A 106113-nucleotide genomic window follows, 5' to 3' on the forward strand; every position below is an offset into this window, starting at 1 on the left:
AGCTATGTGTGGGACACATCCAGCCCACTTAATTAGCATTGTTAACACAGGTCCTACACTTGACAGGCATTGTAAAGGTACTTCGACCTCAACTACACAATTAACATAGCTGGAGTTGTGCATCTCAATTCAACCTTATCCCGTAGTGTCGATGCACCCTAAGGTGCCACAGGACTTGTTGTTTTTGCAGATACAGACTAACATGGCAACCCCTGTGAGACTTTGTCTCCCTTTGTAACTCCTATGTTCTCAGCACACCCACAGAAGTGCATATAGAGTGCCCCGCTCTGACACACTCATGTCAGAAAGAAGCACATCTCAAAGTCCAGTGAGCAAAAATTCAGTCTGTGATCTTTGGATGGATGGTTTTCATCCAACGGTTGTTTAACAAGAATTGCTGTACAAGGATGCATTTTCTTTAACTCGGATGGAAATGGGGAGAGCAGCGTCTTATGAAAATTAATCTATAGTCAAGGAAACAACAAAGACAAGTTTTTTTTGCCAAGAGTTCCTTGATTATGTGCATGTCTTGTCACTGTCTTTTTCTAACTGTTTTATCTTTCTTCTTTTTAAGCCCTCCCTTCAATAAAGCTCAACTCGGGGATATGATTCTGTGTCTTTTTTGATGCATAAGGTTTTAATGATTGACCTGTTCCTTGAGCCCGGGCAGAAGGGGTCCATAAAGACTTTACATGAATAAATTGCTATGCAAAACATAGTCGTACGTTGGCTTGAATCACAATTTTGCTTTTCATGATGTATTTCTGTTTTCCCTGCTTTTGATTTTTTTTACTGAACGACATCAAGTATTGGGCCTTAGGAACATGCACTTTATTATCCCGGGTCAAGTTTTTGTTTTTTCCTTTAAAGTCATGGCAGTTCAGCGTGTACATTCTGCCAATTCCAGGAACCCCAATCCAGGTAGAAATGTTTAATGTGAAAAATCTCTGAAACCACTCAGGGGGACGGGACATATTTTCATTTTTGTCTTTGATTGCTGAATACAAAGGACAACATGTCAAAAGGAAGGAAAAACTACCCCAAACAGATGATAAGTCCATCAATGGCTGTTAGCCAGGATGGGCAGGGATCGTGTCCCTTGCCTCTGTTTGTCAGAGGCTGGGAATGGGAGACGGGGAAGGATCACTTGGTGATCCCCTGCTCTGTTCATTCCCTCTGGGGCACCTGGCATTGGCCACTGTTGCAAGACAGGACACTGGGCTAGATGGACCCTTGGTCTCACCCAGTCTGGCCATTCCTATGATTTAAAAACTGGTTTGTTGGACACACAGCTGCATTTGGTGCAATAAAAGCTACACATCTGAAAAGCTCAATCTTCCTGTTCTGACTTGGGCCCCTTTGCATCAAAAGCACAAAAAGGTGGAAGCTTTCTGCCAATTTGCTTCAGAAATACTAGTGTCAGCTAAATCCAGATCTCTCCAATGCACATCTCAAAGCACGATAGTTTGTTCACACACGTATTGGATTTGCTAAGGACTAGAGTTAGCGGCTGTGTCTACACTGGGCCACTTATTCCGGAAAATCAGCTGCTTTTCCGGAATAAGCTGCGAGCTGTCTACACTGGTCCCTTGAATTTCCAGAAAAGCAACGATGCTCTACTGTACAAAATCAGCCGCTATTCCGGAAAAGCTACGCTGCTCCCGCTCGGGCATAAGTCCTTATTCCGGAACACTGTTCCGGAAAAGGGCCAGTGTAGATAGCCCAGTAGTCTTTTCCGGAAAAAAGCCCCGATCGCGAAAATGACAATCGGGGCTCTTTTCCAGAAAAGAGCGTCTACATTTGCCACAGATGCTTTTCCAGAAAAGGGGCTTTTCCGGAAAAGCATCTGTGGCCAATGTAGATGCTCTTTTCCGGAAATACTTATAACGAAAACTATTCTGTTTTAAGCATTTCTGGAAATTCATGCCAGTGTAGACACAGCCAGCATGTCCTATTCCCAACCTGCATAATGTGAGCACATTTCATTTTTGAATCCCAGGGCTGTTTAGTACCCCCCCCCCCCCCCCGCTCTCTCTGTTTTCTGAAACACAGAAGAAATGTTTATATTTAAGCAATGATGCTCCGAATGGATCTTCTCTGGACACTAACAACATCGTAAGTACCAGCTGGAATGCTGAAGAAAGCACGAAGCCAGACCATAAGCTTAAAAGAAGGACCATGACAATCCAGTAACATTAAACAGGGAAACTCCGAGGCAATCGTTTGATTTCTCCTTGTGGGCTGATTGTCTAGCAAATGCAGTGCTCGGAAAGATGACTCACAATGTGCACGAGCGCAGGTTTGCCTCCGAGCACCAGTGTCACTTAACGAGACGTAACTGGCACTTCGAAAAATCTTGCTCACAGATTCCCCTGCCTAGCTTGATGTGTGTAGAGTCATTGAGCCTCACTCCACAGATACATTTTGCCACACCAGAGCCGATTCAGGAAAACCTCCAAGTTCAGCTGCTGCCTTGCCAATCTTCTCCACGTTGAGAGAACTGATCTCTTGCAAATCGTTAGAACAAAAGCTCCGTGAGCTTGCCATGCGAGATGCAGGCTGTGTGCTATTATGAGATTTTGCCCCCCGATTCCAAATGCATGCGCTCCTGAACGAGTAGAACTATGAAAGGGGTGAAATGAGAAGTTTTCTTACCTCTGCCTTGTGGCGGCTGTTTTTTGTCTCCGCTGCAGAAAGCAGGTCGTGACGGTGGTTTCTGCGGTGACACTGTGAGGGTTACATTTTCTGGCAGTGGGAAACGAAGGCTTATTATCAGCACCGATCTCTTCAATGAGCTTGCCTGCAGAAATGGGTTTGCAAAGTACAGGCTGCTTCTCCCTCCCTCTTTTCCTCTCGCACACAGGTGGCTTAGGATGCCCAATGAATTAAAGCTCTGCTCAGCAATTATGGAACGTGAGAATGAAAATGTAACCCTTTCTGCTGTGTTGTGTGGTGGGGAAGAGGGAAAGGGACTGGAAGTTCTGTAATTTACGGGACCTGTCTACCCGTCAATGTCAAAGCTGATTTTCTAGCTTTTTCCGCATTTACAGATATCTGTCCTCTAATGATCATTAGTGATTAAGAAGGTTACCCTTGATAACGATATATTTAATCTCTTCTCGAGAGCTTTTCACATAGCTAGTCCAGGGAGACCTCTGCTCCATAAAGGGAATGTCTTTCCCAGCCATTTAATTACAACACACTGGGATGCAGATAAAATATACTTGTCATGGTGCAAAGTTCTCAATTTACATACATAGAAATGAAATAAAGGATAAATATAGGTGACAAGGTAGGACCCTGTGTGGAGATGGAGTAAAATGTGTCTGGTTTAATTTAGCTTTGTGAAGTTTATGCTTGTATGAACCCATGTGTAATTCTCACAGAGTTCATATCAGGATCAAGATACATGTTAGCTACGTCTAGACTGGCATGATTTTCCGCAAATGCTTTTAATGGAAAAGTTTTCCGTTAAAAGCATTTTCGGAAAAGAGCGTCGAGATTGACACGGACGCTTTTCTGCAAAAGCACTTTTTGCAGAAAAGCGTCCATGGCTAATCTAGACGCGCTTTTGCGCAAAAAAAGCCCCAATCGCCATTTTCGCGATTGGGGCTTTTTTGCGCAAAACAAATCTGAGCTGTCTACACTGGCCCTTTTGTGCAAAAGTTTTGCACAAAAGGGACTTTGCCTGAATGGGAGCAGCATAGTATTTCTGCAAAAAGCACTGATTTCTTACAGTAGGAAGTCAGTGCTTTTGCGGAAATTCAAGCGGCCAGTGCAGACAGCTGGCAAGTTTTTCCAGAAAAGCGATTGATTTTCCGGAAAAACTGGCCAGTCTAGACACAGCCATTGAGTTATATCAGGGGTGGGCAATAAAACATCAGCCGTTCACCAGTGTTACCCCTGTTGGGCTGACTGCTGCCTCTATATTTACCGGCACCTCTGCAGGGATGAGCGATCACAGCTCCCACTGGCGGGGAACAATAATCTGTGGCCAAAGAGAGCTTTGATCTCCCATACCTGCCCACCAGGGGCTAATCCAGGCAGACCAGTTCTGGACCCTGGGCCAGTATTTGCCAGCCGCTGAGTTTCACTGTGTAAATAGCTTCACATGTTGGCATCTGACTATTATAGCAGTCGCTTTGTAGTGACTGCAAATGCACAAGTTACAGAAGGGGTTCAAATCCTGTTATGGCCAGTGCAATAGAGTGCCGGTCGTGGGGACCATGTAGGTGTCCCTGCATCCTCGTTCCACACTCAAGACACTTAATACTCAGGGGACTGAGTTCAGGGAGCAGTCTCTGAGTCGCATTCCCCTCTAGACGTGTGGGAAATCACTCTCAACCCAGTAAAGATGGTGAAGCCGGTAGCAGGCCTGGCCTGAGCCATTCTTGTGCCCCGGGCAGCGGGCACGCAACGCATGTGCAGCCCCGCCTTGCGTGTGCAGCACCTGATTGATGTGTAGGGGGCGCCGTGCCCCCAGGCGCATGGCACATGCACGGCCCCGGCCCCAGGCAGCAACCTATGGGGGGCGCCTGATGCGGCGCCCCTTACCACTTCAATCAGGTGCCCCCCATAGGTTGGTGCTCCAGGCAGCTGTCTGGCTAGTCCCCCCCTTAATCCAGCCCTGGCTGGTAGAAAGCCTGCGAGTGCAACCATGGCAAGGTTGTATGGGATCATGTTGATTTTCTCCAAAACTCCGGTGCATTATGTTTAATCAAAGAAGGCCACATGCAGATTCCTTTACAAGGCTTGGCAGTATCTTACTCAACAAGTAACCCTATTACTTGGACTGAAGTGGAGATGAACGTAGGAGATAGCTGTGTAGAGAGTCTCTGGGTTAAGCTAAAAGGGGTAAAAAACGAGGGTGATATCATGCTAGGAGTCTACTACAGGCCACCTAGCCAGGTGGAAGAGGTGGATGAGGCCTTTTTTAAACAATTAACAAAACTATCCAAAGCCCAAGATTTGGTGGTGATGGGGGACTTCAACTATCCAGACATATGTTGGGAAACTAACACAGCGAGGCACAGGCTATCCAATAAGTTTCTGGACTGCATTGGAGACAACTTTCTGTTTCAGAAGGTTGAAAAAGCTACCAGAGGAGAAGCTGTTCTGGATTTGGTTTTAACAAATAGGGAGGAACTAGTTGAGAACTTGAAAGTGGAAGACAGTATAGGGGACAGTGATCACGAAATAATAGAGTTCATGATCTTAAGGAAAGGCAGAAGGGAGACCAGCACAATTGAGGTTATGGATTTCAGGAAGGCAGATTTTGATAAGCTCAGAGAACTTGTAGGTAAGGTCCCATGGGAAGCAAGACTGAAGGGAAAAACAACTGAGGAGAGTTGGAAGTATTTCAAAGGGACGTTGTTAAGGGCCCAAAAGCAAACAATTCCGCTGTGTAGGAAAGATAGAAAATATGGCAAAAGACCAGCTTGGCTTAACAAGGAGATCTTGCATGATCTCAAAATAAAAAAGGAGTCATATAAAAAATGGAAACTAGGACAACTAACAAAGGATGAATATAGGCAAGCAACACGGGAATGCAGGGGCAAGATTAGAAAGGCAAAGGCACAAAATGAGATCAAACTAGCTACAGGCATAAAGGGAAACAAGAAGACCTTTTAGAAATACATTAAAAGCAAGAGGAAGACCAAGGACAGGGTAGGCCCACTGCTTAGCGAGGAGGGAGAAGCAGTAACAGGGAACTTGGAAATGGCGGAGATGCTCAATGACTTCTTTGTTTCGGTCTTCACCGAGAAGTCTGGAGGTGTGCCTAACGTAGTGAATACAAGCAGAGAGAGGGTAAGTTTAGAAGATAGGATACACAAAGAACAAGTTAAAAATCACTTAGGAAAGTTAGATGTCAGCAAGTCACCAGGTCCTGATGAAATGCATCCCAGGATACTCAAGGAGCTGATAGAGGAGGTATCTGAGCCTTTAGCTATGATCTTTGAAAAATCATGGCAGACAGGGGAGATTCCAGAAGACTGGAAAAGGGCAAATATTGTGCCCATCTATAAAAAGGGGAATAAGAACAACCCAGGAAATTATAGACCGGTCAGTTTAACGTCTGTCCCAGGGAAGATAATGGAGCAGGTAATTAAGGAAATCGTATGCAAACACTTGGAAAGTAATAAAGTGATAGGGAATAGCCAGCATGGGTTTGTGAAGAACAAGTCATGCCAAACTAATCTGATAGCTTTCTTTGATAAGATAACGAGCCTTGTGGATAAGGGAGAAGCGGTGGATGTCATATACCTAGACTTTAGTAAGGCATTTGATACGGTCTCGCATGATATTCTTATTGATAAACTAGGCAACTATAACTTAGATAGGGCCACGATAAGGTGGGTGCATAATTGGCTGGATAACCGTAGTCAGAGAGTTGTTGTTAACGGTTCTAAATCCTGCTGGAAAGGGATAACAAGTGGAGTTCCTCAAGGGTCTGTTTTGGGACCCGTACTATTCAATATCTTCATCAATGATGTAGATATTGGGATAGAGAGTACTCTTATTAAGTTTGCAGATGATACCAAACTGGGTGGGGTTGCGACTTCTTTGGAGGATAGGGACATAATTCAAAATGACCTTAGCAAGTTAGAGAAATGGTCAGAGGTAAACAGGATGAGGTTTAATAAAGAGAAATGCAAAGTGTTCCACTTAGGAAGGAACAATCAGTTCCATACATACAAGATGGGAAGCGACTGTCTACGAAGGAGCATGGCGGAAAGGGATCTAGGGGTCATAGTGGACCACAAGTTGAATATGAGTCAACAGTGTGATGCTGTTGCAAAAAAAGCAAATATGATTCTAGGTTGTATCAACAGGTGTGTTGTAAGCAAAACTCGTGAAGTCATTCTGCCGCTCTATTCTGCACTAGTTAGGCCTCAGCTAGAGTACTGTGTCCAGTTCTGGGCGCCACATTTCAAGAAAGATGTGGAGAAATTGGAAAGGGTACAGAGAAGAGCGACAAGAATGATTAAAGGTCTAGAGAACATGACCTATGAAGCCAGGCTTCATGAACTGGGCTTGTTTAATTTGGAAAAAAGAAGATTAAGGGGGGACATGATAGCGGTTTTCAAATATCTAAAAGGGTGTCACAAGGAGGAAGGCGAAAATTTGTTCCTCTTGGTTTCTGAGGACAGGACAAGGAGTAATGGGCTTAAAGTGCAGCAGGGGAGGTTTAGATTGGACATTAGGAAAAAATTCCTAACTGTCAGGGTGGTCAAATATTGGAATAAATTGCCAAGGGAGGTGGTGGAATCTCCCTCTCTGGAGATATTTAAGAACAGGTTAGATAGACATCTGTCAGGGATGGTGTAGACGGAGCTTGATCCTGCCTTGAGGGCGGGGGGCTGGACTCGATGACCTCTCGAGGTCCCTTCCAGTCCTATTATTCTATGATTCTATGATTCTATGATTCTATACTTTGAATGAGACTGTTCAAAGGGTGAGGTCTGGATCCATCAAAGCACATCAGGGCAGGCTTAAGTTTAAGTGTGCCCTTAAGTCTATCCCTGTGCAGCAAGGAACTTAGGATCCTGTTCCAGGAAGTATCCACTGCTAGGACTGCACTTAAACACAGACTTAAACTTCTGTGTGTGTGTAAGTGCTTGTTATACTTACCGGAAAATCGACACTCTGGAGATCGATCTTCTGGGGTTTGATTTAGTGAGTCTAGTAAGGACCTGCTAAATTGAACTCTGATGGCATCCCCCATCGACCCCAGTACTCCACGGGGCCACAAGGAGTAAGGGAAATTGATGGGAGAGTTCAAATATTCAAACTAAGCTGTGTTGACTCCAACTATGCTATTCTCATAACTGGAGTCATAGATCTCAAATCCAATTTATCACGTAGTGTAGACCTGGACTAAATGTTTTGCTCTATCAAGGCCTAAAGCACTACTGGGTATGAGATGATATCACCACCTGGCCCAGAGCAAGTATCTCAAAAATGTCTATTTCTCCTGTATTTTATATGCTGTTTTATTTTACAGTGCAGCAAATCTGAGGGCTAAATGGTCACAGTGATGCTCTTTACTGTGTGATCCTGTGCCCCTGAAGCAATAGCATGCATGCCTCTTTGTATCTACTGGGTTCCCAGTGGCCCAGAAAGAATTTTCCTGTGGCCTGTGATGGTCAGTTGCGAAAGGCTTGGAAATATCGGTAGAGCAGGAATGAGACACGGGCAGCAACTTTACCTTTCGCCAGCCACTTTCCAGATTGTCCAGCCAGCTTGCTGCTGCATCTTTGAGGGTAGCAAGGTGTTGTAATTCACCTTCCAATCTTCTACTGATGTGCTCTTCCACCATGTGCTTGATTGTCTGGGTTACTGCCCACAGCCACTGTCTGGATTACTGCCCACGGTGAAGACTGGGCTAAGCAAAACCCGAGCCATTCCACCGAGCAGCCTGCTAAGCCTGGTCTAGATTCAGCGTCCCCGGCTGCAGACAGATGGGTGCCTTCCCATGGTATCCTGTGTGAGTTGAGGGAAGTGACATGAGAGCAGACAGACTGTAAATGAACTAAGACCTTAGCCACTGCCAACAAATAAAACACACACGCTGCACCAGTCAGCAAAACAACCACTTTGATGTAAGCCAGGGATACTTAATTTTGGAAGCTCCGGGAGCCACAGTGATACAGCCCATGCCGAAGGCCGCAACTTAAGCATGGTTGCACATACATGCAAATATATATGCAAATATATTCAAATAGCTTATTTCACACTGACGGGCATGAATACAAAGATTAAAGCAAGACTACACAACACACAGGCCCCATTTAAGTAGGTTCTGCTGATATTAATAAAATGCAATATTTACCCGATCTCCACCCATATGACAGCACTTTTAATGAGCAATGACAGTCCAGTGATTTAACTACTGAAACTCATATTAACAGAAGACCATTATATTGACTACTTTTTTGTTTTGGCTCCTACCCACAGGCCGCGTATTGAGTAGCCCTGGTGTAAGCAGTAGTAGTCAGTACGGCATAGCATGTTCTTCTAATTCAAAGGCATTTACTAGTCTGATGTTTTTCAACTTTCTCTCATGCTTTCCCCGTTTCCTACGCTAAGGGCCTGATTTCCAAGAGGTGCTGAGTGCAGAGGAGAGGGAAATGGTTTTCCTGCCCTATGAGAGTTTGCAATTTTTTTCTGGTACTGAAATGGGAAGAAAAGTTAAAATATCAGACTATGTTTGCAAATTTATAATCGAAATATTTTTGGATTCAGGTCAAAATTGAAATATTTCTTTTTGTGTATATTGAAATGTTTTGCTTTAATTTTTCCCTTTCCATTTTTTCAACCCCCTTTTTATTTGATTGACATTTGTACAGGACAAACACCAGGTAGAATGAGGAAAGGGCTGGCGTTCCGTGCATTCCTCATGAGCTCCTTTCACCAGTCAGATGTGCGAGGCATGCAGGGGAAGCCTTAGTTCAGATACGCTGGCATCTCACTGCAAAATAACGTAGGCGTCGGTTATCTTCTCTCATCTTCTCTCTTCAGGCATTCGTTCATTTTCATGCCTGGAGCATGGTCCTTTGGGGTAGGCGAGTGGAGGAATCAAAAGACCGTTAGTGCTCGGAAACAATATCTTGGCAAGAGAACTCGTCAAACTGGAACCAGCTATTCTGGGTCTGAAGAACAGGGGCGGGGCGGGGAGAATCGAAGCCAGGAGCAAAATGGGGCCCTGATTCAGCCAGGGCCTGAAGCACATCCCTGAGAGCTTTGCTGAGCCAGGGAGTAGATGGCAGATCCAACCCCAGCTGCAGTCAGCTAGAAAGGTTCCCAAAGGCAGCTGGATCAGGTGTTCAGTCCAGGGCCGACCTTAGGCATGCCGTGTACACCTCGGCCACCACCAGCTGAGGGCAGCACCAATCCCCTGGCCTCTGTCCCATTGCTCCGCCTCTCAGCCCCGATGGACCCAATCCCCTTGTCCTCTGCCTCCTAACTCCGCCTCCCAGCCCCGTCGAACCCAATCCTGCAGAGGAGTTAACTGATCTTGAGTGGTCTCTTGCAACATTTGTTAACTTCTTGTGTTTAACAATCTGTTTTACCTTGTGTTTGGCCGTGGCACTCTGGGTCCCCTTCCTAGAACTTATGAATAGTTTCGGATACCTCCAAAGTGTGTCCCTTTCACCCCCAGAAGTTGGGCCACTAAAAGATCTTACCTCACCCACCAGGTCTCCCACAAATCTTACTGTCTAATGTAGGCTGTAGAGGATCAGCGCTCTGGCATTTCCCTCTGCATCTCTGCTTGATGCGTGTTTATGCTGCAGTTCATCAGCCAGGTTGATTAGGAGGCTTAATTGGATTCCATTAGCAGACATTTAAGCCAGTCCGAAGCAGTTTAAAATGCAATCAATTAAAGCATCTAAACTCATTAATGATGTGGACACAGGATAACCTTTGTAGGAGGCTAATTACCCGCTTCGTTATGTAGAATTCATTGCCCCAGGATGGCAAGAAGATGCCTGAAAAGAAAAGAAATGTCAGTGCAAAAAAGACACGTTTTCACCACCTCCACAAAGCAGCAAAGAAGCTAAGGGTGGGGCAGGAAAGGTGCACCAGAACCAGCCCTGCACCTCTGTCCAAAACACAGATGGAACCCAAATCTAGTCCTAATGTCACCAGAGTGTAATGTAATGTTTTGAAAAGCTATGGAGTGTATTGACAGAAGTCTAGAGTGCTTGAATGGTGCATAATATTAGAGGTCACCAGCTTCTGTGCATTCAAGGACACCTTAGGAGGAATGGAGCATCTGAAAAAATTCACCCCATCTTTTTCATGCCAACAATGGCTTGGCTGGTTCTCTTGCCCCAACCTAGTGCTAAACATTTTGCTTGGTATGGCATTGTCACGTTTCCGTGCTAGGTGCCCAGAACAACAGCCACTGCTCTTCAGCCGCTTAGCTTTGACGTCACCACAGAAATAAGGAAGGCAACACCATAACCCTCTAAAATAATCTTGTGATCCCCCCTGCACTCCCTTTTTGGGTCAGGACCCTCCGTTTGAGAAACACGGGTATCCCCATGCAATCTGTATAGGCTAGGGTAAAAAGAACACAAAAGACCAAATTTCACAGGGTGATCCATGAGGTGGTTTTCATGACTGTGAATGTGGTAGAGGCCTACTTACCTCCCCCTCCCCCCGGTGCTCTACTGGTTTCCTTGGCGTCACACGAGATGCGACACCAAGGACCACAGAACCCGTGGGCTTGGTAGGTCCATTGCAATATGCTTTGAGGGGCCATGACCAAAGAGAGGCACCTAACATGTAGTTCAGTCAGCTAACTCTGGTCAGATCGTGAAGCAGGTCTACCACTTGCCGCTGCCCTGGGAATGCAGTAGGCATGGCATCCACACATGGCCCCTGGACAACCAGGCTCTGGGTAGGCCTCAATTCTACTCTGAGCTTTGAAGCAGACCCCTCCTGCTCCACTTCCCCAGGTGAAGGGGTGGGGGCTGATGCACACGCCAGACTCAGCGTGTACGTCTAGACTACAAGCTTTTGTCGACAGAGGCTTTGTCGACAGATACTGTCAACAAAGCTTCTATTGACAAAGAGCGTCTAGACGACATCCAGTTCTGTCGACAAAGCAAGCCGCTTTGTTGACATGAGAGTGTAGATGCAAAGGACAGTGGAGATGCAATAACGCCTTCTGTCGACATAACTCTGTCGACAAAAGGAGTTGTTCCTTGTAGAATGAGGTTTACTGCCGTCGACAAAACTGCCGAGTTCTGTTGACGTTGCGTCGACAGAACTCGGCGGTAGTGTAGACGCAGGTATAGTTTTGTTGACAAAAGTCCGCTTTTGTCGACAAAACCCTGTAGTCTAGACACACCCTCAGAGGGAGAGGAATTCCGAAATGATGCATTTGGGAGATGTACCATACAGCAGGGTCCCTCACTTTTGGGCACAGAGCTCTTTACATTTCCACAATACAATTAAGGGGGCACTACGTTCATGTGGCTTTCAGGGCTGAGGCTAGGTTCGTCTTGCTGCTGAGGTACAGAGGAGGAAGGGGATCCATGGGGGGGGCTTGCAGGATCAGGCTTTATTTAGGCCCTCTCTTGACGTACCTCCCTCCCCCCGTTTTCAAAATCGTGCTCTATGTAAATATGTAAATAACTATATAGTAAGTCCATGGTCTAGTCATACGCTGAACCCAAGTCTTCTGACTCCCAGCAACGTGCTCTAACCGCTAGCCAGCGTTGCTGCATTCCTCACTTTGGGGGACGGTTCAGTCAGCTGCATAGTCATGCATTTGTCTCATGCCCTCCCAGTGTGCCGGCTGCCAAGTAAACAACTGGTCATGTGCAGGGGGTCCCAGGGATGCAAGGGGGCTCCTTGGGTTATGCAATGTGCGGGTGGTGCAAATGCAGGTCTGCAGTCTTGGAAAGGCTGGCTCTGGCCTCCCCCAGCAAAACAAAAGTCCATTGATGGAAAGGACGGCCCTTAAGGCAGTGACGGCAGGAGTCAGGCAGGAGAGGAGGATCCTGTCTGTTCCAGGAGGCGGCTTTTGTCAGATTGGAGTGCTGAGCCTTTGAACTAATGGGCAGTTTTATGGATGGTGCTGGTGAGGAATGGCGTCAGGGAACCAGCGGAGCCCGGCATGGGCTGGTTTAGGGGAAATGTGATTCCAAAGCCAAGCAGATGGGAACGCCAGTGGTACTTTCATGTAGCACATCACAGTAATAAGGGCCGTGGGGCTGCAGAACCGTGGCAAGTTGGAAAGGGCTTGATGCAGAAGCGGTGCAGTGACCTGGCCGTTCAATCCTACCTGAGGAGATGGAAGTAAAACAAATGAGTTTTAGAGTTGCCGTCATTAAAGCAACACTGCTGGCTCTGAGTGTCAAATGCTGCCCTTCCCACCCCCCGCAGACCCACCGATGTCAGGGCACGACTAGAGTGGGCCGGCAGGAGCGTGTGCCAGGGCTGCACTGTGCTTGGTGACAGGACCATGAAACGCACACTGGATCGGCGCGAAAACCAGGGCACCTGCTTCACTGGGGATGCCTCTGTTGCCAAAAAGTGCCGGATGCAAAGCTAGTGCTGGCTGAGTTTATTACTGGTCCTGCCAGCCGTGAGAGCGAGTGAATAATAACGCGGCGGTGAGGTGAGGACTTGAAGGAAAACGTCCCCCCGCTCCACCCGATTGTTTAAACTCAGACAAGTTCGGACCTGGGTTGGGGTGAAGTTCTGGGCAAAGATTCTGTTTGAATCCTGACCCCAAACCTGCTCCCCATCTTTCCAAACGCCTTCTTTGCTCTCCTTATGGTCTGGGACCATTCCACTGTAGTTGGGTTGCGGCTGTGTGTGGCTGCTTTCTCCTTTATATTCTTCCGAGATGCCCGGAATCAATACTTCATAAAGCCAGCGCTGCCAAGGGCCCGGTGTCATGGAGATATTGCATGGAGACATTTTGAAGCTTTCCTTCATTATTCATTGCCTGGGGACAAGGCAGGGTCAGGTGTTCTCACCGCTGGCGTCTTCAGCGGGGTTCCTTCCCCATGCAGAGTGCCCCTTCATCACCAGCTCACGGCAGAGGCTGCAGAACAGCACGAAGGGAGCAGACAATACAACAGAGAGGAATAAAAGGTAGACTCTTGACGGTGGCTTAGTTAAATATAGACACTCTGATTCAATAGACACAGCCTTCGGGGTAAATGCAGCGTTGAGAAGGGTTGAATTAACCGGTGATCAACTGTATGTAGGACACATGTGCCAGTTTCTTTTCTTGTTAGTTACCCCAGGGTGGATCCGGATCACTCCACTTGACATAGCTGCAGTTTGCACCCGTGTGAGATGGGAATATGGCTGAAAGCGTTTAGAATGGGAGGCTTATCAGAGAGCTCAGAGGGTGGGCATTACAGCCATCTCCTGCCCCAGCCACGCCCAGGGGATGAATTGGCACAGAGGTCCCTTTCTAGCAGTATCTCTGAAAATCACACCTCCTCCTTAAGGAACGCACAGAACCCACCTGCCATCCCGGGGTTTGAGGAGAAGCAGAAATGGTTTCCTGTTAGACAATCCGAGAGGTGTAAGATGACCCAGCGGGTAGTTGCAGGCCTGGTATGGGATATCCTTGAAGCGAGAAGAGGCTACTTGATACTCAGTGCTTTGACAGGGCCATTCCTGGGGCATGAGGACTATTGTTTTGGGAGGGGGGACTGGAAGGAAAGATGAACAAAATCTTGTACCCCAGAGACAGCAGGGCTATGTCTACACTCGCGGCTTCTTGCGCGAGTAATATGCAAATGAGGCTAAGCGTGGAATATTGCTGAGCCTCATTTGCATACCTAATGAGCCACCATTTTTTTCAGAAAAGGCTCCTGCGCAAGATGGTGTGTCTACACTGCCCCTTCTTGCGCAAGAAAAACCCTCTTGCGCAATGCCGTTCTTCCTGAAAAGTAATAGGTGTCACGGCATTGCGCAAGAGGGGTTTTCTTGCACAAGAAGGGGCAGTGTAGACACTCCTCCTTGTGCAAGAGCCTCTTCTGAAAAAAATGGTGGCTCATTAGGTATGCAAATGAGGCTCAGCGATATTCCACGCTTAGCCTCATTTGCATATTACTCGCGCAAGAAGCCGCGAGTGTAGACATAGCCCAGGAGGGATAGCGAAGGCTCTGTTTGGACTGCCCATGGAGACCCAGAGAAAACCTCCAGAGAGAGGGCTTGATGGAGAAAGTGTCCAGCCCTCCTTTTTCTCCCTCCAAGTAGAAATGCAGAGCGGCGTGACTTGAGCGTTCCCTCAAGAGGACTGCTCCCTTGGAAGCTAGTAAAAATCTTCCCTGGCTTCCGTGGAACTGGAATGGGTCTTGCACTCCCAAGTGCAGAAGGGATTCTCCAGTGAAGGTCAGTGGAGGCTGCATTCTCAACGCAGACTTTTTCCCAAGAGGCTGAACTGGAAATGAGATTTTTGAACATGCTACTAGTAAATCCCACTCTAGGAGCAAATACCTAAGAGCAGAATAGGGAAGGTGTGTGTGTGTGTGTGTGTGTGTGTGTGTGTGTGTGTGTGTGTGCGGGGAGGGGGCAGAGTCATGGACTGGGGAGACGCGGGAAAGAGGAGTCTCACAGCTGACTGACTTGTTCTCCAGAGTTACAGGAACGGGGGGATTAAAGTGGGTCACAGTGAGGGTGAAATTACATTAGCCAGATGTGGTGACGTTGCTAATCAAACCCTCTCGCCATGACTAATATAAAAGTTCCATTTGATAGTTTAATAAATTATTTGGAAAAAAGAGGCTGTCACAGAAGAATAAAGAGGAAATCAAAAGCCGGGGTGCAGGCACAGAGGAGAGCTTTGATCGCAAGAGTTTAATGGGTCTAGAAAGAGGGGAGATAAGATAAAAGAAACAAATAAAAATGCTGATGAGATTGGCTAAGACCTGCTGAGAGACGCCGTCATTAATCTGGACCGTGACTAATTGAGTAAGAAGTTCTTACGGGACTTCATGGTGCTTGAAGACATGGGAGTTGTAGGGACCTGAAGACAAATTTACCCTGGAAGTAGCGATGTGGCAGGCAGTAGAGTTACAGCAGGGTTGAATTTGGCCCCTTTGTTTAAAGGCACACTCTAGGGTAATGGGAAAGTTCTTCTAATCCTGGCATCTAATTACAAAAAAGAGTGAATAGTTAACACTCAAAAGTAGTCTCTGGGCAGCATGGAGCAGCCGGTGTTACTTTGAGCCCCAGAAACCTGGATTCTATTCCTGGTTGTATCTGACACATGACATGGAGCGAGTCTTTTCATCTCTGTTTTCTTTCCCCCAATTGTCTCTCTGGGCCCTTCACCCTCAAGGTTAAAAAATTCCACAATGCAGGATCAGACCGTAGACAGGCCACTATAGGTTGTCTCTTCACATTCGTTTGTACAGCACCGAGAACAACAGGGCCTCATCTCAACTGGCGCCTCTCTGCATAGCACCACGATATTGGTAACTAAAGGGAGGAAGCGGCCATCTTGGGTAATTACTGCCACCCCCTCCAGAAATATTAAATGACTATGCTTTGACTGTGTGTGCATCCCATTTATGCTGTGCACATCACCCCTTTGCAGCCAAGCCCATAATGAAAGTTTGGGGCTGCATCCATTAGGAGAAAATGATGCAAGAGCCAGGCATTTCCCTTGCAGCAGGCTTGCCTGTTTATAAAGATTCTGCATGAAGTCCTGTTTCCCTGAACAAGGGAGGAACCGAGAAATAGGAGACAGCTCCTTGTTTGTAGCCCCAACGTTGCCTTTCTCTGTGCTCTAAAAGCTTTCTTCCTCAGCTTTCTCTACGGGCTATGCTCTTCTATGGCTGCCTGTTTGACTTTCTGGAGGCATCTCTGTCTCTCTCACACGCCAGGACCAGAGCCACACCCAACCAATTCCTTACCGACATGCCTGAGTCGTCTTGAATGTACCTTTGTTTTCGCAAGAGCCACAGGCCTATGCTGGAGACGGAGAGCGCTAAATTGTTTAGCTGTCTGATTATAAAGGCTTCTTTATATTTATATATTCTTTGTATTTATGCTGAACTTATAATGACCCAGCCCCAAATCACAGTTTCCCCCAACTAGTAATATAGGGAATGAATATAGGTAATTAGTGGAAGAATGTTAGGCACACAAAGGAAACTTTTTGAATTCGTCCAGGTGAAAGCTGCCCCCTAAGAGCAGTGGTTCTCAAAGTGTGGTCCATGAATCCGACCGTCTTGCAGGTAGCCGCAAGCTTGGCGCTCAGCCTCCCCAACCCCTGTTTCCCCAGCTGGGAAGAGGAGGAGCACCAGTGCCGGCTTCCCACTGCGGGGGGGAGGAGAGGCAGGGGAGCCCCGAGTCTCGCAGGTTGGATCCAGCTTCTGGGGGAAGGAAGAGGCTTTTGGCGCTGCCACTCCCCCTCCTTCTGGCTGGGGAAAAGGCAGTACAGGAAACTGCTTTCCTGGAGGCTTTCCCCACTGCTCCCATTGGCTGGAATCTCAGCCAATGGGAGCAGCGGGGTGGTGGTGGTGGTGGTGATGGTGGTGCAGAGCCAGGTAATTGTGCACCATTCGCCTCATGCCTCAACCTCCACCATGTTCCTGTACCCGCCTTCCCAACCCCCCCCAGCCCACCCCTTCACCCTCCCTCCCAGAGCTCTCACCCCCACTCTCTCCTGCACCCATTTTGTCATCATGGATGGTTGGCTGGTGGTCCACAGAAAGGCTTGCATTGAGCGGGGTTGGCCACAGGCCAAAAAGTTTGAGAACCGCTGCACTGACGTTACTCATGCAGCCTGCGGACAGAAACACACCATATGACTTATCATAATTAGCCACCACGTCTTTAATTTCACATGTCAAATGAACACAGCAAATTTCTTGTGGAAAAACCCAACGGTCAAAAATAAATTGAAGATATTATTTGGTGACTAACTTGGAATGGCAGCCACTTGGGAGGAAAATGGGAACGGTCTACAGGAAACTCGTGAGGAAGAAAGAGGCAAAATGTGTGGATTAGTGTATGTGCTGAAAATTATTCACCCAGCATTACTCTTGAGACAAAGGAGGAATGAGAGCCAAAGACCCATGTGTTTGCCTGGCAGAAAAGGGACGTTCAAAGTTTATTTTTTTACTGTAAATTATACATTGATATAGATAACCTTTATTGGCAGATTTAAAGGTAATTTAAATAATCAAATGATCTTTTTTGGCATCTCTAACCAAGTCCCTGTCATTATAATGACCAGAGGCCACTGCCAGCTAGTCAGTGGCTTGTGTGTAATGAATTTGGTGAGTCTTAGCCTTGTTTCTAGAGGGCTATGTGCCTGCATCCTTGTTACCACTCATTATCCCCCTTCTGGGCATGCTACAGTATTGCCATCCTGAAATCATAGAATCATAGAATACTAGGACTGGAAGGAACCTCGAGAGGTCATCGAGTCCAGTCCCCTGCCAAATGTTCTAAAATCAGGAGCTAAGCTTCCAAAAATCATAAGAATGGCTTCAGATCCCAAAGTCTCCATGCAGCTGATGAGGTGGGTTTTGCTCACAAAAGTTTATGCCCAAATAAATCTTTTAGAGCACTTCTTATTAGCATGCTTATTTTGAAATAAGGTATTTCGGAGTCTTTTTCCGTAATAGCTAATTTTCAAATAGCACATCTACACTTCAGGGAAGCCTCAAAATTAGTCTCCCCTAACGTGTATGTGTTACCTTGATTTAGAGCCGAAGGAGGCACCGGGCAGTAATGACTTTGAATGGCCCTGGCGAGGAGCTATTTCAAAATAGCAGCAGTGGAGCATCCACACTACCACTATGCCGAAATCACAATTTCGGAATAAGCGTTATTCCTCGTGGAATGAGGTTTGCAGATTTCGAAATAAGCTATCCGTTATTTTGAAATTATTTCAAAAATAACAGAATGGCTGTCTAGGCACTTGCATTGTTATTTTGAAATAACGGACGTTATCTCGAAATAACTGTGCTGTGTAGGCGCACCCTTAGTCTTTAAGGTGCCACGGGGCTCCTTGTAGTTTTTTCTAAAATCCTGAGTTTGTTTTAAAAATGCATTCAAAACCAGTTTGGAAACTTTTGACTAGGCAAAGTTACAATAAAAGGTCCATATCCTACATCATACGTTACTCAGTTGGGATCAGGTTGAATATTCAGAGAACCTAGCTAAAGCTTCTGGCTCTCTATTTGCCATCTGGCTTTCAAGCTTTTAGGTCAGAGTTTCTCAAAGTGGGCTGCGGGCCCATGGTGGGACAGCCGCTAACAGCCCGCTGTGCTTTGTTTATCTAAAGGCTCTGTAGCCATTGGCTCTGGTTTGATGTTTCCAGCCAAGGGGAGCCGCGGGAAGCCATGAGAATGAGACATTCACATAACCCACCCCCCAAAAGCTGAGATTCTCATAGATTCACATGGCTCTGGGAAGTTGGAGCTTTGAGGGAAAAGACTAATTGTTGTGAGGCTCATGATAAAATTGGGAGGGCTGGCAACACCTTGCTCTCAGCAGAGGGACCAAGGACTGAAGGCGCTCTACAGTTCTTTCCCCCAACCACTGTCAAATGGCACCTAATTCCACAGTTTTTCCATGGGAATTAACCCTGATTTACACCAGTGATAACTGACAGGAAAATCTGACCCATGGACTCTCGGAAATGAAATTAATACAGGCTAGAGAAACCTGGGTATCTGTGTATCTCTTGCCTTGAGGCCTTCATCCTTTAGGCATGCCAACATGGCACCTTCACGCACATTAAATTGTCTTTACAAGCAGCAAAATTGCAAGCAACAGGGAACATACAGTGTGATTGGACAGCTGCCCGGCAAATACTATGAAAGGAGCAAATCTGCCAAAGAGAGAAGCGACAGGTTGACTGACACCAGTTGTTCAGCACAGACACAGCAATTAAGGGAGGACATACTAATAGGGAAACTGATGTGATGAGGCAGTGATGTGCCTCGTTATTTCAGACACACTAAACAGCAGCAAACCACCCCCCATGCACCCCTAAAAGTAATCCCCAAAATGATGCACTGTAGAACTCTTGACTGGTTTTGTTGCAGAAGAAAAATTAGTATTCTTATGAGCCAGACTAGTCCTTCCAGCTTGCATTTGTAGCCCCCATTAGTGGAAAAAAAATAATTTCATGCTTGGGCAGAAGCTGTTCCATGGCTTTTCGATGCCAATCAGAGGAATAATTACTTATCAATGTCTCCTGCAGTAAATGCACACGACACGCTCTTGACCTTGAAAAGGAAAAAGAAATCCAAAGCTACCCTCCTTGTGCTCTGGGGGTAGAAAAATTAGTTGTGTCAAAAAAAAAAAAAAATCAAAGGTCAGAGTCACATTCACTGGCTGCTGGGTGGATTGCAGGGGAGAGAGATGTAGTTTTATCCTGGACTATAGTTTTCAGTAAACGAAAAAATTCATCACAAAAGGGGTGAATTTGTTCCCATTTCCTTCCCCCCTCTAATCTAAATTGAAATAGGAAAGCAACTGTCTTGTTTTCCAGCAGGGCTTTGAAGTTTATTTACAACAGCAGATTAGTTGTCTCCCCCGCCCTTTTCATAATCATAATCATTTCATGGACACATTGGTATCGGAGATGGAAAAGGCCACGCGGAGTCCCTGGTTACACCAGTCACTTGATTATTCCCTGGTCTGTTCATTCCCTCTGGGCCTCGTGACATGGGACGTTTTTGGGAGACAGGACTCTGGGCTAGATGGACCTTTGGTCTGACCTAGTTTGGCAGTGCTTACATAGGAACAGCCATACTGGGTCAAACCAAAGATTTATCTAGCCCAGCAGGCTGTCTTCCGATAGTGACCAATACCAGGTGCCCCAGAGGGAATAAACACAACAGGGAATCATCAAGTGATTCCTCCCCTGTCGCCCATTTCCAGCCCCTGACAAACAGAGGTGAGGGAAACCATTCCCACAAATCCTGGCTAATTAGTATTGATGGAGCAATCCTCCATGAATTTATCTAGTCCTTTTTTGAACTCTGTTAAAGTCCTGGTCTTCACAACATCATCTGGCAGGGAGTTCCACAGGTTGACTCTACACTGTGTGAAGAAATACTGCCTTTTGTTTGCTTTAAACTGGCTACCTATTCATTTCATTTGATAACCCCTAGTTCTTATGTAAAGTGAATGTAAAGCACTGCCAGTTTGCCATTGCTCTGCACTTTAGATGCTGACCAGAAAGGTCATTGTTCGATCCCTTCCACAGCCACTGTGCCATTCTCCGCACTGTGGTTTCTATTTTGTCTGCTGGGATCCCATCCACCTGCTGTGTCTTGTCTCTTAGGTTGCGAGCTCTTTGGGTAGGGCTGCCGTTTGCTATACGACTGTGCAACCCCTTGCACAGCATGGTCCTTACCTGATTGCCCTCGAGGCAACACCAACCAGGTTATCATTGTTAAATAAGGATAACCTGAGGCGCTGGGTCTGTCTATTGAGTTCTTTCGCTGTGATTTCCTGTGATCCAGTGAATAAAGTATATGGTCAAATTATTTATTTTAAATTTTCCTTGTCTTGTTAACCTGCGAGCAATTGTCTCTGGAAAGCCGGATGGACAATAAGCTAGGGGTGGTTCACCAGGGTTAGCTGCTGACTGGTCTGCAGGTAGGGCTGCTCACAGCTCCTGTTGGCCGTGCTCTGCCATTCCCAGCCAATGGGAGCTGCAGGAAGGGGCACGGAGAGGGTCATCACTTCTTGCAGCTCCCATTGGCCAGGAATGGTGATCCATGGCCAATGGGAACCACGAGTGGCCCTACCTGCAAACCTGCAGGTAAATAAAGCATGTCATGGCCCACTAGGGGCTAAACCTGGCGAACCACGTCCAGCATGTAGGCGGCTTATTGTCCCCCTCTGCTATAAAGCATTTGTGGTCTGCTTGACAGAGGCGGTGAATACCCACAACTCCACATGTGGAAAGCCACATATTTCAGGATTGGGATATTGGCAGGACTGACTACCGATGATAAACATGAAATGCACCACAAATGACCTATCTGTGATGGGATGGTCACAATTGCCTCCACTGGGCCTCCTCCTTTGATATGTACAGCACAGGAGCACTTGAGACAGCTAATGAATGTTAAAGGTAAGGAATAGCCGTCAGTAGTACCGACACAGGCATTATTTAAGAACGCTGCACAGCTGTTTAGAAATGCTGCTCAGCTGGAGAGACTTTTATGTGCTTAGCCAGAATTCATTTTCAGACTATCCAGAGAAAATGCCTACTCTGTAAGAAAATCTTAATTTTTAATAACCGTGTCCAAAGTATTTGAAATGGGTGCTGGATATGGAAGATTCCACTCCTTGGTCTTTCCTTTCCATGAATTCGCTGGTCAGTTTTACGCTAATATTTGTAACGTTCTGCATTGGATCACCTGATTTTGCTGTACACAGTGCAGCGTCTGCATTGTGCCATGCAGTGCACAGTGTGTACACAAAAGATACTCAGAACCATTAATTGGATGATGTAGTATGCAGTAAATGTCTAACTCTCTCCTTTCTTCTCACAAACAAAACCCACAGCCAATGGATCACTGGGCAAAATCGAGCAAATTAATGAACGCTGCAGCCTGATGCCTCTCGTTTAATTCTTGTTTTTAGTTTCTTGAGTTCATTATTGTTTTGGTCAATGATGAGACCGTAATCCACAGTTTTCCAGGCCTCTTCATAGCGGGGAATTTCAAAATAATGTTGTGCTATTTGGTGAAATGTTTGGGCCAAAATTTCCCTCCCAGGGCCATTATTAATGTTGCACAAAGCTAGCGACGGTTCTAGTTGCAATGCCTCAATGTATTCTTTAACTGCGGCTTCCACTTCTGCAAGTGATAAGAGGATATGACCCTTTGAGCAGTGATCTTCAGTTTGAGTTCTTGGGTCATGAGACCTACTTTTCTGGATCACCTTGTCCATGTCCTTTAATGCCCTGCTGTGTTCCTTCAGGTGCATCAGGCATGCGGCACGCAGCCGAAGGTATCGCGGGTTATTGTTGCTTGCTAAGACAGCCAGTGAGTAATAATTTAGAGCCTTCTCATAGTGGCGGTCCTTCATCAGTGAATTTCCTTCTTGGGCTGCTACCTGTGGACAGAGAAAGCACTGGTAATTATTCCTTTAAAAATGAGCCAAACAAATAGTATTTCAGCTACTAGATCCATCCATCCATCCATCCATCCATCCATCCATCTCTTTAGTCTTGGTCCGCTGTCTTGTTTTCCATCTCTAATACATTGATGGGTGAAGTTCTGTTTACTGCCTTTGATAGCGTCTGCTCTTGAATTAGCCTCCGCATGTAGGCTTTTCTTCTGAGCAGTTTCAATGCTGGCCCATTTCTCTGCTCCATTGCTACCATTCCTAACGTAGAGCATATGAGTACCCCAATGACTGTAGTGCGATTATACTCTTATATGCATATATACATAAAAACACACACATCTATCTATCTATCTATCTATCTATCTATCTACATACACACATATATACATATACACACACACTCCTGCTTTTGTAACTTCCACTCCAATTCGTCTGATGAAGTGGGTTTTACCCATGAAAGCTGATGCCCTAATAATTCTATTAGTCTGTAAGGGTGTGTCTACGCTGCAAATTGTGTATCTTATTTCAATGCTATTTCAAAATAGTTTATTTTATCATTTGGCACTGTCTACATAGCACTAAATTTTGAAATAAAGCGTGATTCCGAAATGTCCCTTACTCCTCGTAGAATGAGATTTACAGGGATATTGGAATAGCGAGCCTGAAATAACAGGCTTGCTCTGAAGATGCGGGATAGTTATTCCGGGATACTCTGGTATCCTGAAATAGTGTTGTAGTGTAGATGTACCCTAAGGTGCCACAGGGCTCCGTGTGGTTTTTGTTTTGCACTGTGTTATCCCCACTTGGCTAGTCTTCCTGAAAAGACCCACACCTGCACTTTGGTTTCTCTCCCAGGACAATGGGAGAGATCCGCACAGCCCCTTCTAAGTAAGCACATTCATCAGGAAGGCAAAGAGAAACCATGTAAAAGACAAGGAACTAAAAAGCATATCAAAGGTCAGCCCCCAGCTCCAACCTACAGTTATAGCAAATTTTAGTCCCACAACTGGGTTTTCCCGGTGGTTACAAATTCATCCATCTTAAATCCAGAGCCCAAGACTGGGCAGATCCAGCTGTTTCTTTATACAGCTCAGGCTTTTGACCTTGGCTTTCTCTAACCGGTAGCCAGCAGAAATGACTCTCTTCTCAGAGCAGCACTTCAAACCTCTGGGTTTTTGCATAATTGGAACTGGGGAATTTGCATTCAGCTTTCCCCAGAAATTCCCCAGGATCCACACTTGTCAGGCACATTTTTAGTATTGATTTTGCAACTTACTACAATAAAGTCTTGCAAGGATATTGTAGGAAAGTGCCATATCTGTCCAAGTACAGCCGGCTCATTGGTTGTATTCAGCTGTCTGCAGTGAAATACCTAATGCAAAACCTGATAAATAACTCTGAAGCAACAGTGTTAAGAACAAGAAGGGGGAAGCTCCACGCACAAGTGATCCATATCTTGGTAGCAAAGACGGATTGAGACTGAAGAGAAAGATTCAAGCTGCAGGGAAAAATTGGCCGTCTGACAGTTTTTCTAACTATTGGTCTTGAACACCAGTTAGCTCTCAGCATTATCAAAAGGGGAATGTGCACATGCGTACACACACACACACACACACACACACACACACACACACACACACACACACTAGGTTCAGAAAGATCAGCCAGGAAAGTTCCATTAGAACTATGTGCCTCTAATGCATTTCTCATTATTGCTCTTTATTACTAATAAATGAAACAGTGCTCTTACATGCTGTCGGGTATGTTTATGTTCTAAACAACATCATGGCAAATGTGGCTCAGCTAAGAGCATCTAGGCCTTGGATGGCTGGTTTCATTAGTGTCCTCATGAATGACAGGAGATGTTTTAACCCGTGTGTCAAGGGGTGCCTTGCCCATTCGCCGGTGAGGGTGGCGACAGGCCCTCTGTGGCCCCTTGGACTCCATCTCGGGATTGCGTGGTCTAACATCCACAGAATCTATACTCTTGAACCCGCATTCAGAGTAGTATGGCCTAGCGGCCACAGAGTCTATATACTTCCCCCTGTGTTCAGGGTAGTATTGCCTAGTGGCCACAGAGTCTATATACTTCCCCGTGTTCAGGGTAACATGGCCCAGTGGTCAAAGAGTATATACAATTTCCCTGTATTCAGGGTAGCACAGCTTACCGGCCACAGAGTCAATCCATTTCCCCCTGGGGTCAGGGAAGTACACAGGGTCAATATACAGTAGGCAAACCTTCTCTGTATGGGGTAGGTGAGGACGGGGTAGGGGGACCCAGGCCCTCCCTCTCCACCTGGTCCCAGCCCAGGGCCCTGTCAGCAGTGGAGTAGTCCAGTGCTAGCTTGGTGGGAAATCCCACCACAGCACGCTGAGCTCCCAGGGAACAAGTCCCCACCCTGGGCTACTTTCTACCAGTATCCTGTGGGCAGACCTCTCAGTCTCTTTCCTCTGGTCTTGGAGGTTCCCCCACAGTCCCTCTCGGCCTCGCTGCCGTGGCTTGGTCTGTCAGTGCTTCCTCCTCTGGAGGTCCTGTGGCACCTCCTTCCCCGGCGGCTGTCAGCACTGACTGTGCAGCTCCAGAGACCTTTATAGCCAGCTTCCCACTAGAGCATGCCCAGCAGGGCTGGGGGGCGGGGCCTCCTCCGCCAGGTGAGCCAGGTTAACCCTTTGAGGCCCAGTGCTGGGTTGCTGGACCCCATCCCAGCATGTCAAACGGCTAGCAGTTAGGAGAAGCAACCAGCCTTGTCAAGTGCTACTGGGGAGCAAGACTTCCAAACAGTGGAAGATTAAAAAAGAGGATTATGATTTCTTCAGTGACCTTTTGGTTTTCAGACTGGGCCAAGGTTGACTGGCTTTGGACGTTCCTAACACAGAGGGCCCCTTAGAATCATAGAATCATAGGACTGGAAGGGACCTCGAGAGGTCATCGAGTCCAGCCCCCCGCCCTCAAGGCAGGACCAAGCTCCGTCTACACCATCCCTGACAGATGTCTATCTAACCTGTTCTTAAATATCTCCAGAGAGGGAGATTCCACCACCTCCCTTGGCAATTTATTCCAATATTTGACCACCCTGACAGTTAGGAATTTTTTCCTAATGTCCAATCTAAACCTCCCCTGCTGCACTTTAAGCCCATTACTCCTTGTCCTATCCTCAGAAACCAAGAGGAACAAATTTTCTCCTTCCTCCTTGTGACACCCTTTTAGATATTTGAAAACCGCTATCATGTCCCCCCTTCATCTTCTTTTTTCCAAACTAAACAAGCCCAGTTCACGAAGCCTGGCTTCATAGGTCATGTTCTCTAAACCTTTAATCATTCTTGTCGCTCTTCTCTGTACCCTTTCCAATTTCTCCACATCTTTCTTGAAATGTGGCGCCCATAACTGGACACAGTACTCCAGCTGAGGCCTAACTAGTGCAGAGTAGAGCGGCAGAATGACTTCACGAGTTTTGCTTACAACACACCTGTTGATACAACCTAGAATCATATTTGCTTTTTTTGCAACAGCATCACACTGTTGACTCATATTCAACTTGTGGTCCACTATGACCCCTAGATCCCTTTCCGCCATGCTCCTTCCTAGACAGTCGCTTCCCATCTTGTATGTATGGAACTGATTGTTCCTTCCTAAGTGGAGCACTTTGCATTTCTCTTTATTAAACTTCATCCTGTTTACCTCTGACCATTTCTCTAACTTGCTAAGATCATTTTGAATTATGTCCCTATCCTCCAAAGAAGTTGCAACCCCACCCAGTTTGGTATCATCTGCAAACTTAATAAGCGTACTCTCTATCCCAATATCTACATCATTGATGAAGATATTGAACAGTACGGGTCCCAAAACAGACCCTTGTGGAACTCCACTTGTTATCCCTTTCCAGCAGGATTTAGCACCGTTAACAACAACTCTCTGACTACGGTTATCCAGCCAATTATGCACCCACCTTATCGTGGCCCTATCTAAGTTATATTTGCCTAGTTTATCAATAAGAATATCATGCGAGACCGTATCAAATGCCTTACTAAAGTCTAGGTATATGACATCCACCGCTTCTCCCTTATCCACAAGGCTCGTTATCCTATCAAAGAAAGCTATCAGATTAGTTTGGCATGACTTGTTCTTCACAAACCCATGCTGGCTATTCCCTATCACTTTATTACCTTCCAAGTGTTTGCATATGATTTCCTTATTTACCTGCTCCATTATCTTCCCTGGGACAGACGTTAAACTGACCGGTCTGTAGTTTCCTGGGTTGTTCTTATTCCCCTTTTTATAGATGGGCACAATATTTGCCCTTTTCCAGTCTTCTGGAATCTCCCCTGTCTTCCATGATTTTTCAAAGATCATAGCTAAAGGCTCAGATACCTCCTCTATCAGCTCCTTAAGTATCCTGGGATGCATTTCATCAGGACCTGGTGACTTGCTGACATCTAACTTTCCTAAGTGATTTTTAACTTGTTCTTTGTGTATCCTATCTTCTAAACTTACCCTCTCTCTGCTTGTATTCACTACGTTAGGCACACCTCCAGACTTCTCGGTGAAGACCGAAACAAAGAAGTCATTGAGCATCTCCGCCATTTCCAAGTTTCCTGTTACTGCTTCTCCCTCCTCACTGAGCAGTGGGCCTACCCTGTCCTTGGTCTTCCTCTTGCTTTTAATGTATTTCTAAAAGGTCTTCTTGTTTCCCTTTATGCCTGTAGCTAGTTTGATCTCATTTTGTGCCTTTGCCTTTCTAATCTTGCCCCTGCATTCCCGTGTTGCTTGCCTATATTCATCCTTTGTTAGTTGTCCTAGTTTCCATTTTTTATATGACTCCTTTTTTATTTTGAGATCATGCAAGATCTCCTTGTTAAGCCAAGCTGGTCTTTTGCCATATTTTCTATCTTTCCTACACAGCTGAATTGTTTGCTTTTGGGCCCTTAACAACGTCCCTTTGAAATACTTCCAACTCTCCTCAGTTGTTTTTCCCTTCGGTCTTGCTTCCCATGGGACCTTACCTACAAGTTCTCTGAGCTTATCAAAATCTGCCTTCCTGAAATCCATTACCTCAATTGTGCTGGTCTCCCTTCTACCTTTCCTTAAGATCATGAACTCTATTATTTTGTGATCACTGTCCCCTATACTGTCTTCCACTTTCAAGTTCTCAACTAGTTCCTCCCTATTTGTTAAAATCAAATCCAGAACAGCTTCTCCTCTGGTAGCTTTTTCAACCTTCTGAAACAGAAAGTTCTGAAACAGAAAGCCTTTGGGAGAGGCTGCTTCCTGAGGAGTTTCTCTGAAATTTCTGCTAATGTCTCTGCCTGCAGAATCTTTCTGTGGGAAATGGGAGTATTCAGCTTGTCACAGGACTGGGCCTGTGGGCCTGTTGGCTCAGGGCAGGAAAGATTTTAGCCCATAGTTAATTTTATGCCCCTGCTCAAACCCCATGGCTACGTCTACACTGCCACCCTTTTCTGGAAATGCTTAAAACGGAACAGTTTTCCGTTATAAGTATTTCCGGAAAAAGCACATCTACATTGGAGGATCGGGGCCAGTGTAGACGCTCTTTTCCGGCTTTTTTAAAAGCCGGAAAAAAGCGGCGGACATTTTTATTTAAATGCCGCGGGGGATATTTAAATCCCCCGCGGATTTCCCTATTATGGCTTCTGAAATTAACATGCCCCTTCCAGAAAAGGGGCCAGTGTAGACGTAGCCAAGAAAGTTTTTCTTGACTTAGAGCACTGTCAACCTGTGGAACTCCTTGTCAGATGATATGCTGGAGGCTAGGACTTTAACAGGGTTCAAAAAAGAGCTAGATAGATTCATGGCGGTTAGGTCCATCAATGGCTATTGGCCAGGATGTGTGGGAATGGTGTCCCTAGCCTCCGTTTGTCAGAAGCTGGGAATGGGCGACATGGGATGGGGATTCCTTGATGATTCCCTCTGGGGCCACTGTTGGAAGACAGGAGACTGGCCTAGATAGACCTTTGGTCTGACCCAATATGGCCATTCTGATCCTTATGTTCTGTGGAGATGCAGTTTCACATTGCTCACGGGAAAAACCAATAGCTGGCTCCCAGCAATACATTTTTAACCTCTCCCTCATAGCAGACTCCTTTCCCCTGACCTTCTGGAATCAAATACAACTTTCCCATTCATAGGCCCAAATGACCTTTCCACTAATTTCATACTCCTCAGTGCAGGAGTTGCTTGACTCTAAGTGGGAGGGTTTTATTATTTGTAATTACTTTGCTTATCAAGTTTTTAAAAACAGCAGGGCTTTTCCCCCAGCATCAGGGGAGTTCCTTTCTCCACCCTTTCCCATGCAGATGGCTTTTAATTGGGTTTTAATTTGTTGCCTGACTCCAGGATACCAACAGCATATTTCTACAGCATCCTTTGTCCCCAGACGCCGTGGAATCTGTGTGCGGCAATGTGATTGCTTCTGAACTGCTAGAGCAGGAGACTGGGGAGTCAGGACACCTACATGGTATTTCCAGCTCTGCTACTGACTTCCTGTGTGCCCTTGGATGATTCCCCAAATGTCTCGGTTTCCTAGGCAACCATGGAATCAACTCCTCCAGGGGTTTCATTAATGGAATCATCTCTGTAAAGCACATTGAGGCTCTTGCACTTATTTTAGCATAAAGAGTGTCCCAATTGTCTCTGTGCTTTTACCAAGACTGGGGGGGGGGGGGGGCGCTAAGGGGGCAGTTGCCTTGAGGCCTGACTATTCAAAAGGGCCCAGGCATAGCATGCTCTAGGCGGTTCTAAAGGCTGGGGGGAGAGGGGAGGCAGATGTGCTGTGCTCTGGGCAGCACTGAGAGCTGACTGCCTGAAGCCCCACCCCTTCTGCCTGAGGCCCCACCCCTTCCAGCAGTGCAGAGACATTTTCTCCCCTCATCTTTCCCAGGGACCTGGCAAGACTGTGAGGTTCCCTGACCAAAAGCTTCCTTTCACACACAGGTACTTAAATCCCCATGTCTCCCAACAACGGTTTATAGGTGAAACACCCAGAAAACAGCCGAGGTGGGGAGTGATTTCAATCCCTGAAGCATCCAGGAGTGTTTAGTTCACAAGTTTTATTCCAGGCTAATCACTAATCAAACGCACGGTAGCCAGTGACCCTTCTGCGGTCAAGATCAACGCTCGGTGAAAAGCCTTCCCCATGGCTGAGGTTCACAGGTGCACCCGCCGGGAGATCACAAACCAAATATGAAAAGAGTCGTCTTGTATTTTCAATCCTCCTATCAACTCCTTCTTTGAAACAAACTCAGCTAATGGCAGCCAACGGCAACGTAGGAGCATTCGCAGGAGCATTAGTGGGCGCTTTGCCAGCAGATCTAGGGAAGTGATTATTCCCCTGTATTTGGCACTGGTGAGGCCACATTTGGAGAATTGTGTCCAATTCTGGGCCCCCCATTACAGAAAGGATATGGACACATTGGAGAAAGTTCAGTATAGGGCAAACAAAATGATTAGGAGGCTGGAGCATATGTCTTACGAGGCGAGGCTGAGGGATTGGGGCTTGTTTAGTCTGCAGAAGAGAAGAGTGACCTGGATGAGGGGATGGATTGCACCCTTAGCAAGTTTGCGGATGATACTAAGCCGGGGGAGAGGTAGATCTGCTGGAGGGAAGGGATAGAGTCCAGAGTGACTTAGACAAATTGGAGGATTGGGCCACAAGAAATCTGATGAGGTTCAACAAGGACAAGTGTAGAGTCCTGCACTTGGGACAGAAGAATCCCAAGCATAGTTACAGGCTGGGGATCGACTGTCTAAGTCGCAGTTCTGTAGAAAAGGACCTGGGGGTTACAGTGGATGAGAAGCTGGACATGAGTCAACAATGTGCCCTTGTAGCCAAGAAGGCTAATGGCATACTGTATTAGGTTGCATTAAGAGGAGCATTGCCTGTTGATCCAGAGATGTCATTATTCCCCTTTACTCAGCTCTGGTGAGGCCACATCTGGAGTACTGTGTCCAATTCTGGGCCCCCCACTACAGAAAGGATGTGGACACATTGGAGAAAGTCCAGTGGAGGGCGACCAAAATGATTAGGGGGCTGGAGCATATGACTTACGAGGAGAGGCTGAGGGATTGGGTCTGTTTAGTCTGCAGAAGAGAAGAGTGAGGGAGGATTTGATAACAGCCTTCAACTTCCTGAAGGGAGGTTCCAAAGAGGCTGGAGAGAGGCTGTTCTCAGTGGTGACGGATGGCAGAACAAGGAGCAATGGTCTCAGGTTGCAGTGGGGTAGGTCTAGGTTGGATATTAGTAAAAATGATTTCCCTAGGAGGGTGGGGAAGCGCTGGGATGGGTTCCCTAGGGAGGGGGTGGAATCTTCATCCCTAGAGGTTTTGAAGTCCTGGCTGGACAAAGCCCTGGCTGGGATAATTTAGTTGGGTTGGTCCTGCCTTGGGCAGGGGGCTGGACTCGATGACCCCCTGAGGTCTCTTTCAGCCCTAGGATTCTATGATTCTCAAGGCTTGTTCAGGATGGACAAAAGGCAGAAAGAAACCTGGCTCTTCCACTTCTGAAGATTTCATTCTCGGTCGCACCCTGAGTTCCCCAACAGTCAGGCCTGTGGGCACTGGGCCAAAAGTACATTTTTCTTATCAGCAACTCAAAAGAGCTCCTGGGCTTTCAGTGCTGTGACACTGCAATACAGACAGCACCACCTGGCCACTCTGAAAATTCAGCCCAACCTTATCTTCGCTCCGCGGCCCCTTCTCTCGCATCTCCAGAGAAACAGTTGATTGCACCTTTATCTTCTTTATATTGTCACTGATTGCAAATTACTTCTCATATCTCCTCACAGCTCGCCCAGCAGAGTAAACTTCATACAGTGTCCAGAGAAGAGAGGCTTTTTTTCACTGTAATGGAGTGTATCTAGGGACCAGTAAATTAATTCTTGTTTACTTCTGTCCTCCTGCAGGCTCACTCAAATACATCTGAAGTACTCCTCTCAAGGTGCATTTAGAGTATCAGCGTGTGGCTAGTTTTATAAACCAGGAGAAGGCAGAACAATGTAGCTTCCCACCGGACCGCACGCACAACCCACAAGCCACAAATTGAATAAAAGGAAGCAAACAAATGCTGATTAGGAGTGAGCGTTCCCAGAACACAGAGGCTGTGTCTAGACTGCACCCCTCTTCCGTAGAAGGGATGCAAATTAGACACATCGCAATTGCAAATGAAGCGGGGATTTAAATCCCCCCCGCTTCATTTGCATGAACATGGCTGCTGCTTTTTTCCAGCTCAGGGCTTTGCCGGAAAAAGCGCCAGTCTAGACGGGGATCTTTCGGAAAATAAAGCCTTTTCCAAAAGATCCCTTATTCCTTTTTTTAAGATGAATAAGGGATCTTTTGGAAAAGGCTTTATTTTCCGAAAGATCCCCGTCTAGACTAGCGCTTTTTTCCGGCAAAGCTCCGAGCCGGAAAAAAGCGGCAGCCATGTTTATGCAAATGAAGCGGGGGTGATTTAAATCCCCGCTTCATTTGCAATTGTGATGTGTCTAATTTGCATCCCTTTTACGGAAAAGGGGTGCACTCTAGACACAGCCAGAGCGTCTAGGTAGTTGGAACTGCAGATGCTCAAACATGGACCCTGCTCATCATGAGACCGACCTTCTCCTGGCTTATCACTTTCCAGAATAAGCGATGCCGCAGTGCATGCAGCAGCTTGGGCAACGGGCTGGTTAAATTTCAATCTATTGTTCTGTTTCATCTTTCTACCCGCATGGCCCTTGTTGCCATGATATCTGGATTAAACAGGGTCAACCCTTGGAGAGGAGACCTCCAAGACATTCCCATGAATGGTGCCAGGGGTAGGGCTGGTGACTCAGGACAGAGATAGCAGGGTCACTGTTTATACAACAATAAAACCAGTGATTGGGGTCAAACTGAGACTCATGCTCCCTTTGCTGAATTAAGAAGAAAAAAGAGGAAGGCACCTACTTGTGCCACCTTTATCTAGCCCCTTCTTGCTCCTCGCTCCACTGCAAGCTTGGAGAGCTGCAAACCAGGGGGCCTGGAGCTAATTAACAAATATGTTCATATGTTACCCACCACGTTGAGCCTAAATGTGTCTCTCCCCCACTGAGCCCCATGGCATGAGCTGGCCGCCTGGCAGCTGATTTGTGTATTATGGGTGCAGAGGCAGCTTCCAAGAGAGATGTACCTGAAAGAGGTTCTGTCGTTGCTTGGTGTCTAAAAAGTTCATGAGGAATCCCAGCTCCCCTGGGTCTTTCTCAGCCAAAATGCTCAAGGTGTGAGCTGTCGGCAGCATGTTTCTCCTCCTCAGCTGCAGCACAGCCAGTCGCGCGCTGGCAGATCTGTCAGCGGAAGCCTGGCCGAATGACTTCTGGAGATGACGAAGGGCCTCTTCAGACCTCCCTGTTGGTAAATGCCGTGACAGTGAGTAAATAACATATACCAAATCCAGAAGGATACACCACGGAAACCTCCAGCAATTATATAATAGAATAATAGAATACTGGAACCGGAAAGGCGCTCAAGAGATCATCAAGTCTAGTTCACTGCCCTCATGGCAGGATCAAGCACCATCTATAGCATCCCTGACAGGTGTCTATCCAATCTGCTCTTAAATATCTCCAGTGATGGAGAACCCACAACCTCCCCAGGCAATTTATTCCAGTGTTTAACCACCTGACAGGCAGGAAGCTTTTCCTAATGTCCAATTTAAATCTCTCTTGCTGCAATTTGAGCCCATTGCTTCTTGTCCTATCCGAGGCCAAGGAGAACAATTTTTCTCCCTCCTTGTAGAACTCTTTTAGGTACTTGAAAACTGTATTGATTTTCACCTGCTACAATTTTCAGACTACAGCAATCTAGGTTAAGCATTTGGAGTCCTATGGTAAGTTATTTGGTTACTGTGGCACAACTACTGAGACTCTGTAACCCCGCCTGATTGTCCTGGGTCTTCTAAACGTTTCCTTTATGTTTTCATTAGTATAAAAAGCGACTTTCTCAATCAGTTCACTGTGACTCAATATGGCCATGCCAGCTCTAAGGCATTCTGTTGTGGGACTGTAAAATCCTCTAGAAGGGACTATGTCTCGTCTATATTCAGTGTTGAGCACCACAGGGGCACAAGTTGGTAGCTACGTAATCCCTGCTTTCAGTGCAAAACTTATCTCAGCCGTAGAGCTGCTACCAACCCCCTGCTTCCTTAGAATGAATACCAGTGAGCCTGTTCAGTCGTTAGCTGGGAGGTCTCCGAAGAAGGGCCCTGTGGGAAGTGTAGCTGGGTGATGGCTTCTGAGTTAGCACTGCTGGTGACTGAGCCTGGCGATAACAGTCATTGGTCCCATTCCAAAGTTCTTTTGGAGGAGATAAAACTGAGGTTGTGCCCATGTAACGTAACTGATGATCTCACAGCCTTTTCCCAAGAGACGGGGGGTGGCTTCAATGCCCAGTCCCATTCTAGTTTCATTGATCACCTTCTGCCTCCGTAAATTCACCAGAGAATGAAATATTCTGAAATATCTCTCCTAACCTGTGGTATTGTGTTGTTGTGTAACACTTCTATCCTCCGAATCTCTACATTCCTACAGTGGGCAAAAACAAGGAGCAGTCCTGTGGTCCCTTAAAGACTAACAAATTGATTTGGGCATCAGTTTTCATGGGTAAAACCCCCCTTCATCAGATGCATTGTTTTTGCAGATATGGGCTAACACAGCTACCCTCCGAGGGCATGTCTATACTTACCAGAAGAGCGATGCTCTGGAGGTCGATCTTCTGGTGTTCGATTTAGTGGGTCGAGTATAGACCCATAGATCAAACGCTGAAGCTGCCCCTGCTTGCGTCTGCTACTCTTTCTGTGAGGAGTAAGGGAATCTACCGGGAGTGTTGGTTCCTGTTGGCTTCCTGTTGTGTGGATGCTGCCAAAGCTCGGCTTCTGGTAAACCGATGTCAGCTATGCATTTTGGTCTGGTATAGACCATGCCTCAGACCAAGCCTCGGATAGTAGGCAAAGTGATTCCTGCATACAGTGTGTCCCTAGCATTTTTTAGGTATGCCATGAGGCACAGTATCATGGTATCAGTGCCTTAAGTCTTATAGTGAAAGGATAGGTTTACACACAATTTTTATTTTGGGAGAAGGATGTAAATAGTGCCGCACATTTGCATACTTCCTCTGGTTTTTTTTCAGAAGACGCGCTACTGGTTTTTACCCGTGTCTACACGCGGCTGAATTTGGAAATAAACCCCTATTTCAAATGACCCCTTATTCCGCCTACAATGAGGTTTACAGGGGTCTTTTGAAATAGGGGTTTATTTTGAAATTCGGCCATGGGTAGACGCAGGTAAATACCGGAAGAGTGTCTTCCGAAAAAAAATCCGGAGGAAGTATGCAAATGTGCGGCGCTGTTTGCCTCCTTCTTCCGATATTAAAATTGTGTGTAGACATACCCAAAATAACCTGAGGAAGAGAACTTACCATAGAATCCTAGAATCCTAGAACTGGAAGGGACCTCGAGAGGTCATCAAGTCCAGTTCCCTGCTCTCACAGCAGGACCAAGCACCATCTAGATCAGTGGTCACCAACCAGTAGGTCGGGATCGACTGGTAGATCTTGGAGCCTTTGACAGGTGATCCTGACTGGTTTGGCCGGGAGGCTATCAAATGCAAGCACTTCCTCTGCCCCTCTAAGCACTGCTGTGCTGCTCCTGCCCTCTACCTTGGAGGTACCCCTCTCCCCTTGGAGTCTCCTGTTTGCTGTGCAGGACACAGGAAGAAGAGGAAGAGGGGTGCTGATGCCAGAGTGTCCCTCCACCCTGTACTACATCTCCACCCTCCACCCTGTATTACATCTCCACAGAGCAAAGAGGGACAGGGATGGAGGGAGTTTGCTGGCTGCTTTTGGGAGTGGTGCAGGGCCAGAGTAGGGGTGGCCCAGAAGCCACCTGTGGTAAGTGGTGCCCAGCTGGAGCCCACATTCCGAACCCCATCCCCAGTCCTGAGTCCCTCCTGCATCCCAAACCACTGCCCCCAGCCTACAAAAGTGAGTGAGGATTGGGGAGGGAGGATGGAGTGGGCAGGGGCAGGGCCTTGGAGAAGGGGCAGGAAGGAGGCGGGGCAAGAGTGTTTGGGTTTGAGGTAGATCCTGGATTGCACTTAAATTCAAAAAGTGATCTCAGGCTTAAAAAGGTTGGAGACCCCTGATCTAGATCATCCCTAACCTGCTCTTAAATATCTCCAGTGATGGAGTTCCCCCAACCTCCATAGGCAATTTATTCCAGTGTTTAACCACCCTGACGGCTGGGATGTTTTTCCTAATGTCCAACCTAAACTAACACACTTACCCCTCTGAGATTGTAGGCAAAGTGATTCCTGCATACTGTGTTTGTCCAGTACTTTCAGGGTATGCCAGGCATGTAGCATCATGGTACCAATACCCTAAGTCTTACAGATTTGCTGTACACGAGGAAGGGAACTTACCATCTGCCATTAAAATGTCACCATATAAGATGTGACATCTTGCTTCCTGGCTGTTCATTTTAATTAAAGACCCACCAATCACAATGAGGTCCTTGAGTGTCTCTTCCTTGGGATGGTCCTTATGGGCAACAAGTTCAGTTAACACAGCCCTGCAGTGGTCAAGCAGCCACTGAGTGATGAGCAATTGGGCTTCCTGCTTTAACGACAGGATCTCTGGGATTACCACGGCTGTATCCTCTTTGAGGGCTGAAGTCAAATCCTGCACTGCCTCCTACATGGAACACAAGAGATAATAATAATAATAAATTTAATTGTTTTCTCCCTCTAGGAAACGTCTATTCCCAACTCTGCCACTGGCACACTGGGGGATCTTGGGCAAGTTGTTTAGCTGCCTCATGCCTCAGTTTCCCCAGTTGCAATACTGGTATCATACTATTATTAACTTCATAGAGGGGTTTTCAGATTTGACGATCTACTGCTTGTAATGTGCTTTGAGACCTTCAGGTGTAAGATGCGAGAGAAGCATAAAATGTTATTCCTGAGAAGGGAATAAGTGACGTAGCCAGAGCCCTACGTTTGCAAAATAGAGCTAGGAAGAATAGACGTTCTTACTAGTGATCTCTGCTAAGCTGCATCCTAACTGGAGCCATTAGCAGAGCGGACTTTGGGTCAATGTTGAACTCAGGTACGCAACTCCAGCCCTGTTGAATAGCGTCGCTGGAGTCGACGTACCTTGGAGTGGGTTGCTGCTGTGTCTCCACTGTGGGGGGTCGATGGGAGAAACTGTCCTGTCGACTCCCCTTATGCTTCTCAATTGGGTGGAGTCCCGGAGTCGACGAGAGCACCATCAGTGGACAATTTGGTGGGACTTCACTAGACCCGCTAAATTGACCCCTGTGGGATCCAGAGGCAGCAGCAGGGGGTTGCAGGTGGGAGCCACCTGCCCCTGCGTGTAACCATGTATCCGCTGAATTTGTCAGCAGTTTCACAATTTCTTAATTAAACACATTTTAAAAACCCTAATTTTGATTTTCAAAGCCAGCAAGGAGGCTTAAGTCCGCAGCTCCCATAAATGGGAACCATTACTGTTTTCTCCCTTCCCCCGTCCCCACTTTAAAAAAAGTTGTATTTGTGTTATATTGGCACTTAGAGGCCACAGCTGAAATTGTGCCCCCCCCCTCCCGTTTTGCTGGGTGCTGTAGAAATTCAGCAAAAAATGGTATCTGCTTCCAGAAGCTGACAGTCGACACAGACAAGAGAGACAGAGTGGTTGAGGGGAAGGAGAGGTGATGTGCCTAAAATCAGACAGCAGCTGAGTGGGAGGCCCAGGCATAGAACCCGGATCTCTTGAGTACAGCAATGAGAATAAGGGATTTTGTTGGTTCATTTGCAGTTCCAAAAGACGGTGGTATGGGAAGTTTCAGGTAGTGCTATAAACAAAAGGACTGATTAAAAAAACAAAAACAAAAACCAACGTTCTGGGTTGAAGGGAACATTTAAGTTGATGCAAAATTCAACATTTAATTTAGAGTCTGGTGTTTTATATATATATATATATATATATATTTCCATTTTTTGAAAATACATTTGAAAGGAATTTTGCAACAAAAGTCATTATGACCTCCCCCCACCCCAAACCAAAGGGAGTTGTGCCCCATAACCTCAGCTGTGCCGAACACAACGCCATCTGGGACAGCTCTGACGTTACACTCAAAGAGGTTGACAAAGGAGATGCTGGAGTCATCATGAAGAGGTCAGATGACGAACTGGAGGTGGCTAGACAACTCTCCAACTCTGCATGCCACAGGCCACTATCCTTTGATCCCACGGCGGGGTACCAAACCAAACTATACCATTTATACAAGAAACTTCCTGAAGAAGCATAGGAAGAAATTTTCACAGATACCCCTCCTGAGACCTGACTGGGGTTAGTCTATTTGCTACCCAAGATCCATAAACCTGGAAATCCTGGATGTCCCACCATCTCTGGGACTGGCACTCCTACAGCAGGATTATCTAGCTATATAGCCCATCTCCTCAGGCCTTACAATCCCAGCACTCCTAGCTATCTTTGAGATACCACTGACTTCCAGAGATAACTACAATCCATTGGTGATCTTCCAGAAAACACCATCCTGGCTCGTATGGGTGGAGAAGCTCTCCACATCAACGTTCCACACAAATATGGACTATAAGCCCTCAGGAACTGTATCCCCAATGATGCCAGCTGGTGGCTGAGCTTTGCAACGTTGTTCTCACTCACAACCATTTCAGGTTTGGGGATAATTTACACCTTCAAGTCAGTGGCAGTGCTATGGATACCCACATGACCCTGCAGGATGCTAACATTTTTATGTCCGACTTAGAACAACACTTCCTCAGCTCCCAGCCCCAAGTGCCCCTCCTCTATTTGTTGTACATCGATGACATCTACATAATCTGGACCCACGAGACAGAGGCCCTTGAAGAATTCAACAATTTCCACCCCACCATCAATCTCAGCCTGGACCACTCCACCCAAGAGACCAACTTCCTGGACACTACAGTGCAAATAAATGATGGTCACATAAACATCACCCTATACTGGAAACCTACTGACCGCTATACTTATCTACAGGCTTCCAGCTTTCATCCAGATCACATCACATGATCCACAGTCTACAGCCAAGTCCTCAGATACAGCTGCATTTGCTCCAGTCCCTTAGGGTATGTCTACGCTGCACCATTATTTCGAGATAACTCGTGTTATTTCGAAATAACAATGAGAGTGTCTACACAGCCATTCTGTTATTTTTTAAATAATTTCGAAATAAAGGATGGCATAATTCCAAAATCTGTAAACCTCATTCCACAAGGAGTAAAGCCTATTCCAAAATAGCTATTTCGAAATAAGGCGTGGGTAGATGCTCCACTGCTGCTATTTCGAAATAGCCCCTCAATAGGGCTATTGTAAATTATTCCTCCCCAGTGCCTCCTAGGGCTCTAAATCGAGGTAGCACGTCCACATTAGGGAAGCTTGCCTCAGACTAATTTTGGGGCTTCCATGCAGTACAGATGTGCTATTTCAAAATAAGCTATTTTGGAATAACTATTCCGGAATAGTTTATTTTGAAAAAAGCATGCAGCATAGACGTACCCTTAGACAGAGACAAACAGCTACAGAATCTCTACCAAGCAGCTGGGAAGCACCTGGGGAAGTGAAGAAACAGATTGACAGAGCCAGGCAGATACCTAGAAGTCATCTACTACAGGACAGACCCAACAAAGAGAGCACGAGAATTCCACTGGCCACTACCTACTAAAACCTCTCCAACACATCATCAAGGATCTGCAACCTATCCTAAGTGATGATGCCTTGCTGTCACAGACCTCGGGTGACAAGCCAGTCCTGTCTTACAGAGGGACCCCTCAACCTGAAACTCACCACCAACTACACACCGCACAACAGAAACACTAAGCCGGGAACCAATCCCTGCAACAAATCCCATTGCCAACTCTGTCCACACATTTACCCTAGTGACGCCATCACAGGACCTAACCACATCAACCGTACCATCAAAGGCTCGTGCACCTGCACCTCTCCTAATGTGATATATGCCAGCATGTGCCAGCAATGCCCCTCAGCCATGTATATTGTCTTGGAGCAACAGAATACAGTGACACAAATCAGACATCAAGAATTGTAACGTACAAAATCCAGTGGGGAGAACATTTTAACCTCCCTGGATACATACTTAGGCTATGTCTACACTGCATGATTATTTCAAAATAAGCTATTCTCGAAGAAATGTTCTTATATTCTTATGTTCTTATTTTGAAATAGCACGTCTACACTACAGGGTGGCCTGGAAATTAGTCCAAGGCAGGCTCCCCTACTGTGGACGTGCTACTTCAATTTAGAGCCCCAGGAAGCACTGGGGAGTAAATACTTTGAATGGCCTGGGGGAGGAGCTATTTCAAAACAGAAGCAGCAATGGAGCATCCACAATACTGCTATTCCGAAATAGCTATTTCAGAAGAAGTGTTTTTCCTCTTGGAATGAGGTTTGCAAACACCGAAGTAAGCTGCCCATAATTTCGAAATTATTTCAAAATAATGGGCTAGCTGTGTAGACACTCGCATAGTTATTTCGGAATAATATTGAAAATTGCCATCCTTAATCGAAGCAAAACAAAACAAACAAACAAACAAACAAACAAACAAACAAACAAATAAACCCTTCAAAAACTGTCTGCAGTGTGAAACTGCTGAGTTGGAATTTATATGTAAATTTGACATCATCAGAATGGGTCTGGGGCTGGGAATGGCTCTTTAATTACAATGAGTAATTTTCCCCTTTAAGTATTCTCACTTTCTTAGCCACAGCCAGAGTTTGAATTAGAGCTGGTGTAACACTCTCATCTCTGCATCCCTACTGTTTCTTTTTCTTTCCCTTCATACATCTGATGATGTGAGCTGCAATTTATGAAAGCTTATGCCATAATAAGGTCGTTAGTCTTTAAGGTGCCACTGGACTCCTTGTTGCTTTTTCCAAGGGAAATATTTTGATTGTTTTGGAATTTGGGCCGGGGGAGGGGACAATTTGGTGAAAGTGACACAAATTAGTAAAATCTTTTCGTATCACCACAGCTGTATTTCTTTCTTTCTATTTTTTTTAACTAAAAAACGGTTTCAGATGAAAATTTTCATCCAGTTCCATTCCTGACCCCAAGTCCATGGCTTCACTCAATGGAACATGATGACTTTCAGAGATGGCTGCACTCTGGTCCGGCAATATCCATGGTCCGGAAAGATTTTAGTTAGCCAGATGTCCACTTAGCATGGGTGTAGCCAAGTTTCCCGCAGTCCCATAAAGTTTGTTTACAGCCCTCAGTCCTGGCTCAGTGTTCTGTGCTGTTATTTAGTTCCAATTTACCCCTAAATGTCTTCTAAGAGCCCAGTAAGAGCTTAGGGGAAGTGCTGGTCATGCTGCGAGACAATATTGACCTCGTGTGGTTTGGCAAATTCTCTGGTTCAGCATCGGTCAGGTCCCGAGGGTGCCGGACTAGAGAGATCCAAAATATAAAATCCTTTTAGGATTAGGATAGTACTTAGAATTTGTTTGCACACTAGCTGCAGTGCCGACTAGAGGGATGACTTTGATGGATGCTACATTGGTGACAATGTGAGTTTCCAGACAGCTCTGTGGTGTGAGTTCTTATTTGATTAGACTTGCTCCCCCTGAAGAATGTAATAAGTGCCTTTAATCTTCCATGTAGTGGATCAGCACACTGATACAATGGCAGCAAAGCCCGCCAGTTTTAAAGATCTTCACCTCACTCACACTTTAGGTGGACAGGGAGAGGAGGAAATATGGCATAACCATGCGAGTCAGATGATGCGGTGTCTGATGATTCCAGTCCTGATAGTTTCTCTCGCGCTGCCCTGGTCTATACTAGGGTTTATTTCTCAATAACTGCCCCCAGGTTGAATTAAGTGGAGTGTCCACACTACCAAGCCCGTTGTTTTGAAATAACGGGCCGCTTATTTAAAAATCTGTACCCCTGCTTTTCTCAAGGAGTTTTCTCACTAATTTTCTCACTTTTCTCACTAATTTCGAAACAGTTATTTCAAAATACCAGTAGTGTAGACGTTCCAATGCCACTATTTTTAAATAACTATTCCCCAGAGTCATTCAAACTAATTACTTCCCAGTGCTTCCTGGGGCTCTAAGTCGAAGTAGTGTGTCCAAATTAACAGAGCCTGTCTCGGACTCATTTCGAGGCTTCCCTATAGTAGTGAGGACATGCTATTTTGATTTTGTTATTTCATGAGTTATTAAATCGATATTAGTTATTTCAAAATAGCTTCCTAGTGTAAGCGTGCCCTTTCAGTCTCCCAAATCTCAGTTTGACTCCAACCTCTTCTCCTCACCTTCTAGGACAGACAGAGTAATGGACAAGTGGAATGAATAGCAAGGAACTTATTCCTCTGGTAAGTGGCAATGGATTACTCCTGCACCATGCAGCCTGTTCAAAAAATTCTGTCTGAAAAGTTTAATTAGATTAAATAAGCCCATTAGAGTTGACTTTTATGTGCCTTTAAATTCTTTTTCCAAAGCCAAAATGGTATTTAATTAAAGCGTTTTAAATTAGTTTGTAAACCAAAGACACAAATGCCTTCCATTTCAATCAACCATTCAATATGCAGTCTGACGGGCAAAACAAAAACTTCTGGCTTATTGTGATGTGCCTGCTATCTCGAAAAGCAGGCAAGCCAGCAACGCTGGGGCTATCGTTTGGCCACCCCTAGGGGCCTGTGATGTGGAATATTTTGCATTTAAAGGCCAATGAATAATAACCTTGTCTATTTCAATTCTGTGTAACATTTATAAAGATGGTTTTTTTTTAATCACCTTCATAATGGTCTCTTGGGTAGGACCCAGGAGGGAGTATTTCTTCTCACCCTCTCTATGCTGTCCTTAAAATGTTCATGGAATCTGTCTGTAAACATAACCTTGCTTCCATTAAGCCCAGTGCGGAGAATGTCCAGAGTACGACATTACTGTACTGCTCCATCCACTGTGCTCGGTGATTTGTGCAGAGGACTTGGGAACCAAGACACTTGGGTTTTATAGCTGGCCATCACTCACTCGCTAACACTGTAATCAAGTCATTTAGTTGCCCTGTGCCTCAGTTTACCCCTTTTGGTAGACTAGTAATATCGGTCTACCCGGCAATAATAAAACAACGGCTCTGAGTCTCATAGTTCAGGTCAGGCGAGTTGGGTGCAAGATGCTTGGGCTGCACTGTCCAATTGCTGTGTAGCTGCTCAGGCCCTGAGATCCTCCTTCCTTATAGGGTCCCGGAGCCTGGGCTGCACCGTGAGTCCAAACATCTAAAATCTTATAGCCCTGCAGCGGAAGCCCCGTGAGCCTGAGTCAGCGGATCCGGGCCAGCTGTGGCAGTGCTGTGGGTCTTTTCACTCAGTGTAGATGTACCTTTAATGATTGCTAAGGGCTCCAGGAATGCAAAGGATTGCTGTTGCCCCTTTTTCTGCCATCAGCATCATCCCCCTCCTGAGCAGGCCTTGCTGGTCAGCTTGCCAGCAGAGCAGAAATCAGTGAGGTGAAGTTGGGATATCGTCCATGTGTCACTTGTTTGATTTACACCAGTGTTGGAATGGAAGTGGCCAAATAGCACGCAGCTCAGTCCCTTTTTTCAGGGATCTCAGCCTATCATCAATGGTCAGTTCCCCAAGGAAAAGCTCTGCCTCCTCAGAATCTGCCAGTGGTCAGCATTTAAGGCAGACTGCAAATTCAGCTGCTGCTGCCCCAGCTCCCTCTCCTTCTTTCTACAGAACCTTGATTAATAACTGACTGCGGCGTAGCATGTCTTCCCAAGACTGAACACTTGCTCGCACACTTAGAATAAGAACTTGGAAGATCATGTGTTAGCGCCATCTTGTGATGCCTGCCATGACGGCATTATTCCTGCCACAAGTGGTGCTCAGGAGCTCTCTAGCTTTAACCAGATTCCCGATCTCCTGGATAGTTGTACTTACGAGTGCTGCTACCCAAATGGTGCCTGTCAATATCGGTGGTGATTAATGCAGGAAGGCTGGGAATGATGTAGAAATGGACAGTGCTATTTGCCAAGCTTAGCCACTTGCCTTATATTCTCTAGCACAATTTCATGAATAATTTCTGCGCAGTATGTTCATATCTGGCATGCGCACATAAGGGACACACCCAGGGCCCGGGAGAATTTTATAGAATTTGGGTGAAATTTGTTCATCCATAAGGGACCAGCACCAGCCCTATCCATCAATTCAATTAATTAAGTGGTGCAGAGGTCTTGCATGGAGCGTCGGCACAGAGGTGACTTTTGCCTTTTGAAGTTTTCCTCTGTGCCTGTCACTTCGCAAAGCTTTGCAAGCAGATGCTAAATCTGCTTGCACTGGTCTCGGCAGGTCAGTAATGCTGGGCAAGCTGTTCTCTATGAAACAGCTGCAGGCTCAGAGCCTTAAAGCGTGGACTTTTGACTATCCAGCCCTGCACATAGACTTGGAGCTTGACTCATTGCAATACTATTTCTTGTCTCAGTTAGGTATGAAACCCACTTGTTCCCCTGGCTTCCCTGAAGTCCACATGGGAACTTTTGCAAATTGGGTTCTAAGTGAGAGATGATGGTGCAGTAAAAATGCACATTTGCTGTTTTATACGCCAACCGTTTGGGGAAAGGCTGGCTTTTAATGAGCTGTTCAGATGCTCCGAATCTGCATGAGGAACATCCTGCCGAAATTGAAAGCAGACCTTCCAAAGACCTTGAAGGGGAAAAGCAGACACAGCACATGGACAATTGGAACAGGCAGTATTCAAAGCCATGCTGCTAGCTAGCCAGTAAGTCCAGGGATTTGTTTCTGAAACTTTCTTATCTTTATTTCTTTTTCCTTGGCTCAAGCTCTTAACAAAATCAGTACAAACATGCTGCATCAGGTCTGAGCTTTTATCCAGCAAAGGATCTGATTAGGCAGCTGATTTCTATTATTTTTCCCAGGCTTTCCTTTACATGGACAAGAATGTTCAGAGTAACAAACAAACAGCAATTCAGATTGCTGGGTTCCTATCTGTGTAGAGCCACAGTTTGCAGGGAAAGGGACTGTGACGAGTGGTTTAAACATGAGACTGAAAGTCATGAGTTCTGACGGGGGGAGGGTCCGCTTCTCCACTATGCCACTGACTTACTTAGTGACCCTTGGGCAAATCACCTAATTTCTGTGTGACTTGCTGTCTCCATCTGTAAAACAGGGACGATAAATACAGTCCTGCTTCATGAAGGGACTTGTGAGGGCTGATTAATTACCCTCTGTGGAACACTTTGAGCACCTGAAATGTAATGTTCTATGAATGCAAAGAATCATTCCTATTTCATATGGGGCTGGAGTTGGTTGTGATAGGATTTCTAAATACTTAGGACCTAATCTGGCCTTATCACAGCCATGCAGGAGAATAAGTCGGAGTAAAATACCTCTGGCCCCGACCTCCCTAGATAGTACTCCCCATATCCTGGCTGGGCCATAGGGATGAGGGGAAAAAGGTGGGGCTGCTTTGCACTGTCACTGTGCCGGGAGATGGCAGGTGTGTAGGTTACGTCTATACTGTGGGGCTTTTTTCACGGCAGAAGATATGCAAATGAAGTGCTCAGTAGCATATCTCACACTCTCATTTGCATATCCCCTTCCGATGCTTTTTTGCGGAAGAGGTTTTTGCCATTAAAAAGCCCGGTGTAAATGGGGCCATTTGTCAGAAAAAAACCCTTTTGCGCAAGATCCTGTCAGTCAGTCTCTGCTGGCTCCGTGTTCCCTGCTGCATTTCAAAGTAGCAGCGCCACATGGAGCCTGGGATCACTGGGACAGTCCCAAGCTGAGCCTGGGCTCCGCACGGCGCTGCCGCTTTGAAGCGCCCTCTCCTCTTGTCCCACCTCCTTGCTGCCTCTTTCTGACAGAGGCAGCAGGCGGGGGGAAGCGATTAGTCGACTAGGTAGGTGCAGTGGTAATTCCTTTGCCTCCAGGTGTCGAGCAATGGAACTGGCAAGGTAGTGCAAATTATTTCTCCCTGGGAGAAAAAGAGCATCAGGGAAGGATCTGAGAGTGAGTCACAAACACGCCTCCCGGGATGCTGCAGATTAGGGATGTGAATGACTAGTTGACTATCCGGTAAGCAAATGCTTATTGGCTAGTTGACACACTAGTCAACTAGTCGCTCCCCCCAGGGCCAGAATGAGCCATTCCGGCACCCCGGGCAGACAGGTTAATTGCGCCCTGGGTTGGAGGAGGGCACATGCACCGCCCCACCCCTGCACCGGCGCATGGGAGAGGGCGCATGAGCAGCCCCGCCGCCGCACTGGCGCATGGGAGAGGGCGCATGCGGGCCCCGCCCCTGTCCGGCGTGTGGGGGAGGGTGCGCGGAGCTGGCGGCAGCAGAATGTATATGCCCGGCCCGGCCCAGCCCGGCTACCGCCATTGGCGCACAGCCCGGGGCCACCCAGGGCAGGCCGATCCTGGCTGTGCAGGGCCTCGCAGCCGCGGGGAGAAGGGCACTGCTGGCTGGTGCTGTGGGGGTTAATGTGGCCCCTGCCCTGGGCGGCTGCTGCAGGGTGGCCGCTGGAAGCTGCTGCAGCCTGCGATCCGGGAGCCAGGCGTGCGGCACCTGATGGCAGCTATAAGGGGTGCTGCGTGCCCATTACAGCTGCCATCAGGCGCCCCCCCTATAGGTTGGCACCCCGGGTAGCTGCCTGGCTAGCCCATGCCTGAATCTGGCCCTGGCTCCCCTCTGCTGACTCAATCAGAAAGAGGTAGCAAGGAAGGCGGGGAGAGGAAAGGGTGCTTCAAAGCGGCAGTGCCGTGTGGAGCCCAGAGTCAGCTGTGGATTCGCCCGCTGATCCTGGGCTCCATGCGGTGCTGCTGCTTTGAAACACCCTGGGAAACATGGGGCCAGCGGGCACTACTGGAGTCCTCTGCTGGCCCCGTGTTCCCCACAGCGCTTTCGCCTTGAAGTGTAGCAACAGCCCTGGGGCCATTGTTACTTCAAAGGTGGAGGCGCCCTTATCGACTAATCGATGTGAATGACATCAACGCCTCAATTAGCCAATTCATCTAAATGTAACCTCCCTACAGTGGATGTACACTGCCTCTTGCCCAAAGCATTCATCAGTTGCTCAATCTAACCCGTTAGCTGGGGCAACGGGGATACTACTTCAGTAAGAAAGCCAAGGATATTACTTTACCATTTCTCACCAATCGGACCGTACATTACTAACCCTAAAAAATGGCCAGACTCTAACTGAAATGATCGTTCGACATCCAGTGCGACAGCACCGACTGCTACATGTAGTTCCATTAACTTGTCAGCCGAGAAGGATGCTGCTGAATATGAATCACAAGCAATAAGCTTCGTTAAAGAGTCAGTCAATATTCATCAAAGGGCTGCTGGTTTGCTGCCACTCTTGTTGCACAATGAAATTAATCATCCTTCTATTTCATATTTGTTTATAACAGTGTTTCTTAACAGGGCTGGCCTTACCATGAAGTGAACTGAGGCGGCTGCCTCAGGTGCCAGACTGTGTGTGTGGGGGGGGGGGGGGAGGAGCCACTAGGACCCAGAGGGTAAAAAATTGTGTCTGCTGCTGGTGCAGATGTATTCTCTGTGCTCTAGATGCACAGGGATGGGGGAGTGCTGTGCTGGAGGAAGGAGGGCACAAGAGACATAACAGGCAGGCAGGAGAAAAAAGGGCATATGGGGGCATCATTTGAGCGCCCCGCCTCAGGAGCCAAAATATTGTGTGCCAGCCCTGATTCTTAAATTGTGTTCCACAGCACACCGGAACAACAGAATTCAAATGGCCACCCTTAAAGCGGCAGGCGACCTTTTCCCCCATGACCTTTTTTTTTTCTCAACAAAAAATCCCTTGGTGTTCCTCATAAAAAAAAATTATTGTTTGGTGTTCCTCAGTCTTAAAAAGTGTAAGAAACACTGGCTATATGATTCTAGTCAATTTCACTTTCCAGTGCTGGGACCCTAAGAGGGTGCTCTAGTTTTTGGGTGGCAGGCATACAAAGGGAATGTGTAATTTTAAAAAATATTTGTACTGCCTTTTTAAAAAAGATGCTTGTTTTAAAAACAAAGAAGCATTCTTGTCAGTGTGCTTTGTCCAAAAATCCTCTTACATGTTGTTTACATTTTTTACAGAAAAAGATAGAATCATAAGCCATCAACAGTTTAAAAATATTCATGTGGAAGTAGGGCCAGTTTTTCTAAATGAAGCATCTTTCTTTCAATCGATAAAACAAAATGAAAACAAGAGACAATCTAGGCCTTGTCTACACTCAGGGTGTGACTACATAGCACCCTTACCTTGAAATAAGCTTCGCAAATTGCATTGCTTATTTGGAGGTAATTTTGAAATAAGGTGCTATTCTGAAACATCCTTTAACCCTCATGCAATGAGGTTTACAAGGATGTCAGAATAGCAAGCCCATTATATTTCGATATAGCAGGCTTGCTCTTAAGATGTGGAATAGCTCTTTCAGGATACTGGAGGTATCCCAAAATAGCTCCGCAGTGTAGACGTAGTCTAGGGATACGTTTGAATTACGAAACACAACTCCAGCTGCATTAATTGCGTAGCTTGAGCTGAAGTATCTTAAATCAAATTTTGGTGCCGTGCACTTTGCGGAGATCGCCGGCAGCACACGCTCCCTTCGACTTCTCTTACTCCTCGTAGAAGCAGGACTAGAGGCATCGATGGAAGCGCTCTCTCAGTTCGAATTGCCTTGTCTTCACTAGACCTGCTCATTCGAACCCCGGAAGATCGACTGCGGCAACTTCGATCTTCTCTGTAGTGTAGACATGGCCTCCTTGACTTGATATGGAGGCTTTGGATAAAAAGCAGAAGGGTCTGTCTAGTTGAAAATTGATGCTATTGGTCCATGTATCTGTTTTTCACTTGTTTATTCTCATCAGTTTAATGAACAAATCACAGATCATACAGCTTCAAGCAACCCCTCATCTCATTCTATTAGTATCTCTGCGTAAGACACTGATCAAATCCCATCTTTCCAGAAAGTGGTCCTGATCCTATAATGTATCCCATCTCCTCGGCTCCCTGCAATGTCCTTAACACATCATAATGGTGGAGTTGCCTCAGACAGTTGAAATACTGTGATGCAGAAGGACTGGAATAGTTTGTATCTTGAACTTGTCTCTCTCTTTGTTAATACGTACTCAGAAAAGCAGTTCATTTGTCTCCCAAAACACAATGAATAGATTTTCTGTAACTCTGAATCACAAAGATATGTGGCATTGTGTGAGCAATTTGTCTCCATTAGCTGGCACATGCCCAACATAAGAGTACGGTGTCTTCCCTGAGGCTATGTCTAGACTGGCATGATTTTCTGCAAACGCTTTTAACGGAAAAGTTTTCCATTAAAAGCATTTGCGGAAAAGAGCGTCTAGATTGGCACAGATGGTTTTCCGCAAAAGCACTTTTTGCGGAAAAGCATCCGTGCCAATCTAGACGCGCTTTTGCGCAAAAAAGCCCCGATCGCCATTTTCGCGATCGGGGCTTTTTTGCGCAAAACAAATCTGAACTGTCTACACTGGCCCTTTTGCGCAAAAGCTTTGCACAAAAGGACTTTTGCCCGAATGGGAGCAGCATAGTATTTCTGCAAGAAGCACTGATTTCAGACAGTAGGAAGTCAGTGTTCTTGTGGAAATTCAAGCGGCCAGTGTAGACAGCTGGCAAGTTTTTCCGCAAAAGCAGCTGATTTTGCAGAAAAACTTGCCTGTCTAGACACAGCCTTGAGAGTATATCCCTTCAAGGAAAATTTGCATCAATGGTATTATATCTGGGCCAAAACAGAGAAGCAGACAGACAGACAGATAGACACACATACATGCAGAGCTAAGGGGAAAACAGCTGCCCACTGTTACTCCTTTGTTGTTCTGACTGCAAAACTGAACTCAACCCCAAAGTGAGGCTGTACACTAGGGAGGGGGAATACTCAAACACTGACAGGACAGGAATGGGAGCTAGGTTTTAGAAAGTCATATTTGATCAAAATAGTGGAGTGTTTATTACTGATGAAGGGGGCTGGCACAAGGCCATGTAAATCCAGCATCAATCCTCAGAATAGGACTGAAGAAATTAGACACACCCCACTGAAAGAAATGACTCCTGCACATTCTACTGTAATTAATGCTCCGGTTCTTCAGAACAAACTCCCCCTCCCCAAACAAATAGAGTTCCTTAGACATATTATGCAGAGCTAATAGGTATTCATAGCAACTAGACTGGAAAGATCCAGCCACAGATCTACAGGGATAGCCTCAAACCTAGACATCTTCCCCACAGGGACCATATCCGGTGTGAACATCTTTTTCACAACATTCCCAGAGTCACCACCTTGTCCCCACAACATCGTCCTGGAGAACAGCACAACATCTGAAAATCAGGACCAGGAGATGCCATGCAATTATTTGTACCACTAACGAATAACAGTGCTGACCGGGACTCTATAAGCTGGGGTGGGCAATAATTTTCACAGAGGGGACAGTTAATGAATTTTACTAGGTGGTTAAGGGCCAGCTCCCTTACCCCTGCAATGGGCGGAGCTTGGGGAGGAAAGGGCGGGGCTAGGGACTAGCCTCCTCCCAGCATTGCCTGGGGCTGGAAGCTTGGAATTAAAAACACAGCAAAGAGCTTCCAGCTCCTGACCCCGCCACTACCATGTTGTTTGGCAGTCACCTGGGCTTGCTGCAGCTATTTATAATGCTCGCTGCTCCGATCCCTGCCGGGAGCCATTTAAATAGGATCCTACTGCCTGAGCCAACACCTGGAAATTCAGTGGTGTGGGCAGTGGGATATAAACAGCAAGCAGCCAGATGCAGTCTGTGGGCCGGATCTGGCCCCTGGACCGCATCTTGCCCAGGCCTGCAATAAGCCAAAATGTTGGCATTTTTGTTATCTCTTTTGGAAAGCGATTGGTTGGGTGAAAAACCTTGCCTAAAAATCAGTGTTTGGACACACATGCCACTTGTACGCCACATGAAACATTGCAGCCTGCTCCTAAGAGTGAAGAATGTTTGGCATGTTAGCTCTCGAGTCTGTGAAAACACGAACATCTCTGCGCATATGAAATGTGGTGAAAAGTGGATCACTCAATCACTTAGGCCTGTGCCTTGTTTTAATAACATGGGGGCTATTGGCTCAAAGGGATTTTCAGACTGTCAGGAGAAATCACATCTCTGCAATGCAAACCATCAAGAATTGGCTGCTCCTGGTACCAAATTGTTTGCAAAGTCAAAGGCTATTAAACCTGCCACTAATGAATGTGCATGCCAGGGTCCCAGTGTTCATTCACTTGAGAGAGGTTTTCACAAGGACTGATAGCGGCCGTCGAAGCCAAAACAAGCATGAAAGCCGTGGATCTCTCTCAGGGGACTACTTATATCATGTAGTTCATCTCCTGACAGACACATTTTTCTCTTTTTACACAATTGTGTTATGAAATCAGACAGGTGGCTCTGCCACACAATGCAAGGGGGTTGTTTACGTATTTGCAGAAAGGTGGCATGATTACAAAAAAAGGGAAATCGTTCAAGATTAGAAGCGGCACCGGTCAAGGTGGTTTCTCCAGCAGAAGGTTAAGGGATTTTCAGCTTAGGAAAGAGGAGACTAAAGGGAAGGTCTATAACAGTGGTCCCCAACGATTTGAGGTTGCCGGGTGCCAGGGGGCATGGCCGTTCGCCCGCCAGGCACCAGAGGGCGGGGACACTTGCGCGCCCGGGGACGGGGCCCCCCCATAGCTGCGCGCCCGGGGGCGGGGTCCCCCCAAGCGCTGCGCGCCCGGGGCCAGCGCCCCCTCAAGCGCTGTGCACCCGGGGCCAGCGCCCTCCCCAAGTGCCGCGCACCCAGGGCCAGCGCCCCCCCAAGCGCTGCGCACCCGGGGCCGGTGCCCCTTCCAAGCGCCATGCGCCCAGAGCGTGGGCGGCCAATTTGCGGCGCTTCTGGGGCCGGCGCTCACCGTGCGCCATACGCCCGAGGCCGGCTCCGGCACAGTGCATGAGCCACATGCCCAGGGCCAGGCCAGCCCCGAGCACTTGGCGGGCGCAGACAAATGCCCGCGGGCACCATGTTGGGGACCACTGATCTATAAAATCATGACTTGTGTGGAAAAAGTGAAGAAGGAAAAGTTATTTACTTGTTCCCACAATATAAGAACTAGGGTCACCAAATGAAATTAATAGGCAGCAGGTTTAAAACAAATAAAAGCAACTTTTTCTTCATGCAGTGCACAGTCAACCTGTGGAACTCTTTGCTAGAGGATGTTGTGAAGACTAGGTCTTTAACAGGGTTCAAAAAAAGAGCTAAATACATTAATGTAGATTAGGTCCATCAATGGCAATGAGCCAGGATGGGTAGGAATGGTGTCCCTAGCCCCTGTTTGTCTGGAAATGGATGACAGGAGAGGGATCATGTGATGATTATCTGTTGTGTTCACTCCCTCTGGGGCATCTGGCATTGGCCACTGTCGGCAGACAGGATACTGGGCTGGATGGACCTTTGGTCTGACCCAATAAGGCCATTCTTATGTTCTTATGATGCTGGTTTGGCAATATGCAGGGGGCTGCCGAAGCAGCTAGACCACAGCGTTATCAAGGATTTTGTTGTCTAACACCCGGTGTCTGGAGCTATTCAGCTCTGCACAGAACGTGGTGTAAAGCCTGTCCTATGTTTGATTCCATACACAGCAGCACACAGCGCGAAGTTCTGTGAGTCTTTCACCTACAGGGAGAGTTGCTGTGTCATCAGTGAGAGAGAAAGAGGCTCAAGGGACTCTCTCCTACCTCTCTGAACCGTCTCTCTGATATTTCATTTTGCCACCTACAGGAAGGACTTCGTGTGATGTTTGTGTGAGAATCACATGGGTCTACACCAGTGAGGGACAGCCTAGGCTACTGAGCAGGCCACATGAGTAGCCTCCTTCATCTCTGTGGACCGCAAGGTGGTCATAACCAAGATGGTCTCCCGGGACTGCGCTTGTGTGCCTAGAATTAGCAGGGTGCTGCCGGTTGAACGGGAGTAGCGCTGCGATTGGCTGCAGAGGGAGCACCTGGTTCTCACAGTCAGTGTTGTGTGCAATCAGCCTGTCCCTTCATCCGCCCTGGCTTTCTGTGCATGTCACTGGAGTAACACCGGTGGGAAAAAAAACCGACGCAAACAGGCACCAGTGGAATCTGGCAACCCTGCACGCGGGCAGTGGCAAAACAAAACATCTCGCGGGCCACACGTAGAGCCCCAACGGGCCGCAAGCTGCCTTTGGTCCCCAGGTTGTCCGCCACTGGCCTACCCCATACAGAGCATGAAAGAAGCAGCATGGCGCGCATGCCGGACACGCTGAATACTCGCCCCCTTTGCCCTACCCTGTCAGCAGGCCTGTAAATTGACAAAGCTCCTATGAATTTAATGGCGTTGTGCTGGTTTATATCTGCCTGGGACCTGGCCCAGTACCTCCTGTGTTGCTAACCTCAGTGGTGCTTTGAGATCTACCCGTGGAAAGTGCTACAGAATCACCAGGGAGCACTATTATTAATCACTCCGGCCTTGCAAGAGGCAGAAGACGCAGGCAAAAGCCTCTGCCTTACCTTGTGGGCAGTGCGAAGCCCTACCCTGTTGAGTGTGACATCCCACAAATCAGAAGTGGAGATGCAGCAGCGTTGGCCGTGCGTGTTGGCAGCTGTCCTCTTTTTGCACCGGAACAGACAACATGGGGCCACCAACCCTCCTCCTGGACGTGCTGCATGGACCCCTTGAGTGGCACAGAGACCACCTACAGAGGGACCAGCCTGTCTGCACCGCACCCTTGCTGTGCACCAGTTGGCTCTTCGCTCACGCGCTACAAATTCCAGAGGACCCAGGTTCAAGGCTGCCTGCCGGCGTTACAGGCACATACACACCAAATGCAAGGCTGTTTTGTAGCATTGCGTCGGAGTGCATGGTAGTGACGCAAATGGGAGCCGTGACTACAGGCTGTCCTTCCTCTCCCCTAGACACGGGCAATTGAGTGATTAGGGGTGAGGGAGGGGGAGAGAGGCCCACAGGAAGAGCAGGGCACCGCGCACGGAGTGATGGCTTTGATCTTGCATCACATGCTGCCTGTGAGCAGCATGTTTCTGCTTTGGATCCCAGGCAGTGAGTGATCGGTGCGACCAATCAACACAGACACCCCGGAACACACAGGATCAGGCCTTCTGCAGTAAGCAGAGCATCTGAATGATCTTCCAGGGTCCCGGCATACAGAGCCCGCGCTGTTTAGCATTGCCAATACATTTTCAGATTTTAAAATAATATTTCATTTTCTTGGCCTTGCTACGGGCAGCCCACGCATGCACAATCTGGTGTTCTGCCCCAGACTGGGCCATGTGGAGAGCCTGCTGTGATCTTTGCACCGACATGTCTACTGCTTTTAGCTCAGACAGTTGAGGGTTATGCTCAGGTCCAGAGATGCTACTTTGAAGCCTCATTGCTAACATCCTGGCCAGGGCATTGTATAATTCAGTGATTGTCATCTAGGGCCAGTATTCCTTGTAAAATGAGTGCTTGGGTGGCCACCCAGGAGGGATTCAAATACTGCCCAGTTGATTGACAGAACGCCTACAACCGGCAGCATGGATTTCTATTGGTGGTGCACACCTGCATGTAACAAAATTTATCATACACATGGGTGGACAAATTCAAGAGAACAGTGCCTAAGGGTATGTGCACCCTGGGGGTACACAGAATCTTCCATGGGGAGGTACAGCAACTCATTTAGGGTATGTCTACACTAGCTCGTTAGTTCGAACTAGGTAGGCAAATGAGGGCAACCGGGGTTGCAAATGAAGCCCGGGATTTAAATATCCTGGGCTTCATTTGCATGTTCCCGGGCGCCGTCATTTTTAAATCCCCCTTAGTCCGAACTCCGTGCCCGCGGCTACACGCGGCACGGAGTAGGTAGTTCAAATTAGGATTTTTAATTGCAACTACCATTACTCCTCGTGGATATTTAAATCCTGGGCTTCGTTTGCAACCCCGGTTGCCCTTATTTGCCTACCTAGCTCAAACTAATGAGCTAGTGTAGACGTACCCTTAGATACTAGCCTAGTTTTACAGCCAGTTACATAACATACCCTAGCAACATCAGTACAAACTAAAATTTCATACCATGGATTGCTTCTACTGCTCTGTGCACTGTACACTGAAATGTAAGTACCATATTCACGTTCCAATGGATTTATTTTCTATTATGGTAACATTTAGAAACTCAGCAATTTGTCAGTACTAGTGACATTTGCGGTTTTTTTCCATCTGATTTCATAAGCAAGTCATTTTGAAATGAGGTGAAACGTGGAGATCTGCAAGACAAATCATGCTGCTGCAATATATACACTGGGCGACACTGGTGTAATATATACACAGACATAGGCCCGGCATCAATGCATATTGGACCCAGTCTCTGCTCCCTACAGGAATTCAATGGCGGATTTCCCATTGATTTCAGTGGGTGTGTGGGCAGGCCCATGGGAAATCCACCACTGAATTCAAGTAAGGAGCAGTATTGGGCCCTACTGATGCCTGGAGAGAGTCCATCGAAATATTTTATATTGATTGGGCAACAATACTCCAATACATCAACGATACCTTCTGCTGGTTCAGAGCCAGGTAAATGAACCCCCTTCCGCTCAGGGCCTGCACGTTTCTAGGCTCCTCCTTCAGAACGGCGTTAAAATCAAAAATAGCGGTTTTCTTCTGGCCCAGGTATCCGTAACATCGGGCCCTGGTGAGCAGGGACTCTTCAGCGTTGCCGCCTGCGCAAGAGAGAGATGTGCAAATCAAACACGGAGGAGGACGCAGCCGTCGAGTGCGACAGGGAAATCACACCCGGTGGAGTGTGCTCTGCTCCACAAAAACCCTGTTGAGAGGACGAAGGTGGTGCATGGACCTTCTGCACCCTGGTGTAGCAGAACCCCAAATTCGCCCAGTGCACCTGAAAGTAGACACCCCGTGGTTCCCTTTCCAACACTCCCAATCCAATCCTATTGCCCACTCAACTCAACTGCAATTTTGCTGTTTGATTCAGTGAGACCAGACTCCCTCCCTTAGCAGTCAACTGGGCCTGTCATCCACACTAGGATGTATGAAATGGGGCTTGCAAGGTGCACAGGATGCTTGCTGGCCCTCGACACAGAGGTTTCTTTCACCCTTAAAGACTAAATCTGTGAGGAGCACTAAAGGGATTATTCTGTACAGGAAGCCCAGTCCCATTATGGCTCCAGTGGTCAGACTCGTACGCAGGGGTTTCTGTGCGCTCAGATGCCAGTTACAGATGCTGCAGTGAGTGTTACCTCGCACTATATCATGTTGCTAAGGTTAGCTCTGTCCTCATACTGAGTGGTAAGTGTGGTGCGTCACCTCAAAGAATGGGAGAAAGAAGAATACAGCGGGAGGCAAAATTTCTTCACACAGAGCACAGTCAACCTGGGGAACTCCTTGGCAGAGGAGGTTGTGAAGCCAGGACTTTAAGAGAGTTCAAAACAGAGCTAGATACATTCATGGAGGTTAGGTCCATCAATGTCTGTTAGCGAGGATGGGCAGTGGTGGTGTCTCTCGCCTCTGTTTGTCAGGGCTTGGAATGATGGGATGGATCACTTGAGGATTCCCTGCTCTGTTCATTCCCTCTGGGATACCTGGCATTGGCCACTGTTTTCAGACAGGATATTGGGCTAGATGGACCTCTGGCCTGACCCAGTCTGGCCGTTCTTACGTTCTTAATTCTAGTCTGCAATACCCAGTGAATGGCTGTCTTACCTGTGACAGCATAGACCTGTGCCCCAGCTCCTTACCTATACCATGGATAAATCCTTATCTCACGGCTGTGAACAGTCATGAAAGCTTGTGAGGCGCCCAGGTATTTAACTGAGAGGGGCCACAGAAGTACCCAGAGCAGGGCTACTCAATGTTGAAGCCCCGGGGGCCACAGCAATACTCACAGCACACGCCGAAGGCCGCGACTTACGTGTGGTTACATGTACATGCAAATATATGTACAAATAGTTTCTTTCACATAATGCCCAGGTGCTCCCGGCACCTCCTCCCTGGGGTTTAGAAACATCGACACCTTGGTACCCGTCTGTTCCAGCCAGCCCGTCTGCTTTCATTTTTCAATGCTCACCCTGCCTGGGAGACGCCTCGCCTTTGTGGAGCGTGTTCCCAGTGGAGGCCACATTAAAAGGATCCCACCTGTGGGCCACGTGTTGAGCCCCGCGTAAACCCAAACGGCACCACGGGCCTCAAACAAACAGGCCGCGAGCTGCATGTGGCCCACGGGCCACGTGTTGAGTAGCCCTGACCTAGACGAATAGCCTGTGCCCAGAGAGATCTCGCCCTATGCAGAGCTGTGCTGTAAACTTAGCCATTCATATTATGATTTAACTCCCCCTTTCAGGAAGAAAGGAAATAAAAACGATGTGTCAGTGCTTTCCTTTAAAACATTTACAGAATCTGCATCCTGGTGCTCAGTGACATTTAACCAGCCATGGCTGTGCCCATGAAAGCTCATGGTTCTCATGGTAGAGAATTTTTGTTAGTCTCTGAGGCTACGTCTAAACTGCAGGCTTCTTTTGGAAGAAGCTTTTCCGGAAGAGATCTTCTGCAAAAACTTCTTCCAAAAGAGAGCATCCACACTGCAAAAGCCCATCGAAAAAGTGATCTGCTTTTTTTTGACAGATAGCATCCATTCAGTGTGGCTGTGTCTACATTGGCACCCTTTTCTGGAAAAGGGATGCTAATGAGACACTTCAGAATTGCAAATGCCCCGGGGATTTAAATTTTCCTCGTGGCATTTGCATGAACATGGCTGCCGCTTTTTTCCGGCTCGGGGCTTTGCCGGAGAAAAGCGCCAGTCTAGACAGGTATCTTTCGGAAAATAAAGCCTTTTCCGGAAGATCCCTTATTCCTACTTAAAATCAGGAATAAGGGATCTTCCGGAAAAGGCTTTATTTTCCGAAAGATACCTGTCTAGACTGGCGCTTTTCTCCGGCAAAGCCCCGAGCCGGAAAAAAGCGGCAGCCATGTTCATGCAAATGCCACGGGGACAATTTAAATCCCAGTGGCATTTGCAATTCCGAAGTGTCTCATTAGCATCCCTTTTCCGGAAAAGGGTGCCAATGTAGACACAGCCTGTGGGTGCTATCTTGCATTTAAGCTGTGATTACTAAGGATGGAGTGGCCACCAGGGCACCTGTGCTTTTTCTTATTTCCTCTTCTTTCAAAATAACTCCCTCTTCTCCATCCACACACGCCTTTTGGAAAAAGAGCTCTTTCGGAAAAAGGCTTCTTCCTCGTACAAAGAGGTTTACCAATGTTGGAAAACCTGCTCTGTTCTTTCGATTTCTTTCCAAAAGAACGTGATTGTACAGTGGATGTAAGTGAAGTTTTTTTCGGAAAAATGATATTTTTTCCAAAAAAATCTTCGCAGTGTAGACATACTCTGAAGTGCCACAGGACTCCTTGTTGGGTTTAATCAAGTTATATTTTACTCAGTATAACAAAACAGCTACACTGTTGGTTGTATTCTAAAGGCATTTAAAATAATCATAATGGTTTTGCTTTTTAAAATATTGACTTTTTTGTTTTTACAGTGTACACATAGTGGGGGGGGGGGAGCGTTCACTGAAGTTTTCTATAAGGATGAAGGATGATTTACTACCACCTAGTGGGGATCTGCACAGGGAGTGCTGCAGGACACATTTTATTTAAATTCTGAGGCATTCAGCGTTTGTTAGATCAGATCCCTGTCAAATTCTAATACTCAGAGGGGAAGCCATGTTGGTCTGTCACTTTAAAAAACAACGCGTAGTCCTGGGGCACCTGACAGACTAACCAAAATATATTGACTCTCTATATATAGTTGTGTTAGGCTAGTCTGGATTGCATGCTTTTTTTGAAAGAACATTTTTTTGGAAGAGATCTTCCAAAAAAAAACTTCTTCTGAAAGAGAGTATCCACACACAAAAGCACATCGAAAAAGCAATCTGCTTTTTCGAAAGATAGCGTCCACACTAAATGGATGCTATCTCATTTTAAGCAGTCTGTGCAGATCCATTTACAGAACTGGGTTCTGAATTGGTAAATATGGACAAATGAGGGTTTCTCCTTTGACCTGAAAACCAACTTTATCTGCTTTACAAAGTATTTTGAGATTCCTGAATGAAAAGCAAACACACAAAAGCCTTTTTGTTTTAATTTGGCTTTAAACAACAAGAGATGATGCTCATACGAAACCGTCTAGGCCACTTCGCAATTAATTTGATTTACAGGACTGTAATGATAACTGTTCCGCAGCCAACAATGAAAATCCCTTTCACCACAGCAGAGAAATGCCCTCAGCCTTCCCCCAAAACATCAGGTATCTGGATTTTGCATCGTATCCAGGAGGCCTGGTCTATTTTGGACTAAGATTGGCTAGAATGCAACGGAAATGCCTAGCTCTTATGCAGCACTTTTCATCCACACAGCTCAAAGAGCTTTACAAGGAAAAGTAAAAATAACTGAAACTGGGGAACAGAAAGAAAGTGACTTTCTCAAGGTCACCCAGCAAGGCAGTAGCAGAGCAAATAACAGGGTCCACTAAGCCACACTCCTCTACTCCGCATTTGCCAAGAATTGTTTGTGAAAGGATACCAAAGTGTCACCAAAGTCTAGTGCCTCTCACAGGTCTGCAGGTCCACCCTTTTAAAGCCACGATACAGAAATTGACTGATTAAGAACATAAGACCAGGCAGAGCACAGTCAACCTGTGGAACTCCTTGCTAGAGGATGATGTGAAGACCAGGACTTTAACAGGGTTCAAAAAAGAATTACATTAATTCATGTAGGTTAGGTCCATCAATACTTATTAGCCAGGAGGGGCAGAAATGGTGTCCCTAGCCTCTGTTGGTCAGAGGATGGAAATGGGTGATAGGGGGAGGAATCATGTGATGATTCCCTGTTCTGTTCATTCCCTCTGGGGCACCTGGCATTGGCCACTGTTGGAAGACAGGACGCTGGGCTAGATGGACTTTTGGTCCAGCTTACTATGGCTGTTCTTATGTATTAAGTCATCAAAGTCCAACTCTCTCTACCTAGCTGCCATTATTACAACATGTCTTTGTCAAAAAGCCAGAGCCAGCTGAAGACTCCTGGTGAATAAAAAGAGATTGCCGTAAATAAACATTTTCCTTCTCAGATGAGCCTGCCCACATGAGATGCTTTGCCAATTAGTCTTGGGAGAATAATTTCAGCATGTTGTAGGCTGGAGAGAATCAATTGCTGAAAGAGACTAAGAGGGTGTGGGAAAATGTGTCTCTAACAGCAATCTATGAAAACAGAGAGCGTCTGCTGTGCTTAGAGCAGATGGGTCGTTCCTGTTCGAGATATAACCGGTCTAGTGCAGCTGTACTGTACATGACCAGTCAGAACCAGGGGCCCCAGAGTGCAGATAGATGCACACATGCGTTCCCTGCTCCAAAGAGTTTACAAAGACAAAAAACCAAAAGGAATCTTGTGACAAAGGTGGAGGAGGAACACCAGGAGGGTTGTGCAATTACATAGACCAGCTATGGGCACAGATTTCTGGCTTCAGATAAAAGACACGAATCAATAAATAGTGGATATTAGCTAGTTATTGTAGCTTTTGGATTATCGGCAGGTGTCCCAGCAGAAGTGAGTCTCCTGGAGGGATTGGCGGGAAAAGCTTGTAATTAGTTATGTATGACTTTTTCACATGTGGCCCATATTTTTTGTTCTCATTTGGATACCTAGACTGAGACACCCAGGGTGTCTGAAAAATTGGGGTACCAAAATCAGCAGACCCATTTGGAAATGTATCTGTTAGAGGAGAGGTGCATTCAGTGGAAGTCCAGAGCAATGTTCCCTCTCATCCCCCCCATGGGTGGAATAAATTTTGTTATGTGCACGGAGGCATGTGTAGATGTGCACCACCAATAGAAACACATCCTAGGGACTGTAGATGCTCTTCTAAACAGCTGGGCAGCACCTGAATCTTGCTGAGGTGGCCATGCATGCGCCCAGCTTACAGGGAATGCTGGACCACAGAACCCAGACCCTAGATCTCTGAAGCTGGGCCCCCAGACCGGACCCACTCAGAATGAGGCTGATCTCTTAGAAGAGACAGACTCTCATTGACACCCCTGAGCCCGAGATCAGGCCCCGTAACCTTCCGAAGGCCAAACAGTGCACAGGGCAGACTAGGACACAGAATGCAGGTCTCTGGGCTCCAGGCATGGGCCCTTCTGATGGGCTTTCCCTATACATTAAAGATATGGCTCTCTTAGATACTTTCTTTTCTCTGTTTAATTTTTTATTGTTCTCAGTTTTAAAGGCTGGGGAGGTTGAAAGGGTTAATAAGATGTTTTTGCTTGATGGAACTCATCACTCAAGTGCCCCGGGACAATCATCCCATTGCTTAATAGGCCCCTAGAAAGGGTTCCGATGTCACGGTGTTGAGGGCGATGTCAGAACCTATGTAGAGAATTAAGTTCTACTCAGTATCCCGCTGGTGTGAAGGAACACAGCGCCAATGGCTTCATTGGTAACAGAGTCTCAGTGCATCCAGGCACAGGGCCGTCCTTATGATGTCCGGTGCCCTACACGGAGGCGGAGAGGAACAGGGTGGGAGCTGCACGCAGGGCTGCAGGGGCAGGTGCAGAGGCAGGAACTCTAGGCAAGGGAAGTGGGGGGACGGCTGCAGCACCCCCACATTTATGTGGGTTCCCAGATGCCGCCAGTCCCGAGGCCGGGGTTTTGCAACCAGCCCCATGCCTGGGGTCTGTTTGCTGTATCGGGTTCTGCCATCAGACCCACACTTGCCCACAGCCTCTGCCCCCAGCCCTGTCAGGGTCCCCTCCCAGAGATGTGGCCTTGCTCCTGACCCTTCGTAGGTGGAACGGATGAGCAGTGACTGGGCACAGCTTGGGAGGGGGGGCTGGGGCTGGCGTCCAGAGCCAACACTGCTTGCACCTGGTTGCCGGTGGCCCTAGGCATAGACAGCATGCACCTGCCTAGGGCACCACTAAATTTGGGGCAGCCTCAAATTTAGAGCTGCCCTCACGCAGCTGTGCATTCTGCGTATGCCTAAGGACGGCCCTGTCTAGGGTTAGAGGCTTTCCCCACATTTGCTCTGCGGAACTTCCACCCTCACCCTCTGTGGGCCCTCATTTCGGTAGGTTGTTTGCCAATTTTCATCTCAGGCTGTTTCATCCGATGGCCCCGTGTTTACGTGGACCTTTCCCAACCTGGCCACGAGCAAGACCTGCTGTTCAGAGCAACGCTGGCCTGCCAGGGTGATAGCTGCTCTTTGCTGGCTGTACTGATCGATTCTCCAAACCCCAGGGCGATCTGAGGTTTCCTCAGAAGAGGGATGGCTCTGCTTTCCTTTTCTGCCTCTCTCTCCTGGACCACGATTGCAAGCAGGGAAGAGAAATTTCACAACTGCTGTTTGTTTGGGGTCTGCTGTGGGTCACGAAATTGCTTTGATCAGGCCTTTCGGGTTGAGTTGCCTAGGAAACCTAGAAAGCGTCTCTCTAGGAAGTTACAGGGGTCTCCTATGTAGGGCTGCCAGATGGTTTAACCAAAAATACCGCACTCCCCCCACAAAAAAAAAAAAAAAAAAAACCAAGGGGGAAAAAGTTCTGTTGAGAAAAAAAAGAGGGAGACCAAAGCTGTTGAGCAAAAAAAAAATAAAAATAAAATTAACAAACAAACAAACCCAGCATGGCCCCTTTAAGAAATGCTTTTGAGGCTTTTTGGCCCCTACCAAGTTGTTGGCGGCTGCCTTCCATCAGAGTTCCCCTGCAGAACCAGATAAGCCCCCAGGATTTTCACCTGCTGGTCTGGAAAAAATCAGAAAATACCAGACATTTTAGGTGTCCGGTATTTTCTGAATTTTTTTCCCGGACAAGGGGGGCGAATATACTGGACTAACCGGGTCAATACCGGACACCTGGCAACCCTACTCCCATGCTCCTTCACTCAGCAGTGGGGACTGGGCCTAGCCCTCTCAGAGGGAGCAGTGTGTGGCTGCGGTCAAAGAAATCAGAAGTGTTTTTGGTGTTTGGAAGCAAACCAAGAGGGGATGGCGTGAAAGCACCTCTCCATTTTACCCTAGCCAAGAGCAGTGCCAAAGGAGGTCCTCCACCTATTGTAGCTCCAAGGGACATGCTGAGGAGACAATCACTATGGGCAGGCCCATGCTAGTTAGGAGGACACCTCTGATTGATTTGGATGTAGCTATAACCCATGAGTGGCAGCACAATGGGAGAGAAAGTACCCTGGATGGGAGGTGATGCTGGGAGGCAGAAGCGGAGCCGTTTAGCAGCGAGAGGACTTGGTAGGATCAGAGGTTATGGAATCAGACAATGTCCACTGCTCCGGCTTGGATAATAACCCCGATGGCTCTGTCTCACTTATTGCTCAAGGATGCTCAGGACATGGCAGTGTGAGAGACTCAGGTTCTCTTATCTCTGATCCCAACTAAATCCATCATTTGGATATGAAATGTACAAGATATTTACCCGGAGGCTGCCGAGAACGAGTCTCTCCTTTGCTCACCCAGCTCCTGGCGTTCACAGCCTTTCCTGCAAGTGTCTTCATGTGCCCAGGGTTGGGATCAGTCACAGCGGCGGCCCCATATTGGATCCATTATCAATATTCTTTTCCTGGGAGTGCAGCCTGTCACACAGCTGCCCAGAGGGCTGTGCCAGAGGATGTGCCTTTCCCCATTTCCTTCTCAGGAGCAAGGCTTCTCCCCTCCAAGCGAAGCTCCAACACCAAATGTTGTGAACATCTGTGGGACTGTAACGATCAGCGCCAGGAAAAGACCAGGTCCGTTTCTTAACAAGCCGCTGCTCCAGCAGGTGGGACGCAGATAAGCCTGAATGCCTGAGCTGTGAAATGGGGCCATCTCATGGCAATTAGCAGTTTCCCTTTTTACACGCTTGCTTCTCCTAGAGGCGACTGTCATCACATTTGCGCTGCATGCAGGCCAGATTGCCTGGAGAATAGAGAGGTGCTCAGAACATGCCAGAGATATTTCCCAAGCAGCTCTCTCTTCGGGGCAAGCTGAGGTAATGTGCAGAGCCTGGGGTAACTTTTTAGCAGGGAATCTGTCTGACACACCTGCAGAGGACAAGTAGAGCCTGGGTGGCGTTTATGATACCAAACAGAGCTTCACACAGAAGAAACAGAATGTATCCCACCAGCATGACTAACGCGGGAGGTTGCAGAACACTGCACGGGGTAGCAGACTGAGAATGAGTTCACAGAATCATAGAACACTAGAACTGGAAGGAACTTGAGAGGTGAACGAGTCCAGTCCCCTGCCCTCACGGCAGGACCAAGCACTGTCTAGACCATCCCTGACAGGTGTCTGTCTAACCTGTTCTTAAATGTCTCCAGACATGGAGATTCCACAACTTCCCTAGGCAACTTATTCCAGTGTTTCACCAACCTGTCAGGCAGGAAGTTTTTCCTAATGTCCAACCTAAACCTCTCTTGCTGCAGTTGAAGCCCGTTGCTTCTTGTCCTGTCCTCAGAGGCCAAGGAGAACAATTTTCTCCCTCCTCCTTCTGACAGCCTTTTAGATACTTGAAAACCACTATCATGTCCCCTCTCAGTCTTCTGTTTTCCAAAACAAAACAAAACAAAATTCTTTCATTTTCCCTCAGAGCTCATGTTTTCTTGGCCTTTAATCATTCGTGTTGCTCTTCTCTGGACCTTTTCTAAATCCCCCACATCTTTCTTGAAATGTGGTGCCCAGGACCAGACGCCCTACTTCCACCGAGGCTTTCTGAGTGGCGAAGCCTTCTCCAGTGAGGTAGTTCCAGCAGCCCTTCCCTGCCACTTGCTGTCTGCATGAAACAAGGCAGCGATCGCGGGGAAAGGTTTCCAGAGCAATTCAGACATGAAGGGCATGGTAACATTTTCAAATGGGCTTCCGTAACATAGGTCCCTAAGTGCCGCTGGTGAAGCAGCATCTGCAGCCTTGGCTCCTCAATAAGCGACATGGTTTTGAAAATGTTACCACAGGAGCTGAAGCGAACAGATGCCCACAGCCCCAAAGCACCCGTACAGTCGTTTATGAGAACACCAAGCCTGAGTCCGAGCAATGGTCGGTCTAGCCCACTGTTTCTCAACCAGTGGTACGAGTACCGTTAGGGGTACTTGAGAGAAGTCTAGGAGGTACATCAGCACAACTCGGAATTTGGAGGAAACTGAATTTTTGTTTTCAGTTTTACAGTGCTTTATTATTTTTCTACTTTTTACATCCACAAATTTAATTGCCCGCCTGGCTACGATTGTTTAAACAAATGTGTTGTAGTGGCAGAAAAAAAGTTTTGTGGGTCTGAAAACTGTAGGTACTGAGGTTCCTTTTTTTTTTTTTTTTTTTTTTTGAAAAAGGGGTACTTTATAAAAAAACTTTGAGAAACACTGGTCCAGCCCACTTTCCCGGCTTGTGAGAGCAGATGCATCAGAGGGAATGCACAAGCGATCCATCCCCTGCCGGCCGGTCCCAGCTTCTGGCAGCCAGACACACTAAGCATGGGGTTGTGTCTCTGGTAGGCCTTACCCTCCATGGACATAACTCATTCTTGTTTGAGTCGGAGTTTAACCGATTAACTATTTACACAATAGGTGCTTATCGGTTAATGGTATCGGTTAAAGTCAGCCGGCTCCCAGGGCAGTGAAGCCTCTTCCCCGGGAACCTGGTGGGCAAGGGGTCTCCTCCCTTTTCTACGGCAGAGAGCTATATAACCGTACAGCTGCTAAGGATGTTAGCGGTTACATGGTTACCGTAGTCAACTATTTTTAACATCCCTGTTTTGAAGCCAGTTACACTTTTGGCCTTTACAACATCCCCTGAGAGCAAGCTCCACAGGCCGACTGGGCGTTAGGGAAAGAAACGCTGCCTTATGTTTGCTCAGCACCTGCCTGTTAATTGTATTGGGTGACCCCGGTTCCTGAGTTATGTAGCATGGTCACTAGCACACCTTTAGTCATGGTCTCCACACCAGTCACGATTGTAGAGACCTCTGCCCTATCCCCCATTTTGATCTCGTCTGGAATGATTCATGGTTTATTTGAGAGCAGTGTCTAGGGGCCCCCACTCTGCCGGGTGCTGCACAAGCACACAGAGAGGCAGTCCCTGCTTCGTAGAGCTAGCAAGAGACAAAGAAGTGGGAGGGGAATGAGAAGTGAAGTGACTTACCCAAGGGCATACAACTCAGTTAGTAGCAGAGACGAGAACAGAAACCAGATCTCCTGACTCTTAGTGTGCTGCCCTCCCCACTAAAGGGTGGGGCCTTCCTGATTCTAGCCAGGGCTGGATTCTCCAGGGGAATTTCCAGATGAGCCGTATGACTTTTCCCACAATCATAGAAATGTAGGGCATTTCGAGAGCTCATCACTTCGAGCCCCCTGTGCTGAGGCAGAGCCAGGGGAACCTCAGCCATCCCTGACAGGAGTTTGTTCAGCCTCTTCTTAAAAACCTCCACCAATCAGGGTTTCCATAACCTCCTTTGGAAGCCCCTTCCAGAGCTGAACTGCCCTTACGTTTAGATACCTAACCTAAACCACTGGGGATCAACTGAGTCCAGCCAACTCATTTCACACAGGCCAAAAAGTAGCTGTTGGATGTGAAGGACTTTGGTCATGGATTTACCCAGCATTGCTCAGGTCCTTCATTGAAACCATTGCTCTGGGGTGAGAGGTTCTGGATGCAGGCTGCCCCGGTGAGAGGGGACAACCCCATCCCTCTCTCACCATGGCAGCATGGGGCCAGGTGAGAAGTGCCTCTCCTGGGCTGTGGCAGCTGCAGCGGGCTCAGCCAGGGGAGGGGTGCATGTCCTCTTGCTGGAGGACAGACAGCCACAGAGACAAACAGACACACAAACAAACAAATACTCTCAGATATATAGTATATCACTGTCCCCTTCTCCACCCTTGTCCCCTGCTGCCCCCACGGGGTTATAGCTCTCCCGGTCCCCATCCCTGACCCCTTGCTGCCCCCCTGTGGTTGTTATACAGTACAACTGTCCCTGCTAGCAAAGCCCTCCTTTTCCATTAAGTGAGAAACAGTGACATTCCAGTCACATCCCAATGTCCTGGCACAACCAAACCCTGACCTTGCTTTAAGTTATGATAAGAAGAAGCTGCCTGTCAAATTTGGTGGTCCAGAGGAGTTCTTGAACAAACAGACTCAGAGAGATGGACAGACAGACAGACACAGAAACTCTCTCAATATATAGTTGCTCTTATAATTTACGAGGCGTTCTTGAACAGGCAGACTCATAGACAGGCAGACAGACAGAGACTCTCTCAAATACATAGTCAATTTGGAGTCTGTCCACACTCTAGGCTACTTCCCCCAGAACTAGCCCTCTCACACGCCTACCTGAGGCGATGATAGCAAAGGAAAGGTAGGCGATGGCTTCTTTGATGTAAGTATCTCCCTGCTTATTCTTCAGAATGGTCATAGCCCTGGAGTGGCAGTGAGTGTGCATCAGCCTTCGGTCCTCATCTTTGAAAATATCCATGATCGGCTGGAGGCAGGAAGTGTCTCCGATCTGGATCACTTTCTTTAGCAACTTAACAAGAATAGCGAGAGAGAGAGAGAAAAAAACAAAACGGGAGGACGGTGAAATTGACATTACTGGAAATCAGACAGGATCCAAGGCATAGACATAGGAGAACCAGATTAAGTCTAGCAGATTAAGTCTAACAGTTTGGGTTTGAACTAGAATAGTATTCCTCAGCCAGGGCTCATGATCCCCGGGGAGAGTGATGAAAAGCAGTGAGGGATAGGGAGGGGTCACAAAGTGTTGAAGATTTTATTCCAATGCCAAAGCAAGGAAAATAAAATTTTCCAAATAACTTCAATGCAGCCCAAAGCTTCAAAGGGTGTGAGATCAAATAGAAGAGCTGTGCTAGTCATATTGCCCCTTTTACATCCACACAGGGACCTTCTCCCCTCCTCTCCTACCCACACGGCCACGTATTCTCTGTCAATCTCTTGAAATACACACAAAATAAATTCTATAGGCATTGTATTGCTATTGTTAATGCATTTCTTACTTTCTATTCTATAATAAATGTAAGGGGGAGAGTTAGGAACATTTTCAACTTTCAATAAGAGACTGTCAACCTGAAAAGTTTGGCAAACACGGAACGAGAACCTAGAATGTAAAAGGACAGCCAATCTCAATGTAACTTCCATGTGAAAAGGAAATAGCCAGTTCGGCAATGCAATAGTTGGGTGTTGAAATGCAAAAGCAAATTGGTGCTACTCTCTTTTGCTCTGGACAGGGCCGTGAAACACAGAAATAGCATACATTCTGAAAGAAAGACAGGAAAAATGCTATCCAACATTCCACATTTTGGAGTAGGGGTTGTTTTTGATTTGGGAAGAAAGGTTGGTTCTTATTAGAGATGGTAAAGAAAAGGGCAAAGAATTATGAAAAATGTTATAACATTCAAGGAGAGCGGAACTGTCCCATAATGGCCCCAAACGAGAGTTGCTCTGGTGGAGAGACTGGAGGCAGAATCTCAGCCCTGGTCTGCACTAGTGAGTTATTTTGAAACAACCCCCCTTATTTTGAAATAATCTGTGGAGCATCCACATGCCCACGCCCGTTATTTCGAAACAATGGGCTGGTTGTTTTGAAATTTGTACTTCTGCTTTCCTAGGGGATTGACGCTATTTCGATTTTGTTATTTCAGGAATTATTTCAAATTTAGTTATTTCAAAATAATTTTCTAGTGTAGACATGCCTCTAGGGGAATAGCGCTTATTTTAAAATAGTTATTTCGAAAGACCGGCAGTGTGGACGCTCTGCTGCTGCTATTTTGAAATAATGACTCCCCAGAGTATTTCAAACTCATTACTCCCCAGTGTTTCCTGGGGTTCTAAGACAAGGTAGTGTATCCACAATAACAAAGCCTGCCTTGGACTATTTTTGAGGGTTCCTCATAGTGTGGACACGCTATTTTGATTTTGTTATTTCAGGAGTTCTTATTTCAAATTTAGTTATTTTGAAACAATTTCCTAGTACAGACATGGCCTCTGCTGGGCCATAAAAGCAAAAATCTATGAAAAGACATCAAAGAACAGCTTCCATTTTTACAGCTGAACTGACAAATATGGTAAATGTGTAGGTCCAATTATCACAAACAGAGAGACACGTCCCTCTAATGTCCCCTACCGTGCTGAAGGCGTCTGTGCTGCTATCTTTTGGATGGCGATAAATAAACCAGTCATTAAAGATCCCATTTACAGTGTGCACAAGAAAAGCAACATCATGGTGAAATTCCAACTCAGAAAAGTCACATCCTGCTATAGGAAGTCCTCTGTGAACTTTCCATCAGGAAGTGTATTGAGTGTCCAAAAAATGCTCATGTTCTGTTACACAGCTGCCACACTTCACCAGAGGTGAATACATGTGTGTGGTGGGCGACAAGGACTTCATTTCATTTGCAAAGGGCTTTGGGATGGTTGCTGGGTAAATGTTGGGTTCTCTTTATTACCTCCTTTTAGAAAGCGTGCTGTCTGTTGCACCAGAAAGGCAAGTCCCCAACTTGGATAGGAACTTTTTTTCATATAAAACATGGTATAAATAGAATAAAGAAGCATTAAAGCCTAAATGAATGCAGTGATTTCACCCTAAGTTCTCTCCTCCCTCCTTCCTGTTCTGATGAGAAAATGTTGACATTAGGCTCAGCTTTTCATGGCCAGTTGTGCACAGCCGTGCATGTGTGAAGAAGACTTAAAATCTCACCACTCAAGGATTGCAACAGCACTACATTTCTGCAGTGATTGGTACAAAACAAATGCAGATGGAGCAGCATAGACATGTGAGCTGTGTCATTAAGGGACAGGGGGAAGTATGGGAAATCTACCGCTGTCTTTCAGATCCTTGTCATCAACTTGTTCTGAGCATTCTTGATGGCTATCAACGCTTGCGGCATTTGGAAAATTCGAAAGGAAAGACTAACTTTCACAAGTGTTCAAGTATGATTCTATCATGGAATATGCCCCTTTCGGTAACTTGTCCTGGCCAAAGAGTAAAGCAGTGGATTTACAATCATAGTTTTTATGCATATCTGAAAGAAAAAAAATGTGATTCCAAATGGCAAGAACATTAAAAAGCTTGTTAAAGTCAGACTGTCCCAGGACTATATGGGTATGCCGACACAGCAGGGCTACAGTCAAATTAAGCTACGCAACTTCAGCTACATCAATTGCGTAACTGAAGTTGAAGTATAGCCAGTCCCTGAGTTGTGAACGGTCGACTTATGATCGTTCGCATTTACGACCGAAGCTGTCGTAAATGGTGGACCCCGAGTTACGAACGCAATCCATGCTTACAAACAGCGCGGTCGCATGTAACTCTATGGGGTCCGACTTACAAAGAAACCGAGTTACGACCAATTGCTTGGTCCGTAAGCGGTTTGTAAGTTGGGGAGAAGCTGTAGCTTAATTCGGCTTCTGTCAATGCAGTGGTAAGTCGAAGGAAGAGCACTCTTCCTTTGACTTCCCTTATTCCTTGTAAAATGAGGGCTACCAGGAGTCAGAGTAAGAAGCCCTCGAGCTCGACATTATTTTGAAATAAAGGCTTGTAGTGTAGACACGCACTACATTATTTCGGAACATCAGTTATTCCGAAATAACACTGCTGTGTAGACGGACCCTATGTGAACTCTCAAGACTGGTATCATTCACTCACAGCCCTTACAGTCTCTGCACATAGCATAGTTTTATACTCCACTGTGGAAAAAAATACACCTTTGGTTTGATGGAATACTATTCTCCTTTTCATCAAGAGGATTTATTACATAGATTAAAAATGCAACAGTGCCCTCTGCTGGCAAGCAATGGCCCTGTAACTGTTTGCTCTTGGCAGTTCCATCTGCTTAGCACAAATTAAAATATTCAAATCCCTTGCAATTTAACAGGCAACGTCCCCACTCCCACAAGCATCTGCCTTGTTCATCCAAGGACCCCAAAACAGTTTTGCCAGGGATAATATAGGAAGCTTATTATTTTCTTATTCTGTCCATGTTTTGGTGGCACCTGCTGTAGGCTAGGCTCCGCGGATTGACAGGAAGACACATTTGCTGATCAGTTCCCATTCTAAAGTGGGCAAGTCTTATTAATTATCATCACACTTGGATCCAATAAAATGTGGAAGTTAAATTTCATGCAGTGAGTTTATGTCCATAAATCCCAGATATCCAGACTGCTGGGGCTTTGCTGTAACCATAGGCTCAGTGCCATGTCTACCACATTGTATCAGAGCATGGTCACAGATTTCATCCTCAATACATACATGTGCCACCGATGTTCTTCCCCTAGGCTGCCATATGTTGTTAGGAAGTGACTCTTCAGAGAGTCTCCATACTTGGTTTCAGTGGAAGGTGTGTGTATGCAATGAACATGATCCAGGGGCTGCCATGGAGTGGAAGAGTCTGAATATCAACTCAGCTTGGCACTTGGGTGCTCTTTAAGACAAGCCATTATCTAACACCAGAGAGGGGAAGGGACTTCTGGGTCTCTTAGGCCAGATTTCCACTTTACCTGGAGATCGACGCTCCAGAGATCGATTTTCTGGGGTTCAATTTAGCGGGTCTATTAAAGACCCACTAAATTGATCTCAGTACTCCATGGGGTTGTGAGGAGTAAGGGAAGCTGATAGGAAAGTTTTTCCTGTCGACCTTCCACAGTGGGGACATTGCGGAAATTTGACTTAAAGTAGGTTGACTCCAGCTACACTAGTCATGTAGTTGGCGTTGTATATCTTAAGTTGAGTTTCTTGCATAGTGTAGACCTGGCCTTAGTACCAGCCAGGGCCACAACTAGAAACGGAGGGCATTACATCTCAACTGCTAATCACTCACTTTCCTGGTAGCTTTTCACCTGACGGGCCAAGTGTTAGGTTACCTAGATGGGATGGTGAGGGAATTAGATAATCTCAGACAGGGGGGCCAACCACATTGCTGGGCCCCTGGGCAAGGTGTGTGGGAGGGCAGCTCTGCATTCCTGGAAGGGGTGGGGCTTTGGGCAGAAGGGGTGGAGCTGGGAACTAGCCTTTCCCACCTGCACTTCAGTGCCCCCTGGAGCGGCCACATGGCACTTCAGCGGTTATTTAAAGGGCCAGGGGTTCCAGTGGTGGCTGCTGCTGCAGTAATAGACATGGGAGTCCCAGACCCTTTTGAATCACCAGGCCTTGGGGCACCAGCTCTCTTTGTCCCCCTTTGTCAACGGGCCTGTTCTCAGATTTCAGGTGAACCTTGTGGGATTTAAAATGCGTTTCTCAATCAAGTATTTCCACCGGCGAGTGACATGAATCTGGAGACACTTGGTGACAGACAGTAAGTAATTCTTTACCCATCCACGACAGAGTACATTTCTTAGGACTACAGCTTTATTTTCAGGGCCACGAATACAGGCGTGTCCTCTGCTTTCGAGAGATGTGGATCTGCTAGCCCGAGAGATCCTAAAATATGGAAACCGTTTGTACGTCGTCTTGCTGCCTCATGTAGGCACTGGGCAAGAGTCGCAGAGACACATTAGCAAGGCTAGAGAGCTGCAGGAGAAAGGCAATAGTCTATTTCTTTTCCTTCTAAGGGAAAATTACCCATCCCAGAATTAGAGCAGGTTGAAAAGTTGAAAATTTGCTATCAAGAAAAGGCACAATTTTGTCATGAATATTCCCATGAGACTCTAACCCATTTGTCAACCAGCTTGACCCAGCATTTTACAGATATTCTTGTCCCAGATCATGAAACACTAATTGTTAGTTTCTTGAAAACACTCTGCAGTGTGGACCTACTACATCTCTAACACAGTGGCCTCCCCAGTCATTTCACCCACAGAAGGACTTTGCCTCGCCCTTGTTGCTAGGCAGAGGTTTTTTACCTGAGTGCCATCATACAAGAAACCCTTCTTCAGCTGCAGTAGCGCCAGCCTTGCCAGGATGGGAGAGCTCTGGGGGTTCTTAGAGAGGGCTACCAAGAGGATTCTGTGAGCTTCTTCCACCCGATCCAGTTGGTACAGGGCATCAGCACATAGGATCTGAGATACTTCGTCAGAAGGGTCCAGCTCCATCAAGAGAGAAGCCAGCTGGTGAACCCCGAAGGCATCCCTGCATAAACAAAATAGCCTTCAAAAATTCATCATTCCAGTGGAATTTCTCTATTGCTCATACAGAGTAGCTGGCTCTGAATGATGCCCTTACGAAAATGGTGGTCAGACCTCACTATCTCCAGCAATGGAGACTTTCTTGTCACTTCAACATTTGAGCCTCATTGTAAACGTTTTGTTAAACGCCTATTTGTAAACAATCTTATAACTACAGGTAAAATCATGGCTCCAAAAGAGGGTACCTGTCCATGATGGGGACTCCTAGAGTATGTCTAGACTACATGGCTCCGTCAACGGAGCCATGTAAAATAGTTTACTCGGCATAGTCAATGACGCGGGGATATAAACAATCCCCGCTTCATTACAATAAAAATGGCCGCCGCTCTGTGCCGACAATCAGCTGATCCGGCACAGCGTGGCAGTCTAGACGCAGTGCGGTTGACAAGGGAAGCCTTTGTCGACCACTCCAGGGAAGCCTTTGTCGACCACTCCAATAAACCTCGTTTCACTCTCCGGAGCGGTCGACAAAGGCTTCCCTTGTCGACCGCACCTCATCTAGACTGCCGCACTGTGCTGGATCAGCTGATTGTCGGCACAGTGCAGTGGCCATTTTTATTTTAATGAAATGGGGATTATTTAAATCCCCGCTTCATTGACTATGCCGAGTAAACTATTTTACATGGCTCCGTCGACGGAGCCATGTAGTCTAGACATACCCCTAGACACTATCTAAGTCCAAATAAGGTATAGAAAATAATGTGTGGTCTCCACTGAAGAACTCTCCCATGCTAAAAATTGCTACAAAACAATAGCACACGTACGTGGCAACAGTCTTGTTAGAAAATCTCCCACTTTAAGAGCACTGGAGTAGGCTTAAGAAATGTGGGTTCCAGTCCAGGCTCTGCCACTGGTCTACTGAGTGACTATGTAGAACTAATTTTCTCTTTGTGCCTCAGTTTCCCCATTTATAAAATGGTGATTGTGATGGATGGGAGGGGCACTACCTTTTTCTAGACATCCCAACCATTCATTTAACAAAATTACTTGTAAAGGGTTAAACCCAGAGGCAATGGGTCTCCAGGAAGCATTGGCAGGGAACCAGGAAAGCCAATGGGAAAAGAGTGAGAGATTTTAATTGAAATAGGTTCTGCCTGCTTCAGTCTTTTGTGCAAGCTCAGAGCAACAGCTGGGGGAGAGAGGGACTGAGCCAGGAAAAGAACATGGATTTTCCAGTGATATTTATGCCCAAGGAATCTGCCACCCACCCAAACCTTGAAACAACAGGGATGTAAGTAGAACAGGGAATGTTTAGTTAGACACAATCCAATTATTTTCTTAATTTTTTGGTTTGTGAACTCCTCTGTGCTGAACTCATACATTGTAACTGAAACTGAATTCCAAGGGGGCAAACCTCTGCTTTTAATTTGCCTGTTCCCAGTTGCTCTGTAATACTTAACAACCAGCTGTGCTTTACCAATTATATCTTCTTTGTTTTGATAATACAAACACCTTTAAGACTATGATCTGATTCCTGTGTCCTATAGGGCTGGAGGTCCTGTATGTACATACCTGAGACTGAAGATCCACTATTAAGAAATTCCAGTTTGTTTGCAAGCTCTCTCCTGAGAAAGGGTTAAAGAGCCTAGGGTTACCCCAAAGGAAGAAATTTCCCAATGCATCTTCCTGGGCTCTCAGGGGTTTTTTGTATTTGGGTGGTGACAGTGTACCACCCAAGGCCAGGGAATTTGTGACCATGGGGAGTTTTTAAACAGAAGCCTTTAGTGGCAGGGTATTTTAAGGACTCCTGCAGGCCTCCACCTTCTGCACTCAAATTGCCAGAGTGGGGAACAACCTTGACAATGATAATGACACTAACCTGCTTTGTAATGGACTTTGTGATCTACTGAGGAAAATGCTAGAGAGAGTTAGATACTATTAGTAAGACACCATCCTAAACTATCCTCACTTGTATTAGCTATAGAAATCTGGTTGCAAATAGAGCACTTCACTCTCATAGCACTGTTTAGCCTATTTCTTTCCCAATCTGTGGGGCTGTTAAGAAAATAGCCAATTACGTTCCCGGAAAAATATGGAAAGTAAAGAAAAAAATACATTGCCTTTGAAAATATGTGACAGAAATGTTCTGTTCTTTTTGATGAAAAACCAGAAGATTGAACACAAATATGTTTGGCATTCAATTCTTCATTGAAAAAGTGGACAATTTATAAAGAAATAATATTTTTCACCACCTCTTCCCCTCACCCCCGGCCCCAAGCCAATTTCTCATTAAAAAAAATTCAACTGACAAATTGCAACCAGCTCTGCTAATCTTATTTATAGCCCCCTCCGTGGAAGAAGGTGCAGCAGAAGCTTAAATGGATGTAGATGCCATAACCCTGCTTAGATTTGTTTCTCCTCTGAAGTGTTATGTTCGTTAATTTCACACTGGGTAAGTGTGCCCGACTGCCAGCCCCGGACATGAACCTATTCTCTTATCCTGAAAGCAGGTGCGGCACAGGCTGCAGAAAATCAAGCTTCCTTTGCAATCGCTTACCCCTGTTCTGGTCCGGCCTTTTTAGGGGGCACACAGAGGTTGTCTCCAGGGCACTTTCGCTCCTTGAACTCTGCTGGGACTTCCAGTGAAGGGGCCTTTTGGCAGCAGAAATGACTGTTTTTGTGATGTGGATATCTTCTCCATTAGCAACCATAGAGAGACTCCCTCCCTCTTGTTTCGTAAGGACACTGATCAGCCATCAGTGGCTTTTGCCTATTATCTATTTGGGCAGGGTTCCCACCAACTGTTGACCTGGACTTATTGGCCTGGTCTCCACTAGACCGGGCAGGTTGGCTTAAGATACGCATTTTGCATAGGTGGATTCGGATTACTTTTAAGCCGAGATGCTGGAGCATCTACACGGCGGGAGGCCAACAGGAGCACATGCTCCTGTCGGCTTCCCTTACTCCTCACAAAATGAGGAGTACAGGATGCTGGCGAGGGCTTCCCTCAGCGTTCAATTTGGGGAGTCTACACTAGACCCACTAAATTGAATGCTAGAAGATCGACCTCCAGAGGGTTGATCTTCTCCGTAGTGTAGACATGCCCAAAGGGTCTGTGTCCTATTCCCCCTCCCACAAGCCAATCAACCCCACCCAGCCGTACCCTTCCTTCGTCAGGAAGCCGTTCAGTCCTGCTCCTTTTTTCTGCCTGACGGCTGAGCTGTCTTTTGGATGCTGCTTTTTCTGCAGTATCTTCTGCCCTTCTTCCTGGAGCACTTTCAGTAGCAGCCCTCTTTGGTTCCAGGGCACATAGGACTTGACAGTGAGGATGGTTTCGTCTAATCTCAGCCGGCAAGCAGTGATATAATCCAGGGCTGCGAGATACGGACTGCCACCCAAAATCCGGAGAAGTCCCCGCCCACACAGGGCTTTCATACAACTGGTGGGGTGCGGGGAGTCATGCTCAATGACCATCTGGAAGTCCTGTAGGGCTTGCTGACAGGCGTGGGCGTGGAGGTAACAAAACCCACGCAGGACCAGAAGGCTGTTGTAATAGGTATTCTCCTCAGATGCCAGGAGATGGTTGCAGAGCTTTAGGGCGCTCTTGACATGCCTGCTGAGGAGCTGGCAATCTGCCAGCCGGACACTCAGCTCACGCCTGGACCCGGTGGCGACCTGCACGAGGAACTGGAGAGTGTGGAGGACTGGGGAAAGCCGTTCTGTGCCGGCATCGCATCGGAGCTCAGGCCGAGTACGCACCGCTTCCCGGTAGGCCGCAAACTCTCCCTCCAGGGCAGCTCTGGCCTGTTCTTCAATCTTCTCAGCGTCACAAGCTGAGAAAAGCTCCTCAAAGTGCCGCTTGGCTTGGCCAGGGCTTATCTTGAAGGCTTCTATCAAGTCCTGCAACATCTCCCGTGTCCGCCCGTCCAAGGAGAAGTAAGCAGCTGCCCGGCCCAGGAGGACACCCAAAGCCCTCTCATCTCTGGGCTTGCTATCAGCAGATAAGGCCTCCATAGCCCTGCTGTAGATGGCCACACACTCTTCGTATTTGTGTTTCTCAAAGAGGTATGCAGCCTGTGCCCGGCACACCTGGATGTCATTTGGTGCCAACGCAACGAGGAACTCATAACAGTAACCCAGCTGGCCGTCCAAGGCCCTGCTCTCTGGGCCCTTCTCCTGGTGTGCTAAGAGGTAATCAGAGAAGGTCTGGATCACCAGAGATAGGTGTTCCCTCTGCCTGCTGTGCAGATAGGCCACCGTCTCAGCCCGGTGCATCAGGAAAGCTTGGATATAGTCTACAACTCCGTTCCCAGAGTGGGTCCCTGATAGCATCCAGGCCAAAGCCCTTGTCAGCAGCAGCTCCACCGAATGGTCAGGATGGGTGCTGAGCAGGGCGCTGCACCGGCTCACCACTTCTTCAGTGCGGCCCTGCCTGAGCATGGCCTCCATCTTGAACACAGAGGAAGCCACGTTGCTGGGACTGAGGGTGGATAGGAAGATGGCAGCGATTCCCACGTTCAGGGACACTATGGCCAAGTCATTGCAGTGTATCCTGGGAATTGGGCTCTTGCCGGCGCACCACGTCTCCAGGGTGGCTACCACTTTCCCCCACGGTCCCTTCCCCAGGGACTTGACCTTCTGTACTGCCAGGAGTGCACTGCAGCTGAATGCAGCCATGTAGAAAGCTGTGGCGAGTGGCAGCTCGTCCAGACCAAGGTGCTGGTCCCCTTCCTGGCAGAGCCGGGCAGCAAGTTCCTGGGCTGACATTATGAACACTGAGGCATTTACGTTGTCTGCAGGTGGCGTTTCACACTCAGCCCTGTCGGGTGCCTGGCGAACAGAAATTAGAGCAATTAACACTGAGCACGTTGCCCTGGCATGTGGGTACAACCCTGCAAATCTGAGGATGTCCGCTTTATATCTGCGCGTAGCCGCGTCCGTGGATATGGATGCAGGTAGCTGCAGCTCTTTTTTGTGGCTATGAATGCGGATACACATTTTCTATCCACTCAGGGCTATGCTTGTGGGACCACATTGTGTTTTCTAAGCCATCATGTGGACAGACACAAACAAAGGCCTGAGATGCTTTGAAGGTCACAGTGAACACACAAAGAGCAAAAAACCCGTAGCCACTGGAAAACAGAGCCAAGGGGGAAAAACGGGTATGTCTAGACAGCATCCCTCTGTCAGCACAGGGATGCAGATTAGGCAGGTTGACATTGCAAATGAGGCAGAGATTTAAATATCCCGTGCCTAATTTGCATAAAAATATCCGTTTTGTTTTGCCAACTCAGCACTTTGTTGGCAAAATGCGGCCGTCTAGAGGGGAATCTGTTGAGAAAGAAAGCCTTTTTCGACAGATCCCTTATGCCTCCTTGCAGGCTTTCTTTCTCAATAGATACCCCTCTATACTGCCGCTTTTTGCCAACAAAGTGCTGAGTCAGCAAAATGCGGAGGCCATTTTTATGCAAATTAGGTGTGGGATATTTAAATCCCTGCCTCATTTGCAATGTCGACCTGCCTAATCTGCATCCCTCTGCTGACAGAGGGATGCAGTCTAGACATACCCAAAGAGAGGAGGAGAAGAAAATGGGGGAAATAGGCCATCTTTGTTATAGTTGGTTGGGAAATGGGGAAATGGTCTCAAAAAGGCAGTGAAAATGTTTGCCCCCCCTTTTTGTTTGCTATTTAAATTTAAAAGTGTGAGAAATGTAGTTACCAAATCAAACTTCTGAGCATAATTCCCTCTCCTCTACACACCTTTGGAGCCACATAAATGGCCCTTTCCAATCCTGCTTTTGTGCTACAGTTTGGTGCGACCAACGAGGCAAGGCTGTAGAAATGTATCCTTTTACCAGAGGCAAGGCTCTAGGCCAGAGGAATACTAGCTTGAATCCCGTCCGCAGAGAACGATAGCAGTTAGTGGACTTTGACCCAGGATGTGGTGGGGAGACATGTTTAATTCTTGGAGGCAGAAAGAAACTGTAGGAATAGCCCTGACTGTGTCCAGACTCAGGGTTTTTTTCCGAAAAAGTAGCCTTTTTCCGAAAAAACTTCACCTGTGTCTAGACTGCAGCCGCGTTCTTTCGAAATTAAATCGAAAGAACGCGGCTTTTCTTTCGACGGTGGTAAACCTCATTTTGCGAGGAAGAACAACTTTTTTCGAAAGTGCTCTTTCGAAGAAAGGCGTTCTTGAATGCAAACAGGGGTTTTTCAAAAGAGAGCATCCAGACTGCCTTTCGAAAAAGCGGCTTACTTTTGAAAAAGCCTCTTTCGAAAAAGAGCGTCTAGACTGCAAGCGGAACTTTCAAAAAAGCATCTTTCGAAAAAGCCTCTTTCGAAAGAGGCTTGCAGTCTAGACATAGCCACAGTGAGGACGGGCTTACCAAGGCATGGGCGCTATAGGAAAGCTAAGGCTGTGTCTACACTACAAAGAAAAGTCGGAAAAAGATATGCAGCTTGTGAACTGCTATTGGTATATCTTTTTCTGCCTTTCTTCCGAAAGAAGCTTTTCCGACATTTAGCCCATCTACACGGGGCCAAATGTCGGGGAAAAAACCTCTTTCGGAACATCCCTTCTTCCTCGTAAAACAAGGTTTACAGGGATGCCGAAAAAACGCGTCGTTTTTCGGAAAAGCAGACACGTTCCTTGGATCCCGGAAAAGCTCTGTAGCTTAGATGTACCCTTAGAGCAGTGAGCAGAGTCTTTGCAATGATCATCAGTCAGGCTGCCCTGGGGGGATGCTTGTGCCCGTGGAAGTCGGGACTTGCCAGGTCCCATCCTAGCCTAATGCCAGCAATAGGCTTTTCCCAAATTGCCGCCGCACATTGACTCTTGTCCCTCCAGTGCTCATACACCAGCCAGACACATGGACAGGGGAGAGAGAGGGCTGTCATGAAGGGACGCCTGGGAACAGTGTGTACATTTCACAGCAGACAGGAAACGTGTCCCCGGAGGATCCAGCACAGTTTGGAGAGGATCCGCTGTCAATAGGAACAGTGTCACTACAGTCACTGGGAGGTGGGCTGTGTTCTGTAGGAGGAGTCACGGGGAAGGAACTATAGAACCCTTTTCTATAAGGCCCCATTGTTCTTCTCGGCAGGGAAGAGGTGGATTGAAGGTGCCTGCCAAGTACTCTGCTTGCTTGACTGGTGTCCAATAGACACAGTGGGCATGTCTACACTAGGAAACTATTTTGAAATAACTAAAATTGATTTAATCACTCCCGAAATAACAAAATCGAACTAGTGTGTCCACATTACGGGGAAGCCTTAAAATGAGTCCAAGGCGGGTTCCCTTAGGGTGTGTCTAGACTACATGCCTCCTTCGACGGAGGCATGTAGATTAGCCAGATCGGAAGAGGGAAATGAAGCCGCGATTAAAATAATCGCGGCTTCATTTAAATTTAAATGGCTGCCCCGATCTGCCGATCAGCTGTTTGTCGGCAGATCGGGGGAGTCTGGACGCGATGCCCCGACAAAGAAGCCTTTCTTCATCGACACAGGTAAGCCTGGTTTCACGAGGCTTACCTGTGTCGATGAAGAAAGGCTTCTTTGTCGGGGCATCGCGTCCAGACTCCCCCGATCTGCCGACAAACAGCTGATCGGCAGATCGGGGCAGCCATTTAAATTTAAATGAAGCCGCGATTATTTTAATCGCGGCTTCATTTCCCTCTTCCGATCTGGCTAATCTACATGCCTCCGTCGAAGGAGGCATGTAGTCTAGACACACCCTTGATGAGGATGCTCTACCTCGACTTAGAGCCATAGGAAGCACTGCGGAGTAATTAGTTTGAATTCCGCTGAGGAGTCGTTATTTTGAAATAGGAGCACCGGCACATCCACACTACTGCTCTTTCGAAATAGTATTTCAAAATGAGCGTTCTGCCCTGAGAAAAGCGGAAGTACAGATTTTGAAATAAGCGGCCTGTTGTTTTGAAATAGTAGTGTGCATGATCCGCTTATTCCTTCGACCTTAGGGGGCGTTATTTTGAAATAAAGCCCTAGTGTAGACCAGGGCAGTAAGGGTGGATTTATCAGCAAAAATGATATGAGGTCAAAATTATGCTCTCTGAAGTTCCCAACTCCGGAACCCTTGTCTAATCATCCCTTCTTCATCTACTGAGCTCAGTGGCAGAGTTATTTTATTATATTTTTGAGGTACCACTCGGGGGCTCAGCCAGAGCTCAGAGTCTTAGGCACCGTATGCACATAGAACTAAAACGGTCCCTCCCCCGAGAGCTCCTGATCTGCGGTTATGATAGGAGACCTTCAGTGGATACAAGAATCGGAGAAGCACGGAATATGTGTCACAGATCTGCCTGGGAACAGAGAGGAGAAATTTGCCCTCAGTATTTAATCCTGACTGTTGTTATATTCCATCTGCCAACATATGTCAACTGTTGGAGAGGGGGAATTTAAACACACTTGTGTAATAAACAACCCTACCCTTCCTCTGCTGCTGTCTTCCAGCTATCGCCCACCCCCACCAAGCACATTTTCCTCTCCCCTCCAAGCCATAAAGGGCTGTTCTTCTCCTTCCCCCAGCCATGCTTTTGGACCCGTGGAATTCATTTACAGGGAACATAGAGGCTCAAAGAGTCAAAGGGTGTTAACAGAATCCAGTCAACATTAAACAGTGTTAAATGGTTTGGGGTTTGGTGAGCAGAGACCTCAGCCTGCTTCGTCCCCTGGCAAACACCCCATTACAAATAATCTCAACCTTTTCTTACAGACACAGGAAGCAAGGGGAAAGACACAGAGTCAAAGGGTTGGAAAGATAAAGCATTAAGCAAGAGCCCTCACTGGTAACAGCATCTCTTGGTCCCTTTCCCTTTTAGTGGAGGGAGATTTTAGCCAGAATCCTTCCCCATTTTTGACCATCTGTTCAATGGTACCAAAGATGTCAGTAAAAGAGGGGGATAAGAGAAGACATTAGCTGAGAGCTGCTGTTATTGCTGCTGTTGTTAAAGTTGATAAATTCCCAACTCCCACACACCTGTCTAATGATTCCTTCTTCATTCAGTGATCTCCATGGTGGCATTATATTATATTATATTATATTATATTATATTATATTATATTATATTATATTATATTATATTATATTATATATCGTATCGTATGTATCGTAATGTAATGTAACGTAACGTAAGGTAATGTAAGGTAACATAACATAACATAACATAACATAACATATATTTCCTAAGGAGACAAAACAAGAGGAATGCTCTCAAAAGGGGAGAGAACAGCCCACGAACTTGGGAAATGCAGTGTCTGGCTTTGGTATTGACCTTCACTCCCAATCTCACTGCAGGAAAAACAGGCCCGGCCCCGACTGTTTTCAGCCACCCTGAGACCTGGCAAACTTCTACCAGTCTCTGGTTATTTTGGGCTTTGTTCTGAGCTGCGGCGCGCAGCAGAGCGGCAGACTTTTATTAAACGGAGGACACAGTGAAAACCAGGAAAGAGGAGGAATTCGGTGAGGAAGGGAAAGGATGCATTTTGAGGGTAGAAACAAAGTCTCAGGGCCCAGATGGTGCCTGAGATTCAGCCAGAGCCAGAGCTAGAGGAGAGGGTGAGGTCAGCCTGTGAAGATTCGTAAGATGAATGTCGGCTGTGCAGGAGGATCTGGGAAAAGCAACGTGCCGTTACCCAGTGAGCATTCCGCACGAGCGCCAGAGTGTCCTGTCTCTTGCAACGGCACCGTGCACAGAGCACAAGCCTTCAGGCCACCAGCTTCCCGTCTCACCCGAGCAGCACAGCATGCCGCAGCAAGTCCTGTTTCGGAATCACCAGCTCTCAGTGAGCTATCGTTCCTCCCTGGCTCCCCTGAGAACAGAGGCTACAAAGCACCTCTCCGAGTGAGCCTTCCCTGGCCATCAAGAGCATTATCATGGAGCAAGCTTTGGGCCAAGTGAAGATCCTGTTTGTGGCCCTGTAGCTGGGGCCCTTTTAGTCCTGGTTCACCCCAAACATTTGCTGCATCCTCCAAACTGACTGTGTGCAGATTGTTTTTGTTTTTTAAACAAGGGTAATAAAGTGGATGCCTAGCATGCCAACTCTTTGGGGGCAGGAGCCGTCTTTGTGTTTTGTGTGCGCAGTGGGCTGCTGCTGATCTCCACCAAGGGCCCCAAACACTAATTATAACCTGAGGGATGCGTTTCCAAATGCCCTTTCCTGATTCAGGAGTTTGCTGTGTCCGACTCTACTCTGAGCCGTGCTCCTCCCCTCCCTCTGCCTGATTCCCCTCCCTTCTCAACCCCCTGCTCCATCAGGCTCCTTCTGACAGCTGGACACTGGGAAAGAAACAAACTCTCCCCCGCCCTGCAGCTTTGCCTGCCTTTTGTCTCCTGCCCCAACACACACCAGAAATCAGTCATTGTTGCTCTTCTGGGTGCTGGGTGAGGTGGGGAAGGGGAGGAGGCAATTTCCAGCCTGACTGTGTTTCTGGAATGGGGAGCCTGAGGCTGGGCCGAGGGTGCATGGATTCTTCCCAGCTTTGGGACCGGAGGAGATGGGGCTCACGTGCACGCCTCCCGACAGGGACCAAACCCGGAGTGCCCCACCCCCAGGCCAGGGCACAGAAGAGGGGAAGGAACAAAGGGCCGGGGGGAGGGAGATGGACACAAGGAGGGCCTGGGAACTCACGTGTGGACACGCTCACTGGGGCGGAGGTGCAGGGTGATCTTGGAGAGTCCCCTGCTGCTGTGCTCTGGAGAGGCGGCTGCCGCTGGGAGGGGTGGGGTGAGAGCTGGCTGGCTAGGTTCATCCTTCCACATGCCCTGTTGCCCAGGAGACGGTAAACACTAACACAGGCTTCTCTCCCCGCAGGCAGGGGTTGGATGCACAGGGCAGGTGCGCAGTCCCTGGCTGGGCACTGCCTGAATAGCCAGATCTATCTATCTATCTATCTATCTATCTATCTATCTATCTATCTATCTATCTATCTATCTATCTATCTATCTATCCCCACACTCCCCCTCTATCTATCTATCTATCTATCTATCTATCTATCTATCTATCTATCTATCTATCTATCCCCACACTCCCCATCTATCTATCTATCTATCTATCTATCTATCTATCTATCTATCTATCTATCTATCTATCTATCTATCTATCTATCCCCACACTCCCCATCTATCTATCTATCTATCTATCTATCTATCTATCTATCTATCTATCTATCTATCTATCTATCTATCTATCTATCTATCTATCCCCACACTCCCCCTCTATCTATCTATCTATCTATCTATCTATCTATCTATCTATCTATCTATCTATCTATCTATCTATCTATCTATCTATCTATCCCCACACTCCCCCTCTATCTATCTATCTATCTATCTATCTATCTATCTATCTATCTATCTATCTATCTATCTATCTATCTATCTATCTATCTATCTATCTATCTATCTATCTATCTATCTATCTATCTATCTGTGTCTCCATGCAATAACACACTTCTCTATCTATCTGGTGACCCTGGTGGTCCCATCTAACCTTCTGATTTGAGCTAGCTCTCTGTCCTACTAGTCTCGTATACTGCAGTTGCAGCCGTGTCAATCCCTGGATATTAGAAGACAAGTGGGGTGAGGTGATATTAGAAGACAAGTGGGGTGAGGTGATTAGAAGACAAGTGGGGTGAGGTGAGGTTTTATTGAACCAACTTTCTGTTGCTGAGAAAGATTAATACCTCGTTGTCGTAACTCTCTGCTCCTCTCAGCTGGACATTGCAGATGGGCTGGGGCAGCTCCCCCGGCTGCTGGTCCCCCTAAGCAAAGTGCTCCAATGTCACAGGAGAGGCCTGTCGTTGTCACTTGGCTGCCCCCCATCTGGAGCCGGGTGAAGCAAGGAGGAAGGGGGGGGGGGGCTGAATTCACACACCAGGGCTTTGCGGAGCTCTGTGATGTGGGCCGGGCATCTCGTGAGCAGCTCGTGGTGCTGTGGAGGAGGACGTGTCGTGACACAATACTTTGTGTGGATACAGCCCCTTTCGGCTCCGTGTCGCCAGGCGCTCTGTCAATGGGGGCCAGTCAAATCCCGTGGGGAGTCTACTGCCTAACTTTCTTGGGCTCCTAGGAAGATGCCAGCCCCTGTCATTACTCAGGCAAAATGCTCATTGCTGCCAAGGGTGGGGTCTGCCCGGTGAACAATGGAGAGGGGAACAGCAAGCTTTGGTCTCAGATGAACTGAAAACAATTGTTTTTTAAAAATATGGTTTTCTTTTAAGAATAACGATTCCCTTTGTGGCTTAGATGGCAATCACCGTGTGCATTATGTGGCTGGGCAGCCAGGAAGGAAACCTGACATGTAAATAGAAAATGAAACTGACCATGACCATTTGGTTTTCACTGTCCAAACTAGTGAAATGTAGAAAGGGAGAAAAAAGGATTCAGTGGTGCACAATGGATTGTTGACATTATTAGTCACAGGTGAGGAATATTTTTCTGAATGCAGCTTACCTGACAGCGCTCCTTTAAACCAGGCTAGGCCTGAGGTCCAATATTCCCTTTATCTGTATTCTTTGACATTCAGAAGGGAAAAAATCTTCATGATTAATATAGATTTTTTGACAGTTTATTAAGAGATTGCCCATTACTTCCTTTGATTACTTTCACTGTAATTATCGTAATGAGCCATCAAAAATAATTTAGTGTTGCTGTCACATCAGGCCATAGGTGATATTGTTAGGAAAGACCGGAAGGCATAAAAAGAAACAGTTCTGCAATAGAAATCACATTAGCAAGGGCCAAGTTGATCAAACACTTGGGCTTTATCCAGTCTCTGCTGTGGTTTGAGCTCAGCTTGTGGGAAAGAACAAAATGAGGCCGGGGTTGTTTGTGGATTGTGGTCCATGGTTCAAAAATCATTACCCGTAGTTTGGCTTAGCTGTGCAAGAGAGGGAGGTTTCTTATTACTAGTCTGGGCATCTTGACCTGGGGATATAAAGCTCACAGAGAAAAACAAAGTTGTTCATTTATTAGCACCAGATAAGATGAGGGAACCAATGGGTGCTGTACACGCACATCACAAAAGACAGTTCAACAATCTAAGGCCATGTCTTCACTACGTGAAAGATCGACGCTGTTGCATTCGATCTTCCGGAGTTAGATTTAGCAGGTCTAGTAAAGAGCCACTAAATCAAACTCAGAGGGTGCCCCTGTTGGCACTGGTGCTCTTGCTCCTTGCAAGGAGTAAGGAAGCCAATGGGAGTGTTTGCTCCCATCAATCTCCCATTGTGAAGACAGCGCGGAAACTTGAATTAAGGGACGTCAACTCCAGCTATGTAATTAAGGTCACTGGAATTGTGTATCTTAATTTGACCTTCCCTGTTAGTGTAGCCCTGGCCTAAGTGGACAAGACTGGTAGGAGGGAATAACAGAGGCACAAAGAAATGAAGCAGCAACTTGCTCTGCTTGATATACGGAGTAAAGGGCAGAAATAGACCTCAGGGGTCTTGGCTCCCAGGCCTGTATTCAAGACACAGGATCGTGCTGTTTCTCCAGGAGGGTAAAGAATTACTGTGATGCAAATGCTCAAACCAACATAGAGAAAGAGCGAGAAGACTGTTTTCCCAAACACTAGTTAAATATTAAATACAATACAATAGCTTCCCCTGGTGTTGCAGCCAGGTGATTAATTTTTAAAGGGGATGGGAGCAGACAGGGAGTACAGATGGCTTGCAGGCCCTTGCAAAGAGGCCAGCTTGTGGGTGGAATTACCTGTCTCCAAAAAGATACAGGCAGGGTGTTAAGAAGAAGTTATTATTAGGATTGTTGTGTTTGTTTTCTGAGCTTCTGCAGTGCTGGAAAAGCAGGGGGTTACCTATAATAAGACCCTGACTTGAGGTTACTAGCCAAAGGCAAGGCAAAACATGACAGCAGGAACCATAGAAATGCATAACGACTATTTTAGACAGAGAAATAAATCCACATGCTCCAGACGTAGGTCGGAGGGGTAATAAAAGCCCATGGCCTTTGGGACCAGAAATACAGGCTCCTTCTCCTTCAGCAAATTGAGACTCTCCACTAGCTGTTAGAGGTTGTGGGTGTGACCACTAGAGGGTGACAGTGACACACGCAGTGTTGGAATGACTAGGTGGATCTTCAGAAGTTTTCTGACGCTCAGATGGAGGCTGGGAGCAATATGGAGCCGCACTAAATACATGCACCAGAGAGAGGGGGAAGGGACAGAGGGAGTGAGGGGATGTGTTTCTAGGGAGTAGTCCTCAGCCCATTGAGGATGGGGGAAAGAATTCCACTGACTTTAAGGTATCCTGAAACCACTTTTAGGGGTGATCTAGACCCTCGGTAACTGAACGTGGCTTCTTCTGTGAGTGTTCAGCAATGGGTGCCCCTCTCTAGCTGGGCATGTCTTTGTTCTTTAGTTGTGGTGACCCCTTTTGGTGGTTCCTAGGCAGGATTTTAGTGCCACAGCCCTCCGGCTGGGTCACACGCTGTGTGCATGTTAACCAGAACAGACCCCTTCTGGGGCGTACAGTTCCCCATGGCCGCTCTCAGTACATCTCTAGTGGTCTCTCTCTCTAGTACGCCCTGGGCTTTGGTCTTTAGGTAATCCAGCCCTGGTACGGGGCTATACCCCCAGGAATTCCTCCCTGGAGAACCTATCTTCCTGTAGCCCTTCCCAGGCTTAGTCTCTACCAAGTCCTAGCAGCCAACCAGGAGCATTTTGCTCCCCTGGTCCCTGTCCACACTGAGCTGTCATTGGCACTGCTACCCTTTCAGGTAGCCAGCCAGTTCTACAGTCCTTTCTCCTCCAGCTCCAAGCAGCAACTAACTCAGGAGTGGGCAATCATTTTTAATGGGGGACAGGGGGCACTCCAAGATTTTGGTAAGTAATTAAGAGCCACACTTTTCTATGGAGAGGGTGCAGGATCTGGGACAGAAGTTGGGAAATTATGACCCCCTTCCCATAGGAGCTGAGAGATTTTGCTGGGAGTGGGGGCAGCATGTGAAGCCTCCCAGCCCACTGCAGCAGAGAGTCACAGGGAGCAGCCAGGCACTTTGAGCAGCACTGCTCTGTGCTGCAGGGATGGGCTGTGGTCCAGATCAAAAGGTTTGGTGGGCTGTATCTTGAACTAACTACTACACTATTATACAGCTCTCTTTATCAAGTCCTGCTTGGCCCTGATTGGCCATTTCCAATGCAGACACTCTAGCCTGCTTGGAGGACCTCTCCACTGCTCCTTTCCTAAGATGGGTATGGCAAAGCTCTGAGGTTTCCAGCAGGGGGTCTTTGGGCCCAGTCTACTCCATTATAGTGTCCCTTATGTATCGGCAAGAAAAATCAATGGTGTGTGCTAAGGAATGAACTCAGGTGGAAAGGCTGAACTTAAACACATATGATTTAGCTAACTTGAAAATCAGGGTAGCTTGAAATTGTTTGCAGAAGGCATAAAGGGTACACAGTCTAAGGACAGACAGGATTTGGTTGGTGCAAGAGGCTATGTAACCTAGCTGCAATGAGCTAAAATGAGAAAAAGCAAACATCCCCAAAATGGCTTGTGACCCGTTACACTGAGATGATCAGTTGTGTCGCTCAGAGTTAAGGGGATAAATCTTGATCTTAGCTACACCTATACGCAGCTTGAGGACAACAGAGTGACTCTGGTGCAAGGAGAGAAGGGACTGGCCTCTATTGAATAATAGATGCTAGGAGACTGAGTGTTCATGACACGGAAGTCAAGAGGCTCTGCTGGGTGTCATCAGCTTTGAAGCCACATGATGAAATTTCATCCCTGAGGCCAGGTCTACACTGGGGGGTTAGTCTGAATTATGATACTCAACTCCAGCTATGTTAATTGCATAGCTGGAGTTGACATACCTGGATTTGAGTTTCTCCACCTTCCCCACAGTGGGAGTCTGATGGGAGCAAATGTTCCTGTCAACTTCCCTTACTCCTCCCGAGGAGTAGGAGTACTGGTGCTGAAGGCGACACTCTGTGTTCGATTTAGTGAGTCCTTACTAGACCTGCTAAATCAAGCGCCATAAGATTAGCCTCTGGAACATTGACTCACCAGTAAGTCTAGACCTGGCCTAAGTGTATTCAGTTCTGTGCTCACTGCCTACCCTGACAAGTAGATTCTGGGGAACTTGTATATAGAACTGAGCTGGGCAACTCCTTTCTTGTGAAGGAAATCTGCATCTTGAACATCTTCTCTGAGCCCCCACTGCAAGTGCTGTCACAGCAGAAGACTCTGGAGCTGCATTCTTGTCAGGCAGGGCTGGCCAAAAATGTGGAATAAAACCTTTTCCTGTCAGAAAATGGTATTTGGCTGAAATAAAAATGCTCTATTGGGGGGAAAAAAAATCTAAACTCGATATTTCATTGCAGCCCAAAACCAAACGTTGAAATTTCAGAATTTCCTGTGGAATAGAAACTCCTTGTCTCGAGCCACACTATTTTTTACTTCCAGCTGGGTGCTGTTGGGAAAACTGCCTTACCCCAGTGCTCTGAGGTATGCATCAAACCGAAAGGATGAACAATACAAGCCAGGGGCATTTCAGGGTGATCTAATCAATGTCTGTGAAGTGCTTTGAGGTCCCTGGTGAATGCTGTTTCAAAAAGGAGATGTCTTATTTCATTACTAAGCCCCAATTTCTCTGCAATGTTTTAAAACTTTTTGTGCTGTGTACAGTTCAGAAAAAAACCCTAGGAGTGATCTTGATGAGATACCTTATTCCATTCAAAGTGATCTGCTCCCACCACCTGTTTTTGCCTAGCACTCGTGTTCCTGGTGCATATTTAATCATAAATGACTCAGTACTTAAAAAAATATGCACGTGCACACACACACACACACATATTCACAGAGTATCTATCAATTGATCTATTTATCTATCTTTGCTCTCCTCGTACTTCCCTTAATAAACATATTTTTAATGTTTTTAAGGGGGAGAGGGAAGAAGGAGTAGGAGAGCAGAACACTGTTTTCTTATGCAACTGCCCAGCCCTCCCCATCTTTAGCTTGCTTATAATCACAGGCTGTGTCTAGACTGGCCAGTTTTTCCGGAAAATCAGCTGCTTTTCCAGAAAAATTTGCCAGCTGTCTACACTGGCTGTTTGAATTTTTGCAAAAGCATTGACTTCCTACTGTAAGAAATCAGTGCTTTTTGCGGAAATACTATGCTGCTCCCGTTCGGGCAAAAGTCCCTTTTGTGCAAAACTTTTGCACAAAAGGGCCCGTGTAGACAGCTGAGATTTGTTTTCCGCAAAAAAGCCCCGACCGCGAAAATGGCGATCGGGGCTTTTTTGCGGAAAAGTGCGTCTAGATTGGCCACGGACGCTTTTCCGCAAAAAGTGCTTTTGCGGAAATGCGTCCATGCCAATCTAGACGCTCTGTTCCGAAAATGCTTTTAACGGAAAACTTTTCCGTTAAAAGCATTTGCGGAAAATCATGCCAGTCTAGACGTAGCCACAATGTATATGATCCAAGGAAAGGATTAAAGGGAGTCCTGGAGAAGAGCATTTGAAGAAGATCACAAGAAGGTTATTGACTATCCCTTTTACTAATATTATGGAAATTAAAACAACAACCACACAAGTCCCGAGATCCAGCAAAAATTCTTTGCTGGTGCAGTTATTGTTTGTGATACAGCTGTGGGACTCAGTCATATAAATTAATTAGCTCTTTGCCTCCCACTGCTAACAAGGATGAAGCAGAGCTACCAGCCAGTTAGTGGGAACATTCTTCTCATGGAGGGTGTGTACAGGGTGGGGTTTGATTTTGGAAGAAGGCCCCTGAGTTGGGTCCCAATGTCTTCATAGACTCGCGTAACAACGGTTAAGCTACAGTCATGCTGATTTGCTGCAGTGGCATGTGTTACTGACTAGCTGGGAAGGGCCCACATTTCAGTTCCTGGGTGTCCTGGCAAGGTTTAGCAGTCATCAGTGATCATCTTTAACCCCACTGTGTTCCAAGAGCAAAGAAGGGAGAAGAGCAAACTGAGCATAAGTCTTTGGGCCCACTTGCCCCTGTGGACCGGACCGTTCTATTAACCCTCTATTCAGTCAGGGCTGTTTTTTGTCTCTTTCGAGTAAAACGTGACCCAGAGTGTGGATGCTTGGGTTGTCCTGCAGTGTGATGTGACTCACTTGATACTTCCAGGAAGCATAAGGAGCATTTTAGATGAGCCTGGCGCCTCCCCAGTCATGGCTGCCTATTCCTTTCTTCCCATCCCTGCCTCTCCAAAACCCACATGTGTAGAAATTCCTGTTTGAAATCTCATGGTCTGACCATTCCCAGGACATTTCCATGCACTGACTGAGAAATACACAGCACTGAACCTCAGAAATCTTGTGCCCTAGGTTGGGCCTGATTTTCAGAACTGCAAAGTGACTATGACGCCAATGGGAGTCAGTGGAAGGAAGGTTTTGTCCTATGGTTCAGGCACCGTGAATAGACTTGGAAGGGTTGGGTCTAATTCCGGGATCTGCCACAAGCTTCTTGTGTGGCTTTGAGCAAGGCAGTTCACTTTTCCAGGCCTCCATTTCCCTATCTGCAAAATGGGGAGAATAAATGTTCATATCTACCATCCTTCACCTGTCTTCTTTACTTGGATAGTAAGCTCTCTGGGGGCACTCTTTGTGTGTGTGTGTGTGTGTGTGTGTGTCTGAGAGAGACTGTGTGTGCGACTGCATTTTTTCCCTCACTCAGCGCACAGTCAACCTGTGGAACTCCTTGCCAGAAGATGTGGTGAAGGCCAGGACTTTAACAGGGTTCAAAAAGAGTTAGATAGATTCATGGAGATTAGGTCCATCAATGGCTATTAGCCAGAATTGGTAGGAACGGTGTCCCTAGACTCTATTTCTCTGGAGGTGGGTGACAGGGGAGGGATCACGTGAGGATTACCTCTTGTGTTCTCTCCCTCTGGAGTATCTGGTATTGACCACTGTCAGCAGGCAGGATACCGGGCAGGATGGACCATTGGTCTAACCCAGTATGGCCGTTCTTATGTGTGCACATGCACATGCATGTGCAAGGGCACCCTGAACTCAGGTCTGGCTCTAGGCACTATTGCCAACATAAATAATGCTCCTGTTTACAGTCCCAAACTGTGGGTACTCTTTTTTGAATACAAGGCACTCACTCATCTGAGTGTTGCAGGAACAGACTGTGAGAAGCTTAATCAACCCATTTTACTCTGTTCACTTCTATATTGATTTTCCATGCATTTTTCTCTCTCTTTTTCCCCACCCTGCAAGTTTATAACCAAAAGGGGATAGAAAAGCAGGTGACTGTTAGGGGTCACTTATTTGGTTACACGATGTTCCCATTCTATATTGGTTTGAGCTAAGTTTATCAATCAAGCATGGAAACATTAATCACCCAGAAAAATAACACACAGCGAAATGACTTTTCAAAATGTCGTTGGTATAATTATCATCTTGCCCATTACATTAAATGCCACCATTTATAACTGTAATGTTTAAGTATGCAAACAGTAATTAACTTGGTAATGAACTGAGGACCCCTGTGCCTCTCCTCCCTCAGCTAATTTGCATGTTAATTATCATTAGCAACTGGGGAAACAAGTTAATAAACAGCTTAATTAGCAGCTTAATCATTTTTACAAGAAAATGCGCCACACTTTGATACACGAGCAAGAGTTAGATTAATGAAGTCAGATGAGACTGTTTTTCCCGCGTCGGTTCTGGGCACAGCGCCATGCTTAGCACTGGGAGAGCCTGGATGACACACACAGACACATGCCCGCATCTTGGGCCTTCATGCTTCCTTTTATAAGCAGGGATTGTGTCTGCAGAGGGCTTTCTCAGCATCTAAGGAGGAGTTTGGCTTCCTTCTCCATGTTAGAAAACAAATACAGGTGGAACCTCTCTAGTCCGGCACCTTTGGGACCTGACCAGTGCTGAACCAGAGAATTTTCTGGACCACGGGAGGTCAATATCGTCTAGCAGCATCACCAACTCTTCCACTGCTTACTGAGCTCTGAGAAGACATTTAGGGTTCAATGAGAGCTAAATAACAGCACAGAACACTGAGAGCCAGGACTGGTGGCTGAGAACAAACTTTATGGGACTGCAGGAAACTTTCCCACGCCCAGGATAAGTGGACATTCAGCTAACGAAAATCATTCTGGACTATGGACATTGCCAGACCAGAGAGTTCTGGACCAGAGAGGTTCAACCTGTAGCTCCTTTGCAACCATAAGTAGTCTGGGGTGAAGTCTGGCACTTTTTGATGACAGGCCATAGATCCATGAGACTTTGGGTCTTGGTGATAGTTGTCAGTTACCTGTGTTGTCATTGGTCCTTTTTGCTGTTGTTTGGTTGGCGCACTGTTGAACTCTGCACACTGCCTGGTCCGGTCAGCATCCTGTTAGATACATTGGGTATGTCTGCGTAGTCCACACCCATTTCTGCCCCCTCTCCTGGTGGAGGGGCAATGTGTGGAGATTGATGAGCCAGCTACAGCTTAGGCTAGTTTAGTTGCATGTATCTCAGGTCCCTAGGTGCCCCACAAAGAGCTATAGGTTCCTACTGGGGTAATCTCCCTAAGGACTCTTAAGCTACATCTACACTACACGATTATTTCAGAATAAGCGATTCTGGAAGAAATACTCCAAAATAGCTTATTTCAAAATGATAGAATCATAGAGCTGGAAGAGACCTCAGGAGGTCATCCAGTCCTGCCCCCTGCCCAATGCAGGACCAATCCCAACTAAATCAACCTAGCCAGGGCTTTGTCAAGCTGAGACTTAAAAACCTCCAGGGATGGAGATTCCACCACCTCCCTAGGGAACCCATTCCAGTGCTTCACCACCCTCCTAGTGAAATAGTTTTTCCTAATATCCAACCTAGACCTCCCCCACTGCAACTTGAGACCATTCTCCTTGTTCTGCCATCCGTCACCACTGAGAACAGCCTCTCTCCATCCTCTTTGGAACCTCCCTTCAGGAAGTTGAAGGCTGCTCTCATATCCCCCCTCACTCTTCTCTTCTGCAGACTAAACAAACCCAAATCCCTCAGCCTCTCCTAACAGGTCCTGTGCTCCAGCCCCCTATTCATTTTGGTTGCCCTCCATTGGACCCTCTCCAGTGTGTCCACATCCTTTCTATAGTGGGGAGCCCGGAACTGGACACAATACTGCAGATGTGGCCTCACCAGAGCAGAATAAAGGGGAATAATCACTTCTCGAGATCTGCGCATCTACACTACAGGGAAGCCTGGAAATCAGTCCAAGGCAGGCTCCCCTAATGTGGATGGGCTACCTCAATTAAGAGCCCCAGGAAGCACTGGGGAGTAATGGCTTTGAATGGTGCTGGGGAGGAGCTATTTTGAAATAGCAGCAGTGAAGCGTCCACACTCCTACTATTTCAGAAGAGGCGTTATTCCTCGTGGAATGAGGTTTACAAACACCAAAATAATTTTGAAATAACGGGCTAGCTCTGTAGACGCTCATTTAGTTTTTTCAGAGTAACAGATGTCATTCCGAAATAATACTGCTGTGTAGATGCACCCTTACTGTCCGCACATATGGCAGCACTGCAGATTGCTGCTGTAGCCTAATGTGTGTGCATGGCCTGCATAGTCCAGTCGAGGCTAGGGTTGCACATGGAAAATCCTCATCAACTCAACAGCTTAGCTGGTGCATTCGGCCTGGATGTACTAGTGCGTGCTACCCAACCCACCCAGGACGATGGAGAGGACTTCTGAACATGCACCTCACAGCTGGGCAGAAGGGTTCTGCCCAAAAGGGCCGCGCTTTCCCTCTCAGGTATGCAGCTTCTGGGATAAGACGCAACTACTGAAGCATGAGTGGGCCTGCTGACGGGCGGGGGGTGGGCGACAAAGGGGGCAGTTGCCCTGGGGCCCAGTAATTCAAAAGAGCCCAGGGCTTTCGGCTGCTGCCACCACTACTGAAGAGTGCTGTGCTATGGCTGACTCTGAGGGTGGGGTGGGAGGGTAGCAAGTTGTAGGGGGCTCTGAGAGCTTCCTGGGCTATTTTGGAGGTGGTGGTGGGGGTAGCGGTATGCTACAGCTGGCACTAAGAGCTCCCTGGGCAGGTGGGGGTGGGGCAGTACACTAAGGGCTGGGCTGGGGGGGGGTGAAGGCAGCTCTGGATGGTGCTGAGGGCTGTAGAAGGGACTCAGCATGCTGTGCTTTGGGCGGTTCTGAGAGCTGCCTGAGTTGGTGTGTGTGTGAGAGGGGGGTAGGCTACAGCTGGCTCTGAGGGCTGATGGGTGGCAGGGCGGTGTGGCGCACTAGGGGTGGTGCTGAGGGCCACAGGACAGCCTGGTGTACCGCGCTTTGGGCTGTTCTGAGGGCTGCTTGGGGTGCTTGGGGAGCTGACATGGCAGGCTCTGGGTGGTGCTGAGAGCTGGCTGCCCCAGCCTGCCCCTTCTGCCTGAGGCTCTGCTCCTTTCAGGAGTGCAGAACCATTCTCTCCCCCTCCTCCCCCACTTTTCCCAGGGACCCAGCAAGTCTATTGTCCCGTCCCCACCGCCACGTGGGCCAGGATTTTCCAAAATCATTTTCTGCCCTTCAAAGGGGCCAAGATTTTCAGAAAGTACTGAGCAGTCACTCTCTGCAGCTCAGGACTTTTTGCAGGCTCTCAAGTTGAGCACCTAGTAATTAAAGCTCTTCCACTCATGAGTCTCTTCTGAAAACAGAGGTAAAAAATGCCTCCTTGAGGTTCTTATCCAGTGAAGTTAGAGACCAAATAGAAGCCAGAAGGCAAATATCACCAAGTAGCTAGTTAGACTCTTTCATAACAAAGAAAATGTGTTTATTTGAAGGAAAGCTGTGAGACTCTTTTTCCTCCCTGAAAGCGACTGATTTTGAAAGAGCCAGCTTTGGGATTGTTATCCAGAAACTTCTGATTTCTTCTTCTTTCTCTGCCTCTAACATGCGGTGTGTCCTAGTGCTAGAAACTCTGCCTCAGTTTCCATATCTGAAAAAAGAAATGCAGAATTAGATCTGGTTGGGGAAGGACTTTTCTATGAACATTTTTGAAAGAAATATACAACCAGTTTGCATTTTTTGAAAATATGATTTGCAGACATTGTCTAGTGTTTTCATTAAAAGTTGCAATCCCAAATCTTTTGATTTTTTCAGGGTTTTTTTCTCTCCTCCCTTCCCAAAAAGGGAAATTTTGGAAAGAAACAAATATTTTCTGGCCATTTTCCAGCTCTCACACACAAAACATTCAACAAAAACATTTCAGCTAGCTCTAGTTGCTATAATTATTATTGTTCTTACAACGGGGAGGGATTTAACATGAAGGAGCAATAATTAACCCAGTCTGATCACACTACTAGTGCCACATGCTCCCTCAGACTAAGGCAGGGGCATTTTCAGGTGTGTAGCTGGAGGTTCTTTTCTGTGTATGTGATGAGGCGTTGACCCAACACAGGTGAAAAAAGGGATAACAAGCTACTAAGAGCCAAAGTAGCCCATCTTGCTGCACCTGCATGTGCCAGGTGTAGTTTGTTACTAGACCCAGGTGGGCTTGCTTCACAAAAAAGCAATAAAAGCTACAGCTGCAAGAGAGGAGTTAAGGCCTTTCTTCTATCTAGAAAGGAAAGCTGAAGAAGACTATAGGGAGGGAATTAAACTTCTCACAAGGCTGGTTTTCCAGGGAAGGAAGGAGTTGGGAGGAGCTAGGGAGATGTATGGAGAGATTAAAAAGACTGGGACTCTTCAGCTTAGAAAAGAGAAGACTAAGGGGGGATAGGATGGAGGCGTATCTAATCATGAGAGGGGTGGTGAAAGTGAATATGGATAAGTGATTTACTTGCTGGCATAATGTAAGTACTAGAGATCACCAAATGAAATTAAATAGGCAGCAGGTTTAAAACAAACAAAGGACATTTTTCTTCACACAGTGTACAGTCAACCTGTGGAACTCCCTGCCAGAGGCTGTTGTGAAGTCCAGGACTTCAACTGGGTTTAAAAAAGAACTAGATACATTCATGGCAGTTAGGTCCATCAATACTTATTAGCCAGAATGGGCAGGTATGGTGTCCCTAGCCTCTGTTGGGGGCTGAAAATGGATGATAGGAGAGGGATCACTTGATGATTCCCTGCTCTGTTCACTCCCTCTGGGGTACCTGGCATTGGTCACAGTCAGCAGATAGGCCACTGTGTTAGATGGACCTTTGGTCTTACTCAGTCTGGCTGTTCCTATGTTCTTGTGAGAAGCCTGAGAGCTAGGAACCAGAGGGCTTGGAGATTAGGACGTGGCCCAGGCAAAGAGCAGAGTGGCTGAAGGAGCAGCCCTAACAGCTGTATAGAAGGTCTTTGAGCGAGAGCTGAGGGTAAAAGTGTGGACTCCTCTCCATGGCCTGAAGAAGGGGTGTATGTGTCTGATGAAAGGGGCTGTTGAGCCCAGGGCAGGTCTGAAGATGGAGCCTCACTAGCCCGAGGTGGGAGAAAGATCTTTTGTGTTGGACATTTTACTGAGCTTTGGTTACCCCCACCCCACACACACATTGGCCAGACTCAGTGGGAACTTTGAGCGTAGCATGCCTGCCAGGGTGGCCCTGGCTCATAGCTGGAGAACTGATCCTCCTTGGTAGGAATGACATGGGAATCAGGGGATTCAGACAGGAGATGTTTCCTGCATGAATATCTTGCAGTTGTGGCTAAAAGCTTTGCCTGCTGCAAAGTATAACACATGGGTAGAGAAATCAGTTGGAGGCAGCAGGGAGCTGGAGTGCTGGCCTGGGCTCCCCAATACCGGGGGGAGCCCTGAGCCTCGGGGGCCAGATCCAGGCAACCCAGGGTTCCCTACCCCAGTATAACAACTCCGGGCCCATCTGTGTGTTACATGCTCTAGCCACATACTCTGCAGGGACAAAACATGGAAGTTTCACCTTGAAAAATCAAGGTCCCTACAATCTGAGCTAAAGGAGAATCACTGGCCCCGGAACCCTGAGCCTGTTACCTTTTGTGGGCTGTTGCTAGACCTGGTCTGAACCAGTCTCTCTCGTATGACATGTGTGAGCAAACCCACGTGTGCGTATGTGTCTTGGACATACCCCCCTGCCTGTGTGGCACGGGGGTGATGGTGATAAGCGGAACGTGTAATTCATGGCCACGGTCACACTTCCTCCCAGGGATTCACGTGCTGCTTGTTTTGTTTGTTTCTGTTCTTGAGGTGGTGACCTTTGCCAATACTTCTCTGGTCCCTTCTGGGCATTGTTACCTTGCTGGGAGGTCTTCTTCCATTGTTTCTTCTTCATTATCTTTAAGTGGGCTTCTGACCAGGAGGATACATTCTTTTGATCAGGACATTGAACCTCAGGGAAACTATACTCCATTTTACTCCAGTGGGGCATCTGTATAGAACTACCTAAAACACCTAAGCTACCCTTTCCTTGCAGGCTGTGGATCTCATGTAAAACCTGGAATGGACCTTATAATTGAATGAATACACTCTTAAGACCTACCTCAATAGTCTGATGAAGACTAGATGAGGCTTCTCTGTGGGGCTTTATGCCTGCAGTCACCTTCTTGCTAGGTAACGATCTCCAGATGGGAACGCTCCCTGTTGCTTATGTAATGGATAAACGGTTGCCCTGGGAGACTTTTTTCCATGTTAATTTGCCAAGAGGGTTTGTTTCTTGATCAAATTAACTAATGGGATGAAGGGGTGACGGAGATATTTGTTTGCAATGTCGTAAAAGCATTTGGCTGCAGAGGAACCGTGATGTTAGCCTGGGTGGTTTGGTGTCTGACAAGGGCCACAGTGCATTAAGGCCTGTGGCCAAGTCCCACAAAGTTCATTTTACTGCAGGCTTCAGCCAAATGCAAGAACTTTGCTCGCTTGAATGCCAGAGGAATCGACTGACTCGGTCCTTGGAAATGGCAAATGTTATTAAAGGTAATGTGTTACACGGCAGCACGGGCTCAAATGCACCCCTGGTGTTACTCCATTTTGACCCTGTTGGCCGACTGCATATTGAACCACATTTCGCCGCAGTCTCGCCACCTGGGGCATTTGGAGGAAATGCCATGCTCAGAAAACATGAAGATAAATCACCTTCCTCTGCTTCTGTGCACCGTTCACAGCTGTTCCCAGGGTCATGCTGCTACCTTCCGGATGAAGGTTCCAGCTGCCCACAGTGTTCCGGGTGACAGGGTGCATATTCCAGGCAGGGCTTCTGCAGGCACAGCAGCAGCAACAGAGTTTTTGGGAGGCACCCGCATTTAGATGAAGAGGTGGATAGTCACTGCAGAAAACTTTGCCAAATGCTCTCAGAACCGACCTTACCCATACACAGTATATGCAGCTGTGTGGGGCACCACCCACCTGCCTCCTCCTAGCCCTGTTCCCTGAGGGTATGTCTACACTACCCTCCTAGTTCGAACTAGGAGGGTAATGTAGGCATACTGCACTTGCAAATGAAGCCCGGGATTTGAATTTCCCCGGCTTCATTTGCATAAGCGGGGCTCCGCCATTTTTAAAACCCCACTCGTTCGAACCCTGTGCCGCGCGGCTACACAGGGCACGAACTAGGTAGTTCGAACTAGGCTTCCTAGTTCGAACTACCGTTACTCCTCGTGAAATGAGGAGTAACAGTAGTTTGAACTAGGAAGTCTAGTTCGAACTACCTAGTTCGTGCCCCGTGTAGCCGCGCGGCACAGGGTTCGAACGAGTGGGGTTTTAAAAATGGTGGAGCCCCGCTTATGCAAATGAAGCCGGGGAAATTCAAATCCCGGGCTTCATTTGCAAGTGCGGTATGCCTACATTACCCCACTAGTTCGAACTAGCGGGGTAGTGTAGACATACCCTGACTCTACTTTCTCTAGGGAGGATCTAGTTAATTTAAAACTGACAGCCTGCCAGAGCTATTAGCAGAACATTAAACCTGTGAAAGAGCCATTCAAGTAATGAAGCCATTTCACAGGCATTTGCGAGTTTCAAACTATACTGTCAGTTTCTGAATTTACTGTGTGAGTCCACAGGACCTTAGTTCAAAATTTATTTAAAAAATATTTTATTGATGTGTTGCTGAAGATTAACAATCACATCTCTAAAAAGCTGTCATCCTCCCAGATGCCATGGGGAACAGGAGCACCCGTTTAATTGTCACATTGGGCCCCATAAATCTTAAAGCTGGCCCTGTGTGCCCTCTTTTAACATGTGCAGCTGAGAGGTCACAGTGCCTTCACTAAAGTTTTGGCCATGAGTTGCTACTGACTGAGCAGCAACTAGCTGGAGGAGTTGTGGAGCTAGTTAGAGAGAGGTTTCTGATCCCATCCTTTAGAGCAGCTTCATTTGCACTTTCTATTATATGGTATAAATCCCTTCGGAATCACAACTTGTTCTCGGCTGCAGAATGGAATGCTGGATTCTAGGCTAAAGTCTTTCTCACCAGTTCCAAGTGTGACTTTTGCTACTGAAAAAAAGTCTCTATAGGCACCCAGAACACCAAGCTTAGGGATAGCTTAGTTTCTGCTTGCTGTGGCTGGAAAATACACGTCAAATGGAACATTTGCAGAAGTAGCGACGAGATAAATAGTTTAAGCCATATTAAACTAATGGATAATATCACTAGACGCTCACATTGTAATTTGCCTACTGAATATACTAATTTTGAGAACAAATTAGTTTCCAATGGGTTGGATTATGTGATTGTACTCCTGATATAAAGATACAGGGATTGCATATATCAGTAAAAAGGTGTTTTGATACTATCCTGAGAGTATAGTATAGATACACTGTAAATCCATGGTAAGTGGAGAATAAATTCCTGGTGGAGAAGGTAGATGCCAGTTCACACACCCTAGTTTTGTGGTGTGTGTGAAAAGAAATATCTGAATTTATAAAATTAACTCTAACAAGCTCTAAAACATTGTGGGTAATGTGATTGTCTGTTCTTTTGGAGCCTGGATCGTAGTATGGGGTATTCTGAATTTCAGCCTTCGGTCATTCTAAACCATTACCAGTAGAGGGTGCCAATGCACTGTTTGTGTGTATACAGGTAGTCTCCTTTGGAAATCCTGAATCTTTCCTTTGTGTAGCTAAGCTGGAGCCAGCACAAAAGCAGAAAGCTGTTACCTTCTGGGACTTGGGTGTTTTGCTCACAGAATTTGCACTAAATGGTGGGTTGCGAGGCCTTACATGTGATGGTCAGAACGGAGGGGTTGTCATGGAAACCCGAGACTCCAATTCTTTTCAGACTTTGAAATTATTTTGTGTCCGCTTCTACATCTGTATTGTGGGGGGATTGCTGGCCTGCCCTCGGAGCCCTCTTTTAGTTTGGTTTCACAGGGGTCATGGTGATGGCGACTCTCAGAAATTTCTCCGATCAAATTCAGCTCACACAGGTGCTTGGCTTCTTCATGGAAGCATATCTCAATGAGCTCGAGCCACAGGCTTATGCACAGAGCCGTGTTGGAGAGAATTTCAAATGATCAGGCCTTTTTGCGATTTTTTTCGGCTTCCAACCAGTTGGGAAATATGAGAAGCGATTCTGTTATTGTGATACCAGCTTCTAGTGCTAACTAGGGGGGGGTGCAAAAATGGAAAAATAACAGGTGACAAAAGGGTTAACAGAATTTTTTGCCCCCTGCAAAAGTTGTGGTTCTGAATTTGGGGAAGGGTTTTAGAAGAACTTATGCGATGTGAGCTAGTACCTCTCTAATTAGGACCTTGAAATGCAGCCAGTATTTTGCCATCTTCAAAGACCATGTAAATTATGATGATCAATGCAGAACATCTCAGACGACAATACTCAGGAGAAGCGTCTTATTCCCATTAATAGAACACATAGGCCTGAGTGTAAATGCTATCTCCTGGTTTCACGAGGCATACCTGTGCCGATCAAGAAAGGCTTCTTTGTCGGCGCGGCGCGTCCAGACTGCCCCGATCTGCCGACAAACAGCTGATCGGCAGAGCGGGGCAGCCACTTAAATTTAAATGAAGCCGCGATTATTTTAATCGCGGCTTCATTTCCCTCTGCCGATCTGGCTAATCTACATGCCTCCGTCGAGGAGGCATGTAGTCTAGACACACCCCTAGGTTCCCCAGACTCCTAGCTTGCAGCTCAGTCATCTGTATCATGTTACCTCCCTAAGTCAAGATCCGAATGGGGTTGGTCAACTCTATGGCTAATGTCTGTACGGTAAAGCTGGGCCATAGTATCAGGGAGGAGAGGGTGTGTTGCTGCTGCCTGTGAGGCACCTTATCTGTTAACGTCCAGATGACATTAGCTTCTGGTGCTCACAAACAGGCATCTTTTATGATCACTAAATAAAAATATTCTCATTGCGCCCTCATGTGAGGGTAATGCCCAAAGTCCTCAGTCAGGCCCATGTCCTGCTGAGGTGCATTTGCATTTTGTAATGTATCATTGCTAGATAAAGACTCAGCTAAATTCTGAGAAATGGAGACTTCCCTGCAACATGCCAGACAGAATGGACACATTGATAGAGACTGACCCTCAGCTGGGGCAAATCAGAGCAGCTCCTCTCAGAACAACATGCGAGCCCAGGGAGCTTTTCTGGTTTACACTAGCCAAGGTTCTAGTTTGGGGTTTTATTTCTCAGTCTGTAGGCTTCTTTGCAAGGTGCAGTGCACTGCAGACCAACATCTGGTGCCCATAGAGCATCCTGTGCAGCCACACCCCACCTGCTCTTTATCAGCCCACGCAGTCAAACAGCGCTGCTGAGGGCTTCCTTTGTTACCCCACCTAGGGCTAGTCTCTATATTTTAATTTAAAGCCATGGAATGACAGCTCACAGGTTCATCCTCATTTAAACTTCCCCTTCTTCAAGGCTTTCATGCTTAAGCACATAAAATAACCCTTGGGTGAATGGAGCTCCTGGCCCTCAGGGACCATGTACAGGCTTTGGAGACCAGGGTGGCTGAACTGAAAAAACTAAGGGAGGCAGAGAGGTATGAAGATAGATAAAGGTGCTCAGGCGGTTGTTTCAAAGTAACCTGAAAATGCCAGGAGAGAACCCCTCTGAAACCTACCACAAAGTCTGAGGCAGAGTTGCTATAGGATCCATCCTGGCATTTTCTTTCTTACTGTTAGCATTTTACTGGTGGCCATCTTGATGAGTCACTCAGCCTCGGTCTTTTGTGAGGAGAAATGTAACTTGTTTTCCCTTGCTGCTTTTTGTGTGTGTCTTTTTCTGATATTGTCCTTGTTTTTGGAGCAGTCTTTGCCTTGAACATGTGCAGTGCTTACACAATGGGGCCCTAGCCCTTGGTTGGTGTAGCTCATAAACACCGTGGCTACGTCTAGACTGGCATGATTTTCTGGAAATGCTTTTAACGGAAAATTTTTCTGTTAAAAACATTTTTGGAAAAGAGTGTCTAGATTGGCGCGGAGTTCACGTTATAATGATGCGCTTTTGCGGAAAAGCGTCCATGCCAATTTAGACGCGCTTTTGCGCAAAAAATCCCTGATCGCCATTTTTGTGATCAGGGCTTTTTTGCGGAAAACAAATCTCAGCTGTCTACACTGGCCCTTTTGCGCAAAAGGTACTTTTGCCCAAACGGGAGCAGCATAGTATTTCCGCAAAAAGTATTGATTTCTTACAGTAGGAAGTCAGTGCTTTTGCGGAAATTCAAGCGGCCAGTGTAGACAGCTGGCAAGTTTTTCCGGAAAAGCGGCTGATTTTCCAGAAAAACTGGCCAGTCTAGACACAGCCCCCGTGTCACCCTGCTGGCTGGTATGGAGATTCCCAAAGCAATACATTTCCTCAACCAATTCTGGACCTGCTCCTGGAACCACTTGGTTTCAAGAAGCTCTATGCTAAATAAAGCAGTAAGAGTTTGTGGGACTGGCCCCTTAAATCCTCCATTCAGTGCCACTGTACCAGCAGTGTGAATATATGCAATGCATCCAGAAGAACACCAGAGGGAGCTAGAGGAAGGGGTCCTAAAAAGGAGAAAAACGAGATGGTGGGGGTGCTTTGGGCTCTCCTTGATTTCACTGGATGATGGATTGGCCCTTTGGAAGACAGATTGAATAAAAATTCTAGTTTAGTTGCCCTGGCTACTCACTTGCTTCACCCCAACTCCACCAGAGAGTCGGCCTCTGTGCAAACACACTCATGATAAACTCAACTAGGCCGTCACTGCCTTCAGGGTTGTTCACCAATGCTCCTGCTCTGACGAACTATGGAACGTTGATGTGCCCTGCTTGTTTCTAGAGGCAGGAGTGTGCTGTGGTGATGAGGCTTGTATTAAACCCCTCCCCTCATGCCCTGCATGGCTGCTTACACCACTTCTTTCTGCTGGTCACTAGTTGCAACATGGCTGACTCTTAATATGTCGCTTTTTGGAGCAGTGAGCAGCTGTTAGAACTGCTCCCTCCCCCACCATGTGCCTTTCCCCAGCAGTCAAAGGAAAAAGGAGACTAAAGAGAAGAAAAAAAATCAACATTTTTCTTTTCTTTCCTTCCTGGGCCCAACCACATGCTTTTCTTCCTTCCCCTCTGTTGCGACCATGCTTACAGACTCCATCCCACTGTTCTAGACATAGTCCAAAGAAGTACTTGCCCCCAAAAGCTTACATTTTAGGAGTGAGATGAGAAACGGCAGGCAGCTACTGCAAATGGGGGAGCACAGAATAACTGTGAACTAGGTACCTAATTGTCATATCTTTGTGGGGGTTTGAAATAAGAGCTCGACCTGAATCCTTCAAGGTGACTCTCTCTTTGCCGCCAGATATTATCCTGAACGTAGTCCTCTTCCAGGGACACATCCTGGACACATGACTCAGCCCTCGCCTTGTCTGGGGCATGGATTGGGGCAGCATAAAAGAAACAGAACATTTAAGACAACAGCCAGTTCATTGTCCTAGCGTGTAAATACTAAAAATAGTGGAAAAAACAAACCTATGGATTGATAGATGCCTGTAGTTTATGTTATTAAGCACTAGGTAACAGATTTGATTAATTTTGTGCCTGGAGGGTTTTTTTTCTTTTCTTTTTTAAGACTTGAAGAAAACAAAATATTTTTCTAATTAAATAAATCTACGGTACCCGCTAATGGGGCCCGTCTGTGCGCTTGTCACAGGGCACTGGGAGAAGTGGAATAATGATTTTATTTTTTTTCATTAAATAGAATTATAGGCAGTTACTCAAAGCAACTGTGAGCCTAATTGAAAGAAAACCATTTCTCCTTAATTTACTTTCATGGTTCCGGATGATAAAAGAGTGTGTTCGCTGGAAAATTAAATAAAAAACACAACGCGAGGAGGCTTGAAATACTGCTCAGCAGGCACAGGTGGGACGGGGAAGCCCACTGCTAACATGACTTCTTTTAACTTTAACTAGAAACTTTGAGTGACTTCAGATACCAGGGTTTTCCCTAGGGTACGTCGACACTACAGAGTTTTGTCGGAAAAATGGCCATTTTTCTGACAAAATTTGAGGAACGTTCACACTGCAATTGCGTTCTTCCACAAACAAATTGAAAGAACAGAGGGTTTTTTTCCCCAACATTGGTAATCCTCATTCTACGAGGAAGAAGCCTTTTTGCGAAAGAGCTCTTTCAGAGAAAGGTGTGTGTGGATGGGGAAGAGGGAGTTCTTTCAGAAGAAGAGGAAAGAGGAAAAAGCAGAGGTGCCCTGGTGGCCACTCCATCCATAGTTATCACAGATTAAATGAGAGAGAGCACCCATTCAGTGTGGATGCTATCTTTCGAAAAAGCAGATCACTTTTTTGATGCACTTTGGCAGTGTGGACGTGCTCTTTCGGAAGAAGTTTTTTTGCAAGATCTCTTCTGAAAAAAGCTTCTTCCGAATGAATCCTGCAGTCTAGACTTTGCCTCAGAGATGCCGTCCAGATGCTCCAGCCCCTGGCCAAGGTTTTATTCCAGCCTTCCCTCCTTTGCTTCAAAGTCAAATTGCTTGACTCTTAATTGACAGTCTCCTCCCAAATCAACCATTCCATAAGGTCTCCTCCTGTGTTGATGAGCCTAGGGCAGGGGTGGGGGGCCTCAGGCCCAGGGGCTGGATGTTGCCCCCAGTTTGCTGGATCCATTCCCTGAGGCTCAGGGCCTCCACTGCAGCACTGAGGAGCCTGCACTGGTGCTCTAGCTCTCCTCCCCCATGCATAAAATCTACTAGGCTGGGCCTAGGCTCTGGTGTGTGAGGGGAATTCGGGGAGTGTCTTTCTCCTCCTCAGTTGGGAGCCACATCAGAGAGGGTTAGTTGGTTTGTTTGCTTCTCACTTGCGTGAGGCCTCCCGACTGATTTTTCTGTGGGTCAGTGGTCCCTGACCCAAAAAAGGTTCCCCGCTCCCTGGCCTAGAGTTTGATTGGGCCTTGGCCTGTGCTCTG

General features: G+C 47.0%; 1 protein-coding gene across 1 annotated transcript; it reads right to left on the reverse strand.

The window, feature by feature from the left end:
* Positions 1 to 17572: 17572 nt before the first annotated feature.
* TTC34 (tetratricopeptide repeat domain 34) lies at positions 17573 to 83575 on the reverse strand. Its single transcript, XM_025185467.2, has 8 exons — positions 83464 to 83575; positions 75977 to 77643; positions 72592 to 72817; positions 67072 to 67264; positions 55263 to 55429; positions 36043 to 36313; positions 32760 to 32974; positions 17573 to 22584 (listed from the first exon to the last, which is right to left on the reverse strand). The coding sequence occupies exons 2-8, from the start codon at positions 77578 to 77580 to the stop codon at positions 22063 to 22065; spliced, it is 3198 nt and encodes a 1065-aa protein (XP_025041252.2). The 5' UTR covers positions 77581 to 77643; positions 83464 to 83575; the 3' UTR covers positions 17573 to 22062.
* Between the last annotated feature and the right edge of the window lie 22538 nt (positions 83576 to 106113).

Source organism: Pelodiscus sinensis, chromosome 23, assembly GCF_049634645.1.
Source record: "Pelodiscus sinensis isolate JC-2024 chromosome 23, ASM4963464v1, whole genome shotgun sequence".
In the NCBI taxonomy this organism is placed as follows: domain Eukaryota; kingdom Metazoa; phylum Chordata; order Testudines; family Trionychidae; genus Pelodiscus; species Pelodiscus sinensis.

Bases quoted from the DNA above. Each gene is read 5' to 3' on its own strand.
- TTC34 (XM_025185467.2), bottom strand. From the start codon at position 77,580: ATGTCAGCCCAGGAACTTGCTGCCCGGCTCTGCCAGGAAGGGGACCAG. The intron at 72,818-75,976 runs GTACGGCTGGGT...TTGTTTATGCAG, and splicing joins GGCTTCCTGACGAAGGAAGG to GGATGCCTTCGGGGTTCACC. The intron at 67,265-72,591 runs GTAAAAAACCTC...ATTCTTGTTAAG, and splicing joins TCTTGTATGATGGCACTCAG to TTGCTAAAGAAAGTGATCCA.